Source organism: Ipomoea nil, unplaced genomic scaffold (genome assembly GCF_001879475.1).
Source record: "Ipomoea nil cultivar Tokyo-kokei standard unplaced genomic scaffold, Asagao_1.1 scaffold1043, whole genome shotgun sequence".
Taxonomy (NCBI): Eukaryota; Viridiplantae; Streptophyta; class Magnoliopsida; order Solanales; family Convolvulaceae; genus Ipomoea; species Ipomoea nil.
Genome location: NW_017617471.1, coordinates 3,824,165 through 3,932,656, shown reverse-complemented (window position 1 = coordinate 3,932,656; position 108,492 = coordinate 3,824,165). Strand labels below are relative to the sequence as shown.

The 108,492-nt window shown below is 34.2% G+C and overlaps 12 protein-coding genes and 1 non-coding gene across 20 annotated transcripts; 5 read left to right on the top strand and 8 right to left on the bottom strand.

Annotated features, from left to right (window-relative positions):
- Positions 1-1,033: 1,033 nt before the first annotated feature.
- Positions 1,034-12,294, bottom strand: LOC109181468 (regulation of nuclear pre-mRNA domain-containing protein 1A-like). 2 transcript variants are annotated; one of them, XM_019331245.1, is made up of 10 exons: positions 12,068-12,294; positions 11,892-11,956; positions 11,720-11,766; positions 9,712-9,822; positions 8,611-8,858; positions 7,667-7,819; positions 7,427-7,583; positions 5,165-5,304; positions 5,020-5,055; positions 1,034-2,169 (listed from the first exon to the last, which is right to left on the bottom strand). In XM_019331245.1, the coding sequence occupies exons 4-10, from the start codon at positions 9,788-9,790 to the stop codon at positions 1,369-1,371; spliced, it is 1,614 nt and encodes a 537-aa protein (XP_019186790.1). In that variant the 5' UTR covers positions 9,791-9,822; positions 11,720-11,766; positions 11,892-11,956; positions 12,068-12,294; the 3' UTR covers positions 1,034-1,368. The 2 variants fall into 2 exon arrangements, with proteins under 2 accessions (XP_019186790.1, XP_019186791.1); XM_019331246.1 differs by lacking the exon at positions 11,720-11,766.
- A 5,719-nt stretch (positions 12,295-18,013) lies between these two features.
- LOC109181471 (ELMO domain-containing protein C) lies at positions 18,014-22,592 on the top strand. 2 transcript variants are annotated; one of them, XM_019331251.1, is made up of 11 exons: positions 18,014-18,239; positions 18,353-18,370; positions 18,402-18,554; positions 18,685-18,787; positions 19,187-19,302; positions 20,278-20,346; positions 20,675-20,790; positions 20,875-20,929; positions 21,549-21,669; positions 22,045-22,187; positions 22,286-22,535. In XM_019331251.1, exons 3-11 carry the CDS (start codon positions 18,405-18,407, stop codon positions 22,385-22,387), a joined length of 975 nt encoding a protein of 324 aa, XP_019186796.1. In that variant the 5' UTR covers positions 18,014-18,239; positions 18,353-18,370; positions 18,402-18,404; the 3' UTR covers positions 22,388-22,535. The 2 variants fall into 2 exon arrangements, with proteins under 2 accessions (XP_019186796.1, XP_019186795.1); XM_019331250.1 differs by having other exon boundaries at positions 18,016-18,239; positions 18,353-18,554; positions 22,286-22,592.
- A 214-nt stretch (positions 22,593-22,806) lies between these two features.
- LOC109181470 (protein DETOXIFICATION 24) lies at positions 22,807-27,697 on the bottom strand. Of its 2 annotated transcripts, XM_019331248.1 has the most exons (9): positions 27,553-27,696; positions 25,617-25,878; positions 24,792-25,333; positions 24,585-24,671; positions 24,442-24,498; positions 24,119-24,357; positions 23,900-24,018; positions 23,263-23,349; positions 22,807-23,166 (listed from the first exon to the last, which is right to left on the bottom strand). In XM_019331248.1, the coding sequence occupies exons 2-9, from the start codon at positions 25,866-25,868 to the stop codon at positions 23,086-23,088; spliced, it is 1,464 nt and encodes a 487-aa protein (XP_019186793.1). In that variant the 5' UTR covers positions 25,869-25,878; positions 27,553-27,696; the 3' UTR covers positions 22,807-23,085. The 2 variants fall into 2 exon arrangements, with proteins under 2 accessions (XP_019186793.1, XP_019186794.1); XM_019331249.1 differs by lacking the exons at positions 22,807-23,166; positions 23,263-23,349 and adding an exon at positions 23,601-23,633 and having other exon boundaries at positions 27,553-27,697.
- A 7,969-nt stretch (positions 27,698-35,666) lies between these two features.
- On the bottom strand, positions 35,667-44,010 carry LOC109181472 (protein GrpE-like). 3 transcript variants are annotated; one of them, XM_019331254.1, is made up of 5 exons: positions 43,626-44,010; positions 41,779-42,294; positions 40,991-41,139; positions 40,591-40,812; positions 35,667-35,762 (listed from the first exon to the last, which is right to left on the bottom strand). In XM_019331254.1, the coding sequence occupies exons 1-3, from the start codon at positions 43,938-43,940 to the stop codon at positions 41,047-41,049; spliced, it is 924 nt and encodes a 307-aa protein (XP_019186799.1). In that variant the 5' UTR covers positions 43,941-44,010; the 3' UTR covers positions 35,667-35,762; positions 40,591-40,812; positions 40,991-41,046. The 3 variants fall into 3 exon arrangements, with proteins under 3 accessions (XP_019186799.1, XP_019186800.1, XP_019186798.1); XM_019331255.1 differs by lacking the exon at positions 35,667-35,762 and adding an exon at positions 39,954-39,969; XM_019331253.1 differs by lacking the exon at positions 35,667-35,762 and having other exon boundaries at positions 40,453-40,812.
- TRNAM-CAU lies at positions 36,820-36,891 on the bottom strand. The gene has a single exon. It is a non-coding gene; the product is annotated as a tRNA-Met (tRNA).
- Positions 44,011-49,540: 5,530 nt separating the features above from the next.
- LOC109181467 (probable ADP-ribosylation factor GTPase-activating protein AGD14) lies at positions 49,541-57,174 on the top strand. Its single transcript, XM_019331244.1, has 13 exons — positions 49,541-49,862; positions 50,219-50,280; positions 51,120-51,207; positions 51,275-51,336; positions 51,416-51,512; positions 51,640-51,981; positions 52,802-53,614; positions 53,748-53,873; positions 53,948-54,019; positions 54,141-54,224; positions 55,759-55,894; positions 55,977-56,022; positions 56,895-57,174. Exons 1-13 carry the CDS (start codon positions 49,767-49,769, stop codon positions 56,947-56,949), a joined length of 2,079 nt encoding a protein of 692 aa, XP_019186789.1. The 5' UTR covers positions 49,541-49,766; the 3' UTR covers positions 56,950-57,174.
- Positions 57,175-58,461: 1,287 nt separating this feature from the next.
- LOC109181473 (chaperone protein dnaJ 72) lies at positions 58,462-61,563 on the bottom strand. Its single transcript, XM_019331256.1, has 3 exons — positions 60,893-61,563; positions 59,708-59,777; positions 58,462-58,868 (listed from the first exon to the last, which is right to left on the bottom strand). The coding sequence occupies exons 1-3, from the start codon at positions 61,321-61,323 to the stop codon at positions 58,806-58,808; spliced, it is 564 nt and encodes a 187-aa protein (XP_019186801.1). The 5' UTR covers positions 61,324-61,563; the 3' UTR covers positions 58,462-58,805.
- A 3,115-nt stretch (positions 61,564-64,678) lies between these two features.
- LOC109181474 (replication protein A 14 kDa subunit B) lies at positions 64,679-68,312 on the bottom strand. 2 transcript variants are annotated; one of them, XM_019331258.1, is made up of 3 exons: positions 68,228-68,312; positions 66,065-66,321; positions 64,679-65,048 (listed from the first exon to the last, which is right to left on the bottom strand). In XM_019331258.1, exons 2-3 carry the CDS (start codon positions 66,318-66,320, stop codon positions 64,984-64,986), a joined length of 321 nt encoding a protein of 106 aa, XP_019186803.1. In that variant the 5' UTR covers position 66,321; positions 68,228-68,312; the 3' UTR covers positions 64,679-64,983. The 2 variants fall into 2 exon arrangements, with proteins under 2 accessions (XP_019186803.1, XP_019186802.1); XM_019331257.1 differs by lacking the exon at positions 68,228-68,312 and adding an exon at positions 67,240-67,351.
- Positions 68,313-69,723: 1,411 nt separating this feature from the next.
- Positions 69,724-73,821, bottom strand: LOC109181156 (anti-sigma-I factor RsgI6-like). Its single transcript, XM_019330911.1, has 8 exons — positions 73,810-73,821; positions 73,575-73,653; positions 72,585-72,748; positions 72,394-72,495; positions 72,115-72,261; positions 71,595-72,011; positions 70,270-70,828; positions 69,724-69,818 (listed from the first exon to the last, which is right to left on the bottom strand). The coding sequence occupies exons 1-8, from the start codon at positions 73,819-73,821 to the stop codon at positions 69,724-69,726; spliced, it is 1,575 nt and encodes a 524-aa protein (XP_019186456.1).
- Positions 73,822-80,352: 6,531 nt separating this feature from the next.
- Positions 80,353-82,319, top strand: LOC109181074 (transcription factor MYB44-like). Its single transcript, XM_019330829.1, has 5 exons — positions 80,353-80,691; positions 80,768-81,217; positions 81,586-81,690; positions 81,807-81,917; positions 82,045-82,319. Exons 1-5 carry the CDS (start codon positions 80,454-80,456, stop codon positions 82,218-82,220), a joined length of 1,080 nt encoding a protein of 359 aa, XP_019186374.1. The 5' UTR covers positions 80,353-80,453; the 3' UTR covers positions 82,221-82,319.
- An 11,176-nt stretch (positions 82,320-93,495) lies between these two features.
- LOC109181335 (coiled-coil domain-containing protein 94 homolog) lies at positions 93,496-94,668 on the top strand. The gene has a single exon (XM_019331085.1). The coding sequence runs from the start codon at positions 93,722-93,724 to the stop codon at positions 94,664-94,666; it is 945 nt and encodes a 314-aa protein (XP_019186630.1). The 5' UTR covers positions 93,496-93,721; the 3' UTR covers positions 94,667-94,668.
- A 714-nt stretch (positions 94,669-95,382) lies between these two features.
- LOC109181403 (exportin-7-like) lies at positions 95,383-97,061 on the top strand. 2 transcript variants are annotated; one of them, XM_019331154.1, is made up of 4 exons: positions 95,386-96,027; positions 96,110-96,199; positions 96,399-96,504; positions 96,831-97,061. In XM_019331154.1, exons 1-4 carry the CDS (start codon positions 95,909-95,911, stop codon positions 96,891-96,893), a joined length of 378 nt encoding a protein of 125 aa, XP_019186699.1. In that variant the 5' UTR covers positions 95,386-95,908; the 3' UTR covers positions 96,894-97,061. The 2 variants fall into 2 exon arrangements, with proteins under 2 accessions (XP_019186698.1, XP_019186699.1); XM_019331153.1 differs by lacking the exon at positions 96,831-97,061 and having other exon boundaries at positions 95,383-96,027; positions 96,399-96,696.
- A 4,035-nt stretch (positions 97,062-101,096) lies between these two features.
- LOC109182195 (BRASSINOSTEROID INSENSITIVE 1-associated receptor kinase 1-like) lies at positions 101,097-104,505 on the bottom strand. Its single transcript, XM_019332295.1, has 6 exons — positions 104,052-104,505; positions 102,869-102,940; positions 102,558-102,701; positions 102,187-102,258; positions 102,025-102,096; positions 101,097-101,415 (listed from the first exon to the last, which is right to left on the bottom strand). Exons 1-6 carry the CDS (start codon positions 104,270-104,272, stop codon positions 101,343-101,345), a joined length of 654 nt encoding a protein of 217 aa, XP_019187840.1. The 5' UTR covers positions 104,273-104,505; the 3' UTR covers positions 101,097-101,342.
- Positions 104,506-108,492: the final 3,987 nt, after the last annotated feature.

Here is a 108,492-nt window from a genome sequence, read left to right as displayed (position 1 = left end):
CAACAAGTTGACAATAGTTGGAAGCTCGCCAAATTAAAACCCTAATAACTGGCTATTATGTGTGAATAAGTAGTTCTTGAAAGTTGATGTACAAAAATGATATGTTGATGTGTTAAACTGAATCTTTTAAAATTCAAGAATTTACTTTTCATATATAAAATTAATTGACGTATTTGCATTGATTATTACGGAGTGATTTTTTTATTATTGTTTTTTAGAAGGGAAAAATAAAGTTGGACATTGCGCCACCACGCGAAAACGGCATTGTCCCTTTGACCTTCATTATTTACCTTTTTGTCTTAATTCATAGTTCTGTCCAATAATTAAGTTTTGTCTTTTGGAGTCCATTAATTATGCCATTAATTATGCCTTTTGTCTTTCTTTCCAATTCCCGTTTCACGTGGAACGAGTTGGCCATTGCAGATATATAAGGAATTCGATCATAAATAATGTCATATACTATACTACATTCACATTATATAAATATAACTTTTTAAAGAAAAGCTTATTTTGACTCTTGAAGTACAGATGAACCCCGGTTGAATCTCCAAGGGTTTCTATATTTGAGCCCGACAGAATATTTGGGAGGATGTAAATCACCGATAATTCAATAGTTCAATAGACAGGACCAAATATCAGTGCGCATAAAAAATCTGTCCACTTTGGACATAATCCCACACTAATGTCAATGAGGTTTAGATTGTAATTATTTGGGTGCAAAAGACAAAATTCCTCACCACTAAAATAACCTTTGGCATGAGATTAGCTTTGATACCAAATTTAAAAATATATTTCATCTCCACTAAAAATCTAAATTGATTGTAAGATTGTACATTTATATTTATATATTATAAGTTTAACAACTCTAACCCCACATGAATTGTGAAGGAATTAGATCACGATAACTCAACAGCCTCCTTAAAATGTAATTACTAACCCATCAAATTCTTTACTCCGTATTACATTTCTCCAATTTAAAACCAGATAGAAAAATTGAAAATTGAAAATAAGCACGTCCTAAAATTCACAAATAAAAATAAAATAGAAAACTTTACATGTAAAAGATAAACAAAAGTTTCGAAAATTAAATTAGGTTTTTGTAATAACTATTTCTACCTTAAACAAAGTCCTATACCAACTGTTACAGATAGGTACATGTATCCTTACTGTAGCAAAGCACCCTAACGGTTAGTACAGAGGGTGCAAACAGGGAGTTCATGCAGAAAGCTACTTTCATCTGTTTGAGGGAATGGGGGGTAGGATTGAGAGGTGAAAGGTAAAAACTAGATTAAAACACTTCCTCTGTCTAGATGAGACTTCATATTAATGTACAAAATCACAAGGGATTTTCATATTTCTCAAAAGGGCTTATTGCCTGGGAACAGGAGGTGGTGTTGTCTGAGGGCTCTGTCCATAGAAACCGAATCCGGGGGGCGGATAGAAACCGCCACTGATAGGCTGTTGCTGCTGTTGCTGAGAATGGGACTGCGGGATTTGCAGCTGCTGAGGAGGTTGAAGTGGTGGCGGCCTTGTCAGTCCTGTTGAGATGGGCATAGGTGGGGGTGGGAGGCTAACGGCAGAACCATACCCATAGGGTAAAACGCCCATCATCATAGCTGCTGATTGAACCAATTGACTTGGAGGGGAATTTGCCGGAGGTATGGGTGGTGGGGGCGGTGGTGGAGGGAATGCAGCGGGCATAGGATTTGTCTGGGGCAAGGATTGCATGCCTGTAGAGAAATAGGCGGAACCACCTCCATCTGCTTTATTCATATCAGAAAAAGTCGTCGGATTGTCCAACTTGGGCCTCTTCTCTGGAGAACCGTAAGGTAAGTTGGAAGAAAATCCTCTTTTCAAGCCACTGCTCATAGAGGCAGCAGCCTCTTCTGCAACAAGGGATGAGAGAACAGAGGTAAGCATTTGAGCAGAGGATGTCGATGCAGCAAGTTTTGCAGCAACAGCAGCAGCTGCTGCTCTCTTGCTTTCCTCGTCAGTAGGTTTGGAAGATGCAAATGAAGTAACGGGATTTGTAGGCAAAGGAACAATGCTCGTCATCTGTGCAGAAGGTGGGATCGGTTCAGCTGCCCTTGCTGCTGCTTCTATTGGAAGAAAGGGAGATGTCAACCTTTTTCTCAGATTTGCTGACTGTTCAATCTGCTTATGAGCAGCCTGCATATGAAGTTGAAGAGTCAACCAAAATCTGAAAACATGAATTGCAATCATTATCTAACACAAGAAATTGAGCATACAACATTCAACCATTCTATAAATTTCGAAATAAACACTGAGCCACTGATTGATCCAAACCGTATACAACATTCAACATTTCAACGTCCAAAATGCATTGTGGTTCAATGACAGGGATTGAGTTGAAAGAAAAGACAGGCTGTTTTGCTTACTTGTTTAGAAGGGAATGGACAACATAAATTCAAAATGAATTAGTGGCATAGTTGTAAATTCATTCAAATTTTGGTTAACATTCTTAGTGTTAAACCTTAAGAATGTTCTTACAATAAAATGAAGGGCATAACTTTCTTGCTTTCAAACACAAGAAACATTAAAACAGAGTGACTCGAAATGTTATTTCCATTAAAATTAAACATAACCTGCTGATAGGATGCTTAAAATGTCAAACCAGGAAGTAATATAAAATCAGGATGGATCATTAGGAAGTAATATAAAATTCCCCACAAGGAGAATCAGGATGGATCATTAGGGGGTGTTTGGTTCAAGGGATATTTTGAGGTAATGTAACAATCTCAGGAATCTAACAAAGCCTAAGAATTTGGAAGGAATGTGATTCACATGAATGTTAATAAAAATGACCTAAAAACATTGTTTGGCAATCTCACATCCCCTTGAACCAAACAGGGGTATATGATATTACAATATTTACATTCCTAGTGTTATGTGAGATAACCTGAACCAAACGCCCCCTTAAAGTTTAATGTAAATTCATAAACTTTAAGCTGCACCTAAATATCTGATTCTTTGATTGTTCTCAAGCCTCAGAATTTTTAGGTTCTAGGAAAACTACAAATTCAAATTCCAAACATTGCAACTGGAGTCCAAGACCAGCAATACCAAGTCTACTGACCACAGGGAAGCAGAACAAGATCATAGTTTCAGCAATTTTTATTTATTAAGTACCATGAATTAGCCCAAGCTTAATGACAAAGAAACAAATGACACTCAAACTAGAGGGAGGGAGAGAGAATGAAAAATAACAGGTATACACCAATGAATTAAGATTTATAGTCCAATTTACTTGTATCTAGCAACAACAGAAAGAACATGCCATGCTAAAAGCAATGCCAAGATGCATTCATGTTTTAAGCTTGGGAATGAAATTTTGTGTAATTGACCGTAAACAGAGCAGGTATAGACCTGAAGACACTTTAGACAAATTTAGGATAAAAAAACAAATTTGGTTACAGGTATAAATAAAATGCTACAAGTCACCCAAGATGCAGTCATGTTTTAAGTAGACAACAGATAGCCAAGCCTGATTCAGATATAACCAGTAAAAAGTTGGACAGCTAATCTGCACAATGATTAAACAGCTAATATTGACAAGAGTATTAAATTAAAAATCATAAATTGTGGAAAACAATGCTGCCCTCAAATTAGTTATCAGATCCAGTACCTGAAAGTGTTTTGTGGTAGGGATGTCAATTGGGTAAACCCGCTCAGGGTCATCAAGCTTATCAGAGATCAGGCTAATTGGGCCAAAATTTGTTGGCCCTAACTCTAAAACACTGGGTTATCAAGCCTTTTTACTTTTTAGTCAGGCTCAATTAAAATTCTTGACATTTTCAAACTAACGTCCTACACTTTCAATATTAACAAACTACCACATTTACATTAATAGATATAAACTTAAACTTAAAACGTAAATTAATCAATTCAAATCTTCAATTTCAAATCCCAACTCAAAAGCATAATGTATCAGTTCTAGACATTTGTATAAAATATATAAATATAATTTTTTTATATTAATAAATTTGTTTTTATTTAAAATGTTAACAAATAAAAAATTTGTATTTATGTTTAGAATATTATATTTTATAATAAGTTTTTATTTTTCATTATTTATTTTCATAAACAATAATTTATTTTGTAATAAATATATTAATATATTTATTAAATTATACTTAAAAACTTAATTTTAAAAAAGACAACAAAAAAAAAAAAAAAAAAAAAAAAAGATTAAGGGGGAGAGCCTTTACACAAGCTCCCTTGTGTACTTTGTACCAAATCACTTGTGAAACAAAGACAAGCCTTGAGCAGCTCAAACCATTAGGCTAACCTGCTTTAGATCATCGGGTTTATCAATTTTAAGCTATCAGGCTGATTTTCTTATCGAGTTCAATTTTTTCCCTAACCCATTAATTTTACGGTCTTTTAGAGCCAACCCATCAGTTTAGAGCTAGAAATGGCATACCTACTTTGTGGATTAGTTCAATATATCCTGCTTATAATTGCAGATATTGCTATCAGTAGATGAAACATCCCTGTTACAAAGATACCACTATGAGCATTACCTATAGAATTCGCTGCTGCTATGATGACTACCTTATCTCTAATGGAAGTCCCAAAGGAACACCTAGGTTCAGAAATTTTTAGTGCTTATAGGATTGGTTTTTTGGACATACCTTGTCAGGAATCAAATGATTAAGGCAGTAGTATAGTTAAAATTAGTGTGGATGTTCTCTGGTTACAGCCACAAGAGGTCTGATGAATTTATAAAGGAAAGCAATAATGATGTTGAGGGTCAAAAAGGCATGATCATGGTTTGGTATACCAGTAAAATTATTGATGAGTGAATTAAGTCCATTACCATTTGATGACAACCAATGCATCGAGGTGGCTATAATATCAAATAAACTGAATATATCAATAGTTAGAAGAAAAGATTACAAGAGAACTCTTTTGGCATCTAGCATTCTAATAAGCCAGTAAAATAATTCACATAAGAGAAGACAAGGGGTATTAAAGATGAAGAAGAGGAATCCTCACCTTCAGATCATTCCGTATAAGCTCCAGTTTTGATTCCTGGAAAGCAAGGGTATGTAAGAACTAAAGTGCACTAAATACAGTACAGTAGAACTAGTGTGTGCTAAAATATAGCTAGAAGCATGGCAAAAATAATATAAGAGCATACTTCATCCTGAACTGCTTCCATTAGCTGAGAAATCAAGGCAACCCTGGATGCTTCAGAATTTTCAAGTTGGGTAACACATTGCTGAAGTACATTCTCCTGTTCTTGGATCTTATCCGCCATTTCAGATCCCTGTGGAGTCCCTGAGCAACCATTGAAAGATAATAGATTAATAAGAATCCTTAAGCAAGAAACACGGAGAATAATGCATAATTGAACTCAACTCACACCCAAAAAAGGATGCAAGAAAGGTGCATGCCATATAAAGAATGTTAGGAAAATGCAGGCAAAAGAAAACTCAAGTACAATAAAGTCCCTATGATCTATGCAGCTTGAATTCAGGGATAGGTAGCCAACACGATATGCTCAATTTTTTAAGTAATTTTTATAATTATTTTTTTAGGATAGTACCATGGTACCTTCAGCATACCAAAGAATTCTGACACAGATACACACCCAGGTAAATGAACTTCATGGCTGCTGATCAGATAAAAGGGCAAAAGTATCAATTTGGACCCTATGCTATGTCATTTTTGTCCCATGTTATATTCTTCTGCCAAGATTTCAATATATTGGTCAAGTTCTATTCAATTTAGTACCTTTATTAAAAAAGTGACAGTTCTATCTTCTTTTTTTTACCCAACCTACATGAATCAGCAACCTATATAGCATTGAAATATTATGATTTTTTGTAATATTGTACAGGTAGCAAGTCCTTAACTGTTTTTTTGGAGTCAGATTAGAGAGAGAGAGAGAGAGAGATAAATGATGACATTTTAACAAAAATGACTAAACGGAACAGTTGGAGTTTTGTTAAACTGTATAAGTGGCAAGTCAATAACTGATTTGTTTGGATCGGGTAAACAAATGAAATACAACTGGCATTTTTTATGGAGGAACTAAATTGAATGAAATTAGGCTAAGTTATCAAAATCTTGACAGAAAAAATGAACAAAGGGCAAAATTGACAAAACTTACATAACATAGAGGGTCAAATTGACATTTCTACCCAAATAAAAGTGAATCCCAATAATACATAAGACTTAAGAAATGGGATCATCACAATTCTCCAAAGAAAGTAGACAGCAACATCAACATACAATGAAGGTGGTCAGAAGCAAGCTGCTAAGATGAAATAACAAAGTAATACAATCCATCTCAAATTTTCAATTTCAGATTAACTAGGCATGTAATATGAGAATTAAGTTAGTGACAGATTTGCCAACATTGAACCTTTGGACTTGTCTTATTACTTGTATAACCATAAACTTCAAATTTCAATTTTTAAGTTAGGAGTGTGCTTTGTGTGAAGTCATCTTCATGACATGAATATGCTATAAACTCCAAAAGAGAGTAAAATAGGAAAACAAAGATAAAGAATGTTTTCAAAGATAGGTGCATCCAATAATTTTGGGACTAAAGAAGTCTGTTATAAAAATTGAGGGGCGCAGTGCCGCAGTATCATAAATTAAACAGCACTTGAGATTTGAGAACTCAAAATTAACTTCACAAGGAGTTAATTGGTCATCATCCTGGTTTCCCTCATAGGTGGCCACAATTCTGTTATATACGGTTCCTTGGCAGTTGATGAACCTTCGGATAACAGTTTTTTTTTTAATTACATTTTAAATTTTAACATTTAGTTTTTAAAATATAATATATCCATTACTAACTTAGCTGATTGGTTGAGAGAGTGAGAGTATGATTGTATGAGAGAGGGCCAATTCTGTCGAGAATATGCATGCATGCAATTAACTCAATTTTGCACCATACTTAATACTATGAGTCTATGAGACTACTAGTATTATGAAGTACTACATATAACATATATTTACATCTTAAGAGTAATATTATTCCCATAAAACATACAACTACCATCCAATTCAGTTCATTAACTGACGATTCATGGTTCACAAAAATATAAATTTTAACATTAACCATAGTTATTAGGTTCGAACCTTAACCGTAACCTTTTAATACGGTTATGCTTCAGGTTCGGTTCAAATAGTGTACGGTTCAGTTTTGGCCCACCGGTTGGACCGAACCGCGGCCACCTCTAGTTTTCCTATATTACTTTCTTGGCCAATATTTTGTTAAGTTTAAGGGGTTATTTACAAATATGTTACCTTTCCGCTTAGGATGAAAACAAAACTCAAATTCAACTTGTAAGTTTTAAATTACTAGTCCAGTAGAAGACATTAAAAGATAATCAAAGGAGATTGAGGTGAAGTATGAATTCATTATGAAAGGAAATTGTGTTCTTACCCTGAGAGGAAATGTTAGCAATGTCTTTCTCCATTTCTTTGAAATGAGAAAGAGCATCCTTACACTTATTTAAGGCAGCTTTTTCATTGGTGTTTTCATCATGGACCACCTGGAATGCTGTTATAATTTTTTCAGGAAGATCCCCAACAGCCAATTTCTGGATGTTCAGACAATCAATGAGATATCACATCCAAAAAAGAGAACAGTCTGATTTTCGAAGCAAAAAGATATTATACTTACAATTCTCAAAGAATGAGCATCTCTCTTTATAACCTTTATAGGAGTTGGATTCTTGCCATTGCTGACTGGTAAAGATGGATTTTTGCCCAGCACTTCATCTTTAAGAAGTTGACCCCTAGATCCAAAAACTTTTCTCTCTTCCCATATGTCAACCTAATAAAGTGCAAATAGATATGGAATAAGAGGCCTTGAAAAATCCTATAGTTTAAGAAGAAGGCTGCATTTTGTCACAAATTATTAGTCTACCAAAGGTTGCTGATGAGAAATCATAAACCCCAGGATTTCTATTTTGATAAGGGAAATCCTAAACCCAGCTAATATGCTTCCAAGTGCTACACAATTTAGCAAAAAAACACAGACACACACACATTTCCTCTGGGGATAGACAGCATAGAAGGCTTTAGGAATTAGGTCTGTTAGAAGTTCTACTTCGGAAAAAACACTTGGTTTTGCAACATATCACAAGCACATATATATATATATATATATATATATATATATATAGACACACACATGTATGAAGAGAGGAACTCCCACACTGTTGGACAAAACTGGTTATAAGCTAGAGTTAACTCTAATTTGAAAAAACATTTTGCACAATTTCTCAGTCAGCCCTTCAGCATCAAGCAAGATTACTTGAAAGAGCAAAGGATGAATACACACACACACACATATATATATATGCATGCATTGAAGGTCCGGTATTGAAGAAATGAAGGAGAAAAATGAAGCTTCATAATTTTTGGGCTTTTTTTGGTGGGTTGGGGAGGACTCTATTCCAAATTATTATTTTCAAAAATCCAGCAAGCTCAGCACTCATAATTTAGGTTGTTCATTGTGACTGAGCCACACCGAGATAAATGAAGCTTCAACTTTATTTCTTGACTAGGAAACTGATAGAATATAGAAAAACACCAGCCACCTAAAGAGGTTAAAAGAATTACCAATCTGGATGCAACTTTCTTCCCAGATTCATGACCACTTTCATAAACATGCTTAAGAGCAGCTGGTAGGACCTTCCAGAATTCATTGACAAACTCACTGCCTCTGCGACGACTATTTTGCAGGATATCATTGGCCAAATATAAAAATGCAACACGCTGCTCTTTCTGTGCAGATTTAAATAATTTATCCCATGTTTCAACAATTTGCTTGGATTTTTTCCTGAATGAAGTGCACCAACGAGACAATGCTGATTGAATGTTAAAGAAACAATCCAGGCTCCATAAGCTTAAAAACAAACAGAATAATCGGCTAACCATATTTTGCTCAATACTAGGATGTTATTGGTTCTAGAAGTAGAAAGACCTACTTATTCTTGCATTTTCTTTAAGATAGAAAGCATTAATCTCATAAACTTTTCAAAATGGGAGATGGAGAACGTATAAATTAATGCAGGTCATTCTCTGGGTAACTCAAAGAATTTGAAAACAAGAAGTTACAAGCATGAAACTCAAAATGGCCCTTGTAGTTCAATGCCAACATTATCTTTCTGAAAAAGCATCTCTGAATTTTTAACCCACTGTTGATATTTTTTTTCAAAATGGGAGGATTGATAAGTAAATGAAATAACAGGTTAAAGGAATGAACTTGCAATATTTAAAATGAAAATTTGGAACTCAAAAGCCACTTACAGAAGGAATAAATTCCAAAAAAAAAAACTCTGAAACCATCCCCTTTTTGGATTTATAAACTTGAGGCAAAGCTCTAGCTTATGCAGCACTACTCAGATAGTGAGGTGAAGTGGGGCATTAGTGCTGCACTTCAGGCATTGATATACTATATTTATTACATCATGTCCATCACAATGAAAGGACTCCACAACAGTAATAAAAAATAAAAAACAAAAAGATCTGATAATCCTCCCAAAAAAAAGACCAAACTAACCATGAAGGAATCTTGTTAAAAGAGAAAAATAATCTGCAATGATTTGTTTTAGAAGGTTAGCTTAGTTTCTTTGTGTTTGTTCACATACAATCACTTTTAGCTATTATTACAGCAGCAAAAGAGACCTGAAACAACTCAATCTTCTATTAAAAGGATACATTCTATGCTTTGTTGTGAACTGTTAAGTTTAGACAACTTTTCAGTCAATGTTTGCCCATCAAAAGCTTCATCACCCATCCTCTTGCTTGTGATGCTTACACTAAAACTCCCTGCAATAGAAATAATTTATAATGAAACATAACTACAAACCTATGATATGCATTAGCAAGAAAAGTTCAAAATAATTTGCCACTCAAAACAAAAGTTACAGGACATTGGATTATGCGGTAGTCCATAGTCTAAATATTTCCCTTGTGCTCTTCTAATAATGAAGAGCTCAGCAATGGTTGGACTTAAAAAAGAGTTTTTATCCTTTCATAGTTAGGTATTCGACCAAGAAATTTGACGAATAAATGAATAATAGTCCTACATCAGATCCAGCTAAAGAATGCAAAAATGCAATACTAACCTAAATTATAATTCACCAAATATTTTTCCTTTTTTTTTGTGTTGCAATCCATTATTTAGTTCCACCTGGAGTCTGTATGTGACCCTCTTGACTGGGGAATGTATAGACTATCTAATGATATCTTATTGCATTTTAGCAACTATATTGGGCCATTGTGCTATACACTAGCAATCAGAGGCTCAGAGCAGAACAAAACATTCATCAGTATTCTGTCAAATTTGAAGCTCCCCAGTTGGAATCACAGTTTTCAGTCTAGGAAGCACAAGTCATAATTTATAATAATTCAGTTCCTCCACACAAACATTTAAACTAGCTTCGCATGCTCCACTTATTATCTGCAACTATGTTTTGCATTTCCTAACAATATATTCCCACTTAACACATAACAGTGGTTAAAATATATAGATTTACCCGAGATGGGAAATGAACTACAACTCTAACAGTTGATATCAAAGCTAGAACCCTCGGTGGCGGAGCTATAGCCATTTAAATGGGTCAATTGATCCCACTAAAATTTTGGTATTTATTAATTATCTATATGATATTTTGATCAATTTTAAAATTAAACCCCAAAAAATAAAATTTTAGTAGTCACTATATACATAAGAAGTATAATTTTTAAAGTACAACTAACTCAATTGCAACTTTTAATAAGAAAAAAGTTATTATTCAGTTGTCTCAATTTTATCTTTTAAATGTTCACTTGTGGATCTTCTGGCATTAAATATTCGAGTTGAGACTTATGTCCAGGATATGCACTCTAACTCTGCATTTTCAAATGTTAAAGAGGTTGGTTCTCTTGCTAAAAAATTAGTGGAGTCAAAAAATAAATAAATAAATTGTATTTCCATTAGTTTTTTTCCCTTGTATAATTAGTTAGCAATGGTGAAGCAAGTGTTGAAAGTGTATTTTCAATGATAAAGATAGTAAAGAAAAGATTATGCAACTGAATGGGAGAAAGTTTAATGAATAATTAATTCATTATAATTATTGAAACAGAAGTACTTTAAATCTTCAATAAAGAGAAAATTATACAATATTTTCAAAATATGAAAACACAGCTTAGACTATAGTAAATTGAATAATTTAATTAATGAAAATAATTTAAATATCTATGCATGTCTTAAAAAATAATAGCCCGGTAATCGTATTCACTAAATTTGGTGGCTGGCTCTGCCATTGAGAATGCTGAATTATCCTCTAGCCTTAATTAAAGGGGAAGAAAAAGAATATAAAGGAAGGGAATACAGCACACCCATACATTTTTCTGATCCTATCGCCACAAGTAAAAAGGCAATCTTACTCACTCGAGGCCTTGGTAATTGGCAAGTGAAAATATAGATACTTGTAGGAGCAACAAACAAGTAATTTGAATTCAATCGCCTTTTTTATTAAAATTAAATAATGATTAACAGACAACAGTCACTTAACTGTACAAACAGATATCAGTTAGCCAAATTACTTTTGGAATTATGCATTCACTCAATTCCACTAATGATGCAATATGTATCTCTATTCCTTGCAATTGGGTTATCTACATTCCACCTCCATCAAAGCATGTCCATGGAAAAGAATAACCGAAAAGAGATATACATTACCGGAAAATTAAAAGCTCACTCAGTTTTCCCCGAACTCAAGGAACAGTCTGACAAAGAAAAAGGGGGCAAAAATCACTAATTAACCAATAGCACCAGTGACAAGCAGCCTACAATTATTGACGCGAAAGTAAATTCTCAAAACAAAAAACGATTAAAATTATAAAAACTTTACCTCAAACTGAAACGCTTTCATTCTCTCCACATTTGCACTCCTGGAGCAATCAATTTCAAAAATCCCTGCAAACGAGAAAGAACAAAAGGCAAAAATTAAAATTTTTTTAGAACCGAAAACTCGCCTAGATATATGCATGAGTGCATTGAAGGAGGTGAAAAAGAGCTGAGACATACTCGGTTTAGATGGTCGGAGCTTCAGAAACCCTAGCTGAGAGAAAGGAATTGGGTGGGAATGAGAGGGGCAGCGGTTTAACGGAGCCTCTTGTTGGTCAAGCCGGGTTACGAAAACCTGTGATTTACTACTGTAAGGTACGGTGAGGAAACAAACGGAATACGGATGACGGAGTGAGTTATGACTTATGAGTAGTATTGAATAGGCTGTGCAATTTGCGATATGGCTCCACTTTTAGGACCCTGTGCCAAGCGTTTGGTTCACTGTAATTTAACTGTAGTTGAATTTCAATTCAATGGATATCTTAATTACGTTGTTTGATTTGAGAGAATTGTAATTTCCTTCTTTGGTTGAATTACAATTCATGGGGTACCCCATGAATTGCAATTCAATGAATTTGAGAAGGGGAAAACGTATGAAATGACATTACTACCTTTGGTTATTATTACTATTATTATTGCACAAGGGTATTTTAATCTTTATACCACTTCTTTCCTTCTCAACTCTAATAATTCTATTTCTCCCTACCAAACAACATAATTTGAATTCTTACTTTATTCCCACCTTATTATTTTCCACCGAATTACAATTCATTTCCCCCTTAATTCCTTCCTTCCAACCAAACGTCCCGTTAAGGTGTGTTTGGTTCTAATATATGAATTGAAATTGGAATGGGAATTAAATACTTGGACTTTGTTTGGTAAATAACGTTTTGACCAAAATTTAATGGATTTGATCACTTTAGCGATTTGATTCGATCAAAATATTAAAAATTTTGTTTAGTAAATAGTTTATGTGTAGCGTTTTTATACCAAAACGTCAATTTTACAATCGCAAACACCTTGCAGCGTTTTACTTCATCGACTTGCAAATATATAACGTTATTTCCATATTGCCCCTCCAAAGGAAAAATTGGAATGAGTCTTCTATCTCTCATATTTGGGTGTACGTACTTCATAACGTAGAATCAGACGAATTCTTATAACTGGACACATCACCCAATTTTATGATTATTTTTTGAACTTTTAAAAATATATATAATTATATTATATTAAAAGGTATAAATATCAATAATAAATTATTATTTATGTCATTATTAATAATGTATATACACACAATACTCATTTACAACGATAATACGATAATTGAACAACTTAAATATGAAATTTTGTGTGTATATACATACACACATACATACACGAGAGAGGAGGATGTTGGATGAACTTAAATATAACAGGGCGTTTGGTTGGAGGGGGGAATTATGTGGGAAAAGAATTGTAATTCCATGGGAGTTAAATTACTGGGAATAAAGTGGGAATTTAAATTCCAGTGTTTGGTTGATAGGAATAGAATTACTGGAAATTTCAATTCCAATGTTTGGTATACATGGGAATTGAAAGGGAATAAGTAGTATAAAGTCAAAAATGTCCATTATTGTTGTTAGACATTAATTTTAGGTTAAAAAAGGAAGGGGTAATTTTGACTCATCACTATCTTTTTTTCCCAGGAATTAAAATACCGGGGGGGACATGGGATTTTAATTCCATGAAAATGGGGGAATTGCAATTCCCTCCAACCAAACTACGGAATTTAATGGCCTTTGGAATTAGGTGGGAATTAAGTAGGAAGGGAATTTAAAATCCCTCCAACCAAACGCCCTGTAAGGGGAAGAAATGAAAAAAATAGTAGCACAATTATTTATGGAAAACTAATTAATAACAACGAATCCTTTCAAAATAATAATAATAATAATATAATAATAATAATAATAATAACAACGAAATTAATACTTAATAGATAATATCCATGAATGTTTCTTATAAATCAATTGAATAATTATAACATGTCACGTCAATGTTTAATAAATTTTATTTTAAAATTTGATTGTTCGTCTAGCAAAGTTCAAATTCAAATGTATATATGAACAGATACTACAGTGTAATAGAGTCAGTAACTTTCAAAAAATTCAAAGGTAGATTATTATTATTATTATTATTATTATTATTATTATTATTATTATTATTGGTGTTGTTATTTTGAATAAGTAAAATGACAATAATTTAAAAACAAATCATCATACATGATATGTTATAAGAGAATAAAGGGCTTCCCTTTAGTGTTGAGGGTTAGGGCGCTTATATAGGTGAGGGTATTTACCCTTCAAGAATAAAATAGTATACACGAGTATCTGATATTGACCCGAATACTGATCAAACGCCACAAATGTACACGAAGGTATAATCGGGAAATGTAATCCCCATCAAGTAGCCCTCAGTTTGTGCCCTGACATCGAGCTAACAATGAAGGGTTCGAGCTAAAAAATTTGAGTACACAATATGTGGCGAGCTCCTCGAGTATGAGTTGAACTTATGGGCACGATTTGTGTTGGTTGCCTCGTTAAAAAATCTTAAACTAAGAAAATCTCAGTGGGACAATTTAGCTAAGGAAAAAATAGTGCAACTGCAAGTGCAATCTTTTGGACGATCGAGAAATTGAATTAATTGTAATTTAGAGATCTAATTTTACCAATCAAGAGATTGGATTTACCAATAATCTATGAATGGTCTTAACAATCAAAGGATTAGATTTACTCACGATCTATGGATCGAATTTTACCAATCAATGGATTGGATATACTCACGATATATGGACCGAATTTTACCAATCAAGAGGTTCAATTTTTAGTGTGCTAGTGATAAAGAATACCAACCACCACTGAGAAGTGTGATATGTTCATTGCTGAGAAGCGGGATTAATTCATTGCTGAAAAGCGATATCACTGAGAAGCGGCATATATTTGTCACTGAGAAGCATGATATATTCATCGCTGATAAAGCATGATAAATTAATCGCTGAGAAAGGGGTATAGATTCATCGCTGAAAAATGAGATATATTCATCGTTGAAATGCGTGATAAATTCATCGATGAGAAGCGGCATCGCCAAGAAGCGGGATAAATACATTGTTTACCCCAAGGCCCTTTACTCAGGCTGATTGGTATAAAGGCTTATATTGATCTTATCGATCAAAAAATTAGGCACCTTTCTCCCGATAGTCTGGTGGCCCAAGTTTTTTCAGACTTTGCGGTTATAACCAATCTCAATGATCGTAAACAAGTACGCTTTTCCCGCTGATCGAGAAACCATTAATTTTTTTCTGACTTTGCGGTCATAACTGATCTTAATGATCGTAAATGGGCACGCTTCTCTCGTCGGTTCTGATTCCATTAGTTTTTTTTCAATATTGCGATCGTAAACGGGCACGCTTCTTCCGCTAGTTCGGAGACCATTAGGGGGGCGTTTACTAACAGGAAATTTTCAATAGTTTTCAGAAATTTAAAAACAGAAAACATGTTTACTAGCACAATTTTCCATTTTGAAAACTGAAAATAATTTTCCAATTTTCTATAAAATTTGAATACTCTTAAAAACTGTTTTCAAAATAGAAAACATAATCATCTATCATCAATTTGGTTATATGTCACTATAACCACATTACTATGATTACATTCATTATCATCTTTTTACTTATCACAATCTTCTATATTTTCTAATTACTTTACTTAATTATACATAACTTATTTGCTTACACTTTAAAGTTATACCTTATTTACATTATAAAAATTAAGAATTGAACTCTATACAATATTTTATATTTTGATTGAACTCAATAGATTATTAGTTCGGATATTTTTAGTTATGTTATATCGTAATACAAGTTCGGTCCGAATATCGGATATTAAAATCTCACATATATTTGAATTCGAAGTAAAAATTATATATTCATATACATGCCATTCAAATGGATATATTCAAGAAATATGTAAACATTAGCTCAAAAAATATTAATATTATTTAAACTAAATTTTAGGTAAACGTAGTATGCTATTGATTCAAATATATTTTGTAGTTTTTATGTTATATACAGATATATAGATAAACAAGTATAAATTTGGTTCGGATATCAAATGTAAAAATGTTACATATATTATACTTAAAAGTAAAAAATAAAAATAAAAAATTATTCAATTTAAACCAAACATATGTAAAAATATTTTAAATATAAGATCTAAAAATTAATCAAAATTAAATTTGTGTTAATTTTATAATGTTAATCTAAAAAAATAAATTTGAAAAAAAAATAAGTGTTAGTAAACAAGTTTTCTAAACAGAAAATAGAGAATGAAAAACAGAGAGTTAAAACTGAAAAACTAGAAAACAGAAAACAAAAAGCAGCTTTCTGTTAGTAAACGGGCCCTTAGTTTCTTCCAAAACACACACACACACACACACATATGGGCGCGCTTAGGTGAGAACGGGCACATAGGAGAGAAATAAGAACCAATGTCAGCCGACATGTATAGATCAACGAATCATATGTGATTTTAAAAAATAACACGATGACACTTTCATAAATAACTTGAACTTTGGTGCAAGTAAAATGTGTTACAAGTGCAAGTAAAATCAATTACACGTCAAATAATTTGCCTTGGTAACATTCGTGCACCTAATGATAAAGTCTTTCACACTGATGCACTTAATGATAACGTCTTATGCAACTAATTATAACGTTTGGTGACTTAATATTGATGCTCTGTGTACATTTTACTTGCACTTAGATGCACTATATGAAACTGTTACCTGCACTTCAATTTTCAATTATTTACGAAAATGACACTATATTTTTTAAAAATTGACATTTTTGATTCGTTAAATCAGGACACGTGAACGACTATGAGTAGTTCAGATTTTTCTCATAGGCGAAGCTTTCTCACTTGAACGTGATTATATTATATATTATACGAAGTATATAATATAATATAGAGTTAATTACTAAAATGGTCCCTTGACTATAACGAAATTACCAATTTGGTCATTGACTATTTTTTTTAACCAATTAAGTCCCTCAACTTTAAAAATCTTAACCAATTTGGTCCTCCGTTTGTTTGACCGTTAGTCAACCGTTAACTTGGGACCAAATTGGTAATTTCACTATAGTCAAGTGACCATTTTGGTAATTAACTTTAGGGGTGGACAATTCGGTTTGGTTTTCTCAAACCGAACCGTACCAAATCGAACCGAACTAGTTTGGTTCGGTAATATACCGAACAACCGAACAGTATTGATTCTTGTATACCGAACGGTTCAATAAAAAATCTATTAGAACCGATCCGAATTGTTCGGTAAAAAATTGAACTGAACGAATACCATTTGATTTTTTTTTAAATATAATAATAATAATAATAAATAAATAAATAAATAAATACATAAATCAATCAATCAATCAATCAATCAATAAAAAGTAAATCCAAGTCCCTTTGATGCTTGCTCTACCGTTCAACTCATATTCTCACGTGTATCTCTCGTAAATGTTTTATTTGATTTCTTTATGGTTTGTTATCAAAAGTTTTATATTATGTGTTATGGTGTTTACGTAGTCCATATCCAAAGTCTAATATATAAGAAAATAGCAATCCAAAGTTCAAATGGTATTCGGTTCGGTTCGGTTTTTACCGAACAATTCAGTTCGGTTCGCGTTTTTATCGAACCGTTCGGTATACAAGAATCTATTACCGTTCGATTGTTCGGTATATTACCGAATCTAACTAGTTTGGTACAGTTCGATTCGAGAAAACTGAACTGAATTGCCCACCCTTAAAGTTAATTACCAAAATGGTCCCTTGACTATAGCGAATTACCAATTTGGTCCCAAGTTAATGGTTGACTAACGGTCAAACAAACGGAGTACCAAATTGGTTAAAATTTTTAAAGTTGAAGGACTTAATTGGTCAAAAAAATAGTTAAGGACCAAATTGATAATTTCGTTATAGTCAAAGGACTATTTCGGTAATTAACTCTATAATATAATTTGATTTGATGTTGAATTTTGAAATTAAATTTGCTGATTTATCTCATCACGGGTCTGGATCGTGGACCCGGATAGGGGCCGGTTCATGGAGTAGGTGATGTACGGAATAAATAAAGAAGAAAAGAAATGCAGCTCCCTTAGACGACACGGATAGAACTTCATCGCAGTTTGAAGGTCGGTGTGCATTCATCGGATCTCCTCTCCAATCTCGGCTATCATTTCCGATACCGAGACAGGGCGGAGGGGTTTGCTCAATATCTCGGCTCTTGTCATCTGTCCCTCCGGCCTAGTCCTCGATTTACCTGTGTTAGTGGATTTGAATTCCCATTTTCGCCTATTTTTGTTTGAGTTTTGATCTTCAAATTTTGAAATACTTCGTTTGAATTACTGAAATTCGCGTGAATTGCTAATCCACACAGCGAGATCTCGAGTTGTATTGTGTATGATACTATAATTGGGAGATATCTGTAAATGTCGTCGACAACTCTGAGGAGACGGCTCCACCACCGGGACCTTGATGGCAAACGGAACGAGCGTTACGAGGTCAATCCGTCCCGGAGTTCCGACGACGATTTGGATGAGCCCTTACTCGGTCCTTACAAAAGATATGACAATTCCGAGGTACGCAAGTGCAATTTCCGTTTGCTTAATTTTCTGTGCTGGAGTTTGTCAGTTACGGATTGAATTCCGTATGCTGTTGAATAATGTTAACCCGAGTTAATATGAAAAAAAAAAAAAAATTCTATTATAGGGATGTACACTGGCTGAGATACTGGATGAAGGTCGAGCGCAAGAACGCCTACACTGGACTCTGCTCTTTTCTCATTTAATTGCTCAGTGGGCACAGTGGTTAGGTGTGTTTTTAGTTGTTCGTATTTGAGTGATTGCAAAGCATTTTCTTTACTTAGCTAATTTTCATCAAATCATCAGCTAGCTTAATTCTCATGTGGTATCACTGTGATGTGATTCTTTGGATGCCCATGGTATTTTTGTTGCTTAATTTGACATGAAAATTAAAATGTGCAAACCTGTAGCAATGCATTTCTGAATGCTTTCCTTGGTAGACAACTAAGGAAACTAAATGCATATCTTATGAGAAAAGAAGGCAATGTTAACTAAAGAATAATTGTAACCGTATGATTTCTATCCTCTTCATTTGGTCATTTCCATGTTCTGAATTCAATTTTTTTTGAATGTTTTCAAGAATTTTCTGATAACTTATTCAGTTATTTTTTTATTTTTTATTTTTATAGCAAATATAGTCCTTGGCTCTGGGTCATTTATAGGACGGTTCTTGCCTTTTTTGCCTTTGTTAACCCAAAGTGGATCTACAACAAAGCTTCTACCTCCAACACTCAACCCTTTGCAGGTATTACCCATGATATCCATTTAACTTGTTAAATTAGAAAATACATTATCAATTTTTGTCTTTTGCTATTATCCCTGCACTCTCTTTATGCTGTTTCCTCTCTGAAGTAATGAAATGAATGCTTTAATTCTTCAATGAGGTAGTTTATGTCTTCTAAAAATCATTGGTATGATTTGTGATTGGCTAGTTGCATGACACATTGAAATTTGATGATTAAAGGACAATATAGCAATATTTTATGATATTTATAAGATGCTCCAGAATCGTTTCTGTGGATTGAGAACACACTTCACAACATGCAATCAATTGAGCTCTTATTTTGGACTCCCTACCAATAATAGGGAGATGTATCTATAGTTTTGTGCTTCTACGGTTAATTTCAGTAGATATGGAGAAGTCACAGACATACACAAAGGGCTGAATCTGTTTGTTATCTCTGGACTTTTGGCAATTGTTGTATCTGAAAATTGCATCTGAAGGACTCAAAAAAAAAATTATGCAGTTTGCATGATACCTAGTTACATACTAAATAAAGAATTCTTTCCATGAAGAAATTGTGTTATATAGAAAATATTTCTTTTGGTATCAGTGAAATTTGTACTAATAAAATGCTGACACAATTTGGGTCCAAAGTCTAATTGTCCTTGAGTGTTGTAAGTGTGACATTTTATATTGCTTTTTTTTTTTTTTTTTTTTTCTTTCCCTAACTTTATGTTTTGGTAAGTAATGGCATCTTATATACGATCGTATTTGCTTCTGTGTCAATTGTTTGACTTGATGAATCTTGTTGCTATAGCTCACTAGTGTCTCTATTATTTGTGGTCTTTAAAATGAAAAAAAGCTTATCTGGTTTTTGCAGTCCTAGTTTGGTGTCTTTACTCCAATTGAACTTGGATTTTTATCCAGTTTTTCTGGTTGTGATTCTCTAAATAATGTTCCATGCTTTTGTTTACTAATTTGATTTTGTTGTTTTAGGAGGCAAGGCTAAAACATCTGAAACTAAGAGTTGCAGTTCCTTTTGATGGTTCTTCTGTGCAGCATCAAGTAGGCATTTGTTATCTCAATTCATCTTTCTTCTTGAATACTTTGCCAATGCCTGCCTTTCTCTTCTCATGAATAGCATCTTTTTGGATGTGAGATGTTTATGTGTTAGACCTGGATGTTTCTTCCTCATAATTTCTTATCAGGCACATATGATTGCAAGAGGAATGTAGTTCTGTGTTTGTCGTTAAGTAATTTATTGGACACACATTCAGCACTTCTGTATCCTTGTCTACTCCTTAGCATGTTATTTAGTACATGAAGTATTTGTTGCCCCTGAATTATGGGCTGTTTTTCATTTATTGGTGGGACTTTTGAACTTTGCTTCCAGGATGCACTCAAACAGCTGTGGATGTTAGCTTACCCAAATAGGGAGTTTCCATCCCTTAAATCAGAACTTTGGAAAGATATGGGCTGGCAAGGATGTGATCCTTCAACAGACTTCAGGTATGTGAGGTTATGACTTATGGAAACTCACTAATATTTGTTGCATGATGGGTTACTCAAGAAACTTATGAACAAAATGTTCAGGGGTGGAGGATACGTATCACTGGAGAATTTGATTTTTTTTGCCAAGGAATATCCGGTTAGTTTTCCTTTCTCTTAATGGTCCTAGTTTAGCTCTTTTGTTGCTGGGGTGTTCTTTAAATGGGTAGAAAGGAAATTTTTCATGTCTAAATAATATTTGTTATCTGTGTTTAAATTTTGATAACACCTTTGATCACATGACAGACTGACAGTACATCACTTTCTAGTTGCAAATTATGTTCTCTTGTCTGCCTTGCATAGTTTGGTATATTTTTTGTTCTTTAGGATCTTTAGGTTCCTTCCCCTTTCTCCATTGTTTGAAGATATTCTGTATCATTACACCTAGTTGGAGATTGGGAGATCCAGAACTATATTAACCAGCTTAAAAAGATTTTGTAGCCTTTTTCTATGTGATTTTCTTATCCTTTATTTTATTGGTTTTCCTTTATTCTGGTGCTTTGGAGAGAGGGGTTTGGGGTCTGACGGTAAGAAATTCGAGGATGGTACAATTTCATCAGGTTTCCTGATGTTTGTTGCATGCTTTGTTTCATAAAGCTCAGTGTATATTTTTACTAGCTAAAAGCACAGTAATGGTTGGTATTATGTGCTTTTGAATTGTTATTTTGGGAATAAAAAAATGCTGTGAACTTTCTGATGATGTTTTGCTCATTTAACAGAAATCTTTCCAGAATTTGTTGAACAAACGAAATGGGAAAAGATCTGAATGGGAGTATCCCTTTGCTGTAGCTGGCATCAATATTTCTTTTATGTTGGCGCAGATGTTGGATCTTCAATCAGGTATGCAAAAATTCTAAATATGAGTATCCGTTTTCCATTATTATGCAGTATTTGCTAGTATAGTCTAGAAGGCAATATACATCGTTAATATCATTAGGTTAACCCAAGTCCAAAATTTTGCAAGTTCTCCATAGTTTTTGTTCAATTTCTCATTGGACTGTAGGAAAAACAAATACTGTAATATGATATCAGTTATCAGTTCTAACCCTACAATGGGATAAAACACATGGTTTAAGAGAATGTAATGAAATCGAATTCAATGGCACGTGTTGCGGGCTTTAGAAATTTTCTTCTTGAAAGGGAAATCTTATCTTAAAATATGGTTTTGTTTTTTTATTTTATGATAATGACTCCTCCCTATCTGCTGATTGGCAGGGAAACCAAGTACACCGGCAGCTATCCACTTTCTAGACTTATTAAACGAAGATGATAGGGCTTTCGACGACCTCTTTTGCATTGCCTTTGAAATGCTAGATGCACAGTGGCTTGCAAAGCGGGCATCGTACATGCAGTTTAATGTAAGCAACTTCGCGGTTGCTATTACACTTGGGAATATCCATTTCTGGGAACACCCGATACCTTATTTACTAAGCATTCTCGTTTTCCCATTTACCAGGATGTTCTAAAGTCTACCAGAACCCAGCTAGAGCGTGAGCTTGCACTCGAAGACATATCTAGCGTAAAGGATTTGCCTGCATACAATCTATTAGCAAGATGATTCAGATTCAAGCTTAGTTTTCTAAGGCCCAATGATTACAATGTATACCATGTAATTACTTGCTGTATATTGATTCGAATTTGTGCCCTTGAAACAGGTAGCAAAAGGGAGAGTATAATTACAATAAAACTAATTCAATTATACAGAATCGTGTACCAATATTGTTAGTTTATGAAAAGGGTCATCTTACCACCATTCCTACCTCAACTGTGTTTGCAAATACATGGGCTAAAAGGTCGTATATATAATTATTTATATATAAGTACTCTAACTATACGTGTGTAGGATGCTCAATGATGATCTACTTAACTTTTTTTATGCTAGATGTGTTATATCGTAACTTCAAACTACACTTTGAATCAGGTGATATAAGGTCTTTCTTTCTATATGATTTGAGAATTACCGCATTGCATACAATCTTTTGAATCAGAAGAAACAAGATTAAACTACCTTTAAATGGACGATGATAACAAATTACCAATATAGCCCAAGACTGGTAGACAAAAATCAAGAATGGGAAATCAAATGTTCCACAGTGCCTTATCTAATGAAACAACATAGTAGTAGTTAGATAAATGAAGCAAGTTCCTCCCAAGCCAAGTCACCATATATCAGGACACCCAAAACCCAAAGCAAAAATACTAAAGAATCTAATGAAATTCTTCTTCTGCATCTAATTCATGAACTCCGAAAAAACCTTAAACTAACTCGGGATTCTGGTGGGTAACTTCGGAAGATTTCATGTACCAGCGCTTGAGCCGCTGTTGCGCCTTGAACACCTGCAATCGAGTTTCAGATGTTATAAACCAGGCTCCTCTTCATCATAACAGATATACGTAGTTAGTGAAGAAAACGAATGCGTTGCAGAACTTTACCTCATCGTCCCAGTTCGTTCTCCATGTCATGTAGCATAATGCGGCTGACTGAGTGACCACCCCACATATCATTCCAATCCATATGCCCTGTTGAAGAATCAAGACAAGTTCAGAACAGATTGAAGGAAGTTTTCGGTTTGGGTCCGGTTTTGACTAAAAGGCTTAGAGCCATTAGGAGGGCCGCTAGGTAAATCCCGCCTTGTGACCCTAGTCATCAAAAGACCACCCGCCAATAGGCTGCTCCCGTTGGTAGTAGAACTTGTAATCTTGTGGTTACCAAGTCAATAGTCTGACCAACTTATAACCTTGTGATTACACATTTATGTGGATTGGATTGAATGTCACTTTTTGGTTCATTCAATCCATATGCCCTTTTGACGAATGGAGACAAGTTTAGAATAGATTGAAGGAAGTTCAAACCCATGGCTTTTCTTTTGGGTCAGGTTTTGACTAAAATGCTAAGCTGATAATTGGACTATACATTTATATATTTTATAAAAAGGGGTGAATGTCACTTTTCGGTTCCCATGTTCGTGGTAAAGATCTGTCTAAATTTTGTTCAATAGTGAAATTTTGCAGAAAGAATGAACGGTTATAATGCACAGTGCCAGTGGTTTGGTATCTATTTGGAACTTACCTTGACTTGAAGGTGAGCTACGTATCCAAGCAAAGCCCCGATAGGGATTCCAATTAGATAGAAGCAACACAGGTTTATAATGGCAACCGTACTCTGCAAACCCGCCCCGACTGCCACACCTGATTACAAAAAAAATTTCAAAGTGTTAAGAGGGGCTAGTTGGTTTCGTCTTAATATCGGGAGAGAAACTTTTTCGGGTTCTTGAAATGCACGACTTGCCTGAGAGCACGGGATAGATGCTGTTAAGCAATACAGAGAACGAGAGCAGAAGTGAAAGGTCTGCCACGCTATCTGCCACCTCCTGCTCGTTGGTAAATAAGTACCCGATTTTACTGCCAAATACCATGCATAGAATCCAGAAGATTACTCCGATTATAAGCGAAGTGGACACAAGGACTTTAATCGAGAATCTCGCCGCTTTAGCATCTCCTCTCCCAAGTTCATTCGCAATTCGTACACTATACACAACGAAACAAGAGTTAAACGCAACCATTTGATGAAAGGGAAAAGACGGGGAACAGTTCTAGTTTACAGAAACATACCAAGCAGCACCGAGGAAGCCAAGGCTTATCATAAATTCCCATCCGTTGATATTAAGACTGCAAAAAAAAACAAGATTTAAACGTTATCGGTGGACTAAACATTCTCGATATAGAAAATAAAACGCATCTTTGTGGACTTGTACCAGATAGAGAAGGCAGATATGGCAACCTCCGCATTCTTCATATACCCCGCTAGCAAGACTAGAACCGCATTGTACCACAGCTCTAAACTGCAAAGGCAACGCAAAAATAAAAACCGATTTATTCTCCACTTTGACGAATTCTTATGCTAAATTACGAGTTCGTATTGCTTTTCAAGATAAGAAACGAAAGAAAAGACGAGAATTTACCAAACCATAATCCCCGATGATATGGAGAGCTTCACAACGGGGAAAATGTCCTTAAAGGCAGCCATTGAAAACCCTTTCCACGTATCAGGGCACCAACCACCCAAAATGTAGATAAACTCGCCAATTACAACGAGCCAGGAAGATATACTGAGGGCTATCATCGCACCCGGGACACCATAGTCGAGCTGGTACACTAACAGCCAAGACAGCGGTATGTGTATAATGAACTGCATCACCGAGAGCCACGCAATGATCCGGTTCTTTTGCTGCGCTTGCAGAAACATTTGTATGGTCAAGCTAAACACGAAGTTGTAGACGAAGGGGATGAACCAGTAGGAGACATATCCGGCCGAGGTCGCAATCGAGCTCTCTTCCCCGAGAAGTCTAAAGATCGGGGTTGCAAAGATGAAAAAGGGAAGCAATACAGTTAGCGTTATAAAGTCGACAATCCACGACCTTTGCAAGTAAACGCCCATCATATGATACTGTCCTGCTCCATATGCTTGCCCGCATAGGGTTTCAGTTGCACTCGACATTCCTATCTGTAATAAAACCAAAGATTTACAGAAACTCTTAAAATAAGCTATAAGCTCCTAAATAAGCTCTGCCAAACAGACTCAACGTTGTATCATTCCTATTTCCTACCTTGCACACCCCACAAAATACGAGCTTTAAAGGCAACAATCTATACAATGTAACCGATAAGTCTACTAGTATTACATGGATTTCTATTGTTCTAGAGAGTAATTCAGAATAGATATATTGCACAAAGCTTTTGTATCACGAATTATGCGATTTGAATGCTAAATTGCGGTGGAAACTTACCAAGATGCCATTGACAAACCGGACGGTGAGGGTTTGGACGAGGGCGTAGGCAGCGAGGTCTAGTTCACTAATGTGTCCAATGAAAGATTGCGTGACCACTATGCTTCCGAACGAAGCCACTCTTGATAGTATACCGGGGAATGCAACCCTCCATATCTTTTTCGATTCATCGTAAACTTTTACTTTGAGATCCTCGGGCTTCTCTTCCTCTGGACCACTATTCAACAGCCGTTGTCTCAAGCCATTCTCCATGGCTCTCTACCTATATCACATAACATGGCAATTAGACTCGAAAGAATGAGTTGACAAAGAAGTAACTATGCTACTAAATAAAATGTTACCATGTTTAGTAATTACTATATATATTCAAGAAGCCTCACAAAAGGAAGGATCAGCCATTGGCCAACAAACACCTCCCACATTAAAAGTTTGGTAAGCCAAGCTCCCATCTTAGAGCCGTCAAAATGGGCTAAGCCTGTCGAGTCAGCCCGCCCCACAATAAAGGCAATGTAGGCTTTAATTTTTTAGACAGGTAAAATTGGCTGGCTTTAAAGCCCGCCACCCGCCTGGTGGCGGGCTTTGAAGGGCTCTATCCATTAAGGGTGTTCATTCGGTTAATAATCGAATCAAATTAACACAATGATCAAGGCATTCATTCGGTTAATAACTAAACCGAAATAACACAATGGCCAGGGTGTTCATTTTTTAATAACCCAACCCAATTAACACAATGGCCAGAGTGTTCATTTGGTTTATAACCAAACCCAATTAACACATTGGTCAGGATGTTCATTCGGGTAAATTTAATTAACACAAAGAGTGTAGTATAGTATGGGCAAATTATTGAGTGGACCATACCAAAAAGTAATTTTTAAAATATTAAAAGTACATTATGTGTGTACAGAATGTATATTATACAAAATAATGTATCTTCGGAACTCAAATAATGTATTTTTCCTGAATAAAATATACAATTTTTAATATATTAAAAGTACATTGTACTAAATGTACATTATTACTATTAGTCAACACAATAATAATTAGTACAGTATGTGCACCAGACCTTTCTCTGCTCATGCAACCCTCAGTAGGTGACTCATTATGATAATAACTAATAAACACAAAAGAACAATCTTGACAGCCAGATAATCTATTAAAAAAATATTTTTTTACTAAAAAGGTAAAACAAGAAAGAAGTAAATCTTTTGGAAGTTATTAATATTATAAAGCAGCAATGTAAAAGTGGTTAAAAACAAGTATTATATATACTGTTTCACAGTGGATCAGATAATCAATCAATAATGCATAGAGAAGAAAAGGTAAAAATCTTTTATAATTAAATACTAAAAAATGGAGTTTAGATAACCCCAAAAAATAAAATAATAAAAAACAACAAAAGCAGCAAAAAATTGGAAAGCTTAACAAACGGCCACGTGCATGGCTAGTAAGCACGTGATGCCACGTCCACGCGTTTCCACTGCCACCCCTCCAGTATATCAGTAGTCAACTTTAGTACATACACTGTATTAAATTCTCATTTTCATTTTTGGATTCTGCAGAATCTAAACTCCATTCATTTTCTTTCTTTTTTCTATATCCCACTTTTTAAAGTTTATTTCAATTTCTCTCTATGAAATGAAAAGCTAATTTTCTTTCTAGGATTAAAAGGTGGTTTTTCATTATACTGCTGAGATTCAAGACCCAGACTTTCAAGAATCTTGTGGCCCATTCAGAAATAATGTTGATTTCTCTCAGTTTTAACAGGAAAAACAGAAAAGCCCAGATTTTGAGTGGACTGAAATTTCATGGTTGAGTGATGAACATCATAGTGATACTATGTTGTACAACACTATAACAACAGATCAAGAAGCAAAGAAAAAAAAAAACCCAGAAAATTTCTGAGAAAAAAAAGTGAAAGTTTTCAGAAGAAACTTACAGTATAGCAGATGACCAGCTTAGCTTGAAGATTTGAGTGTTACAGATCAAAGATTGAGAGAGAGAGAAGAAGAAGAAGAAGAGAGGTAGGAAGAAGAAATGGAAATGCTCTTCTCCTCACAAGACTCCAGGCCAACTTGGAATGCTTGAATATATAGTATATATATAATATGGACTTTTTTCATTCTTCTCTCTGTATTTTATTTTAATTGTACTTTGACCCCTAAGGGGGTTAGGTGGTGTGCAATAGCATGGGGAGTTTGGTTGGTTGGTTGGATGGTTGGTGCGTTTTGATTTTTGTTGGTTGTAAAAATTGGGCACTTATTCATATGCTCGAATGAATTGGTTGGCTACTTAAAATCTTAGGTTGGTGCATACAGGACTATTGTTTCACTAATCTGGATCAAAAGACACACCTATATTAACCCCACATGGCCACATATAAAGGAAAAAGGTTAGTATTTCTGTCACACGAACAACTCAGTTAATTTATATTTAGGTGGTAAATTAGGAGTAAAGATGTAAATTAAGACTTGACATCTGCAGTGCAAGAGTTACATACACTAAATATGAGGAGTTTCTTGTGAGCACTTATCATCCTATTTAATAGGTCGTTGACTTGATGAGTCACCGTGATTTATCTCTCCAGTATCTTTAGAATATCCATGCTTCACTCCTTAGACTTTAATTCATTTGATTTTACTGATTGGGACATGTTACGTTAGTAATGAATAAAAAGATAAAGACTATATATAATATGAAAAGTTATATGACACCAATTGACAATGACAAATTATACTGTGGACCGCGGTCCACAATGCATTGTGGTCCATGCATAACATATGCACTTCGGTTTCATTTTAGTATCATTTTGATAGAGTTAATTCCACCGGAGGTCCCTTGTCTTTGGTGGCAATTCCAAATTTAGTCTCACACTATTGTTTTTGTCATTTTACATCACAGACTATTATTTTTTGGACACTTTTAGTCATTCTCATGATTTTTTCTATTTTTAGTAAGGGCATTTTTGTCTCTTCATATTTTTCTTTTGTTATTTTTTCCGGTTTCAGCCAGTTTAATTGGTTTAGAACTTTAGATAACCTCTGATTTTTAGTAACCATATTTTTCAACCAATTTTTAGTAAAGTCCTAAACCAATTAATTGGTTGAAACCGGAAAAATAACAAAAGAAAAATATGAAGAGACAAACCCTCATTAAAAATAGAAAAAATCATGAAAAAGATTAAAACTGTCCAAAAAAACGATAGTCTGGGATGTAAAATGGCAAAAACAATAGTCTGAGACTAAATTTGAAATTGCCACCAAAGACAATGGACCTCTGGTGGAATTAACTCCATTTTGATATAACTACAATTTGGCTGGACAATATACACTCAAATATGTGAAATTGTTATTCAGTTTCATTTTGTACACACTGCAGTTTCATTTTAACACAACTACAGTTTCATTTCAATTCAATTGCAGTTTCATTTGATAATATAATAAAAATAATACGTGAAACAGTGTAAGTTTAGATACACTATAGTGTCTGCCGTTTTCGACCATGGTACACATTATAATTGCTGATTGACATTAATTGGTGTCTAGAATCATGTATATTTTTATATTTTATTGTAAGGAAAATAGTGAAGTAATACCCAATATAATCCAATAGCTTATCAATATCAGAAAAAAATAATCAAATCAGTGCCTTATTAATAGGAAAATACTACATGTACTTCCAACTTTTATTCTCACATTTAAAATATTGATGTAAACACTTTTACATAGACCAATATAAAAAAAAAATAATAACATATCAAAGTCCGCCTCATCAAAGAATAAATTTAAAAAAGTAAGGTTGAAAGTGCATATAGTAGAACTCTATATAATATGAATCACATGGAAAAAGGGTTCTATAAGGGGGTGTTTGGTTGGATGGAAAACATTTTCCATGGAAAATGTTTTCCTAAAAGTGAAGGAAAATGATGTCTTATGTTGTTTGGTTGGATGGAAAACTTTTTCCATTGGAAAAAGTTTTCCTTAAGAACAAGGAAAACAAATTCCTAGCTTATGCTAGGTATTTTGTTTTCCATGGAAAACCTTTTCCATGAAAAACTAATATGACAATTTTACCCTCATCATTCTTTATTAATTACTCTTATTATTATTATATTATTATTATTGTGTAGGATTATATTTGTCATTATACTCATTATTCCTTACCCTTCCAAACTCAACCAAACAATGGAATTCATATTCCCAGTAATTTCTTTTCCACCAACCAAACAATGGAATCTGTTTTCTTGGAATTTATTTTCTATGGAACTCCCTTCAAATATTTTCCAGCGAACCAAACGAGCTGTAAGTGAATTGAGTATGACTGGTTGGCTGCCATCATATCATTTCAATTATCTCAATCTAGGAAAGTGACACCATCATTTGTCAATTCCTTCCTTTCTAGAAAAAAAAAAAAAAAAGATGTTTACATTATAACAACCTTGTAAAACAATAAATTACATAGCAGATTTAGTTGATAATCTAGTTTTAAGCAAATTTTATTGGATTAATTCACAAACAAAATGAGGGAACAAAAAAAAAAAAAAAAAAAAAAAAAGTCGAGGAGAAGAAGAAGAAAGATTTCTGTATTTATAACCTTATTTACTGTTATTATTATTTTTACTTTGAAGATAATGAAAAGTGAATTCAAAACAATTTTTCCGACAAAAAAAAAAAAAAAAAAAAAAAGATAAACTAATCCCGTTAAATTATAAAGTGTTAAATTTTAAGTCCTATGACCTATTCAATAAATCAATAATATCAATATGTAAGGTAGTTCCTTCTTATCACAACAAAATGTGTGATAGTAATTAATACTTTTGGTTTATTGCCTATTGAATTTCACATCAAACACTTGCTTTTAACTTCTTTACCTACTCGAGAGGATCTTGTGATTGAATATCACTTTTCAAGCTAACTATGGGAGGGCATTTAAGAGCATCCACTACATAATAATTTAAGATGAGTTTTTTGTGGATCCGTCGTATGAATAAAAGAAAATCAACAAAAAAAAAAAAAAAAATTATAGTGGCTGCCACCTAAATCACATGTCCGTTGGCGATGATGTGAGCGTAACGCGCACCCGCTTCTCATCCAATCTATTCCCAACATGAGGAAGAAAAAAAAATCTTCCCAAAAATGCACTATTGGGGATAAAGCTAAGCGAGTTATTATGACAATCATTACAGTGTGACCATGATTCAAATTCCAAGATAGATCACTAATATACATATTTGTTTTTATTATAATGAAAGTTTATTTTTAATATACTATAAGTCCTTTTTTTTTTTTAAGATTTATTTTTAGTGTACGATAGATTTATTTTCAGTATATTACTTTAAAATAACCTACAAAGTGTGTAAAAATATTGATGAAAATGTTGCAAATATTATAAATTTAAGCAAATTTTAAAAACCTTAATGAAATAGATTTACTAAAAAAAGAATTGTATCATTATTTAGAAAATATATAGCTTACACTTATACCAACACCTATAAATTGTGTGCATAAGTGCACATTCGTTTATTTGTTTATTTATTGTGACGATTGAAACTATTTCACAAAAAAATTATAAGTTTAGTTGCATACTTACACGATGCACTAAATTGACATGTGGTATTCAAATTTGTTTATAAAAAATTAACAGTCAAAAAGCATGTATACTTTATAAGGTTAAAAAATGTACAAACAATGATAAAGTGTGGGAATTCCCTTTTCCAAAAGGGGAAATGTTACAAATGATAATTGGACATGGCCAAAATGTAGCTATATATATATATATATATATATATATATCAAGGTTGAAAAAATCGCTAGGTGCTTGGGGATTGTCTAGGGCGCCTAAAAAACTTAGGCAGACGTCTAGAGCGCCTAAGTAACCGATCAATTAACGCCTAGGCGTGATTTTTACAACATCCAATTGGGCATAGATTATCCTTTTACCTCTCACTCGAATACTCAATCCCTATGATTTGAAAATGCAATTAAAAAATAGTCACGTGAAAGTGGCATGAATCCCTCAACCAAAAGATTCATTTACTTGGCAATAATGTACTTTTTTTCTTTTAAATATTTATTTTGAATTTCTTTTTTTCTATTATATATATAGAGAGAGAGTTGCGTTCAGGTGCGAATGGCGCATCCAGGAGCGAAATACGAATAATTCAGCGTGTGTCACGTGGCCAGATCTAGGTGCACCTAAAGTTATAACTAGGTGTACCTATGTGAAAGTAGGTACACTCGATTAATGAATGTTAACAAGGCAAAATTACATGTACTTGTAGGTGAAAGTAGAGGCAAAATTACATCCACTTGTAGGTGAAAGTAGGTGCACCTGATCAATAAATGTTAACAAGACAAAATTACATGCAAGTAAAATGTATTACAAGTGCATGTAAAATGTATTATAGGTGCAAGAAAAATTTACACTGAGCATCAATACTAAGTGCACCTGACTTTATATCTAGGTGCACGAATGTTAATAAGGTAAAATTGATTGCACTTGTAAGTGAAAATAGGTGCACTTGTAAGTGATTTTACTTGCACTTTTTACTTGCAAATATATAATAAATTATGTGTATTAGTGTATCAATTGACATGCTTTAATGATATGATCGGCCAATTTATGTATCACTAATGTGTGAGTATTATGATTATTAATTGTATTTAATTTATATAACCTATGTTAGTTTTCTATGGTTAGAATAAGTCTACTGTCTGTATCCTATTAGATAGGAGTAGTTAGAAGTAGACTGAGATATACTCTCGTGTAATTCTATCTGTTGGTTAATTGAATTGAATCTCTGAGTTCTCATCTGGTATCAGCCTAAACACGATCCTTCACCACCCAAACGCTTCCCCCTTCCTACCCATGTCGTCTAATTCATCCGACCGTACTCCCTCTGCCGCCGGCGGGCTATCTCCGGCGAGTTCAAACCCCCTCGCCAGAGCTCACCATTTTATATCTATGAAACTAACCTCTAGGAATTTCTTATTTTGGAGAACTTAGTTATTACCATTCCTTAGAGGTCAAGATTTGATTGGTTTTGTGGATGGAACCAATCCATGCCCGCCCGCCACCCTCACCACCGTGTCTAGCAATTCCGGCACCGGCACCACGACCACGACTACGGTTCCCAATCAGGCGCACAAGTCGTGGACGCTACAGGATCAATCGATCCTTTCATTGTTGATATCCTCGATGTCGGACGAGGTTTTACATCTCGTGGTTGGCCGGGATACCGCCGCCGATGTTTGGCGATCAATCTGCACCGCCCTCGACTCCAACACGCAAGCTCGTTGCCTGAGTTTGCTGGGGCAGTTTCAAGCACTCCGGCAAGGTAACTCCACCCCGGGCGATTATCTCGGACGAGCCGAGCTTCTGGTAGAAGCGCTCACGCAAGCCGGACAGCCTCTCTCCATGGCCGAACAAAATCTATATGTTCTGCGTGGTCTGAGGCCGGAGTATCGTGCGTATGCGGCATCCCTCACCGCTCATGCGCCAGTGTCGCTCCCGCACCTTGTTGATCATCTCCAGGCCGCCGACTTCATATTGGCGGACGATTTCCCGAAGGCCGGCAGTGCAGCGCCGGCTGCTTTTTATTCTGGTCGAGGTCGCAGAGGACGCCACCAGGCCAGCGGCTTCGTTCCGAGCAGTGCAGATGGTGGCGGTAGTCGGCAGTCCCAGTGGCGAGGCGGCAGAAATCAGAGGGGATGCCGGAATCAACGCGGGGTACCGCGGTGCCAAATTTGCAGGGCACAGGGTCATACTGCGGTTTACTGTTATAAACGGTACACGACTCAACCACCCACGCAGGCCAATGTTGCAGTGTCCGGCGAGTCTCCGGGCACATCCGTACCGGCCGAAACATGGTATCCTGACACGGGTGCCACGGCTCATGCCACTCCTGATGCCGGCATGATAACAGCCGCGGAAGAGTATAATGGACCGGATACGCTCCGAGTGTGAAACAGTACAGGTTTAGTTATCTCACACATTGGTCATGCATCAATCCCCACTGTTTCCAAACAATTATTCCTATCTGATGTATTACATGTCCCGAAATTAACTGTTCCTTTATTGTCTGTTCAAAAATTCGCTAAAGAAAATAGTGTATTTTTTGAATTTCATGACAGCTGTTTTATTGTGAAGGATTCCAAAACCAAGGCGGCGCTTCTTAAAGGCCCGACTTCTGGAGGTCTATACAAGCTTCCTGTGTTTCAGAGTCAATTTGCGTTCGTTAGTTCCCGGGCAACACCCACAACTTGGCATGCCAAACTTGGTCACCCACATAGTCTAGTGCAAAATAAAATATTGAGTTAATACCCAAAATCGTCCTCGACTATAGTGGTTTTTCTCAATTTCGTCCTAAACGACTTTGGTGACCTAATATCGTCCCAGACTTTTGTGTTTCGCTCAATTTAGTCCCAGACTTTTGTGTTTTTCTCAATTTAGTCCCTCATTTGTTATTCTGTCCATTTGGTGTTAAATAAATAGACAATTCAGTAATTTTAATATTGGCATCTCTTTACTCATAGACATGTGAACTGCAAAATCCTTTTTTTTTTTTACGAATTACCCCCAGAATTACTCCTAAAACTGCGAATATAAAATTTGATTTGCAGGTCCGGGAGTAATTCTGGGTGTAATTCGTACAAGAAAGAGGAATTTCGCACTTCACAAGTTGAAAGTAAAGAGAGATCAATATTGACATTACTGAATTGTCCATTTATTTAACACCAATTTGACGGAATAACAAATGGAGGACTAAATTGAGCGAAACACAAAAGTCTGGGACGATATTAGGTCACCAAAGTCGTTTAGGACGAAATTGAGAAAAACCACTATAGTCGAGGACGATTTTGGGTATTAACTCATAAAATATTGGTCTAAAGATTTATGACACTTATTATATGTCACGTTAATAGATATCAATATTTGCTACAAACAATATTTATTTCAAAACAATAACAAAATCCCTCGATAATTTTTAATATAAACTATAAAGGAATCAATGCACATATATAATATATTATATTATAATATAATAGTATAACAATATTGGAAGTTAATATAATGTCATAAGACATTGCAACATATTTAAAATTAATATTTATTTTCTAAATATAATTATATACCTCATTCTGCTAGAAAATTCGCTTAACAACAGTTTAATGTAAAATGGATATAAATAAGAAATTAACATCGAAATTCTTTTTAGTATTATATAATTAAAATAAATTATTAGTGTCACGAGTCAGAACATAAAAAGTTTTTAACGACAACCATAAGGCCAAAAACGTGGTCCTGATCGAATTAAATAATTACTCCGGTAGTAACTATTTTTGAGTTCAAAGATGCAAATAATTTTGGACTGAGGATATCAGTTTTGAATATTTAAAGTTAGTGGTGAAAAATGAGATTAAAAAAATGTGTAAATAGAAAAGAGTTTGTTAGGTGGGAAACTGAGAAAAGCCGTTTGGCCTTGGTTGGTGAAGTTCGAGATTCAAGAGTTGACCACGTTGGTCGGATCCGGGGTGGGACCCAGCCCCTACTCCTTGTTCGTTGTACGAATAGTAGAAAGATGAAATGTAATTCTTATCGTAGCTCAACTGATCATAGAGGTGAACCTGTAGAAGAATGATCAGGGATCAAGTCGCACCAGCAGCAGTGTGAGAGCAACCTTTCAAAATGAGGGGTTCCTTGTGCGCATTGAGAATGAAATGTAATTCCTATATTAGTAAATAGAATATTAAAATATTTATTATTTATATAAAAAAAATGAAATATTTTTGAATGAAAACATATATTTCGTAATACATTTACATTTTGATATAAAATTATTATATTTTTCAATCAAAAGTATTACATTCGCCAATCTGATATGATGACCGTCATCCTCCTTAGCTGATATGATCTCACCCGCCAGATTCTCCCATGCCTCTATTATCTCCACCATCGAAAGATTGTTCATCGTGATATCAAGCCCTCCAATCTGCTCATCAATTCTCAGCGTACCGACGGAGGACTATATTGTCGCGGGACAATCGACGACCGCCGGCCGCGGGACTCCTCCCTCGCCCAGTTGAGCTGCACCACTGGACTCCAACATTGCAAGCCTATTGTATTTTTTTGGGTACATTTGCAAGCCTACTGTAGAAATATATGCATAAAGGAATTGAGATACGAATGTATAAACATTGTGGAATATGTATGAATTGTGTGGAATACATATGAAATTACAAAATTGACCTTCTGGTTAACACCAACTTAATGGATTAACAAACAGAGGATTATAGTGAGTAAAAATATAAAAGTCTGAGACTATATTAGGTCATCAAAGTCGTTTAGGACGAAATCGGATAAAACCACTATAGTCGAGGACTATTTTAAATATTAACTCATTATCATTCAAAGTAACTATTCCGTGACATGAAGGATCAAAAGAATCACTTTTAAAAGAAAATTAAATAATATATTATGATATTAAAAAGTAAAAGTTTTTTTTTTAATGATATTGTGATGCATAGAATCATAAAAATTAGTATAAGGAATAAGGTTCAAATTGGCCACCGAACGTAACCTGAAAATGCAATTAGGTCACTGAACAAAAAAAAAATTGCAATTAGATCACTGAACGTTCTAAAAAAGTGCAATTAGGCCACTGAACACTCCAAATGTATGCAATTTCACCGGATAGCAGGTTACCATCAATTTTAGCAAGTTACCTGCTTATGTGGTAGCTGAGTTTGCATTTTTAATAATTTTTAAATAATTTTATTAATAAAGTTGAAATAAAATAAAAACAAAATGACGGCGGCCACCCCGTCGTTTTTTTTAATTATTATTAAAATTTATTAAAAATTATTAAAAATGCCAACTCAACTGTCATGTAAGCAGGTAACCTGTTAAAATTGATGGATGACAGCAAGCAAGTAACCTGCTATCAGGTTACGTTTAGTGACCAATTTAAACCTTATTCCTTAGTCTAATGATAATGAGTAGTGATTCCGCAAGCAAGTAACCTGCTATCAGGTTACGTTTAGTGGCCAATTTAAACCTTATTCCTTAGTCTAATGATAATGAGTAGTGATTCCGTAATTTCCTGCTATCAGGTTACGTTTAGTGGCCAATTTGACCTTATTCCTTAATCTAATGATAATGAGTAGTGATTCCGTAATTTTTTGGACTAAAAGTTGTAAAAATTAAATATCAGAGCCAGGTTTCAATCCTGGGACCTGTGGGTTATGGGCCCACCACGCTTCCACTGCGCCACTCTGATGGTTGATATTTTCATGTTAATGGACTTCATAGTCGGTTAAAGTACTGTTCATTTTGGCGCACTGGGCCACACGGGTTATTTTGTAATGGATCTAGAACCCATCATCTTGCTAGGATAAAAAAGAAATACAGTAAAGTTTTCAATCGTTATACCCTACACCATGGCGCACATAGCACTGTACGCCGCGCGCCTCCCAAAACGATGTTGTTTTGGGATTGTTTTGGGAGACGCGGTAGGAAGTTGCTGGGATTATGTGTATTTGTTCATACAGTTATGTGTATTGGTTCATACAGTTATGTACATTTTTTATACAATTATGTACATCCGAATCAGAAAATTTGTGTGTATTATGTTAATAGTTGATGTGTATTATGTTAAAAGTTTATGTTTATTATGTATTATGTTAGATTATGTGTATTATCTTTTAAAAAGAGTATGTATATTTTGTTATATAATTACGTACATTCATGTATATAATTATGTGTATTCTAGTATAATATTATGTACATTCTTGAACAGCGGGTTTTTTTTAAAGAAAAAACTATTACCATTCACTGGGGCGAAAAATTTCAAAAAAAAATAAATTAAAACGACGTCGTTTTGCATCTAAGCACATAGTGCAACGTGCGCCATGGTGTAGGATATAAATTGCCAAAAGTTTTTATCAAGAATGGTACAAAGGGTGAAAGAGGAGAAAAATGGAGTGTTGCCGCAATGCGAGAATCCAACAGAGAGGACGAGTGGACCCCTGAGGGGTGATGTGCTACAGCATTGATTTTATCGAGATGGGAAACCTGCAGAAGGCTGCACAGTAGTGTTGATGTCTCGGTTTCAAGGCAGGGGTCAACATCCATGAGTTTACTAGAATTGAAACTTTATGGGAAAAATTTTGGGTGTGCTTGTTTCGCACATAGTAATTAGAATTGAAATGTGTATCAAATACTGGGTAATGATAATGAGTTTTAATAAACATATTTAACATGTTTGGTAATAGGGTGAAATGAGAATGGTTATTAATAATAATGCTTGAGAATGAAACTCTTATTTTATTTGGGTATTGATTTTTTGGGTATCGAAAATTCATAGTAGTGTTCTAAAAATCTATCAAACAAACAACAACAATCACTTTCATACTCATTTTTATAGACAAAACCCACCAACCAAACACACCCTTTGTTTTATCAGAGCCATCAAAATACTATTTTAGTATAAAAACTTGGAGCAATCTCCTTACAAAAAAGACATTAAATATTACACTAAAATAATGTAAATGAAGAATATTACACCATATTTCTTAATGCTGTAGAACTTTTAAAATTGTTTTTCAAATTGTTTTCTTTTAAAAATTTATATTATTACAAATAAATTATAAAAATTTAAAGATCTCATTGAAACATTTAAAACAGAATTAATATCAATTATAAAATAATTAAAAAATTAAAATACATAAAAACATAAATTTCATTTTAAAAATATTACTCTTTATTATTTATATCAAAAATATATTTTATACTACAATAATTAAAGTTAAAAATAAAATTTTAAAATATAAGAATACAAATTATTTTAGTACATGAATAGAATTTAGTGTAAATTTATTTAAGATGAAAAATTTTTGGTATACGAATATAAAATTTAGTGTTTTGAGTTAGAAATAGTCTACAAATTAAGAGATGGGATCAACCCAAATGAGTTAATGAGTAATTGGCTTAGTAATCACAATGTTTCAAGTTTGATTCTATTTGAGAGCGGCTTATTAAGCTTCTTAATCTGAGTCAGTCAATTATTGATAACCTAAACTAGTTTACCTCCTACAGGTCCTTCATTGTCTAACCTTTTGAGCGTTTTCAATCCTAGAGGTCAAGAAGTCAACATGCGGCTAGATTCATCTCCCACCTCCGCGATGTCTATTCAATGGCCACCTTAACCCAAATCACATTAAGAGCATCCACATCAAGGGAAGAATTGGGGGATAATGTCATATGCTTTCACTTGGGTGGGGTTAATAAAAAGTGTGGGGAAGAATTAATGTGGAGAAGAATTGGCCTCCAAAGGGGCTGGGAGAATGTCAAAAAAAAAAAAAAAGACCACATGTTGTCCGCGTTCGCGCACATCCAAATGCCACACGGGCGCGTCAGGAGCGTCTGACCCTACATTTTATATATATATATATATTTTTTTATAAAAAAAAAACAGTTTTGTTTTGTTTTTTTTTTTTCTTTTTTTCTCTCCCCTCTCACATTTTCTTTCCTAATCACTCTTACAATAGTCCCATATTATTCCCAACTGATAATGATGCTCTAAGGCTAACCACATTAGTGATTTTTTTCACACTTTTTTAGGCAAATAAGACTTAGGTGCATGAGAGAGAATTTTTGAGATCTTCCTGCAATGGGGTGTTTTTTTGTGAGACTCTCAGGAGAGAGAAAAGGGAAGGGAAAGGCGATTGTGTGTGCGTGCAACAGCACGCGCCCACTCAAAACTCTTTTTTTTTAGTTGCATCAGATTTGTTCTTTTTAATTTTTTTTTTCCTCTTCTCTTTCTCTCTTCTCTTTCCTAGTTGGCACCTCAAAAACTAACCCAAAAACCTCGCTATTGAGATTGCCCTAAGAGCATCCATAATAGTGGTTTTTGTAAGTGTGATTAGGAAAAAGAATATGAGAAAGGAGAGGAAAAAGGGGGAAAAAAAACAAGCAAAATTGATTTTTTTTTTTAAATAATAATAATAATAAAACACTGTCAGGCGCGTCAGCGCAGCGCATGCAGTGTGGTCAATTGCTGTGCGCGCAACGCGCACAACCTCAAGGCTTAAAACCTTTTCCTCTTACGCATGCACTATTCCAAAATCCTCATTCGCAAATGAACGAATTTCTTATCTCTCTTATCTTCTTTCTCCAATTTGTCAGATGTTACTGTTCCAAAATCCCTTCACTGATAAGGGTGCTCTAAAGCCAACACTTGAACAATAGTCACCTAAATCCAAATCACATAAAAGCGAACACTTGAACAGCACATCTGTTGTGTCAACGGAATTTCAGCATGTGTCTCCTCTTTCAAGACTCAACTATATTTTTAGGCCTAAATAGAAGTTTCCAACCTCATTATTTATTATCATATGGTATACTAAAGTCTTGCTATTAATAAGATCATTTTTTTTTCCTATCCATTTCCATAATATCAAATCTATGCATTTATATAGCATATAGCCTCTAAATTATTTACACTATTAAGGTTCAATTGGTCAAACAATCAATTTTTTTAATTACTTCTTAAATTTCAAATTTCTTTATAATCTTATTTCAAATATATTCAAAGTTTCAAATACTGTGTGTATAAAATTTTAAAAAAAAATAATTTTAGGTTCAAAACTAGAACCGTCAAACTGTTCTATACTAGATCCAATAAATCATGCACTTAAACTTGATCCTAATAGGTTTCGGTTTCCATTCTGAACCTCATAACCGTTTGTAGTTTTGTACACTTTCAATTAACATTTGATTTATACCGTGCATGTTTCGATTAGAATTGAACCCTGACCATGCCTATCAAAGCTGTAGGTTGAACAAATGGATACTCAAAATATTTGCAAATTTGCACAATCTATCAATTAGCATTTTAGTAGCATGATAATCTGGCATGGTTTAATTTTCTCCAAAAATAAAAAATAAAATTGCATTTATATAGAGTTAGGATCCTCACCGGTTCAATTAGCATCATCTTGCTTAGTGCCGTCTTCCTCATTACTACCATCTGGATATTCTCTGGGCTGCAATATCTCAGGTTTTGCAGGTCCAGGACCAGCGGACGTCTTAACCATTTACAGGCGCAGAATCTGTCTCCAAGCTTGAAAACCTTGTGAAGTTCTGCTATTATGACACCTTCAAATTCTACTGAATCCTCATGCATTATAGCTTCATGCAGCTGACAATTCAAAAGGAATAGTATATCAGAAAGATGCTGAGAGCGAAGAAGATTGGAAATTTCTTTAATGTTTTGCATTAATGGTGACAAACCATACTGTAATTGAACTTTGAGGCAGGATAAGAGGTAAACTTTTGTTATAGTACTAGACTAGATGAATGTATGCATAATAACTCACCGAGTTGGTTCAGAGCCTCAGATCAGTGGAGATATAAACAGCACATGAAATGATGTTCAGGTCTTCATAAAACCTGAACAAACTTTTTGTAGCTTCTCAAAAGATTTTTCAATCATTTGACGGAACTTTGAGCCAACTTGGAATCTTGCCTGCATTGAGCCAATTATGAAAAATAAGAGAATAACTACATATATCAATGAATCAATTCCACTTTTGGTCTCACTATGGTAGGGGCATATATCTACTTTAAGTCATCCTCAAAAGACAAAAATAACCGTTTGGGTTTGAACCTCACTTAATTGTGCATTTGTGCCATTGCAACTTTTGGTCTTTCGTCGAAGAATTTTTTTGTTTACTGTCAAAGTAAACCATCAAGTCATCAAGCCAATCTTTTGGTCCTCAGTCAAAGAAATCATTTGTTTACTATCAAAGTAAACCATCAAGTCATAAACTACCCGAACAACAAACAAATGATTGACGGAGGACAATAGTGGCACATCCATGATAAGTGATGACCAAAGTACGGCGTTTTTTTTACAAAGATTAAAAGTGAAAATGTCATTATGATAGTAGAATTAATTCTATATAAGATGGTAGCTTAAGCACTTGTGCTGATATTTTATTGTATTTGGATAAGCTTAAGGATACCGGCTACAGCTTATATATAGAAATAAGCTCGGAACAACTTTTCAAAGACCAGTTAAAAACTAAAATGCTAAATTTATATAAGCTACTATGAACTCATTGAATATGCTCATCTTAAAAGTGCAGATTCAGGAAAAACTTACCAATGGATTCGCAGGATTTGCAGTTGTCTCCACAGGGGTAACACCAAGAGATCCTAGAATTTCCACAAACTGTTTATAGATGCTCTGATAGCTGTTACTGATTTTCTCCTCTCCCTCACTCCCAACTTCAATTTGGGCTTTTGCTCTCTCAAAGCTATCCAACATAGGTAAAAGTTTCTCAATGACTTCCCCTTGCGCAGTTGTTACCAAAGAAAGCCACTCTCTCTCTGTCCTCTTGCGGAAACTGGCAAAGTCAGCGCTGATTCTAAGTACGCATGCCTTCTCAGATGAGATCAGTTGAGTTAATGTCCGTATCTCTCTCTCAAGATTGATTTTCTCATCCTCTAAGGATTTCAGATAAGCCTCTACCTCTGCAACTTTTGACCCATCATTATTAGCCAGAGCCTCTCTATATAATCGCAACATATTCATAAGAGTTGAAGCAGTTTCCTCTACAGATGCATTCTCAACCTCATTTGAAGTATCAGCATCATCATGAGCACCCCCTATATTTTCCTGTTCAAATTTGGTAATAAATATTAATCATAAAATATTCCTTTGCCTGCACAATATAAAACTGAACACTTGAACCAAAAGATTTTAAAACAACTCAGACAAAGCAGGCATTCACAGTAAAATGGAAAATAATAATAATTATTTTAAAAGAAAAAGACATCCCATAAATCACTGCATAGTGCATACATGTGTCCTCCCATAGATATGCATATTACAGGCCTTTCCAAAAACATCTTTAAGGACCCCCCAAAAAAAAACAAAAACAAAACACTGTAATTGATCTGTAGCATTCAGTGGGCACATCATATATCAAGCTGAATAAGGACACTATTGATGAAAGGTATAAATCATTCTGAAGTAAAAGTAGCAAGAGGAAAACCGAATAAGGAAACTATTGATGAAAGGTATATATATCAAGCTGAAGTAGCAGTAGCAAAAGGAAAACCTGAATAAGGAAATTATTGATGAAAGGTATATATCAAGCTGAAGTAGCACTAGCAAATGGAAAACCTGAAAAAGGAAGCTATTGATGAAAAAAGATCAGTAATAAAGAATGCTAGAGTAGCCCTACCCCCTTTCAACATGTCAGAACAAAATAGAAAATAGAGGTAAATATATCGGCTTCATCGAATAGATCAAACTACTATTTTCATCACTCTCCATTTAAAGTTCCACCATTGAGTGATTTGGGTTCATAATAATCCATTTACTAACGGAAGAAATTCTTAATTACTGAAAACAGATAATGCATTTATTTAACATTTCTCGAATGCAACAACAGAGAAAATGAAAATTGAAAATTTGAAGTAATCACATCACTGTTTGAATTAAAAAGTAATTCCCTCAATTATAGCAATGTTTACACTAAAGCAACCACACAAGCCATTTCAGTATGATATATGTAGAACATGCTCTAAAATAAGCGTAGAGGGACATTGAAGAGAGAATATCAAGTACAATTAATAATCTCAGCTAAGCACATTTAGGAATGGCAAATCCCACACTTAGTCATCTTAAATCGTTGTCTCATTATTTTCTACTGTTACAATTTCATTGCCATCTTATTCAATTTTTAATTATCGAAATTTCAAATCAGCTTCTCTCTGTGCACACAACACAAAATGCATTTCACTAGTCCAGTTGCAAAGTTAAAGCAACTTAGAACTTAGTACTACCAGTATCATATCAATTCAGGACAAAACACAGACGAACATAGAAAAATCAATACAGCGTCAATGCTGTTCCACATTGCATAAACGGTAAAATTACCATGAACTAAGTGCGTTTATACACAATGTAAAGCTGTATAGACCATATTTACTATAAAGTACCTCTAGCTCAGAGTCTCGCACATATTCTTCGGTCTCGGTTTGAGCTGTCTCCGTGGCTTCTCCATCTGAAGCAGAGAGCACGAACTGCCCAACTGAGCGACTGCGAGGCGGTCGAATTGCGAGGTTTGGAGGGCGATGATTGATCCGACACTGTATCGGGAGGCATGAGGAAGTTCGCATTCGTCTGCCATTGCGCGAGATGGATACAGGAGAAGATACTTTATGCGATAAAGCGGATGAGCTCACCGTCGCGCTAAGGGAAGCGGACGGTGGCGCCCTCAAGACGGCGGCCGTCTTTAGAACAGCGGTCGCCATTTAACGAAGACGGAAATACTTCGTAATGGATAAAACAGGGGCGGATGCGAAGCGAGCGGGTAAGGGGGAAGCAAATATGGAACGTATTTATTGAATTGAAAATCTTTCGGACAATAAAAGTATTAAAAGAAACAAAAAAAACAAAACAACAACAACAATCATTAAATACAAATTCGCAAAGATATATACAATATAAATTTTATCGTATAATTTTAGCTTGTAAATGACTACAATAACATATCTGATTGAGGAAAATATGTTACCTGATAATATATTAGGAAAACGGTAATGAATAAAATAATAATGTTATGTGTTTTGAGTACAAAAATCATAATGTCTCCCTACTTGTTACATAGGCTCTACTTTATATTGTATAATCGTAACGACTACAATAATGTGCACATTCTAATAAGTGCAATCGCTCTCCTCTATAAGTGTCGGGTCTTCTCAGTAATTGTTGTGCGCTCTTTTTCGTAATTGCTCATTGATGAATGATGAGGCGGTATTGAACTCTAAGAATCGTTCCACCTCTTCCTACTTCATTCTTCACCGTTTCCAACTGACCGTGTTGATTGCTTTGACTACTGCATGTCAATTTATGTATACTTCGGGTCAAATCTAGTACTTTGTCTAATTATCATGTCTCCAGTGAAAAAAATAGATGAGTTAATACCTAATTTGGTCCCTTGACTATTAGGATTTCACAGATTTGGTCATTAACTACCAAAGTTGCTCAATTTAGTCCTTAACTATGTAATTTTTACTTAAAATGGTCCCTCAGCTATTAAGATTTCACCACTTTGGTCCTCGACTATCAAAGTTGTTCAATTTAGTCCCCAACTATGTAAATGTTAACCTGAAATGTAAGTTTAGTGTGGATTTGGGGACCTTTTTAGAGAGTCGAGGATCAAAGTGGTGAAATCCTAATAATTGAGGGACCATTTTAGGTAAAAATTGCATAAGTAGGGACTAAATTGAGCAATTTTGGTAGTCGATGACAAAAGTGGTGAAATCATAATAGTCAAAGGACCATTTTAGATAATAAAAAAATTACATAATTAGAGACTAAATTGAACAACTTTGATAGTCGAGGACCAAATTGGTGAAATTCTAATAGTTAAGGGACCAAATTGGGTATTAACTCAAAAGAGATACTATATTTAAGAAAGTCAAATATGCATCAAATTCACTATTAATAAATGTAAATTGGATTTGAACAAATTTGACAAATCTACTAATCTTCCTATTTTTAACATCTTAACTATAATATAGCCATATGGTTTGGTGAGCAATTATTGTACCAATAATTGCTCACCAAACCATATGGTTATATTATAGTTAAGTTTTATTTATTTATATGTATTACATGGTGCATAAAAATTTAAATTAACCTTAAGTTATTTTCATCTCTCTTGCCTCATCCAATTCATTTAAAAACTCACAAATAAACTTCAATTGAGATTATTCTAATGAGGTCAATCTTAAAAATTTAGTACATAGTATTTAATATTACAAATTTTCAAGAACTTAGTAAACTACAATAGTAATTGAATTACAATTTTCAGAATCACCACGGATCAAAATTTTTAGACATTTGAGATTTTTAACAATTTTCAGAGTCACCACGGATCAAAATTTTTAGACCTAAAAATTTCTAGAAATCTCAAAAGTCTAAAAATTTTGATCCGTGGTGACTCTGAAAATTGTAATTCAATTACTATTGTAGTTTACTAAGTTCAATTCTTAAAAATCTGTAATATTAAATACTATGTACTAAATTTTTAATATAATTTAAGATTTGTAGTAATCACCCACCTTAAATACCAATTCTTATTTTAATTGTAAATATATTTATGTTCATAATTTTATCATAGCAATTCGCACATAATTATTAAATAACAAAATTTTTATATATTAATAAACCTCATATATGGTATATTTTTATAACATATTTTCCGTGCATCGCATGGGACAAATACTAGTGAAATAAATATATTGCACTAGGTGCAACATTTAGAGAATTATATATGGGCCCAAATCCAGTGCGGACATATCTTAAGATGCTGTTTGTGCGGTTGTACCATTAGGCATACAAATTCGCACAAATAGTGTTAGGAAATGTATAATAAAAAATGCACCAATGCACTAAAAAGTACCGCCAGGCATATATGACTACAAAACACACCATTAGGTATGCATAAATGCACCACACAGTGTTTAGAAACACACATTTAGGTGTAGGAAGGTATAATGCATTTTTTTTAAGTGTGTAGTGCGTTTTGTGATGCATTTGTGCATTTTATTGATGTGCATTTTCTAACACGATTGATGCGTTTTTTACATACCTAATAGTACAATCGCATGTTAAAGCATGATCGCATTTGAGCTGACATCAATTATATATGCACAAATTTTCATATATAGGTAAATACAACTTTTTTTTTTTTTTTAAGTTCAAATTGACCACTGAACGTCATCTAAAAATGCAATTAGGCCACTGAACGAAAAAAAGTGCAATTAGGCCACTGAACACTCCAAATGTATGCAATTTTACCTAATTGCAGATTACCATCAATTTTAGCAGGTTACTTGCTTACGTGGCAGATGAGTTGGCATTTTTAATAATTTTTAAATACTTTTTAATAAACTTTAATAATAAATTTTTAAAAAATGTAATTTTTTTAAAGAAAATGACGGGGTTAATTTTTTGTATAATTTTTTTAAAATCTATTATTAAAATTATTTAAAAATTATTTAAAATGCCACTTCAACTGCCACGTAAGCAAGTAACCTGCTAAAATTGATGGTAACCTGTTATCCGGTGAAATTGCATACATTTGGAGTGTTCAATGACCTAATTGCACGTTTTTGGAGTGTTCAATGGCCTAATTACATTTTTTTTCGTTCAGTGGCGTAATTACATTTTCAGGTTACGTTCAGTGGCCAATTTGAACCTTATTCCTTTTTTTTTTTTTTGTAACTTCTTATGTATTTGTCGTTACATGTACCATAACAATAATGTCAATCTGTATAATGTGATAAAATTACATGAATATTAATATATTACTATATAGTATTAATATTGGTTAATTTTACTAATTATGTAATATATTCTTTTTTTTTTTAAAAAAAAAAATTTGAAATTTAGTCATCAACTTCTAAAATTGTTCAAAATTAGTCATTGGCAGTAAGAGTTTTGATCGAGTGAGGCCTGACTGCCCCATGTGACAGTACAGTCAATTATAGGCCTTAGATTAGATCATCCAGGGAATCACATTCCTCAAGACTCCTTCTCCAAGATTGGTGCGCATGATCTCCAACCACGCGAACTGCAAAGGTAAATTCGTCATCTCAGTAGACTTCAAAGACTTCTCCATTACGAACCCCAACCCAACGCACAATCGAATGCAATTTCAAAATCTCCATTCACAATCGCAACTCTAGGCGAAACGACGACGAACACAACCCCAACCCAACGCACAATTGCAAAACTAATAATGCATATTTTCACCCAGTTTTTAAAGCACAATAGATAGTCAAAATATGCACCATTATTTAACAAACAAAAAAAAAATATTAGTGCGCAACTGTTAAACTCATTTTAAGATTTAGATCTCATTGTGTAAAAGCACAATAGAACTACAATAAATGCACAACTATGTATACACATATGCCCTAGAGTTTGAATAATAATACACATTTTCACCCAGTATTTAAAGCACAACCGATAGTCAAATTATGCACCATTTTTTAACTAAAAAAACACCATTAGTTTTTAGAAATGCACAACTGTCAAACTCATTTTAAGATTTATCTCTCATTGTGTAAAAGCATAATAGGATTACAATAAATGCACAACTATATATACACTCATATGCCCTAGAGTATGAATAATGCACATTTTCACCCAGTATTAAAAGCACAACAGATAGTTAATTTTTGCACCATTATTTAACTAAAAAACACTAGTAGTGTTCAAAAATGCACAATTGTCAATTACCAAAATCAACGAACTTAAGAATACATGCACGTGAACAGAAATAAAATTACCAAAACACCCCAACTTAATAAACGTAAAGTATAATTTCCAAATATCAAAACTCTATTGAGCGCAATTGGATGCAAATATTTGGACGATGCAGATTAGGTCACGCGATTACATGACAACTAATGACCGCGTATGAGCTCATTTCATAAGAAACTTATACAATAATGATTAGTATACATCGATTATTTTATAAGTACAACTATATATATTATTTGAATTATAGAGAATATTATTAATACTTATCGATGTGATACTTGATATCAACAGACAAATCATATATAATTGGATTTAGTATACAAAATATCGGTATTGACTATTGATTAAAGCAGTCTAAATTTTCACATATTATAATCTAAAAACTACTACGGAGTTCTAATTAATACAAATATATAAAAAATTGTATGCAACACGATGCATGCAGTTTGTAGTGAAATGGTATCCTTTTCATTAATAAAAGAGAGCTAGATTTAATTTAAATTAAAAAAAAAAAAAAAGTCACCAGGTTCAATTGGAAATTGACTAAAGTCACTTATATACAACAATTCTTTTTCTTAGATAACAACAATTACGATTGACATTTTAATTTTGATTACAAAATCTCAACTAATATTCACAGGTCTTATTTTATGTATATGATTTGGATGTTGGTTTACAGGGCATTTGGTTGGATGGATTTTAAATTCCATTCCCACTTAATTCTCACATAATTCCAAATGCCATTAAATTCCATAGTTTGGTTGGAGGGAATTGCAATTCCTCCATTTTCATGGAATTAAAATCTCATGTCCCCCTCTGGTATTTTAATTCCTGGGAAAAAAAGATAGTGATGAGTCAAAATTACCCCTTTCTTTTTTAACCTAAAATTACTGTCTAACAACAATAATGGACATTTTTGACTTTATACTACTTATTCCCTTTTAATTCCTATGTATACCAAACATTGGAATTGAAATTTCCAGTAATTTTATTCCTATCCACCAAACACTGGAATTTAAATTCCCACTTTATTCCCAGTAATTCAACTCCCATGAAATTACAATTCATTTCCCACATAATTTCCCCCCTCCAACCAAACGTCCTGTTAGTGTGCGATAATGCAATACTACAAATAATTTGAACTAAACTTAAGACAATTATTTAAGTTAATAATAGTAAATAAATTATTTATATTTTATAAATATTATAATAATTATAGAATTGATCTCGATTTTTTCTGAAACACCAAAGTGCGGCAGTATATCTATGAACGAAATTAGTCAAATTACTGTTGAAAAAGGCTTTGGATAGAAATTGAGTATTTTGATATTCACAAAATTTCAACTTGCGAATTTAACGAAGAGAATAGGATTGAACCACGTCTCGTCGTTCTTCGATCAATGATTACAGTCCGTATAACAACACAGCGTAAAGAGCCCAGCAGCTTCACACTGTAAATGCCGATAATCCAAAAAGCAACTCGAAATTGAAATCAAAAGGCGGATTTGCATACAGAGAAATAGATATATATTTATTTTATATATATATATATACGGAGAGAGAGAGAGAGAGAGAGAGAGAGAGAGAGAGAGAAGTGAGCTTCTCTTACTCTTTCAATTTCAAAAACCTAAAATCACAAGTTCACAGTCAATCTCTTTCTCCGTGTATGTTATATTTACGTGTTTGTATTAGTATTCCGTTTATCAGATTTGAGTTTCGGTTTACTGTTTCTGGAGCAAATTCATTCGCTTCTTCCGGGACGATAAGCGTCAGAATTGACTTAGTGAGGGCGAGGAGCGAAGATGAGCAGCAGAAGGGAAGAAGAGCGGAACGAGAAGATAATCCGGGGGCTCATGAAACTCCCTCCCAATCGCCGATGCATTAACTGCGACAGCTTGGTACGCCGCCATTACTTTGTTCATCTTCTTTCACTCGTTTGCACTGAGTATTCAGTTTCATTCATTTCTAAGCACCGTGATCTCGATTTCATCCGAGTAGAGCTTAGAAATTCTCGTAATTTTGTACTTCTATTGTACTCCTGTTCGAATTCTACTTTACGAGTTCACTTTTTCAGTTACTAGTGTGTGATTTCTGCTCTTCTCGATGTAATATGTAAATGTTTCAGATTCAATGGCGAGGGTGAAAAATATAGAAAATTATTGGTCTGGCTATTATGTGTTTCTACTTCCCTTAGTTGTATTGATTGCTTTAGTACCACCGTTATTCTCTAACTGCTGGTGTTTGGTACTTGTAGGGACCCCAGTATGTCTGTACAAACTTCTGGACTTTTGTTTGTATGACTTGCAGTGGAATACAGTAAGTGATTATGAGTTCCCCATAAGTGATTTATAGGTTATGATGATATGGCTCCTAATTTATTACCTTAGGTAGTTAGGTACTTGGGTGCCAGGCCAGCTGCATTATTTGTTGTGTTTTTAAGTTTGATGCTTAATTTGTTTGGTCCTGCATTTAAAGAAAGAAAATTAATTTATACGGAGTAGCATACCTGCATTTATAATGCCATTTTTTGGGGGTTAATTGTAGATTCTGTACTTCTGTGTATTGCTACATCCATTGTCAGTGCATGGCAGGCTATTGTTGAACAATTTAAACTTATATAAAGAAAATTTGAAATTGAGATTTTCTCAAGCCTTTTAAAATCTTTTATGTTTAATTTGGTTGTCTTTCCTCACCATTCACTTCTGCGTAAATTTTCTGGTTTTGACACAAACTTTCTGTTGGAGTATCATTCATTGCATCATTGAATAACTAATAAACTTTGGATTTTCAAAGATACTCATTATTTGCAAATCCCAATAAAGACTTTTTCATCAGTTTTATTGATGGAAAGATTTGAACTTGCAAATTTACTACTCACTGCAGTCTCATCCTAAAGTATAAAGTGGACAGAGGCACATGACATAGAAATCCTTCATTTATCCTGAAGTGTGAACAACAATAGCTTGGTTAGGTTATCATGTGTCAGTGAGACTTGAAAAATGATGGTGTGACACTGTTATTCCTCAAGTTTTAAGCTTCATTTTTTAAAAATTGTTTTTCCATTGGTACTTAAATTGTATTCAGTTGCACCATAACAATCCTTCAGGATATCCAGTTTTTCCTTATTATTTATCTTAATTTGTATTTTGTTGCAGCCGTGAGTTTACTCATCGTGTGAAGTCTGTGTCCATGGCTAAATTTACTTCCCAAGAAGTTGAATCTCTTCAAAATGGTGGTAATCAGGTACACGGATCTGAATGTGTTCCCCATCATTAGGCCACAGAATCAATCTAATGTTTTACTTTTTCAGCGTGCAAGGGAGACATATCTGAAAAACTGGGACCCACAAAGGCAAAGGTTACCTGATAACAGGTATCTAAATCTCTCTGCTCTGACGTGTCAAAGAAATTTCAGATTCAAAACATGTTATTTGACTGTATTTATCTTGCAGTAATGTTGATAAAGTCCGAGAATTTATAAAGAATGTTTATGTGGATAAACGATATGCTGGAGCACAGTCGACGGATAGACCTCCAAGGGGTACACAAGTAACATTCCTGAACCTGTATCTTGAGTGCAGACTACTCAAGCTTTTATATTTGTTTCTGTGACTTCTATTCTAGCTTTTTCACGCTCTTTCCCAACTAAAGGGCTGAATATGGCTTTACTTGCCAGAACTTTAGAGGCCATGTAGATGAGACGAGACGGGCAAGTTCGTATCATTCTTATTCTCAAAGTCCACCATATGATTTCCAGTATGAAGAGCGGCTTTATGGAAAACATGGTCCTGTTCTTACAAGAAAGCCTGGTTCAGATAGAGGTCTTTATGAAGGAAAATTCTCTAGCTTCTCAAGTCCTAGTCATTTGAGTGACCAAGCGTATGAGGACAGGTTTGCAAATGAAGGTTCTAATCCCAGAGCTTCTGATTTTTCTGTGTCTAGTGGAGGTGATCCATTCAGATCTGAGGGGCAGTCACCAAACTACCAAAGAGACACTGGTTTTCCTGGCCGTCCACAGGTTAATATTCTTTATATTTGTGATTTAAAATTGAATCTCTTAGCAACCATCATTTAAATTGTTTTCCTTCAATTGCTTGTTGTAATGGCATCTTATTGGTGGTCAGATAGATTAATATTTGATGGAAAAGGAATGATAATGATCCTATAACAATGAAGATTTTTGCAACTGACTTATGCAATCAAAAGAAACCCTTTCATATAAAAGTAATATTCTGTTTCTCCCAATTTAAATGGACATATTTTGCTTACATGCATTTTTAGACAAATATTGATTTAACTTTTGCTTAGTGTTCTATATTGATGTGGCTTCCATCTGTGCATGTTGGGTTTTGGTCCTTTTGGAAGTTTGTTGATGAGGGGACAAGGGTTAACAACTAACATGCATTCTAGGTTTTGGTTGAAATTAAATAAATAAACATTGAAGTTACTAATATAGGAAAGCAGATGTTTGAATTGAGACAAAAGGACTAGGCTGAACCGCTGAACATCTAGTTTGGATTATGGGTTTTGGTTGAAATACAGTTGTTGTGTTTACTTCAATTCTTTATTTTCCATTCTCCATTTTCTGTTTTCCAAATGTACAGGTAAGAGACTCTGTTTTTCTTTCTCCATAAAAAAGAAGAATTTCTCTAGTCAGTGAACACACCTTATTATAAACAACAAAGTTCCTAATAAGGGAAAGTAGACTGAACTGATACAAAGTTACTAGGTTTTATAAACTGGCATTTCTTTGTTGGAAATACTGCTATTTGTAAGACGAATGATGTTTCTTCATTTTAATGTCCCTTAAAACTGATGCATTAATATGCTTATTTCAGAGAACTGCGTCATTAGGAAGCTTTGGATCATTAGAGAACTCCTTGTCTATCAATTCATCAAGTTCTTTTGATTTAATTGATGCTGGTTCAGAGCCTGAACAATCAGTCAAGACCCACCACAACAAATTGTCACCTTTGCCTTCTTTGCCTCGCTCATCAGTAGACTTATCCAGTGCTCCTGCAACTTCACAAACTATTCCTTCAGTCTCAAATATAGCTCATTTGACAGAGACATCGGTGACTTCCTCACTTGATTTGTTTCAGCATTCTCCTATATCTACCAATCAAACTCCTGGTTCACATCAAATGCCACAAGCTCCTGCTTCAGGTTTGGATTTATTCCCGGAGGTGCCTACCCAGCAATCAGCTGCGCCATCTGGTGACAGCACCTTGAAAAATGAGGGGTGGGCAACATTTGACATGCCTCAGCACACAGCTCCAGCGGGAAGTGAGGAGTTTACACAATTGACAACTCTTTTTCCTGATGCTAACTCATTAAACCTTTTCTCCGGGATGCCGCAACAGCAGTCAGATGCATTATCCAACAAAAGTTCATCAGATGCTGTTATCCACAAGAATGATGGATGGGCAGCATTTGACATGCCACAGCACACAACAACAATTGGCGCTGATACTTCTTTAGGAAATTATAGCCCGCTTTTGTCTCTCCTGCAAGGCCCATCTGTCCAAGGTTCTACCCTTAATGGGCTATCCTTTCCTTACTCTGACGCTCAAGGAGCATATTCATCGATGCCTGCTCCATTGCATGAAGGCAACCAAAATGCTGAAGCAACCCCAAGTGGCAGCTCTGAGGCAAGTGGTTTTAATTCAAACAGAATGATGAAAATTGAGTGGCATTTCTGCTTAAAACTGATATCTTCTTTTCTGTAGCAGACATGATTTTTGTGTGTTAGTGAAACATGAGCTTGATAACCCTTTTGTGCAGCAATGGAAAGCATTTGAAAATTCCAGTGATTGCTTAGCATCACTGACTGCTCAAAGTAGCGACCAACAAGTTTTTACAGACCATCATCCTGTTACTGATCAATATACGGGATTAAGAGGATTAGAGGTAGTTAAATCTTCTTCTACTACTGCTAACATATTTTTTGGTTATTGTATTTCTAATGAACTTGTATTTTGCAGAATTTTGCTAATGATGAAATTCAAACAGCTGCAGTGGGAGGTGGCCATCAAATTTCTAGCATATCATCATATGTAGGTTACTTTTTTGCTTTTTAAATGTTTTGCTAGTTTAATTTGGGCACTCATTTTTCTCAAGGAGTTCCATTACTTGTTTTTTCATCTTCTATTTTGACATTAAGTTGCTCACTTATAGGTGGGAGAACATGAACTTGAAAATAACAAATCTACCAATCCATTTGACCTCCCGTATGAATCTGATATGGAAACCAACAATATGGTATGTTTTCTTTCCCTGTTCTGTTGCATCTTATGTGGACCGTTGACAATGACATCTATATCGGGCAACAAGCTGAAATCAGGAAAACCGAGTTGATTACTTGATTTCATGTCTTTTAATTTAAACATTTTATTTGTTCCAAAAATTCTTCGTTCAATGGAGAACATAAGCCACAGTTGCACTTTACTGGACCGTTTTGCTTGACATTCTATATACCAAGTCATAAAATGAATACGTTAAAAGTTATTAAAGTTCCAACCTGTATGATAGAAACATGAGCTAGACTTTCTAGTTTCTACAAGTGATCAGCAGTTACGGTAAAAAAAAAAAAAAAAACTATGCAGTTTTTACATTCAATGTTTTTTAGGTTTTCAACTTTACCAGATGGCGTTTCTGATATCTTAAGTAACGAGTCTTTATTAGTTGAGGCAAACTATTAAGTTTCTATATTGTATTACAAACATTGATAATATATTCTGAAGAACATATTCTCCCCCATCCCATTCTTATTGGGAAATAATTGGGTTGATCAAATTTATGGCCCCACATGTGGGCTATCACTATTTATAAGGCTGTTAATTTAAAAGGTAGTCTTTTAACAGTTAATAGATAGTGAAGCAGATGAATCTCATTCGTGTGGTCCACAGGTGAGCTATGAATCCAGTTTATGCTAGTAATTTACTTATCTTCGTCACAATTTAGTTTCCAAGGATTAACCAAATTGACCACTTATTTAAGCATGTTTAGAATTTTGAAATTACATTTCTTAAAGCTAATAGCACTTCTGAGTTCTATTTTGAAAATTTGAATTTATTAGGCAGGTTGAAGTGTGGTCAAATTTCGAAATGCCTTGAAGTATGCAAGCTCATCTTGAACTTGAATGAAAATATGAAATGTTTTTATCAATATATTTTTAAAAAATTGAAAAAAAATATTAAAGTAAAATTTTTTTAAAAAATATTTTTAAAAGATAGATTGGCCAAATGGGCAGGCTGTTGTCTTCTGAACTCAGCACCTATAAACTTGACCTTAGCTTGACTGCTTGAGTTCAGTTGATATTGAGCTAAGCTAAGCGCCGAGAGTGTTGATCTGGATTAGTTTGCAACCTGGGCTCACACTTGCATGAGTTAAGTCCTTAGTAGTCACCTGATAATTGTTGTTGAGAAGACCAGAGATGTCCTATACCAAAGCTCTATGTTTTTAGGGGAAAAAGAAGAGAAAAGAAACTAGTATTTTGAATTGCCTTATGCTTAGATTTCCATCTGGGTCTTGTTCTACCAGCGTATATTTTGGTACATGGCACATCATATTATGAGTTGCATATTGTCTATATATTACTTGGACTCAACTATCTATGTCAATATTCAAACAAGGTGACAGTTCTATGGAAGGTATTCCTGATTTCGAGTGTATTTTGGGGATTGTTTGTGTCACCCATTCCCAATAAATCAGTGCCCAAATTTGTGTAAAATGAATGAGTCTGGGTAACATAGCATTTTTGTGTAATTGAAAATGCATTTTCTTTCGCACTTAGCCTCATTTCTGGGACATGAGCTCGTTACAAGCTGCATTGCCAAATGGAGAGTTGCCAACTTCCTTTGTTGGTGATGTGAGCGGGCCTTGGTTTTCACAGGATTCAGTTGCATCTTATGTTCCTGCTGGATCAGAAGGTATTGAGTAATACTACACACTCTACATTACTCATTAAGCTTTCAACTCCTTTTTCACCTTCCCTATGACTTCTTACTGCAGCCACCTTGGGATTCATTTCAGCACAACCTACAGGCAACCCTATATCGTAAGTTCACCCTTATAAAATGTGATTGCATAAATATCTGTGGACTTCATTATCAAGAACATATTTTCTTCGTCTATACTTTATCTTTGTAAGTATGGATTTGCCTCGAGCATAAAGTAGGAAATTTAGTTATCTGATCCTTTGCGTTCTTGAATATGTTTTAGTAACTAATACCGGGGGAATCTAGAATGGCTAGAAACCCAACCAAGAGTGCTGTTAGTTTCAACATTACAATTGACAAATTGCTAAGCAAAGCTGCATTAAGGAACTAGAAAGGCTGTCTATTCCTCCTTTTGGGCTCTTACATCATGTATGCATGTTAATGACCTGTGATGAGTTAGGATACTTCTCTTAGCTTGTTTAGTGTATTATTTTGCTTGAAGAAGTATATGCTATCTCAAGGTTTGTGAGCCGAGCCTAGGTATGAGTTATTATGTTCAAATGTTCAATCTATATTTCCCTCAGATGTATCAAAAAACAAATATGATATATCTGTGGAACATCATAGGATATAAGTAAAAAATGTGCAATCCAACTATTAGCTAAAGCTTTTAGTTGAAACGGAATACATCCTTCAATTTGGTATCAAAGCCAACCTTATGCCAAGGTCATGGCTTTGAATTTCCAAGATTGTGTCTACGTGTAGCTTAGCCCATCAAAAAGTAATTGGTCCTTTTAGTTGAGACGGAACACATTCTTTAATTCTCCATATTCTATTCATTCTAAATGTACAAGTAAATTGTTTTCCATTTGTTCATAAATATAAAGAATTTCTCCGGTTACTAATAAAGCGGTGGAAGTATCATTGCATTTTCAATGAACACACTTACATTAATTGATCAGCTTTCCAATTTGTTCATTGGATGATGCAGGAAAGTTCCAACACAAGGGCCTGTTGCTCCAGTTGGTGGAAATCCTTTCGCATGAAGATTTTCTCTGCCACCGTTAGATTTTTATTTTGTACTATCAGAATTGGGGATAGGTTTCTATTTCTCAAGTATGGGATTTTCAGTTTGTATTATTTTTGTGAAATAAGACGCTGTCTAGATATTTTATCTCATATATCTGTGTTGCATTCTTGTACTGTTTTATCAAGAATTGAGATACTGTGTTGTACAACACTTATCCAAATGCCTTTGGTTCCTTTTCAAACTTATGTGTTTTTCAATTTTTTCCTCTTTATTTTAAGAACAAGCTGATATACTTACACAACATTTTCTATTATCCATTGACTAGGGATAGGAATGGGTGGTTGGGTGGATTAACCATGACTCAGATGGATGTTTTAAAAATCATATTATTCCACTGGATGCGGGTATTTATTATTATTTTTAAATAATAAAAATATTACACATAATAAAATTCATTAGATATACTAAAACATAAAGTAATAAAATAATTAAATTATTTAAAAATGAATATATTACTAAAATTAATAAATATACTAATACTCACTCCAAAAAAAAAAAAAAAAAAAAAAAAAAGGACCCATGCAGAGTGAATTTAGGTAAACGATTGAAATTGTTATCTTAAGTGACTCAATAAATCTTGTTGTGAATTACTCAATTTTGTTTACATAATATATAAAAACGAGTGGGAAATCATTAAATAAAGAAGATTTATATCCACAATAAATTCTTGGTCATGAGTTTGTTAAACTTCCTTCCTCTTTCTTGTGGCTATCTTCTAATTATTATCTTATTTGTGACTTCCTCTTAATTAGCTTAGTTTGTGGCCAAAATGGAGAGATTAGTTGAAGCCCTCTAAGTATATAAAACCCCATCTCATTTTGTATGAGGACACTTAACAAAAAACCTTCTTCCTAACCTTTGTCTACTTCTTAAGTCTGAGCAATAGTCAGGTTCGTCTACGTTTAAGCTAGTGCAAGCTTAGCGTGGTTATTGTGTTGCCTGTAAAAAGCGTACCGGTTTGTCTTAACTGCACCGTCATCGGGCAAATAACACTTTTAAGACAATATTATATAACACGGCATAGACTCTCGTACACCCTTAAAAGCGTTATTTGCCCGGTGACGGTGCAGTCAAGATAAACCGGTAGGTTTTCGACAAGCAACACACTTGCACCAACTTAAACGTATACGAACCTGACTATTGCTCAGACTTAGGGAAGCAGATAGAGGTGAGGAAGAAGATTTTTTGCCATACAAAATGAGATGGGGGTTTATATACTAGAGGGCTTCAAGTAACCTCTTCATTTTAGCCACAAACTAAGCTAAGCTAATTAAGAGGAAGCCACAAATAAGATAATAATTAGAAGATAGCCACAAGAAAAAGAGAAAAAAGAGTAAGGAAGTTTAACAAGCTCCCTTTAACTCATAACCAGGAATTTATTGTGGATAGAAATCTTCTTTATTGAATGATTTCCCAACAATCCTATACCCTACAAAAATCACTACACAATAATTCCCAACAAAAAGTCTACATAACATTTGTGACAAGTAATATATATTATCCAACTGGTTTTAATATGGAAAAATAACATTTTTCTATAAAAATACATGAACTTGCCTTATCTTTAAGTTTGTACACATCCGTGCGCCCAAATGGCCCAATCAACATGAGCTCATTTTTTAGGTTCCTGTACACAAGCGAACTCTCTCCTGTGTTGCACCCTGACAAATGGAACAAGCAATAACACCACCAGCCATCTTTTACGTGCTTTTTGGTTCCAGTTCCTGTCAGTACAATTCCAGAGCCTTTGATGTAGCTCTCCGTGCAATATCCAATGCAATGAGACAAGCATACAAACAAGGGAAGAAACCTTCATTGTTTATCGTCAAACCCTTTGGCCTTTTCTATAGACTCCATAGCTTCTTCAAATGATTTCTGCATTTGTAAGAGAGTGAGGGTAAAGACAGGAAGAAAATTGTATAGAAATGTATTCATGTTTGAGTTCCGAGAATATTTTGGCACACGAAAATAAGAATTCCACATACAGAAATGGAAGGAATTAACAAAAAAAATGCTCTACATACTAGAAGTCCAAATAAGAGATGAGATATACTGCATAAATCGCTTAAGGTAGTAAAATGAGATTACGGGGTGAATACCGTTGTGGAGTTGAGTTTCTTGTTTTCCACAAAGCTGAACTTGATCAGAATAACAACTAAAATTACACCCTTGACAAATGCACTTACTGATGGATAAATTACTGACCATCAGTTATACTTCCATTTGCCAATCACAGTTTCAAACATATTGCTCACAAACCAAGATTGTTGTACTTGCATTGACATTGTAAAGATTATATATATCCAACCATAAAAAAAATAATAAAAAAAGAAATTTGGGAACTTTAGATAAATGAGAATAAGAAAAGAGAGATTAGAGATCAGGTTTCGGATTGCCATTCGCAACAGAAAGTTGTCCACCCAAAATTAAGGTTTTATAATTTCCTTACAAACTAACAAACCATTAACTAAACAGTCCTGCGCAAGTCCACTGTATACTCATTTCATTTTGTACATTAAGTTGTATACTTGTATTATTATGCAATCATGACAGGAAAAAGAAATGAGTCAAACAACAAAAGGCAACACAAGCCTGCAGTAAATTTTATTGCTTCCTCATTTTTTAATTCACTTGTTAATTCTGAACAATTATTTAGAATCAGTTTCATGTATGAGGCGGTAAAACAAAGAAATAAAGAGTTATCAATAACATACTCCAGAGTTCTGCACCTTCCACAGAGCCTCCCCTCCAGCATCAATTGCAACCGAGGCACCTAACAAAAAACTTCAGCCAGATATGAATCAGTAGTAGCTTGCTTCCATAGAAAGACAACATTTGGTAATTTCAAAAATCAACAAATGCAACATCATGCAGTGTAAGTATTACACCATTCACTTGAATAATGCAATCACCATGTCTCCAGAAAAAGTAGCAGTAACTCAGAATAGTAAATAGTAAATGTTCTTTCCAAACTTCCTCTAATATATACAAACCCGATATCAAATTATTTTCAGGCACTTAGACTTTGAGCTGATCTTGTTCCTTCTCTAGCAAAATTGGTTTTGCACCATGTATGCCTGGACCAACAAGGTTCTGTGCTCTGGCTACTATTGTGGTCACAAGGAATAGCAAAGCCAACAATCCAACATACATGGAATAGCCAATTAGCCATGATCTAACATTATAGTGTTCCTTTCTTTTGATAAATTAACTTGAATTCATTACATATTTAAGGTAATTGCTTCATTTTCTAGTGTCTTAGTGATACATAAACCCATGTTCGAATCCTTGTGTAACACCACCAACATAGCAACTAGCAAGCTGCAAGCCAGTTTCACTAAGTTTTGGATGGAGCAGCTTGTAAATAAGAACTTATAGAAAATCAAACCACTCATTTATGTGCAAGGATTAATTGTTACCACAATCTGATACTAACCACAGACCTGTTTAACAAATATTGCCTAAAGGGTGGTGATAAAGAAGTTTTTAAGGGAAACAAATGATCAATTTCATGTTATGACAGACAAAATAGAATACAGAAAAACTCAAGTAAAGACAAGAAAGATAATAGTATAAGAAGAAGAAAGATAAGAGTAACATATTTTGCACACACACACACAATACAGTTTTATGTCAGGAAGGCAATCACAGACAATGAATCAATATGTTCCACACACAGAGACAGTTTTATGTCAAAAAGGCAATCACGGACTCCATAAATGAATCAATATGTTTCTCACACACAGAGAGAACAGTATTATGTCAAAAAGGCAATCACGCAATCACAGACTCCTTGAATGAATCAATATGTTTCACATACTAATAATCTATACAATAATTTTATCCTGATCATAAAAAAAAAAAAAAAAAATGCATCACTCTTGAAGTAAGAATATTACCCAGCTAAGGCAACGTTGAGAAGAAAAGTCCGAGTGGTCATGAAGCGGAGAAGCATCTCCATTTTGGTAACCATGCCGTCCGAAGCATGGCGGCTGTAGGTATAACCATAATTACTGCCATTCCCGCGGGAATTTCCATAACTACTACTCTGATATTGATAATAACTGCCAGAACTGCGACTATAATTATTATTTCCGTAGGAAGAAGAGGTAGAGGAGCGGATGTTGTAATCGGCGCGCTTGCGGTCGTCCATTAGGGTGTCGTAGGCGTCGGAGAGCTGCTTGAAATTGGAGGTGGCGCGTTCTCTCACGTGCGGCGGGGAGTTGACGTGCTTGTCCGGGTGGAATTCCACCGCCAATTTCCGGAACGCTTGCTTGATCGCTTCCTTGCTCGCCTGACGGCTCACCCCTAATACCTTGTAATGATCCATCGCTTTGTCGTACTATGCGTCCTGTCCTGTCCTCTTCTTGTGTTTCTCTCTCGTTTCCGTCGGTGGAGAGAGTAACAGAGCGGAGCGTTGTTGTTAGCTTCTGATCTGTGTGGACAATAAAGCGGACGCCGGCGGAGACACGGTGGTTCCGAATTTTGCGGCACCCGTGGCGCTACCACAGCCGCGCGCCTTCAATACCCCAAATTTTGCTAATAAATCGTCAATTAAAATTAAGAGTATATTCACGTAAACTAAACTAATTACAAAGAGAATGAAATTTACTTGCTACGAATGAGTAAACAAAACTATAAGCACAAGTGTGCGGATTAACCAAGTTCACGTACTAGAATGAAATCAAGTTACTAAAATGTAATCGGGGCGTTGTAGTATGACAACTACATCACTAGTCACTAGTTTAATAGAGCGGATGAACTATAATTCTCCTATTAAAATGTTGTGAAATTCAATTCTTATTTATATCCTCTTGGTCAAGCTTATTGTATTTACCTACTAGTGAAATGTTGTTGGATTTTATATTGTTAGGGGTAAAATCGTCATCCCAAGGAAACATCTTCAATATCTAAACAAAATCACCGTAAAATCATATCTATAGGTGTTTGATGATGAGAATAATGGGGAAGATGGGCAGAAACCAGACAGATCTATGGGATTTATAGTTTCGACCATTGGCAAACTCTTCTTTTCCTCTTAATATGATTTTTCTTTTGTTTAAATATTGAAGATCTTTCTATGGGATGACGATTTTGCCCCTAAAATATAAAATCTGAAAATATTTTACTGTCAATTTGGCTAGAAGGACCTAAACTGATAAAAATAACAAAGTTATGCACCAAATTTGAAAAAATTTAAAGTTGTGCACCAAAAGTGATAAGAACTCAAAAGTCGTGGGACCAAAAGTGAAATTAATTCTTAAACATTTATATAAACTTCAAATTTTGACAATTTAATACCAAAATTTTGATTTAACTAAAATAATAATTCAATTATCTTAATTTATGTATTAATTAGTGAGCATAATACTTGAACATTCTTTTATATATATAGAATGTTTTTTTTATAAGAATTTAATTTACTTTTGTTAGCTTAATAAAATAGAAATGTTGGTGCATAATGTTTTTCTTTAATGATGCTATATTATAATTTTAAAAATAATTTAGGTGCCAATTTATAAAAATCAGATTAAGTTATAGATTTTATTGGATTAAAGTTAATTGACACCTCTGTGACTCTTTTGAAGGAGACAAGATGAGATCTCGGTGGAGTATTGACTACACTCTAACGGCACGTTTGGTTCACGGAATGAATTTTGAGGTAATATGAATGCTATTCCATAATGATTGGAATATGCAAGGAATAGAATAAGAATTGTATTATATTGTTTGGTTCGCATAAGAAATAGACTTTAGGAATTATATTACAGTGTTTGGTTGATTTAAGGAATAGAAATGAAATATGTTTTAAAAGACATAAATACCCTTATAAAAATATGTGGTGGTGGCGATGGTGGTGGCGGTGGTGGTGATGGTGGTGGCGGCGGCGGTGGTGGTGGTGGTGCTGGGGTGGTAGTGGTGGCGATGGTGGTGGCGGTGGTGGTGGTGTTGGGGTGGTAGTGGTGGTGGTGGCGGTGGCAGTGGTGGGGGCGGCGGTGGTGGTGGGTGTCGCGACGGTTGTGGCAATGGTGGCGGTGGCGATGGTGGTGGTGGTGGCGGTGATGGTGCTGTGGTGGCAGTGGTGGTGGGGGTGGCGACGGTTGTGGCGGTGGTGCTCCTGGGTGGTGGTTCTGGTGGCGGCGGCGGCGACGATGGTGGTGGTGGGGGCGACGGTGGTGGTGGGGGCGGCGACGGTTGTGGCGATGGTGGTGGTGGTGGCGGCGGCGGCGGTGATGGTGGTGGCGACGACGGTGGTGAAATAAGATAAATTTATATATAGGATAAAAAAAAATTAGGTTAAAGAAAGGGGTAAAAAAGAAAATAGATTCTAAAATCTATTCCTGAGCGTTCAGTAATAGGCTAATACCAGGGGAGCCCCTAGTAATAGCTATTACCTTATTTGAGGTAATAGGCTATTACCAGGAATACTATTCCTGGTAATAGAAATGGTTACCAAACAAAGGAATAAGCTTATTACTGGGAATGCTATGCCATTTCCGGCCTATTCCGTGAACCAAACGGGTCATAATAGAGAAAGTATATTGAACAGATACTACACTGTAATAAAATCGATAGCACTAAAAAAATAGTATTATATTAAATTGTCAAATTTTAAAATTTTAGATATGATTATTAGAAGAAATAAAAATTTAATTTTTTTGACCAATAATAAATAAATCCTTTTCTTTTTACATATACTACATTATATTCACCTACCAAAATTCCTAAAATACTCACTTTAGATATATAATTATATTAAAATTATATAAAAAAAATAAATAAATATAAAGAGATAGCAAACTAAGCTACGTAACAAGACCCACAACATTCACGCATTCTATCATAAGTAAAAGTTTAATGTCATATCATGAATTCTAAACTATAATTGTTAAAAAATATTGTTTTACTGTGTTCTTTATTCACTTATATGCAGATAGGGCTGTTAATGAATCGAACATAAACGAACGGAGGTTGTTCGTGTTCGTTTGCTAAGAATTTTAGAGTGTTCGTGTTCGTTTGTTAAGGTTTTTTAAAATCCTGTTCGTGTTCGTTTGTTAAGTGTTCATTAGTGTTCGTTAACGTTCGCGAACACGTTCACGAACGTGTTCGTTTACATTAACGAACATGTTCATGAACGTGTTTGTTAATGTTCGCTAACACGTTCATGGACGTGTTTGCTAATGTTAACAAACACGTTCACGAAAATGTTGGTTTACGTTCATGAACCTTTAATAATCAAATACCTGCACATGTTCATGATCACTATTTGTTCGTGAACAACAAATAATCTACGTTCAAGAAATAATAAACGTTCATGATCACAATATAATCCATGTATATATATGTTTGTGAACATGCCAGTGAACATTATTAAACGAAAACTAAACGAGCTTCTTCACGAACATTATTAAACGAACACAAACGAGCTTGTTCACAAATATTATTAAACGAACACAAACGAGCTTGTTCACAATCTCTTAGCAAACGAGCATACAATTGTTCAAGCTCTGTTCGTTTATTAACCGAGCTCTAAATTTTGTTTGTTAATGGTTCATTTACCTTAACAAACGAACATAAACGAACGCTTACCGAACACGAACACGAGTAGTTTGCCGAAAACTCTGTTCGCTAACACCCCTATATGCATGCAGATTGATCTGTTTATGAGTAATAACCAATACAAATAAAAAGTACGAACACGGGATAGCATTCTTTAATTCTTCTAATAGTTACTGTATTTTACAAATTTACCAATGATCAGTCAACAAAAGAACCTCTAATAATATCAACCTGAATCACAGCATAGGAGATTTGACAGTTTTCTGGTACTAATTTATGAAAAGATGCTACTAATCAAGATCAGAAAACATAATATATTTAAAACCAACATTTGGCAATTGGTATGCATCACCATAGAGAGGAAGAACTGAAAGGTAGTTGAAGCTTCAGCACGACAGCATCATAAAAAGCGAGCATACTGATTCCATCCTCAAATGAACAACTGTTTATAGTCCCCGTTGGCTAGTTGGCAAATGCGGTTGTAGCTAACTGTATCTGGCAAAAGAGAGACAGAAGAAGCATTTCAAATTTCATGAGCTTGCCTTTCAGTATCAGAAATCTGCAATTAAACCAGGTTAATCTGGGTGCTTCTAATGCAACTAAACCTGATGAAAGATTTTCTGCTTTGGAATTCGGATACCATTTCAATACAATGAGCAAAAGAAGCACAAATGAAAATGTTTGATGAATACAGTTTATAGAAACCTTATTAGTTATGAGAAAAAATCTGGTGTACCATCAATGTTATATGCACTAGAATGCTGATATAATTTGCATAGAAGAACCTAGTGAAGTTTGACTTTTATAGTTCTATTTTTATGAAGTGACACATTGTCGTGCTCCTTTTTTATCAAACATTTCCTAATTAGTTAATAACCCACACAAAGCCATCATTTTGAATATGGACACATGATAATATAAAATCATTATAAAAAGGTACAAAGAAAGAGTCTTCTACGTTGCTCTTGATGTTCATGTTGTTGGAGGGATTATAGGCATACCAAATTAAAGAGATTTTCTTGGTTCGATCTAACATTCCAACAAGGCCTAAAATGCATGCACGTATTTATTATAAATTACACCATATAAAAAGAATAGAGTGATCATGACTAGTAATATTGAGGTCAAATGGAGCTTCATATATATAATGCAACAATATCAAAGTTCTTACAAGTAGTAACAATTCCTGCAAAGTTTATTCTTAAAATTTAGTCGTTAGGGCAAGTTTTCAACCACCAAAGGTATAGAACAGAAGAAAAATTTACTAGTAGCAGCTTACTTATCCATAAGTAATTGGCTTAAACATTTTCACCATTCACTAATATCAAGCAAATTTTTATGACCAATAAAGGCAATAGCATAGACTAGAGATTAGGCCAGTTACAATAAGAAATGATTAACAAACAAAGGTTATCCCCAAAGTTGAATTAGAAGCATTCTTAAATGATTAACATTTTATTATTGAATTAGAAGCATTCTTAAAGGCTTAATAAAAAGATCAGAAGCAATACCAAGGTTATCCCCAAAGTTGGTCCATATTTCAGCACGGATTGATTGGTTACTGTCAGCAACACCAATAACCTCAACAAATGTGGAGAGAGGACCAGGTGGTTGACCTTTGATGAATATCTGCTGATCATCTGTTGATTTTCCAGTCACTGTGCCACCATCAGAGCGAATAACCTGAATAACTGCCCGAACCCTCCGTCCCACATACATGCGCAGCAGCTCAGCATTGACAAACACAGCAGGGTTTGACAAATCCATTCTTCAAACAAAGAAAAGGCAAATTAAATGATACTGCAGTTCCCAAATAACCCTATTTCCAGTGGCACTGTTTAACATAATTACACAAGAAAAGCATTTCATTACAACTGGTGCAATCTAAATAAAAAAATTTCCCATCATTTCTTCAAGTCCCAAACTCTCGACTAACTAACCATATTCTCACATTTCTGAAAGGTGTCTAGAAGAGATAATCCACTATACTCCGTAGTCCATACTCCCATAACAGATACTTTTAAACCTTGGTCCCATAGATATAGTTGTTAGACACAAGTTTTAAAATTTCCCTACTAATTTCCCTTTTGTGTATTTCTGAGAACGAGTTACAAGACCACATGCATAACAGAAGCAGAGACATTTATCAAGATGTTACATTGGTATAACGAAATGATAAGCATAAAAACTTTATCACCAATTGCATACCCCAGCATAGTTGATATACTGCAATCTATTACCAGTTACCACAGTGTATGAGTTGTGGACTAAAATTTACAGAAAATCAAATACTCCATACTACATTACAACCACAACTAGGTCTAAAGCAGAAAGGATATATAGATCATTTCAACTCTCATCTCCACAATATATTCGATAAAGGCTTAAAGGTATAAACATTCGTCTAGTAGCCATATCACTGCGAATGCAGCTTTGAAAGCAGCTGGTTGTGACTAAAACAGCATCAACCTTTACGAATCAAAAAGTATGCAATCAAAGACGACATGACTATGAAAAAAAACTGTAAGATTACGAGGAGAAATCGAAATCATCTACAGCAGAAAATTCGAAAACCGCAGGTGAAATACACTACTGTCAGTAAATCGAACTACGAGAACAAAGTTACAGAAAAAAAAAATAAATAAATAGCGACTGAATGATATTAAAAGGATGAAGAACAGCTTACTCGTCGGAATTTGATGAAGAGCTGAATTGTTTGGAAATGAGAAAGAGAAAGAAGAAGAGAAATAAAGGCGGAAGGGAGGGTAAAGAATTCCCGGCTTCCCGCGCCCTAAATTGATTTTTGGGAACCAACAGAGAGATACAATTTGGGCTAGACTAACGTGACCCGGCCCATGATAGGCCAACCTGAAATCAATCAATCTATCTACACTCAAGTATTTGCAGGATGTTTTTCAAAAAAAAAAGTATTTGCAGGATGCATATAGCAAAATGAGGGAGAACGAGGGAGGAAATAGCAAAAATTTTGGAGTTTGTGAAATATCTAATTTGCCCCTAAAGAGTTTGAATATACATTCTCATACGTCATACCCCTGAAAGCCACCGAAATAATTCGCTGATTTCCTCGCCGATCCGGCCGGATTCCAAATCGTCGTCTATCGGGACGACGGTGTCGCTCCGGCGACCGCTATCGGTGAAGAATCTCCCGGAGCCTCGAAACGACATCGTACGGGAAGAGAGAAAATGACGCGATTCGATCGACGTAGTCTCGGAGTCAACTCCTTCCGCCGCCGGATACATCTGGCGCCAAACTGTCCCCCGGAGGCTCTGGTACCGGAGCTCCGATGGATTCCGAGCCTCCTCTGCGATGGATGGACTCGATAAAGGCTTAAAGGTATAAACATAAAATGTATATAATTTCAACCGAGATTTCGTCGAGTAGCCATATCCCTGCTAATGCAGCTTTAAAAGCAACTGATTGTGACTAAAACAGCATCAACCTTTACGAATCAAAAAGTACGCGACGACATGACTATGAACAAAAACTGTACCATTACGAGCAGAAATCGAAATCATCTACAATAGAACATTCGAAAACCGCAGGTGAAATACATTACTGTAAGTAAATCGAACTACGAGAAAAAATTTACAGAAAAAAAAAAAAAAAAAATAGCGACTGAATGATATTAAAAGAAGGATGAAGAACAGCTTACTCGTCGGAAATTGATGGAGAGCTCAGCTGAATTGTTTGGAAATGAGAATGAGAAAGTGAAATAAAGGCGGAAGGGCGGGTAAATAATTTCCGGCTTCACCCTTCTATCTTGGGGTAATATTTATAACATTTTGGGGGACAACATTAATTTAAATGGATATTCCGAAACTGTTTACAACTACGACGGTTAATGAACCAAACATAAACGAACGAATGTTGTTTGTGTTCGTTTGTCAAGAATTTTGGGGTGTTCGTGTTCGTGTTTGTTTGTTAAGGTTTTTCAAATTCTTATTTGTGTTCGTTTGTTAAGCGTTTATTAGTGTTTGTTAACGAACACGTTCGCGAACATGTTTGTCAACGTTCGCGAATGTGTTCGTTAACGTTAACAAACATGTTCACGAACATGCATGTTGGTTTACGTTCATGAGCACGTTCGTGAACCTTTAATAACCAAACACTTACACATGTTCATGATCACAATTCATTCGTGAACAAGAAATAATCTATGTTCATGTTCGCGAACATTATTAAGCGAACACTAAATGAGCTTGTTCACGAACATTATTAAACGAACACAACGAGCTGAGCTTGTTCACGATCTCTTAGCAAACGAGCATATAACTGTTCAAGCTCCGTTCGTTTATTAACCGAGCTCTGATTTTTGTTTGTTAATGGTTCGTTTACCTTAACAAACGAACATAAACAAACGCTTACCGAACACGAACACGAGTAGTTTGGTGAAAGCTCTGTTCGCTAACACCCCTATTTACAACATTATATATAGGAATAAGGGTCAAATAGGCCATCGAACTGCACATGATAATGCAATTATGCCACTGAACCTAAAAAACCAACAATTAGGTCCCTAAACTAACCAATTTCAAACAATTCTTCCAATTTCAAGGTTTCCAACAGGTCAACAGGTCATCCTCTCAAATTAATTATTTTTTTAAAAAATAAATTTTAAAAAATAAATAATTTTAAATTTTGTTAAAAAAAAAAAAAAAAAAAAGACTCCGGCCGGAGACAACCAGTCCTGTTTTTTTGTTTTTTTTTTTGTTTTTTTTTTGTTTATTTATTTATTTTTTTAAAATTTAAATAATTAATTTTAAGAATTTATTTTTAAAAATTAATTAATTTGGAAGGATGACCTGTTGGAAACTTTCAAATTGGAAGAATTGTTTGAAATTGGCTAGTTTAGGAACCCAATTGTTGATTTTTTTTGGTTCAGTGGCCTAGTTGAATTATTGTGTGCAGTTTGATGGCCTATTTGACCCTTATTCCTAATATATATAAAGAAGGGAAAAGAGTAAAATAAGCACTCAAACATTTGTTAAATAGTCAATTAGCCCCTCTAACTTTTTAAATGTACAATTACACTCATAAACAATGCATTTTTATGCAATGAAGCCCAAATATAGATAAATGACCTACTATCATCGGTTATTGAAGATCCGATAATTTTTCGGTGTATTTTCAGGCTAAAAAAGCGACCGTTCAACTGTCGCCGGTGACCACTGTGGTCACCTTCTCGCCGGAGAAGGCCACCACTCTACAATTCATTCCCCATTCGATGTTCTTGTGCGATGTTCCTACAAGAACATCGAATGTGCAAAGAAAAATGAGCCTTAATGCTCTACAAATCAATTGAGTCGAAACAATTTAAAATATGATAGTACATTTTTTAAAAATGTTATTGATTAAGAGTATTTTGAAAAGAGTTTATAGAACGCTCTTTTACAAACTATTAACTATCATTACCAAACAGTTGCTTGAATGTTTTAATTTGTAGATAAAAATTAAAATTCTTCAAACAACATGATTGTAAAAATAATGTGTCATTATTTTCGTTATTTGTTTCATACATGCATGTCACTAAGTTTACGTTCGATACTTCGATTATATGTGCATGTATAACATGTTACAATTAAATATATGTTCCTTTCTTTATGGATATTATATATTCATATAATTACATTATACATTTTATATATCTGGAGAAAGATAAGTTTCTTCATTTCATTGCAAATGACAATTACATACGGATTTGGAAGTGCTGTGGACCGACGCCTTTGGAGAGCGAAACGGTAGTTTTAAAACGCCGCCGCAAAGGATGCTTAACAGTGACTCTGTAATTCCCCAAGAACCCAGAGAAGCTAAACGACCCATTGCTATCAGTCTTTCCGGTGAGCTTGCCGGTGTGCCATTCTTTGAGGAGCTTATCGACGACGTCGCCGGCGAGCGTGTTGTTGAAGTTCTTGTCGGTGAGGCACATCTGCCAGCAGGAGCCTTGGTGGTTAATGGCGGCCCAGATGACGATGCCGCCGATGCCGGGATGGGCGAACCCTTCCCGCAAGACTTTCTCCAGATACCGCGCCTGTTTCTCCAGCCCGTACTTGAGGCTCACGTCGACTTCCGTGAGCCAGACGGGGACGCCGACGGTGGCGAATTTGTCCATCACCGCCCGACTGAAAACCGGGTTTACCCCATTGAAGAAGTGCCCTTCCAGTCCCATTCCCAGAAGCTTGATCCCGTTCCGCTGAAACTCCCGAATCTTGGCGATGTACCCGTCCACGTTGCTGCCATTGCCGCATGACTCCACCTGTTTCAGCATATATAATATATAAATATGTAACCAAGATTCAAGATAGTCAATTAATTTTTAGGTATCAGATTGTGGACAATGACACAGATTTATCCGGACAGCATCAATATAAAATTGGATTGGGTTGGATTGTGTTCCCCAATCAAAGAGTTTCGTCTTTTTTAGACAAGTTTAGATTTTTAATTCAGACGGAATACACCATCCAATTTGATATCAGAGATCATGAATTTTTATAGTCACATGTTGCATGGAGTCCATAAAGAAGTAATTGGTTCGCACACAAGCGAAAGAGAAGTTGCAATTAAAACTCACAAACATGTTATTTTGGAGCAATGAAACCCATTAACCTGTTGGTGACCCGTAATTGCAAGTCAATTAGGGTTCCAGTCAACTCCGACGAACCTCCGTCAAACATCCAACCAAATTCTGACAAGCTATGTCAAATACCAACGTTCATCAACAATAGCTGGTTGTTGGTATTTGACCTAGCTTGCTGGAATTTGGAATTTGGTCGGCTGTTTATTTGAGTTGGCTAGAACCCTAGTTGAATTGGCCTGCAATTACAGGTCACCAACATGTTAGTGTGTTTCGTTGCTCCAAAATAACAGAATTTAATTATAACTTCTAAAAAATGTAAGGGTCTAAGTGACTTCTTAAGTGATAAAATTTATGAACTTATTTGACCATTTTCGTTATAATATATAAATGCACTACAACTATTAATGTAGTATTTTAGTTAAGGCGGAGCATATGCTTCAATTACCAGCTTGAAATCATTCAAGAAGAGCGGGATGTTGGGGTCGACCGCCTGCGCCATCTGGTAGAACTTCAGCGACGCGTTCCGGTCATCCAACTTCGTCTCGTAGAAGTCGTAGTGGAGCATCTCGTTGTTGACGTCCCAGTGGATGAACTTGTTCTTGTACCGCTCCATCACGGTGCGCAGCCGGTTGGTGGCGAACTGCCGGAGCCGCTCCCCCGTCAGGTTGCGCGCCCACGACGGCGCGAACACCGGGTCCTGCCATATAATGTTGTGGCCGCGAGTCGGGATTTTGTTCCTCGTCACGTACTCCACCATTTTGTCCGCCGTCTTGAAGTTTGACGTTCCCGGCCTCGGCTCGTTCGACGGCCATTTCAGTTCGTTTTCAAACACCGTCACTGTAAATCTTTTCTTGAACCATTTCTAAAAGTTACAGATAAAAAAAAAAACATAAACATTAATGAAACAAAGATTATATTTACATTGCAAATGTGTAACTTGCATGCTTACAACTCGAGAGATGAACCTGATAGGATGGGTTATCCAAAATGGCGCTTGAAATTGCGACTCCAAAGGGGAAATCTCTGGAGATTTGCTCCACTTTTATTTTTGCACCTTGTAGTTTAGCTCCATGTCGATCCGTAACCGTGATTATACTATTACGTTTTCTTACCTGCCATAAAAACCAAGAAAATCAGTTTTCGAGTTTCTGAACACACTTTAAATATTTTATAAATATATGATATATGGTTCATGACAATTGTATCAATGGATAGAGAAGTACGTGACATGACAACGTTGTTACCTGTTGGATCGCCTTGTCTTGGTGTGCCCGCCATTGCTCCTCGGAGAATTGTTGCAATGACATACTCGCAACTTCTATGTGGACATTCCTGCCGTTATAATCCTGAAAATGGTAAAAAGATAAATTAAAGCGTTTCGAAAAATTATTTCCTTTTGTTTTAAACAATGTTAATTTGGACCCCAATTAATTACCTCAAAATGTAGGACCGATGTGTTTAGAGGTGCCTCTAAGTAAAATCCTCCCTTAACAAAAGACCAACATCCTTCCCGAGCAATAACGGTGGCTCCACAGGTTTCCTTTGTCCCCACAACAACCCATAAAACAGTAGATTCAATATCGGTAATCTTTACCCAACCTGTGTGCAAGTTAAACAAGTTACAATTACACTAAAATCATCCATAATATTCTATATATAACCTTATTTACCAGCCAAACACATTGTGCTCAGGTGACATGTAGTGACATCTTCCATGTGAGAGGTCATGAGATCAAGCCTTAGTGGAGGTGTTGTTGACTCTTTATTCTATTTTAAATTTTATATCACTTTCCCATAATGTTGCATAAGGCGTTAGGCGCTAGTCGGACGCTCGGGGGTGCCTAGATTGCCTATGCGGTTGAGTAATTCAAGTATATTGTCTCCACTTTTTCCATTCAGGGCTATGAGTTGTTAGACTGTTATAATCCCTCAAACTAGTCAAATGCATGTGTTAGATAGTTACTTGAGTACATGGTTGAAGAAATATAGAAGAAGAGTAGCCGAGCAGACAAAAAAAAACACTTGGCCGAGCAGACAAAAAAAAACACTTGGCCGAGCAGACAAAAAAAAACACTTGGCCGAGCAGACAAAAAAAAACTCGGCCGAATTAGCGCCTACTCGGCTGAGTTGGGCACTGACTCGATCGAGTTATGTGCTCAACTCGACCTAGTTAGGCGCCTAAGTCACCTAATCGGCCGATCGACTAAAAGCCATCTAAGACTAATTGTCTTGGCCTAGAGGCCCCTAGGTCAATTTTTACAACAATGGTTTGCAGCCATCTAAGTTGTCAAATTTTCCCGAAATATACCCCTTCAAATAAAAATTAAAAATATAGATTTGTCTTAACTGGAAAAACTATAATAGAAGCCTGGTATGAGATCTGGCAAGATCACTGAAGGTACATAAGTTCTGTATCCCCATATACTTCTGACCCATATGTAGTCAATCTCTTGACCCTTCAGAATCCCTCCACCATACAGTGGCTTATCAGGCAGCTGCTTGCACTATTGAGCAAAAAAAAAACAAAAAAACCATAATCCTCATAAATTAGGAAAATTATGTGATTATAAAAATACGCAATTCTAAATATAAGAAGTCTTTGTTTCTGTGTAATAGCTGACAAACTAGGACACAAAAGAGATAAATCACATTAAAAAGACCTTATGCGACATACGCGACTGACAAGGTGTTAAACAAGAATCAAACTCGAAAATCATGCTCTGAGAAATCTGCATTATTTAATCTTTTGTTATTACCTCTGTGGGAGCCGAATAATCATACATTGGGAAATCTGCTCACATTTCAAAAATACCAAAAAAAAAAAAAAGAAGTAAATATAGGATAGTGTTTACTTAATAATTCGAAAAGTAAAACAATAGATACAAAAATATGCACAAAATTTAAATAATTAGAGAAATCGAATACTATAAATTTATGAAATTTGAGCGTTTTTACTTTAATCACAACCTTGTATAGAAATCGATTGCATTCACACACGTTACCACTAAAAGAGTAATATGGAAATGCATATTTAGAGGGACAAATTTGTTCCACTCAAAGGTGAGACGGAGAAAAATGAAAGCGGTGAGAGGTGAGACAAGGACAAAAACGAAAGGAGAAAAAAAGTAGCTATACTTATACAAGTTAGAATATAAAAATGGGTAACAAATATCATAACTTATTACTCAAATACACAACCCACGAACTATTAGTAAAACTAAAAAGTGATTAGAACAAATAAGGTTAAGTGAGACACCGACAAAAAACGAAATAAGAACAAGAATAGCTATACAAGTTAAAATTTAAAAAAAAAAAAAAAAAAAATGAATCACGAATATCGTAAATTATCACTCAAATACTCATCAATCGAGGAATTGAACCAACAAAACTCAAACAATAGTAACTTCCATGGAAGTTTATAACCTTGAGAAGAGGCGACTAGGAAAGCTGCAGCAACAAAGACAATGAAACACAAGAGGAAATGATGTGCCATTTTCACAGGACGACTCATCATTCTTCTTACTTGATTGAAGTTATGTCGTTTAAGGTATTTAATAATAATATTTCTCAAAGATTTTATGAATCATGATTAAGTGTAATAACGTATTGTACCATCAAATTCAACTAATATGGTAAAATTGCATGCATGCATCCACCATTCACCAAATACCATTAATGCTTATTAACGTATTGTACCATCAAATTCAACTAATAAATTATTATTATTATGATTATTATTATGATTATGATTATGATTATTATTATTATTATTATTATTATTATTATTATTATTATTATTATTATTATTATTATTATTATTATTATTATTATTATTATTATTGTTGTTGTTGTTGTTGTTGTTGTTGTTGTTATTGTTATTGTTATTTGTTGTTGTTGTTGAGTGCAATTATATATAATTATAATTTTTTTTGAACAACATCTTTAATTAAATAAATAATGCGGAAATTAATTAAAGCTTATTAATATCTACTATGGAGTGTGGATAAAATGGTCATTTATTATTATTATTATTATTATTATTATTATTGTTGTTGTTGTTGTTATTGTTGTTGTTTTTTTAACATCTTTAATTAAATAAATAATGCGGAAATCAATTAAAGCTTATTAATATCTATGGGGTGAGTGACCGTGTATTCTCATTCCTTAAGAAAAGTCGGGAGTTCGAAACCACACTCTCGTATGAAAAAAATAAACTGGTCAGCACTTTGCCCCTTAATTGGACTGGCCCGATGTGAATGTGGATTAGTCTGAGTACAATTGTGTCATGCCATGGACTCGGGTCCAAAATCTTTCCTGATGGAGGAATTTGGTGTCATTGGACCACAAAGTCCTTGTAAACAATGAGCGCAATTGGCTATTATGAAAGTCATATTATAAAATATCCAATTTTGTAAATAAATAATGCAGAAATTAATTAAAGCTTATTAATATCTATGGGGTATGGATAAATTGGCGTAAATCTCTTACAACTTCATGTGTGCTTTGTCACTCTTAAATAATCCAAAATAAAATTAGTACAAAGTTTTAAAATTCAAAATGCTAAATATCAAATAAAAAATTATTTTGTTATATTTTTATTAATATTAAAAGAAATATAAACCTATCCGTCCCACTTCTTGGCAAGCCTATAAATCCCCTGCCCGGCTGCCCGCTCCCAAGTCATTAGATGGTTGCATGCGTTTGCTTAGCGGCAAATTATACCTCGGAGGCATGGACTAGGGGTCCACCTTGCATTGCAAATCTTAATTAAAAAATAATATTTAAATTTTATATTTATAGTTGACACATTTAGTACCTGCAGACTGCAGTTTATAATTTTTGTATTTGTAACTATCATATTATGTGTCAGCAATTATCAAGTCAGATTCTGTATCTATAGTTGACTTATTTTGTACATGCAATTGATAGTTTCTGTACATGTAGTTATTATATTATGTGTCAGCAATTATCAAATTATTTGTTTACATGTACAGAAATTGTTAAATGTATGTACAGAATATGTTAACTGAAGGTATAAAAATTTTGTATCATGATTCACAATACAATATAAACTCTGGTCCATAGTATAACAATTGTTTCTTAGCGGGTTAGGCTTATTTTGGCAATGAGTTAATTCCAGCAATGGTCCTTGACTATATTGACTTTCCAAAATTAGTCCTCGACTTTTAATTTGGACACTTTAGGTCCCTTGACTTTCAATTTCTTTCCAATTGAGATCTTTTCGTCAGAATACGATTAATTAGACTTTAAATGAAGGGGTAAACTCGTCCTTTCTTTCACATGCCTATGTATTATTTTTCGTATTTCTCCCTTCGTATTTCGCTGTTATACCTTGTAAACATCTCAATAATGGAGAAACGCACACATGAGTAGTCAATAAATGGGGAACAACGAGGAACATTCTAGGACTTCGACTGAGATTATCTTCATATATATTGCTTATACAAGGAGAAATATGAAGAATAATACATAGGCAGGTGAAAGGACGAGTTTACCCCTTCATTTAAAGTTCAATTAATTGTATTCTGACGAAAGGACCTCAATTGGAAAGAAATGGAAAGTCAAGGGACCTAAAGTGTACAAATTAAAAGTCGGGGTCTAATTTTGAAAAATCAATATAGTTGGAGGACCATTGCTGGAATTAACTCTTTTGGCAATTCTACTAGATGGTGATTTACTATTTCTTTTTTTTTTCCCCTTTTGTCTAATCAATGTGATAGAATTCATAAGTAATAATATGAGAAAATTGTAACTTATGTCCCTCCATAATATGTCAATTATTAGTGGTGTATGCCTCTCAATTTTCAAAATTCTATATATATATAGCTCCTTCTGTAGTGTAAATGTTGTCCCTCAATTTCTCTTGCATACGGTATAGGAGGGGCAATATATGTACTGTTTTGAAAATTGAGGGACAACATTTGCACCACTAATAATTCAAAAATGACAATGATAATTGACATATTATAGAGGGAATAAATTATAATTTTTTTCTAATAATAATATTTGATAGTACACTTATCATTTATATATATATATATATATATATATATATATATATATATATATATATATATATATTTTAAAGATATTTATAATTATTAAAAGGTGACACTAACTTTTTGTTACTTGTTCCAACTTTAATTAACTCTAATTAGTTAAACTACCCACACAAAATGAAACTTAACATTTAATTATGGCAAGGGGCTGCAGAGACCATTTTTCAAGAAAATAATTAAAAGACAAACAGCCAGAAGTTGTTTAAAAGCACAAATTAAAGCTGTAATGAGCGCATAAGGTGGACTTTTTTATTTTATTTTTTATTACTATAATATTACAATGTAAAGTGATTTGAGGTGCGGGCGTGCGGCGATATAATATAAATATAATTTTTATATTTTTGTATCAATAGTAGTTACATGTTCAGGTGCGTCAAAGACTTTGTGGTCAAGCGGTATAATTAACCTCTTTGATTCAGCTGAGTTATCATAATTTACATCTTTTCAGATGCTTTGTCGAATTGCGATGTAAGAAGCTCTTGAAGTTGGAGATTCAACATTTTGAGAAGAAAAATAAGAAATCATTAGTTTAAACTCTAATGGGGGCATTGACTCTTTATACTACGTTGTAACAGAGTCAATAATACTTTTTTAAAAAAAATGAGAGCAATAAAAGTAATATGATTTTATCTGACTTGACAAAATTTTAGTTTGCGTGTGAATCTTTAAATCTAGAGATTGTATATTAAGTCGTTAACAAAAACTTTTTCTTTTGTCACAAACGCGTCTTACTCGGAAATTATGTGACAGGCCAAATAACGTCAAGATCCTATGCTGTAAATAAAAGCAAGCTTATTAATCCTAAAGCGTAATGGAATGGGTTTTGAATCAATTAATTATTGTCTTTTTTAACACATGACAAAATGTACGTGAAGGGATATGAGACTGATTGAATTCAACCTTAATTTTAATTTCTATTTTAAAAAATTACAGTTGTCATCAATTTTCAACACGGATAAAAACAAAGTTTGATAATGTCAATTATCTTTTATTATATTCACGGTTGTAAAAATCGCACAGTCTGATTGCTTAGAATTTTACCTTAATCAGTGTTCTAGGTGGTCGGCCGTCTGAGCGACTGATTAGCTATTGTTATGTTTTTTTAATGGGTTATTTTACTCAAAACGATTTTATTTTGTGCAAAATAACGCTAAATCGTTCAAATTGATCGCAAACTCAAAAAATGCAAATAAATAAATAAATAAATAAAATTGAAATCAACTACTATAATATTAATACTTTGTGAGTTGTGACTTTTGTGTAATTGTGTTTTGATTCTTTAAATCTTTATACAATTTACAATTTTATATGTTTTTAGGTTAATATTTACCTGAATAATATTTTAGTATCAACTATTAAAGTATTAAATAGTTTATAATTATCAAGTCAATCTTAAAAAAAATAAAAATTGAGCGCCCGAGGAATTCCTGGCAATCTTTGCAACCTTGATTGTATTATTATGTTAAAGTATGAGTATATGGTTATGAATAAAATATAATAATTTATATATGTAATTCTTAGTACACAAAATTGTGTTAGAGTTAGAAACAGCAAAATGCTCTCAATAGGTCACGAAGTACTAAAGGATATTCTTCAAGCGAAATATTTCCTTTCTATAGAGCAAGCTGACTTTTATAATGATGGGCATGGAGCACATGCATAAATACCAATTGACGCTCACCTATAGGTCAGTTAGATCGGTTGTACCATATGTTGATGTTGAAAAAACTTGAACAGGTGTGACGGTTGGAATGACGCTTCACGTGCTGCCTATTTGTTCAATTGGGGTCTATTTCTCAACCTGAAAAGTTGTGAAACACACTATTAAGGTCGAAAATACCCGTCAATTGTCATATATGTTGGTCATATATTCCCATCAAAGTTATTGTGCTACCTCACAATATAATAACATTAGGGACATGATTATGAAAATTTTCAAAAGCTATTCCTATAAAAATTATTAACTTATTCAATTCCGGCCTCTTTACTACAATGATATTTTCATTTCAAATTTTGCAGTTAATTTCTTTTTTTTTTTTTTCGTTTTTAGTTTTACTTGGATACATTTAAATTTAGAGCATCACCATTATAACATTTTAATATAAGTTGTGTTTTACACTTTTACTCTTACAAATCTGTTAAAAATTAATTTTAGGCTTTATCATTGCTGTTGTTTTTAAAAGCTGGAGGTAAAATGAAAAATAAAATTGAAAACGAAAAGTGAAAATAATATGGTAATAATCAATTAATAACAAAATTTTGAAAAAAGCAGAAAAGTTGTTGTGATAAAGTTGGAGTTACACAAAAAGAAGAGCAGATTCTGTTTTCACTACTGGAGTCCCCAACTCCGAAACTGTTGGGGACCCACCCACCCACCCACACGAGCGGCTATCGAAATTGGTGCACGTAACATAAATTATAAGGTAAAATAAAGATTTAAATTGATATAATTTTATTCTTTTTTTTTTTTTTGAGATATTTCTCTTTTTATTTCTCATAATTGTAATTAATAGTGTAAATGAGATTGTTGTAAGGGTAGATTTGGAATTACGCTATGAGATAAATCAATAATCAATAATAAAGTAATAAGAGATGATAATGAAATGATTTTTGTATAAACGGGGATATATAGGTCTAGAGCAGATCAGAGCAGTTTGACCCGTACGGACTAATAACGAGTAAAAGATGATTCTCAGACTTTATAAAGATGTGCTATTTATACTTAAAATCAATCTCATATGAGATGACCTCACATAAGACGATTGTTAAATAATTTATAAAAATCGTTCACATAAGATACTAAAAATAGCAAAAAAAAAGAAGAAAAAAAGGTCTACATTATTACCAAATAGGCATCGATACTTTTTTGCACTAAACTATGCTTAATTTTGGTTTATACCGAGTATTACTAAGTTGTTTATCTTCTCGTTATCAAGTACAATTCAAAAATATACATAATTATATGTAATGCAAAATACATCCAGATGTTCAGTCGGGACCAATGAAAGTTTTAAAAACTTTGAAGTATAATAGTAAAAATTTCTTGTGCACAAAAATATATTAGTACACCGAGATAGATTGGTATTCTAAAATTTCCCCATATATATAATGTGTGAGCATTGCATACTAAGTAGTATGTTCATCTTCTTAACAAGTCACCACTCACCACCCACTCTCTCCTTGTACATCTAAAATAATTGTTTTTGTTCTTGGTTGGGTGAATTATGTATATTAACCTTTGCCGTCATCGTCGTTACTATCATCATTTTCCTTTACCGGAAATGATTACCGGAACTAATAATGGCAATGGGGTGCCGGAAATCGACGGCGGCGGCAACTGTTCAAGGTTCATCCCAAGAGGACACTGGAAACCCGATGAAGACGCCAAGCTCAAAGAGCTCGTAGCTCTCCACGGCGCACATAACTGGAATTTCATCGCTCACAATCTTCCAGGAAGATCAGGTTTTAATAATTTTTGAATTTGTTTTTATTTTTTTGGGGATTTCGCTGATAATAATGGCGATGAACAATTGAACAGGGAAGAGTTGTAGATTGAGGTGGTATAACCAGCTGGATCCGAAGCTAAACCGGAGCACGTTCACGGCGGAGGAGGAGGAGCGGCTGGTGGAGGCGCAGAAAATGTACGGCAACAAATGGGCGACGATCGCCCGCCTGTACTTCCCCTGCCGGACGGATAACGCCGTGAAGAACCACTGGCACGTCCTCCTCGCCAGAAATGAGCGGTGGTGGCGGCAGCAGCAAATCGGCCCGGTTTCCGCCGCTAGTTTTACTAGTACCTGCGGCGGTTACAAGAGAATGAAGCTAACGAACGTCATTAATAATCCTAGTACAAGCAGTTTCAATGCCGCCGCCGCCACAGAATCCACCGTCGATTCTAAGTCCACTTGCAGTCACCTCTCCCTTTCCGCCGCTTCATTTGGCCGTAATCCAATGCCGCCGGACTTTCAAACCCCCGGCGCCGTTACAGGTATTCCGACGAAACAATGCCACTCTCCACTTCCCATTTTAACCTCACTCTATATAATTCAAATTATTAAACAATATACGTTTTTATCAATTTTCAATCATATATTTCAATAAATAAAAAATCCATAAATACCACAATGTTGGACGTTGGTCGGATTGATCGAGTTCAGTCTCTGCTTGATTCAAAACGTGGCGATGTGGGTTATCAGTAAGGGGTGTAATTAAATGGTTATCCACCTACTTACTACCAATTAGTTTTAAGTAGATGGCACTGAAAGAATTCTATAATTAAAGCGTACTTGACTTAGAGCAATTACAGAAACGCTAAGATCAATCACACATAACATCTAGAGATATACTTTCTTGTAGGATCATTATCATCATCCGGGGTGGAAGAAGGAAAGGATAGGCAATGCAACTCTCCACGTCCAATTTTAAGCACACCCATTACCGATATAGGATTAAGTATCACAGGTATATCTCATTATTGTATATATAATTATAATTATTGAACCAAATACATTTTATCCACTTTCAATAAGGGAACATGAAAATATTGTCATAACATCTCATAATATAATTTCTTACAGGGTCATCGTCATCTAGGACGGAAGAGGGAAAGGGTAGGCAATGCTACTCTCCACTTCCCATTTTAACCACACCCTTTGCAACCAAGATAGGATTAAGTATCACTACTAAAGGTGCATCACATTACTTCAGATAATTATAATTACTGAACGAAATACACTTCGTCAGTGTTCAATCATAGATTTCAATGAAAAAATTGATAAAAATTAACATAACATCTTGAAATATAATCTCTTGTAGGGTCGTCGTCCTCGTCAAAAGTTAGGAGGGGTGGTCAATCAGAGTCATCAAACTCAGAGGTGAGTGGTGCATCTGAGTCAGTGGCCAACCTCAAGAGCACCAATCAGACAACAGATCAGAGCAATCAGTTGAAAAAAATTGCTTTCTATGATTTTCTGGGAATGGGAGCCACTTGATTGAGAGTCATATGCCACACAAGTCTAGTTGTTGGTTGAAAATTAAGAAGAGACAGAAACTTGAACATCATACTGCAGTCAAAATTGGACTGTTCTTTCCATCTTGGTAGAATAGAATAGGATATGATGTGTATATTTAATTAAATGCCTTTTGAAACCCAAAATAAATGTTCAAAAAAAGGAAAAGAAACAGAAAAAAAAAAATTGCAAAAATAAGGCAGGAATGATATTGCTTCTCTAGCTATTGATGGAAGCATGAAACTCTAATGGGATGGAGCAAACCAAAGGGCAAAGGCCTCATCAGCTCTATCAAGTTCAATGTTGATGTCAGTAGGAGACGAGAATTAAGAATAGTAGTGACAAAGAGTGACTTTGAGGATGAATAGTGGAAGCGGTCCCGGTTTGAAGGTTTTACTTACAAGAAACGACAAAGAGTATTTTTGAGGATGAATAAAGGGAGCGACAAGGAGGCCTTAGCTTACTCACAAGATGGAGATTATTTTCAATTCAATGGTGAATTGTGGTTCATATATTATAGGTTTTTACTATGTTGGGAGAGAGTCCTTAAAAAAAGATAAACTTGAAAATGGTTCTTTAGTGGTGGTTAAGAATGCCCTCCACCCTCATTATACTAGGACCTCGATTATTGTTGTTGGATTTGTACTCTGCATCCCATTAGTTGGTTTTTCACGGGTTTTAAGAATGAATTTGCTTAGGTGGAGGAGATAAGGGAGGGAAAGAGAAAGAATGAGATCGTCCTGTAAATCTTGAGATTTTTTTAAAAATGTGGGACCCACTGAAATTAAACTTCTCTCTTCTTGCTTCGCGTGCGCTACAAAACAAGCGCCCAACTGGCGCGTAGTAAATAGCATGTTTATCTTTTAAAAAAGTTCTTTTTTTTTTTTCATTTTTTTTGTTTTTTTTTTTTTTTTCAAATTTCTCTTTCCTATTCATACCTACAAAAACTCCTTACAAACCACACCAAAAACTCCACCAGTGATGATGCCCTTGGAGCATCTACATTAGAGGAGAAATGGGGGAGAATTCACTATTTTTTTTCCCTCCCCTCTTACATTATTCTCTTTCCTACTCACTCTTACATTCTCCCCCTAATATCCCTAACTGATAAGGATGCTCTTACACATGTCTAAAAGAAAGTGAAATTTTATGCAAATTAATTGCATTGTGAGTGGTGACAAACCACAACATGTCTCACTTTTGAATTTCACATGTTTTGACACTCCTTTAGGAAATCAATATCATGTAGAGACGGCTAACGTGTGTTGTACTAATATATGTTGTCTATATTTAACCAACTCAAACAAAGAAGGTCAATATATATCTCTTATAGAGACTAAACTTAAATTCTTGTGGGTACCGAATCAATTGTCGTACCAACAAGATTGGGATTGCCCACGACATTTATATTCTTGAAAATATTATTCCGGAATTGAGTTATTCTTTTTGTTAAGGGAATAATTATTTCAAAGGAAGTATTAAACTATTCTTAAGTTTTCAAGAATAATTTATTTATTTATTATTATTACGGAACTTGTACTAAACTATTCCTAAGAAAGGTTCATGATCTCTTGCCTAGAGATGAATGTGGGGGAGGGGGTTGGGTATTTATTTAAATTTATTAAAATAAATTTTAAAAGTTAATTTTAAAATAAATTTACACGCATTTATTGGGACGTTTCAAGGTGACTGCCAGCTGGTGTCACTCTAAAATGAAAAGAAAAATATTGGCAACGGCAAATTTTATTTTTTAAAAAATATTATTAATTATTATTTTTAAGTAATCAATTTTAATTTTTAAGCAATTATTAGTCATTTAATTTTAATTTTATAATTTTAATTTTATAATTTTAATTTTAATTAAATGTAAATATGTTTATTTAATTAATTTTTATTACAATTATAAATTTATAATTCAATTAAATAAATAATTAATTAAAATATAGGATAGTAAAATGGTGAGTTCACAAAAATTAAGAAAAAAACATCAAATTAATATGGAGAAAGATTTTTATAATTGAGTATGATTTTAGATGACAGGGTGGATGTTGGGGCGTACAAAAAACTGCGAAAAACTACAAATTATTGATGATGTCTTTAATTTAAAGCATTATATAGTTTCTGTTCCATTTTATGTGTCTAGTTCAGTTAACGAGGCTTGATTGAAATTAGTTTTAATTCAATTTTTCATAATATTAAGTTTAGTATTAGTATACAAAATTCATATATTTAGAAACTACACTAGAAGTACTATTAAATACCAAAAAAAAAAATCAAATTTGAAAATGAGTAAAAAACACTAAAGAAAATTAACAGAAAAAGTTGGTTGATGAAATGAGACATATGGAGTATTATCTAAAATTTAGCATGTAAATCAAATAAGGTGTATTAATTTTTTTTTAAAGTGTATTAATTCTTTGTGTTTCAATAGATTAGAAAAATATGTATCAACTGATACTATATTGTAACACTAATATATTGTAATAGAATTAGTAGGAGTTACAAAAATCAAACAAAGTACCTATAATTCAAGTCGTCGGTTTTAGAGGCAAAAGGACACAAAAAGCAGCCTTTGTTGACAAGGGAGAGAACGGATGAGGACACCAAAACACAAAAATTTTCCCCAACATTTAACTTTATTTGACTTGTCTTTATCCTAAAAGGAATATCGGTTTGGCAATTTGACACATTGTGAAATGTTTCTCCATCACTCCATTCATTGCTTAATTCCCTTGCTTTCTATTTACTCACTTTTCTTTCAACTTTTTAATCTTTATCAAATTGACATGTACCAAATAGGTCCATTTTATTGATCCTATGTCGGTTCATCTTTTTTTTTTTTTTTTTTTTTTTTTTTTTTTTTTATATATGAAAATATAACATTTTTCAAAGAATACAACATACATCCACATAAGATTTTGAAGAGAATGTGATTCCCTAATAATTCTGAAGTTATCTAAGATTACTATGAATATTTACTAATTTACAAATTTTTTCACTTTAATTCTAATTATAGTAATATATATATATTTTATGTTAGCTTATTATATGTACTAGTATTTTCACCCGTGCGATGCACGTAATGGAATTGTTGTAATATATTAAGAATATTTAAATCGATATATAATTATTTAAGAGTTAATTTCACCAGAGATCGCTTATCTCTTGAAAATCCCAAATTTAATCCTAGACAATAGTTATTAATTATTACGATTTATTCTATATCATAATTCTTACGTTAATATTCTTACTATTATTATTAACACTTAATTACTTTTAGATATTATTATTACCACTTATATTATTATTATTAGTTTCTTTTCAAGTTCTGTTAGTATATAATGGCCGTGAGGCACAATAATAATATAACAATAATTAAATATTCTTGTATTGTATTCCGTGAGTCACAATAATAATGTAACAATAATTAAATATTCTTCAATTCTATATTCTTCTAGGATTTCTATTACCATCATTAATTATTCCCTAATTTTTCATAATTAAATAATTTAACCCATTATAAAGAGAGATTATTAAATAATACACAGGACATTTTTTAATTAAAAAATTTAAAAATTCATTAATAAAACATAAGGTTCTGATAGTTTTTTCTTAGAAAATATTTAATAAAGAATTTTTTTTAGAAATTAGTGGGTCAAACCGCCTACGGTGGATAGATCTCAAAAAAATACGCGATTTCAAAAACACATTTGTCCAAAGCGGACAACCGAGTCAAAAGTTATGCCTTGCCGAACATTTGACACTTTACAACCTATATAAAAAAAAAATTAATCGCCGGTTCAGCCAGCGAAGCAGCCGCGGAGGAGGCCGATTCCGGACTTCCTAGCCGCGGCCAGCGGCGCGATAAAAAAAATTATTATTTATTATTAGGGGGGTTTGAAAAATATTAACCCAAAATGTATATGTGTTGTTTTTGTTTTTAACCCAGAATTTTTGTACGAATAGAAAAGTAGAAATCAATATATTTTATAAGGAAGAGAGATTTTTTAGGAATTGGGCGGGAAGTAAAAATTGCAGGATTTTGTTTTTATATATAGTATAGATGTATAGATAGATATATAGATTACAATAGAAATTAAATCACAGTATTTAATAATATTAGAATAAAATTTTAACGCAAAATTTTTGTACGAATAGGAAAGTAGAAATCAATATATTTTATTATGAAGGGAGATTTTTTAGGAATTGGGCGGGAAGTTAAAATTGCAGGATTTTGTTTTTATATATAATATAGATTATATTTAATTATTTTTGTAATTATATATTTTATTTTATTTTTATTATGTCATATTAACTTATAAAATAGTTTCTCAAATTTAAAGTTTTAGTTAACTATTTTTAAATCATGTAATTATATATGATACCATTATCTTATAATTCTTATTTATTTAAAATTAGTTAAAATATATGAAAGTATGTTAAGGGCTTTAAAGTAATATATATATATATATATATATATATATATATATATATATATATATATATATATATATATATATATAGTAATAATCAAATGAGATCACATCTTCCCGTGAGTCTCTGAGACCTTTCATATATATCGAAAATTACTTACACGAATGCTCACGAATTAGATTGTGTGCAATTCACGCCACATTAATGTACACAAGCTACTATATATGTATGTCCTCGTGTAGTAAATTGTGTGCATTTATGAAGGGGCTCATGGTACACACGAGAACATGTGTGGATGCACTTGAATATTTGACTATTTAGCCTCGCATTGCCCTTATATAGTAGATTATGTGTATTTACAAAGAGTCACAATACTTACGCGAACATGTCTGGATGCATGTACTTGAATACTAGCATGTATATCACATAAAACATAACCCTAAACTAAATAGATTTATATTACATACCTCAATTTTAATTAAACACATAAATTTAACAGTCCCAACAATATAACATTTTTTAATTGAATAATCTAACATTCTGTGAACTAAACGACTCGTAAGTGATAAATTGAAAGGGGAATATAACATAACTCAAATATGTCGGATTCAATCATTTTGCATGGGATTGAAACATGTTTGAAATTGATTCACGTTATACAAACTGTTTACTATTTTCAAAAGAAAGATTGAAAAATTTGGCCGACAATAAAGTTATGTATGACATGGAGTAACAACTTAATGATTTAGGGATGCAGTAGGTACGTAGGTGGGTATATATTCCATCTTCTCATCATATATTAAATTATGATCCAAAAAAGTTATGAGTTTAATTTTTATTAATATTTTTTTGACAAAATTTATTATTACACCATTTTTTGGATGTCATTCTTTCAATCAAATTCTTTATTATAGATTTTTTTTTTTTTAGTACAATTTGTCTTTGATCTTTAAAATGATTTATAAATGTGCACATTTAAATATTGATTTTGATTTTGATTTTAATTTTCGCCCAAAAAATTATAATGCCCCAATAATATATGTTTGGGGGAGTACATTTGATTGCCGACAAATCAGCTAATAAAACAAACCATCAAATTTCAATCAATTAGTCATTATTTAATTTTATTTCATTCTTTCTTTTAGGAAAAAAAAAATTGTTGAAAAGAAAAATCTTTCATTTTTCTATATTGAAAAAGTAAAAAAGCAAAGGGTGGAGATTATGTCAAGCTTCACGGCAGTGTTTTGAGCTGTTATCTATTATGATTTGTTATTGTGTTAAAATAGAAGATTTTGAAGAGTTAAACTACAAAGTGATTATTTGATTATGTTGCTATGACTCCTGCAATTTTATGGAAGCAATATGAGAGCTCTTGGACTCATTTCATTACGTATATTAACGGGGGAGGAGCTAGGGTGGGGGCAGCTGCCCCCACTCACCCCACCCAACCCCTAGCCCTTATATATATATATATATATATATATATATATATATATATATATATTACATGTATTAGATATAAATATAAGAAAACAGCTAAAAATAACAATAAAAGTGTTAGATGAGTTGGATGCGTGTTTGGCCTTGTGAAAAGTTGAAGGTTTGATTCCCATTGTTGTTTTTGAAATTTCAACTGCTTCTTTATGTTTTTACAATCACTGTTGTTGTGTTTTTGAATTTCTAACTTTTTATGGTTTTATAATCCCTATTGCTGTTTTCGACTTTCATATATATGGTTTTCTTATTTATATATATATATATATATATATATATATATATATATATATATATAATGGGATGTGTAATTTATAACGTATTTTCTATTTGAATTATTTTATCAAATTAATTACTGTTAACAATTGCTCTAATTGCTGAGTTATGTGAATTACTAATATGTTAATTATCCCTAGTTAATTACCAATTTGCCGTATGTTGAAATAATTGCTTAGTGTTGTATGTTGAAAAATATATTTTTGATCAAGTTTCAAATGAAGCAGTTCTACAACGATTTCAAAATATGAGAGAGCGTATAGGAGTATTATCCCGTAGTTGATCATAAATCTTGTATTGTAATTTATAATGTATTTTATATTTTAACAATCTTATTGTATTTGAACTTTGTATTTAAACATTTTTGAATTTATTTTCCCTTTGCTTCTTCGCCCCCACTGAAGAAAAATCCTAGCTCCGCCACTCTATATTCATAAAAAGATAAACTCAGATATATTAGATGACAACTTACAATATTCACGTGTCTCTAAATTAGACTTATATGACATTGATTCTTCCTTTACTTGGATCAAACGTATTTTTTTTTTTTTTTTGGCTTTTTGCTCAGAGTGTAGGTGCGACTTGGCTTATATGTATGGGGAGAGGAAGGGTTCAAGTGATAACAATGCTTATTGTAAAAAATGTAGATTAATGTTAATTGTTGATCTGTGATGATCAACAACTCAAAAGTAAGAAAAAATACAGTGATAATTTTATAAATTGACCATCAAATCCAGTTGAATCATAACCAGGTCAGAGACGATTTTTTAAATTCATTTATAAAATGAGACCGATTTTAAAATTAAACAAAAGAGAGAATAGCGACTTTCGTAAAACTGTGTTAACTATTCTCGAAAACACATAACACGGTTTAAAAAAAAAAAAAAAAAAAAAAAAACTATGAACAACTGGTGGCTGTCTCTTCACAGACAGCCGTGGCTGTCCGATAAGATGGCCACATATATATAATTCATGGTGGAACAAGGGCTCCGAGTGATACCCCTCAGATTATAATGCCACTGTGGAAGTCTTTTTTTGGTTGGGAGATGACATTTTAACATATATTTTTTATATTTTTATTTGATAAGTGAAAATTTTCACAGACTAGAAAAGGTGTGAAGTTGGTGCTGCACCGTACGATACCAAACTAATGGTCAAAATTGAGTAGAGGTTGGAAATCATTAAGCTCCTCTGTGCAAACATTGCTCTTTTTTACATGAGGGTAAAAAAATTATTAGGACATCTCCAATAAGGGATTCATCTAAAATTTTTGAAACAGTAAAATTCTTGGAGCTGAACTTTTAACAAATGAGAAAGAAAAGTGTTGGACATTTCTTCTTTCTGTAAGAAAAAAAAAAATTGTGTCAGATTTTAAAAAAAAATTAAAAAAAATAGAAAAACTTCTTTGTAGTGGACAGCCGCATGGGAGATTGTAAAATTTGAGATTGGCCCAATTAAAGATTTTTTTTTTTAATTTTTTCTTTTAACATTATGCTTTTGCAACGGCTAGTTTTTTTTTTTTTTTTTTTTTTTTTTTTTTTTTTAATTCTTGTTTTTATTTTTAAATTATTAATATAATTTTATTTGATTTTTTAAGTTATTATTGTTATTAAATTTATATTTATTAATTAAATTAAATTTAAATTTGTAGATATGTTATACGTATGTTCATAAGGTTCATTCATAACACTATCTCCATATTTACGTATGTTCATTCATTTGCGTTATTATAAAATTATAAATTTATAAATCAAATAAATAATGAAATAATTAAAATATGGAGATAAAATGGTGGGTTCACAAAAAGTTGTGAAAAAAACTTGAAATTAATGGGAAGAAGAGATTTTGTGATTGAGTGAGGGCAATTTATATCGTGCACTAGGGCGCGCATTGCATTGTGCGCCCTGATGTAAAACGACGTCGTTTTTGTTTTTGTTTTTGTTTTTGTTTTTTTTTTTGAAATTTTGCTGCATTGTGTTGAAGGTTCATTTTCTTTTAAAAAAATCTCATGTTAAAAAATGTACATAATTTTATATTAAAATACACATAATTGTATACGTGAATGTACATAATTGTATAACAAAATACACATATTTTTGTTTAATTTCTTTATTCGGATGTACATAATTGTATAAAAGATACACATAATTGTATAAACAAATACACATAATCACGTTAACTCCCTACATAACTTACCAAAACGACGTTATTTTGTGAGGCGCGGGGCGCATAGTGCTATGTGCACCGTGGTGCAGGGTATAACGATTGTTGAGTGAGATAGTTGATGATGGGGTGAATGTTGAGGCCCACAAAAATCTGGGAAAAAATCCCCAACTATTGAGGATGCCCTTAATTTGTTATTGTACAAAAGGATGAGGGTAAAACTGAAAAATTATTAAAAGTTAACTTATCTCAAATTAAACTCTAATTTGAGTAGCTTCAATTCTCATAACTCATGAGCAATGGAGTGTACAATAACACATTAAGGGAGTGTTTGACAAATGGTTGATAACTGATCGAATTATATGATAGTTAATAGCTGATTGTGTTAGTTGGTTTGACCAACTAATTGTATTAGTGAGTTATAAAAAAAGTGTTTGGTAAATTAGTTGTTTACTACTAGCTTATTGTATGTAAAATGACATTTAGGGTGTGTTTGGAAACCTGGAAAATGAGTTCTGGAAATCATTTTCCAAGTTTCTAGTGTTTGGATGTGCCTGGAAAATCAAGTCAACGGAAATCATTTTCCGTTGACTTTGGAAAATAGGCTTGTTTTGGAGGAAAATGACTTCCCCTTTTTTTTGGGGGGAAGTCATTTTCCAACTTTTACACCAACATCACACCACCACCAACATCATCAACACCATACCACCATCACCACCACTATTGCCGTCGCCACCACCACTATACCCCCGCCACCATCACAACCACCACCAACACCGTAACCACTACCACCACCACCACCACCACCACCATACCACCGCCACCATCGCCGCCGCCACCACCACCACCATACCACCGCAACCACCGTCGCCGCCACCACTACCACCATACCACCGCCACCACCATACCACCGCAACCACCGCCGCCGCCACCACCACCACCATACCACCGCAACCACCGTCGCCGCCACCACTACCACCATACCACCGCCACCACCATACCACCGCAACCACCGTCGCCGCCACCACCACCACCATACCACTACAACCACTGTCGCCGCTACCACCGCCACCACCACCATACCACCACAACCACTGTCGCCGCTACCACCGCCACCACCACCATACCACCACAACCACCATCACCGCCACCACTACCACCATACCACCGCCACCGCCATCACCACCATACCACCGCCACCACCACCACACCACCGCCATCACACCGCCACCGCCGCCGCCGCCACCACCACCATACCACCGCAACCACCGCCGCCACCACCACCACCATACCACCGCAACCACCGCCGCCACCACCACCACCATACCACCGCAACCACCGTCGCCGCCACCACCACCGCAACCACACGACCACTGTCACCACCGTCATACTACCACCACCATCACACAAACACCACTACCGCCATCGCCGCCACCACCAGCATACTACCGCAACCACCGTCGCCGCTGCCACCACCATACCACCGCAACCACCACCACCACCATCACACCGCCGCCGCCGCCACCTCCACGACCATACCACCGCAACCACCACTGTCGCTACCACCACCATACCACCGCCACCACACCACCACCGTCATACCACCACCAATTATTATTATTATTATTATTATTATTATTATTATTACTATTATTATTATTATTATTATTATTATTATTATTATATAACGAATAACACCACTACCACTACACCACCACCATAATATTTTTGATATATTATTAGTTTTTTTTTTTTTTTGAAAAACTTAGCTATTTTTTATTATATTTAAAATTAATATTATATTATTATATATTATTATACATGTTGTAATATTCTAAATAAAATAATTAAAATGTTTAATTATACAATTCTACTCATTTTCCAGAAAATGAACCAAACACAGAAAAACAGTTTTCCATAATGCAACCAAACACTGGAAAGGAAAATGTTTTCCAGAAAATGACTCATTTTCCAGAAGTCATTTTCCTGCTTTCCAAACGGACCCTTAAAGGTATGAGTGTATTGTATTATTTTAACTTTTAAATATAACAAAATATATAAATTCTTATTGATACATGATTATAAAATTTAAACCAACATCTATACTTTTTCTAGGGAATAAGTTAATTATTTTAGTTTATTTAACTATAATTAAATTATATTTAAAAGATATTATTAAATTATTTTTAATTTTAATAAAATTCAAAATGATTTATTATTATTATTATTATTATTATCATATAATCAAATGTCTACCCACACGGCCACACCCACCTTCCTTTTTATATTATTATTATTATTATTAAATTAAATACCCAACCCAGTGACCCACTTACCCACAAATCCCTAATTCCCAACCCAGTGGTTCATTGGCTGCCTTCGACGCAATGTCTTCTTCGAGTAGAGATTGAGAACTAGGGATTTGTGGATAACTGGGTCACTGGATTGGGTATTCAATTTAATAATAATAATAATAATAATAATAAATATAAAAAACGGGAGGTGGGTGTGGCCGTGTGGGTAGACATTTGATTTTATAATAATAATAATAATATTTATTGTGAAAGTTGCAGATAAAAGAGAAGAGAAAGTTTTAATTGAGAATGGTAAATTATGTCATTATTTTTTAAAATAATAAAAATAAAAATGAAAAAATTAAGAAATTAATAATTTATTTTAAAACGTTACCAAACAAGCTTATAGCTTATTAATAATATAAAATAAACTATAAGCTCGTAAATAACCACCAAAGATAGCCTTAATAAGTTTATCCTAATAGGAATCCAATTTCCTTTTTTGAGGAGAATAGGAATTCAATTTCCAAATCCTTATTTTGGATCTACTATAAAACGCTCTGAACCCTTTTCGTAGCCATTGGCTTCCGCTAAGCTCTACTCTCACTGCAATCGATTATCATCAAATTGCATTCAGTTCATCAATTGTATTGTGATTATGTATCCCATTGCTTGCATCTGATTATATATTTCATCAGGAGACTACAACCGACTCCAATCTCCGACGCCCTCCATCCAAATCTCACGCCCTCAAGGACTCAAGTAGGGATTTCTAGCATTAAAATTCTTTTTCTCACAATTAGTGTTCTAAACCATCCCACCATGGGAGAGAGAAAGGTTTTGAACAAGTACTATTCGCCGGATTTCGATCCGGCGAAGATACCTCGCCGGAGGCAGCCAAAGAACCACCAGGAGAAGGTTCGAATGATGCTTCCAATGAGTGTTAGATGCAATACCTGCGGGAATTATATGTACAAGGGCACCAAATTCAACACCCGCATAGAACACGCCGACAACTATTTGGGTATTAAAATATACAGATTCTACTCCAAGTGCACAAAGTGCTCCGCAGAGTTCACCTACAAAACGGATCCAAAAAATTCCGATTATGCTGTTGAATCGGGTGTAACAAGGAATTTTGAACCTTGGCGTGAACAAGATGAGAAAATGGAGAAACAGAAACAGAGAAGAGATGCTGAAGAAATGGGTGATGCTATGAAGTCATTAGAAAATAGGACGATTGATTCGAAAAGAGAAATGGATATTGTTGCTACTTTGGATGAACTGAAATCAATGAAGTCAAGACAAGCAACGGTTAGTGTAGAAGCAATGCTTGAGGCTCTTAGACACACTGCTGAGGAAAAGGAAAGGAAAATGCAGGAAGAAAGGAATGCTCTTATTAAATCTTTATTCAAAGAAAAGCGAGAGAAGTTTGTAAAAAGAATCCGTGATGATGAAATTGAAGATGATGACGATGATGAAGAAGAAGATTTGGATATACCACAAAAGAGTAGAGAATCATCAAAGAGGAGAAAGCTACTAGGTAGGAATCCTACAAATGTTTTGACAAAATCAAGTGACAGAGATAAAGCAGTAAGGAAAGTTAAAGTTGCGGTAGTCAAGAAGAAATCTTCTCCTTCTAGTAGCAAGGAGATTGTAGAGGAAGAAAAGCTGGACATAGAAGAAGAAGAAGAGCCAACAAGCCTGAAAAGCAATGGATTACTATCATTATGTCAACAATATGAAAGTGAGGATGATTATGATTAGTTTGAGTATTTTTGAATCTTAATTGTCTCCTTGTTCAGTATAAGTATTTTATTGGAATGTGTTGAATATAATCTTTTTCTTGTTCTTTTAGTCTTTTGTAGCTTCTGCCTGCCTGAATGTCAGATGCTGGCTCTTTGCCACTCACCAGTCCATCATCTCATGAATTCTATCTTGAGTTGTCCAATTGGCTCTGTTTGGTAAAATGGCTGTTAGCTGATAGCTGATTGTGTTAATTAGAGGGTATAAATAGTTGATAACATTAGCTGATTGTATAAAAGTGTTTGGTAAATTAGCAGTTAGCTGATAGCTGTTTGATATAATTTCTTTTCTCAAAAAGCTAATTGAAAAAGTTACTTGGAGTAGCTTTTTGAATTTTAGCCTTTTGGAATTGCAAAAAGCTAATTAATCAAACATTCATATTGATATTTTAACTAAATCAAACAATTAATAGTGGTCAAATAAGCCAAAATTGGCCTATAGGCCAATTTTTTTACCAAACAGGGCAAATGTATGTGAAATTTCTCCTAAGGCATTGTTTCTTCACTAGTATAATTTGGATGTCTACATAATGAGATGAGATCAATACACTAAAAAGAGGATTTATTTAAAATTCAAGGCTCCTGCATCATAGTGAAGGAAAAATGCACAACATTATTGCATCTCTTTTCAGAGGATTTTTTTCTGGGGTGTAAACACATGACCTAAAGATCAACAGAAAATAACTATATGCTTGAATTCAAAGTGGATGCTTTTAAATAGATCAAAGCTGGTATATTATTGCATATCTTTCCTGTTCAGAAGTTAGAAAAAAAAAATCAATTATTAATAACTAAATGATCACAGAAAAGAAAAGAACCCTGTATGAAGTTATGAAGTTTATTTCTGTCTTACCAATCTAATTTTATATACTGACATGTTCACTGTATAATTTGCTTCAGTGTAGTGAAATGAGTTTATGCTTACTTCCATCTGGCCAGTCTATCATCTCTAAACTGAAAAATGTATTTACGGGTTGATTTATTCAATAATGAGAAGTAATGGATGAGTATGAAACTAGTGATCTTTGAAAAACTCAGAGGCCATTATATATCTTTGAGCTACCATGCTTTCGTGTTTTATATTATTCCTGGCTAAAGCTTCTTACAGAGGTGGTTTTGTAAATTATATTACAGCTGCAAGAGCTTGTAAATGTTGAATGCTATGGTGATTGGATACGTGTAGTTGCTGAATTTACATCTTTAAATGTATTTAAAACAGGAAGCGGTTGATCTCCAAGTCATTTCTGTGGTTGAAACTAAACTTGCTTGGATAGTGCATATAGTTGCAGCTATTGTTAAGACAAAACAACTCAGTGGTTACAGGTATATATTTACTTATAAATGTGGGATATATATGTGTTTTTCAATCCATTTACTCATAACTTGTGTTTTTTTTCAACATTAGTGGGGAATCACAAGAAATCCATGATGCAGAACTTTCAGCATGTGTTCTTCTGTTGATAAATATCACTGATAGTGGTTTGCATACTCAGAGGTGAAGTCATTTCTCCCAACATTTTTGTTCTTATGGAGACAAATGCATTAAAGTTTGTGTTTGGCATGATTTACTGCTCTGGTGGCAAAATAGTGTTTAAGTTTTTTACTCGCATGCTTCTTCCTCTGATTGAAGCCTAGGGTAGTTTTTGCATTGAAATGCTCTTACTTAGTCTTCTTCTCTATCTTGCAATTGGCAGAGATATGCTTGAAACAAACAAACAGAAGCTTGACGTTGCTATTCTCATCTTCTTTCAAAACTTCAAAAAATCATATGTTGGAGACCAAGCAATTCATTCATCTGAGGTAAGTGAAATTGAAATTTTGAAACCAATCTATGCTAGATGCTTGGACAATGCTAAGTTTGTTTACAGATGCTCACGCAGCAGAACAACAACATTCTATTACAAATTTAGTAAGTACAATGTATGTATTACACTTTACTAATAAGATGCATAGTGTTGACTTAATAGTTCTAAACCTGTTTGCTTTCATATTCTTGCTCTTTCTTCTGTATTATCAGCCCTAATTTTTTCCTTTTTAACATAGTGGAAGTGCCCTAGCTCTTTCCTCTTTAAAATGATAGAAGATAGGTTTTCAGGTCTTTAAAATGATGGAAGATAGATTTTCAGGTTGGTTCACCGATCCTTTTCAGACGGGCTTTAATATTACCTGGCCCTTCAATATTTGCCTGACAAGCCTCATCAGCAGCCCCAGCAGCCTCATCAGCGACACCAAGTTTAATCCCTTCGAGGGGCTTTCCTCTAAAACCTTTTCTTCAAATCCTTCAATTCTTCAACTAATGTAGTAATTACAATCCATACTAACTTAACCTCTCTAAACATGCTGATTGCTCATTACTAATGGCGGTTTTTGTTTCTTATTTTTATCATGTCGGATTAATTTTTTCCCTCTTGTGAAGTTAAAATGTTTTTATTTTCCTTTAATTTTCGTCATTGTAAGAAAGGAAGAAAAGAAAAAACTCAAAAGCTTTGTAAGGAACTTGGATTACTTGAACTCATGGATTTGCTTGGATTGTTACAAATGAGCCCTCATGAGAGGTATTTATAGTCATTCCACCTCCTAAATGGATAGTGGAGATTTACTTGATCTAATGGCTAATAATCTAGTTCTAGAACATTTACTAAATCTCTACACAACTAAGAGTATTCTATAGGGTTCTAGAATATTCTAAGGATCTCTACAACTACTATATTATATACATGCTTCTAGAAAATTTTATAAACTATGGGAAGATATGGGAAGTTCAAGATAAGTCTAGGAGAATGTGGGATACCTCAGAAATATATAGCAAAGTGTCTTGCGCATTACATCCTCCCACTCTTAATTCGTGACCGTGTTAAGACCCAAATATTGAAGCGGTCAACTGGTGTCAAATGGATGAAGGGGACGTCAATAGCGTTAAGGGTTGTTTTGCCTTAGATGCTAAGGTCTGGCTGAGTTAGGCACACTGACCCGATTAAGTGTTGGGAGTCTGTCGCTAGTCTTGGACTTGACTATGAAAGGGACCGATGCGATTCGAAGGGCACAACTGCTCATGGTAGGGCAAAACCAGATTGATACGTACGTGGGTAAAGTTGGTCCGCGAGGTATAAGGTGCCCCGAGACACCACAGGCGTTGTGTGCTGCGCTGGACTCTATGCACGTGGCGTATAGGACACATAGGAAACTAGGAAACCATGCAGCAATAGGATTCATAGAAAATAAATTAGGAAAGTGAAACAACACAAACTACCTCATTATAGAGTATTTGGAATTGGACCAAACAATTAAAATAAGTATTTTAACTTTAGAGAAAAATCTATTTCTAAGTAGGTCCATGTTTTTTTTTTTTTTTTAATTTTATTTTTAAGTTATCAACACATTGTGGTATCACAAGTCTAAAAATATGCTCATTAAAAACCCTTTGAAGTGTTATTCAAAAAAAAAAAAAAAAAAACCTTTGAAGTGCCTATTGATAGTCTTTCAATTTCTTTTTTACTCAAGTAAAAAGACTATTACATTCTCCTACATTATAGTATCTGTAGTTCAAACATACTTTCTAAACCTAAACACAAAGAATCTCATGACCTCCCATATGGAAGACGTCACTACATGCCATCTAAGTACAAATAGTTGTCGCCTACGACGTTTTCTTTGCGAGTGTTGAATTTGGTGCCCTTGTACATATAACTATCGCAGGTATTGCATCTAACACTCATTGGAAGCATCATTCGAACCTTCACCTAGTGGTTCTTTGGCTGCCTCCGCCGCGCTATCTTCGCCGGATCAAAATCCGGCGCATAGTACTTGTTCAAAACCTTTCTCTCTCCCATGGCGGCTTCTCACTCCTCTCTCTCAATTGGATCAAATTGGAAAATTTGTGATGATCGCGGGATTGTTTAAAATCCCAATTGTGACAAAAAGAATTCTAATGCAAGAAAAGCCTAATCCACTATGAGCACAATTTAAAGTATAAGTTCAGGAACACTTTTAGACAATAAAATTTGTCTTAGGATCAGCACAAATGGTAAGGTAGGGAATGGAAAGCACACGCCCTTCCTTGTTGGCTGTGGATCTTTTTATAACCTTGCAAGAGAAGAGGTCCTTTATTTTTAAAGTGTATGGTAATAATGAGAATGTAATTTCCTATATTGATTGGGATTTGTAATCTGACTTTATTCTTATATTCTGATCTGACTAGGATTGAAATTAGCATTTAGAGCCAACAAATTAAAATCAAACAGAATTTAGTAAACACCAGCTCAGCTCAATATACCTTCAAACAAAACAGAAAAGTAAGTCCTTAATTATCAAATATAATTTGTAATGACATGCATTAAAATTTAATTTGTTTGTCGTCCTTTGTAATTCACAGTTGCGTTTGAAATAAAAGACAAAATTTAATTTTCATATATTCATATTTTGGAACCTAAATTTGTTATAATATAGAAAATCACAATTCTTTTTTTAAAAGAAAAAGTTGGTAGTAGATGATGATGATGAATTGGATGAGGAAAGCAAACAAGATCTCTGCCGGTCTGCTGCCCAGAACTCTCCCTGTCTTCAGCATCGATCTGGTTTTGACTTCATACCCATGCATGCATGCATGCAACGTAACAGCTAGACTACTATAAATAGTAATAAGTTACTATATAGAGCCCTTGAGAAAACGGCATTAGATGACCAAATGTAACGGGAGGACCATAAATGGTTAAAAACAAAAAGTATGAGGACTGGAAATGGTTAATTTAAAAGGTGAGGACTAAAAGTGACAGTGCCACCAAAGTCAGAAGATGTCCAGTGGTATTTACTTTATAGTTAATTATATAATGTTTTCTCTCACTGCCAAGCACCTTGTGCTCAGTGGCATATAGTGACATTTCACATATGGAAGATCATGGAATTGAGCCTCTACTGAAACAAAGTTGACTTTTTGTGTTTCAACAAGTTGAAAGTATAGATGAACAGATATTGCAATATACGGAGTAATAGAGTCAATAGCTTTCAAAAATAATATAATGTTTTCTCAAAATTTTTACTTTCCTTTTTTTTTTCCACATTATTTTTTGTTGTGTTTTTCACTATAAAAGGGCTTGCCTCGAACTAACACATACGAACCATATTTATCAACTTTAGAAATCTGAAGAATGAGTTCCAAGTTAATTCCTCTATTACTCCTCCTCACCTTTCTCCTCGCCCACGACGCCAACGGCGTCACAATCAACGGCCAAACCGTGGCCGGCCTGTGGGTCCGCGGCGTGGTGGCGTGCTCCACCACCGGCAACCTCCCGGGCCGCGGCCTCGCCGGCGTCAATGTCACGATAGTTTGTAACGGCGCTCGCACGGAGGCGCTTGCCCAGATCCTAACGGACGTTAATGGAGTGTTTAATGCCATACTTACTGCCTTAGATGGAATCGCGTTTGATCAATCGCCAACCCCGTGTCAAGCCATCGTTCACACTCCCATAGTCGGCTGCGACCTCCTCGCCCGCCCCGGACTCCTACGCGCCGTCGTCACGGTGGCGGCCAATTTGGTTCAGACAGTGCTCGGACTGGTGGCGACCACCACTCTAGGCGCGTTTCAGTTTGTGCCTATCTAAGTAACATGTGTTCCAATATAAAGTTAAAGTTACATAAACTCCTTGAAGAAATATAATGTTGCCTAGTTTGGGTTCCACCATGAAGTATGTCAACTCTATTTCAAGGTTAAAATAATATTTGTTTTTTTTTTTTTTTGGTTATTATGAAGTTATTTCTTACTATTTTAAAACATCCACTTTAATTTTTGTTTCATGGAAAATAATTTTTGGGTTTCTAAATGAACCCTTAATTTAGATTTTAAATACAAGAATAAAAAAATTAATTTTGAAATCTTCTAAAAACTTGAACTTCAAAATTTGACAAGGGTTTAAACTCAAATCTCTGAACTTCTAAGAAGTAGACCATTTAGTCTTGAGTTGATTCAGAATATAAATTTAGAACTAAGTTAAATTTAGTCACAGGTTGCTCCCACACTGTGGTGGGTGAGACTCAATCCCGGGTCATTCTTCCAAACTTTCATCTCTATGACTTGTTGAGCTGCTCATGCAAGTGCACCTCTTATAAACATGATTACACAAAAGGTTGAGCCCATCATACAAGATTTTCTTTGTACGATTTATCTTTCATGTATAGTTTGCGAACTATTACATAGAATTACAAGAATGAGATTTATTCCCTACACACCCTTGGATAGAAATGCAAATTTTTCTCGTCATCCGAACAAAAAAGGAATTTGACTTTTATTTTCCCAAATTTTAATGAATGTGGAAGAAAAATCCTTCCTTGCATCTTAATGCACATCTTAATCCCTTCTCAATCACGGAAAACGATCCTAAAACGTTTATGAAGTGGTATGAATAAGCAAGCAACATATACAACAACATGATTGACTAACAACATGGTACTGTTGGTATCAGTACAATATAACAATATTACACAATCTTTGTCAACCTTGATAGCAATCCTACATCAACGGTAACTGATTAAAGTTACAGCTTTCAATCATCTTAGGGCAGTACAGAGGTACCTATTTACTTAAGGAAACAATATGTAAACCTCTAAACACAGTGGCAGTTCGACGAGTCAATTGAACGACGTCTTTATGAGCAGTTTGTGTCGTAGCTTGCAAGCCCCATCAACTCCGGGCCTTCCAGCCGAGGATTATTCTCGAAGCTGTGATTGAATATCGAAGGAAAAAAAAAATCAATAAGCATCGAACAAAAGCGACTTAAGCTTTCACAATGCACATAGAAACACAATAGACAGATAGTTAAAACCAATCTAGTCGAGGGAAACCCGCAGTCACTATCCGAGAGTGTGCATGGGTAAACCCCGCTCCTATATAATAGGAGTGACGGACTCGACCTGGAGGGTGTTGCCCTGTTGGCCAATCCACTCAACCACCCCTTTTGGGGCTAGTCAACTACTAAATTCTTCCCAAAATGTTGAATCCCCAATCCCCCCCACACCCCGGCCAGACAGAGCATCTGGGAGGATGTAAATCATGGTAACAGGTTGCTCCCACACCGCCGCTCGTGAGACTCGATCCCTAGTCATTCTTCCCAAACGTCACCCCTATGACCAGTTGAGCTGCCCATGCAGGCTAGTCAACTACTAAATTGATTCTGTGAGTAGTGGATATAGTGATTCATCTAGTTAGGTTCAGCAAAAATAAACACAAAAATAACCCATCTTCTTACATTGTGCAGAGTTTGAAATTTTTGTTTTACAACAAACGAATAAGAATTTTGAAAAAACAAATAAATAAAGATAGAGTGTTACTTGTTTAGTGGAATATGCTCAAAGGGACCACTAGTTGGAATTGTTCCACAGAGATTGTTATTTGATACATCCCTGGAAAAGGAAAAAATAGAAGGTGTGGTTTAAAAAAGAAAACTATAATACATGAGCAAGTGATAAATTGATAAATTAAAATCCACTTACACAACTTTAAGGGTAGAAATACTAGCAAGTTCCCTTGGAATTCTCCCGGTTAACTGATTATCGTTAAAACGCCTGCAAAAGTAAATTGTATTACTTCCAATCAATATATTCTGGTACTCGTGTGATATCTCATCCATCAGATGTACATCGGGAAAGTGATAATGATATGTCAAATATTATTACCCAGAGCAAATATAATAGAAATCAAAATTAAAGAAAAAAATGGCTTCCAGAGGATAGTAGAGACGGGTAATTCAAATAACTAAAGACCCCATCCTCATCTCCAACCCTTTTTTAGGCCTTTTACAAGGACATGGGGGAAGGGACAGGGATTAACCATTACTATACTCAGCATAAAAACTGAAACTTACAGGAATACAAGACTTTTCAACTTTCCCAATGAAGGAGGAATAGTCCCCGAGATATTATTGTTGTACAAATCCAAACTTATAAGGTTCTTCAAGTTACCAAGCTCGTCTGGAATTGTGCCCTGAATATTATTTTTGTAAAGTTCCCTGTGAAAATAAAGATCTCCCGTTGTTAGCTATGAAGTATGCCTTAATTTCAAGGAACAGTACCATTCTATATGACCAAACATTAAATCTCCACATCGCATATTAACAGAGTGCAAAGACAATCTGTCCAGACACAAAATGCAATGAAGAATCTTAGAAACACTCACAGATACTGCAAATGCTCAAGCTTCCCAAGATCAGGCACCAGATGGCCAGATAAGTTCGAGTTTCCAAGGTCCCTGCAGTAGATATTACACCCATGAGATTCTATATAGCCCATAATTGCTATGGATTAACAGCTGAAAATAAGACAACACTTTGGCAGACGAGAAATAAGAGCAAAAAGAATTAAATGCAGAAGAGTACTAAAATAAATATTTGCTGATGAATAAGTAAACAAAAAGCTCCCAAGTCTCAAAGATACAACTTAATTACAAATCTTGTAAGAAATGCATAGGTAACATCATAAGACCGACACTATACTTGCTCCTTTCTAAAGTTTCCTTCATCATCATCGCACCCTTATCACATATATAACCAAATAACCGATTGACCATGTTATAAAAGACTATTCACTGTTTTATTCAAAATTATGATTTGCTGTTAAGTAATCCAAACGCAACTTCTTCAGGAGCTACCTAGTTTTATCTGTATTTTATTGCTTCCCGATCAAATTAGCAAATATCAGTAACGGAAAGCAACACAATCCACTAATACCATTAGTCAACTAAATCACAAGCAACGATTCAATATGTTATTTACAGATTCCACACGAACATCCATAGTTTAGCCTCGGTAATCATATTTCAGCTATGAAGCACTATATAGAATAATTTTACTCATTACTCTACCAGTACTGATTCTAATCACACTACTCAACCAACTTTTAAGTCCAAACAGTCATCAATCAACCAACTTATTTACATTCATAAATTACTTGGGAAAAAAAAAACAAGAACTATTTATTTATACCATACCCTTCTCCCACAAATATCTATTCACCAATACTTAATCTGAGGCAAATGCTCTGCCATATTTGAATTCCAAACAATCATCAAATGAACTGTTAATTTTTCCAGAAAAACAAGCAAAAGATTCTTACTCACTAAACTCCCTCAGTATTTCATTGACCAAATTAACGAAGAAGTATTTAAAAATAAAAAAATAAAAAATTCAGCAATTCAACAACACTAAAAATAAAAACAAAAACTTGTATTTTCCATCTAGCAAGCTAAATAGCTAATTAATTTGGTACTAATGGCTTAACAATTGGAAGGAAAAATAAAAATAAAAAATACTAGTAAAAAATTGAAAGTTTAAATAAAGCAAAGGAAGAAAGAGTGGACTCACACGCGGGTAACATGGTTGTCTTGGTTGCAGGTGATGTGGAACCAGGTGCAAGGGTTCACCAGATTGGGATCCCAGCTCTGGAGCACGTTATCAAGGTCCGACAAGCTCCGCCGCAGCGCGTAGAGCGCGTCCCCTTCCGAATTTCCGGCAACTCTCCCCGCCAGGGCCACTACCACCACTGCAACCACCAACCCTGACAAATAACCAGTAGCTGCTGCCATAGCTTCTCCAAACAGTTGCCTGGCCCGACCCGACTGCTGACTCTAGGTTTGCTCTTTGATCTTGAGCTTTGAGTTTGATCTATTCAGCTATGAAGCTGTAGATATACGACAAAAAAAACAGAAGAGATAGAGAGAGAAAAAGGAAAATGAAGAATCGATTTTGGAAATGGCGAATGGGAAAAAAAAGCTTTTGGTGGAAGAAGAATCTTTCTTCTTTGCAATTTCACCTTTTCCTTGTATTTATGCAGAGCAGTTCTTATGGTTAAATTTTTTTATTTTTTATTTTTGAAAGTAGTGTGTGTGTCTATATATATATATATATATATATATATATATATATATATATATATATATATATATATATATATATATATATATATATATATATATATATACTAACGTTTGACCCGTGCGATGCACGGGATGTAAATTACATATTATTAATTGTTTTTATGTTATGTTAAAAATGGTGTGTTCTAATACAGTAAAAATTTAGAATATATAAATGAATTATATTTGGGAGCTCAACAAAAACCATATGAAAATGGTATGTTACAAATAGTTGCAAGGTGATGGTAATATAAAAAGAATACATTACAAAACTACAAATTATTGAAAACTTCATGATATACAACATTAGTGGTTGAGGTTGTACTTGAACTTGAGTCTTTTACTATCAATATTTTGAGAACGTTTGGATTATTAACCCGAGATGCAGCTACGTACAACTGAACGTGTACAAAAATCGGTTTCTTTAGTATTAAACCTACATGAGTCAACGTTTGGCCTTGACTTTTGTTTATGGTCATCGCATATGAAAGCATCAATGGGAATTGCCTTCTTTGAAACTTGTATATATATATATATATATATATATATATATATATATATATATACTACTTCCAATCTAATTTCAACACAAGTGGAGTAAAAGTTGGGAGTAGATTTTTGAGGAGTTAATATCCAATTTGGTCCTTAGACTATTATGATTTCCCCACATTGATCATCAACTTTAAACTTACTCAATTTCATCATCAACTATACAATTTTTACCTAAAGTAGTCATTCGTCAAAACCAAAGCAGCCCTAATTAGGATCATTTTGGTTAACAATTGTGTGTGTATATATATATATATATATATATATATATATATATATATATATATATATATATATATATATATATATATATATATACATCGTACCATACCAATCGGTATGACAACTCTACATATCCGTCTATTTGATACCACCCAAAATGAATGGTAAAGTATTGAGTTGTATGACTAGATCTGTCAAAAATGGGTCGATGGGGTGGGCCTATGTTTTGCTGGCCGCCTTGGCCTTGCCCCACGAGCTAGGCGAGCCATGGCCACCCGACCCCTTTTTTCCTTTGTTCTACCGTCGTTAGTTTGTTACTTTGTTAAGTTTTATCATTTGTACACTATAAAAATAATTAAAATAACTTTATTTTACATAAGTACTAATTTTAATTTTAATAACAATAGTTCTGCTAAAGGCGTTGTGGTCAAGTGGCATAGCTGTGACCCCTCAAATGAAAGGTCTCAAGTTTGGCATGCCTGTGGCCCCTCAAATGAGAGGTCTCAAGTTTGAACCCTAATGTAGGGACATTGACTCTTTGTACCTCGTTGAGAAAGTATATATAAATAGAGTCAATAATATTTTTTTTTTTAAACAATAGTTCTGAAATTCATCAAACATTATATATATAGTAAATGATTTTGGCGGACTGGTTCAGCTAGCCCCACGAGCCTAAACAGGCCGGGTTAAAAAAAACTCGCTCTTTGACAGGCTCTATTTACGAAATTTACCCCTACCTAAATAGGTGCGAGACGGACAAAGTCGATTTTGACCGCTTTTGTATAGAGTTTTGCCCGTTATTGTGATAGTAACTTAAAAGAACAAATCGAATGTAATAAATTTAAAAAGTCAAATTTATATCTAATTCATTAGTGACAAATTTTTATTAACTGGATTCGCATTAGCGTCCACTTTTTGATGAATTTATACTCACTCATATGTTAGAAATGGGATGCAACATGGCATTTTCTATCTGAAACTTTTCTATTTACGAAAATTAAAAAAAAAAAAAAACATTACCAATATATTTTTTTGATTGGAAAATAAATGCAGCCATAACTTCTAAACCTAAAATTATAGTTGGTGTTGCCATAAATAGGTGTGGGACATGATTTTTATATTTATACCTCATGAATTTAGCTCTTACTAACTCTATCTATTAAATTTAAGGGGCAATTTATCTATTTGATCAAATTCAATCCTTTAACTCTTTAAATTGTCAAAATTTAATTTAAAATGTACAAAGTGCTATCACTTGTAGGAATGTAATATTCGATGGAATGTCAAAAATTAAGTACTCCTATTAGGTACGTAATAGTATTAGAAAGTTATACGTGACGGTAAATATGTTATCGACATATATTTAGAAAGAAGTAAATAGGCAGAGTAGTTGTATTGTTATGTGTTTTTTAGTACAAAAATCATAGTGTGTCCCTTCTCCCCTCTCCTTTTTGCTAAGACATGGGCTCATGTTTATACAATATAATAGTAACAATTACATAATGACACAACTGTCTCCAAATAAGTATCGTGACTCTCCTCAATAAGCGTTGTGGCCTACTAGTAATTGAGGTGCTCTCCTCCATAAGTGCATGTGCTCTGTCTTAAATGCACCGTTCTACACTTCTACATGCTCTCTGATTTGTTGTTACAATGATTGTATTAATTGCTTTGACTCCTCCAGTTAGACTAATAGCACCAAGTTGGTTCCAGTGCCCTACCAATTACCCTATCAATACGTTACCACATAAACCACAACCCACTAAAGAAGTAACATTTATATTTAATTATCCTAAAAAGGAGGACCGAGTGGATAAAGTATGATTCTTTAATTTGAAGGTTACGAGTTCAATTATTGTGAACACTTTATCGGTCGAGTTCGTTGCACATGGTATTTTTAGTTTGATTTATCTCTTATGTACGGTCGAGCATGTCGAGACATTGTTTTAATTTCCTTGTGAGATTCACCTTTTCATATGTGATTTATAAGCTATTTCACATTAGTTTAGTTTAACACATCTCCGTCGTCACCCAAACATTGGGGTTCAACTATTTTGATGGTGTAAGGAAGTTCAATTAACTTTTTAGTTATGATCTCAATTATATTATTCGCCTAGTCTTAAATATTTCTATGATAAGTTATAACCTTTTTTCTTTTAAAAAAAAAGAAATAATTTATTATTATTATTATTTTGCTAATGGGTTTGGTTTGTTTGAGGGGATATATAGACCAAATCTAGGGGAATTTTTATTTTTTATTTTTTGGGTGGCATTTGAAAAGTCAACTTTGGAAGATTTTTTTTTTTAAAGTACTTGATTGATAGATGCAGGGGTATTTTGGTCAAAGTACCTTTCCACTAACCCCATTGAAAATTGAGGATGGTCACAATTGGAGGCTGCAATAGGTCAACAATGCGTCCCCCTTTTCCACCCACTCAATTTTCAAAATTCTTTGGTGCTTTGAAGCTACGTACAATTTTGCTGGATTGTTTTTTCTTTTTGTATATTTATATTTTAACTTTTAATATATGCATGGTAAACTATATATTCTTCCCCTTCTCTATCGAGTCAGGATATGAAAAAGCCTTTGGATTGAGAATTTAACTTTTTTGAAGAAAAAATTATATCTTTACTTGGTTAGAGAATTGATGAGAATAAAATTTTATATGTAATAAAATGTGAATGTACATCGCTCAAAACTATAAAGTATATATAATGCTACATATATTTAAACAAAAATTACTTAAGACATAAGAGCATATACATCATTAATTCTTTTTTTTTTCTATTAACATTTGATTATATATGTTTTTTCTTATAAATAACGTAACACTTGTGTGAGACGGATCGGATCTTTAAGTAATAGGTTAGATCTTTGATCTCATTAATTAAAGATATGACCCGTCTCACGAATTGAGACCCGTGAAACGGTGTACATAAGTTTTTGCTTTTTTTTTTTTTTTTTTTTTTTTAAATATGTTTCATAAAATAGTGACAGAAAAATTGTGTAAAATGGTTAAGTAATATTATTTTATATTTCTAATTACCATAAATAAGGAAATTACATATAAAGTTGGTAACATACTTTCTCTTAAACTATCAATATGAGACGAAAAATA

Coding starts and splice junctions, on each gene's coding strand:
- LOC109181468 (XM_019331245.1), bottom strand. CDS start 9,790: ATGGGTGATGAAGCTTTTGATGGGCAAACATTGACTGAAAAGTTGTCT. Junction 7,820..8,610: donor AGAAAGTTGCATCCAGATTG/GTAATTCTTTTA, acceptor GCACTTTATTAG/GTTGACATATGGGAAGAGAG. Junction 5,056..5,164: donor TGGAAGCAGTTCAGGATGAA/GTATGCTCTTAT, acceptor CTTGCTTTCCAG/GAATCAAAACTGGAGCTTAT.
- LOC109181471 (XM_019331250.1), top strand. CDS start 18,405: ATGTCGTCGACAACTCTGAGGAGACGGCTCCACCACCGGGACCTTGAT. Junction 19,303..20,277: donor CAACACTCAACCCTTTGCAG/GTATTACCCATG, acceptor TTGTTGTTTTAG/GAGGCAAGGCTAAAACATCT. Junction 20,791..20,874: donor GATCCTTCAACAGACTTCAG/GTATGTGAGGTT, acceptor CAAAATGTTCAG/GGGTGGAGGATACGTATCAC.
- LOC109181470 (XM_019331248.1), bottom strand. CDS start 25,868: ATGGAGAATGGCTTGAGACAACGGCTGTTGAATAGTGGTCCAGAGGAA. Junction 24,358..24,441: donor GGCTTCCTCGGTGCTGCTTG/GTATGTTTCTGT, acceptor CGTTGTGTATAG/TGTACGAATTGCGAATGAAC. Junction 23,167..23,262: donor GAACGAACTGGGACGATGAG/GTAAAGTTCTGC, acceptor ACTCGATTGCAG/GTGTTCAAGGCGCAACAGCG.
- LOC109181472 (XM_019331254.1), bottom strand. CDS start 43,940: ATGGCGACCGCTGTTCTAAAGACGGCCGCCGTCTTGAGGGCGCCACCG. Junction 42,295..43,625: donor TGCGAGACTCTGAGCTAGAG/GTACTTTATAGT, acceptor AAATTTGAACAG/GAAAATATAGGGGGTGCTCA. Junction 41,140..41,778: donor CAAATCCTGCGAATCCATTG/GTAAGTTTTTCC, acceptor GGCTCAATGCAG/GCAAGATTCCAAGTTGGCTC.
- LOC109181467 (XM_019331244.1), top strand. CDS start 49,767: ATGAGCAGCAGAAGGGAAGAAGAGCGGAACGAGAAGATAATCCGGGGG. Junction 53,874..53,947: donor CGGGATTAAGAGGATTAGAG/GTAGTTAAATCT, acceptor TGTATTTTGCAG/AATTTTGCTAATGATGAAAT. Junction 56,023..56,894: donor CCTACAGGCAACCCTATATC/GTAAGTTCACCC, acceptor TGGATGATGCAG/GAAAGTTCCAACACAAGGGC.
- LOC109181473 (XM_019331256.1), bottom strand. CDS start 61,323: ATGGATCATTACAAGGTATTAGGGGTGAGCCGTCAGGCGAGCAAGGAA. Junction 59,778..60,892: donor CTCAACGTTGCCTTAGCTGG/GTAATATTCTTA, acceptor ATCTGGCTGAAG/TTTTTTGTTAGGTGCCTCGG. Junction 58,869..59,707: donor GGAAGGTGCAGAACTCTGGA/GTATGTTATTGA, acceptor TTACAAATGCAG/AAATCATTTGAAGAAGCTAT.
- LOC109181474 (XM_019331258.1), bottom strand. CDS start 66,320: ATGGATTTGTCAAACCCTGCTGTGTTTGTCAATGCTGAGCTGCTGCGC. Junction 65,049..66,064: donor CAACTTTGGGGATAACCTTG/GTATTGCTTCTG, acceptor CTCTTTTGCCAG/ATACAGTTAGCTACAACCGC.
- LOC109181156 (XM_019330911.1), bottom strand. Junction 72,749..73,574: donor TGACTACATATGGGTCAGAA/GTATATGGGGAT, acceptor ACTTGCACACAG/GTTGGGTAAAGATTACCGAT. Junction 72,262..72,393: donor AAGACAAGGCGATCCAACAG/GTAACAACGTTG, acceptor TTTTTATGGCAG/GTAAGAAAACGTAATAGTAT.
- LOC109181074 (XM_019330829.1), top strand. CDS start 80,454: ATGTATATTAACCTTTGCCGTCATCGTCGTTACTATCATCATTTTCCT. Junction 80,692..80,767: donor CAATCTTCCAGGAAGATCAG/GTTTTAATAATT, acceptor ACAATTGAACAG/GGAAGAGTTGTAGATTGAGG. Junction 81,918..82,044: donor ATTAAGTATCACTACTAAAG/GTGCATCACATT, acceptor AATCTCTTGTAG/GGTCGTCGTCCTCGTCAAAA.
- LOC109181335 (XM_019331085.1), top strand. CDS start 93,722: ATGGGAGAGAGAAAGGTTTTGAACAAGTACTATTCGCCGGATTTCGAT.
- LOC109181403 (XM_019331153.1), top strand. CDS start 95,909: ATGTATTTAAAACAGGAAGCGGTTGATCTCCAAGTCATTTCTGTGGTT. Junction 96,028..96,109: donor AAACAACTCAGTGGTTACAG/GTATATATTTAC, acceptor TTTCAACATTAG/TGGGGAATCACAAGAAATCC. Junction 96,200..96,398: donor AGTGGTTTGCATACTCAGAG/GTGAAGTCATTT, acceptor TGCAATTGGCAG/AGATATGCTTGAAACAAACA.
- LOC109182195 (XM_019332295.1), bottom strand. CDS start 104,272: ATGGCAGCAGCTACTGGTTATTTGTCAGGGTTGGTGGTTGCAGTGGTG. Junction 102,259..102,557: donor TTGAAAAGTCTTGTATTCCT/GTAAGTTTCAGT, acceptor TTACTTTTGCAG/GCGTTTTAACGATAATCAGT. Junction 101,416..102,024: donor GAGCATATTCCACTAAACAA/GTAACACTCTAT, acceptor ATTCAATCACAG/CTTCGAGAATAATCCTCGGC.